Source organism: Xiphophorus couchianus, chromosome 22, assembly GCF_001444195.1.
Source record: "Xiphophorus couchianus chromosome 22, X_couchianus-1.0, whole genome shotgun sequence".
NCBI classification, from domain to species: domain Eukaryota; kingdom Metazoa; phylum Chordata; class Actinopteri; order Cyprinodontiformes; family Poeciliidae; genus Xiphophorus; species Xiphophorus couchianus.
This window is the reverse complement of record NC_040249.1, coordinates 19315293-19451786: the sequence shown is the minus strand read 5'-3', so window position 1 is coordinate 19451786 and position 136494 is coordinate 19315293. Positions and strand designations below refer to the sequence as shown.

Sequence of the window (136494 nt, the reverse complement as noted above, 5' to 3'; positions counted from 1 at the left end):
ATTATACAAATTCCTGGTTTACATTAACAATAAAAGGGCTAAATATATATAAAAAATAAAGGGTCAGTTTAATAATTATGAGAGGATAATAATATGTAAGTAAGCTTTTCAGATAAATCTGACCTTAGTGGCCTTTCAAAAATAAAATTAAAAATGTCTTTTTGTTTCATAAAGAAAACTGTCTTCATTCCTTAAGGGAGTGAGAGGTTTTAAAGGTATTATTGTTGTCAAAAAGTGCCTTTGAAATTATTTCCTGATAATAAAAAGGCCCACTATTACTTATCCTTGATTGACTCTTTAAACCTGAAACAAGTTTTATTGCTCTAAAATGTATTTGTCCTTTAAACACTGATTTTATTTTCTAACACAAAGTGGGTTTTTATTTGTTTTGTTTCATCAAACACTACTGATAAATAATAAGGTGTAAGCGATGAGTAGAGTTTTTTTTTTTCACTTGTGGCCTTTATGCAGATTTACCAGACAGGAAATGGGCAGTGAAATAAGTGGGGACAACATGCAGCAGAGGTCTTAAAGTTGGGAACTAAACGCACAACGGTCACATCGAGGACTACATTCTCATTGGTATCTCCTCCATCCTGCAGCATGCTCAAAAACGGAATTTCTAGAGCAGTGACAGCAGCATGACTGTTTACGAGAGTTAAGATGTAGTTTTTACACCGCTGCTGGTGTACTAGTACAAAAAGAGTGGCTCAATGTTGGATGCTTGCTGAAGATGAATACCATTGTGGACATTACTTTTATTTGTTGACTGTGGAGGAAATCCCAGAATGTCACAAGGCCTTTTTATGCACAGCTAAAGCTATGTGTAAGGGAAGAGATGCAAAAAAACAAAAAACAGACAGAGGTCAGGATGAGGCCCAACCTCCAACCACACACCTCGCCTGAGTTACGATGACAATACCACCTGTTCATTGCAACTTATTCCTTAGGCTTGTTTGAATTGGCATGCACAGAGGAATTTATCTCTGTGTCGAGCACAATGAGGAACATTGTGTCTGCGTGTGTGTCGGTAAGCAGAAGGTAGCGCTCCACACAATAGGAAAGGAGCCAGATTTAAGAGCACAGTCGCTTGGTGCGCGCCAAGCATCTCCATAAATCCTAATACACATTCCACATTCCCTGTGGGACACGCACAGGGAAAAAAACACAGCAAAAGCAAAGAAAGGGAGGGAATGAATGCATTTTCTTCTTATCTATCTGTCTTTCACTCTCTTTCCCCAGTGAGAGAGACAGAGGGGAATAAATGGCTCCCCTCTCCTCTCCTCTCTCCTCGGTGTGGGCTGACAGCGCAGCAGATGGCGGTTTAAGCAGTGAATTTATGAGCGCCACAATCTTAATGTTGCAGAAAGAAAAGAAAAGGACTCGCATCAAACGCCACTGACAAATGCACTTGCTAATATTAATGCACTCCTCATTCATCCAATATGCTGGCTAATTGCTTTTCTGTACACAGTAATATGGCACCTGCTGCTCAAGTCCGGTGCTCCCGTCAGGAGAGGGGAGATCCGGGAGGGAGGAGGTGGACGTGGAAGTGGAGAGAGATGAGAAAGAAAATATCTCTCCCTCTCCGTCTCCCCCCAGTCCCTTCTTTTTTTTTCTTCCTGTGATGGATGCAAGGCTCTGGATCATGCGCCAGACCTGTCAGTGTTCCTAATTAAAATTTTATACTTACAAGCTCAGAGAAACAAAAAAAAAACAAAAAACGTGGAAAGCACTCAGTAAACAATCACTTATGAGAGGAGAGCAGGAGAGAGGCCATCACAGAATAATTTGTGTGGTGCGGCACACAAAAATCCAATTTTAAATACGGCATCATACACTGAAAAAAAATCCTTGGACATTATTAGTGCTTAACAAGGCCGTGTTGCCCACAGATCAAACCAGACTCCAGAAGGGCCTGAAAAGCTCCAAGCCGCCCACCTTTCCAGCAAAAAAAAAAGAAAAAAGAAAAAAGAGAGGAAAGAAAAGCGACTCTTTTATGGGCTCTTGTTGAATTGCTGAATGTAATAAAGGTGCAGAGGCTGTTAGGTCGCATTTCTATGTCACCTTCAAAGTGTCACAGACTAAAACGGTTCCACAGAAATCTGCTGAGAAAGTTGAAATGGCTTAAATGTCTTTACGATTTATTATGGCCTCTGATGCTGATAGGACAGCTCTCGTAAAAATTAAGCTGATCATTAATAATTAAAACGAATATTTCCACCAAAACTCAGTTGAGACCAATCAATATGGTGCCGCTCATTTATCACAAGTTATTCAGGTTTTGAAAATACAATTAATTTGCATTAATAGAAGCTTCCTTATCCCCTGCATCAGCTTTCATTTTTTGCTTATTTTCCAAACTATTTGAGTTTTTAAAGTCAAACAGATGAACATCATTATTTTTGTGCTTTGCATCATGTTTGGGATGCCCATCTGGGGCCCCCTATAGCCTCACCATTATCTGCCCTCCAGCTGCTGTTAAATGCACTAAATTGTAAAATAATGAGTTTGTAAATTGCACGCAATTATGGATGCAAATTGAATAAATCCTCTGAACTATAGATTGTCCTTTCTCCTCACATCAGCACCTAATTGATGCATGGAGAGCAGCAGGTATTTCTCAGACGCTGGGGTAAGAAACTGAGTATTCTGTTTTTGTTGTTGTCTGACTGGCTGCAGAGAGATGAACTGTGATTTGATGGAACAGAGCGCTCTGTACCAGCTGAAGTGAGACGTGCTTCATGCAAAGCCGTTTGCTTGGTAAGTGATCAATCTTTGTGATGAGGGAGTGTAGCATCTAAAACAACAAAGGAGTTAGGGTCTGAAGTGAAAAGAAAAGAAAATCAGAAGCTGAGGTGTTGGGGTAAAAATCTGAACATCTGAAGCAGGCACAGGATGAGAGAGCAAGAGCTAAAACTAAAATGTAAAAATGTTACACAATCTAAAAACAAAAAAAAAACAACTAATGTTAAAATCCAATTACATGTTGTTGTTTGTATAACATATGTAATGGCATTTATTTAGTTGTTACTATTCTATTACACAGAAATAGTAGTAAGAAGAAGTTAGCTAATTAACTTCTAAGGTAGCTGGGCCACAGTAAGGTTTTACTAATAAAAAATTCAAAACAAAAGTGGACTGCATTAATTTAGAGTTCAACACACGACTACCGGAGATTTTTGCAACTGGAAATATTTCAAAACAGGCCCTGAAATCAAGACAAATAAAGAACACAGAAGCATCTGAGGATGAGGCGAGTTGCGCCCTTATACTATATACTTTACTAATCAAAAATACTTAATCTTCTGAATTATTTTTAACAAAAAACTGTAATAAAGAAATGTTTCTGATGAACAGTGTCCAGTAATAGGCAGGGGAGGGGAAAGACTAAAGATAAAATTGAAAACATCTTCCTAAATAATTTTAGTATTAAACAAAACTGGATCAATAATGCATTTTATAACAGGGTTTTGATAGCATATATATTAATATTTGAAAAATAATTATTTATTCTTACGTGAATATTTTTATGATGTACTTTCCTGTCGGTTCTTTTCAGTATTTAATACTGTCATTACATTTGTTGACCCATTTCAACCTAACAAGTCGAAAATTTCTAAAATAGCTAAAGCAATACTCATCGAGAATATTTCATATTCTCTAACATCCTCTATGATTCCAATCACCAACTTGCTATACAAGCTTCTGCAGAAACCTGCTATTAATCTTTCTTTCCTCACCTAATTATTCTGCTCAGAAACAACATATGTTTGTTGTAATAATGAGGCAGCAGACTGATGGACTGACCGTATCCCACTGAGCATCCGACACATACACACCTGCTTTTACCGGTTCTTCCTCCCGGAGTGTCTGCGTACGTGGGTGGATATTTCACATGCATTTACCACATCTCTACTCCCCTCGATGGGGTGCATATGTGTGTGTGTGCGTGCACGAGGGGGTGTGTGTATATGTGTGAGCAGCCTAAATCTTCTATGCATGAAATGGAGAACACTTTGCACCTGAAGGCACACGTCAACACGCAAAGAACAGACTTGAGTCATATTTGGCTATTCACACACCAAAAAACCCCAAAAAACATTCCACCCAATTCACCATGCACACATACAAACAAATTCAATTGTACTGAGTGAAATAAGAAAATACATTTGTGTGCTTTTCATTACAACTAATACTATCAACTAATCCCATCAAAACACAAATAATGCCCATTGGCTTAATTATTACTAAGTTCTAGCAGCATAATCTTAGAATTAAGTCTTGAAATTCAAGAATGAAAGAAATATGAACTTATAGTTAGTTAAATTTAGCTTTTGGCTCACAGGTACAGTTGATCTGATTCAAAGCTGATTTTCTTTTGTGGTGTGAAAAGTGATCCAAAGAAACTGAATTCATCACAGGCACAACCGCGAGTCATATGAAAACACACAGCGACATCACCATCGTCATCTTCTTGAGAGACATACTACCCACAATCCTTTTCCACGAGCCAACTAATTAGCCACTGAAAGGTCAAATAAAGTCAGTGTGATTAGGGAGGGGAGAGAAAAAAGGGAAGCGAGGGAGGGAGGAAACAATACAGACATGAAGAACAGTAAGAAAGCGGCTCACATACATTTAGTTTTGGAGTCATGCCAAGAAATCTGCAGCCCTTTTTTCTTTTTTTTTCTTTAACTCACACATCCAGTCTATCCTCGCTTTCTCCTTTTACTCGGAGCTTTAGTCCAAAATGTTGGCTTCAATTTTTAATGAAATGCTTATGTTGTAGCACCTGGACATGCTGGCTTGGAGCTGGCCCATCAGGTAAGGCATCCCAGGAGGGTCATTAAATACGGAGACTTGGTGAGCAGCAGGACCTGTCTGGGTGCAGGCCACGGTGATGCAGGGCCTCTTGAATTAAATGCACTGCAGACACACATGCATCTTTTTTATTTTTTTAATTAACTTACATATTTTTAATGCAACTAGATGCTTTGCATTGCAACTCCTTTGTTTAATGCCACGCTAACTTTGCATCTCAATTACTTTGAGTGTCACTGAAATTATTTTAGTAAAGCAAGTCAAAGAGCGAATAAGCTTATTCGACAAATTAGAATATATTTTCTGATGAGTTTCGTTTGTTAGATTAAAAGTACATTTGGAAATAACCTTAAAGCCCGCATTTAAATATTAAAAATAGTTTTTTGCTGATTTGATGCAATATTTTAATCCTAAATGTTATTTGGATTAAATGTAAGAGGAAAATCGTAATTAACAGAAATAAAGGCTTGAGAACATCAGTCTGCGTGTAATTAATCTACATAACATGTTCAGCTTAGTGAAATAAATTAACTTATATATATATATATATATTATATTTATTTATATTCTTATATTCTATATTCTTATTCCTTGTTTCTTGCATAATTTAAGGTTTTTCTTGCATAATTTAAGGTTTTGGTTACTCACATTTAGTGTGTACCTTAGTATTTAATTTGTATTTTTGTATTCTTTTGTACTTTTGCTTACTGTGTGTTATCTTTGTTTTTTGCCTGGGAGCTGCTGGTAACTTCAATTTCCTGAGGGAGTCTTCCCAAGGGATCAATAAAGTACAAGTCTAAGTTTAAGTCTAAGTCTATATATATATACTGTATATACAGTATATATATACACACCTTGGCGCAAATTCAAACTGGAAGACTCTCCAGCCCCACCTGCATCATCCCATTGGCACGTCTCGCTCGTCATCGTCGACCTATCAATGCTGGACCAAGTCACGTCACTGCCAATCACCGACCAAACCCCAGTTGATAAGGACCTCCATCTATGACATCTTCCGCTCTCCAGCTGAGTTCAACCCACCTCCACCCCTTCTCCACCTCCACTCTCCTGGCTCTTCGGGCATCCATCCTTCTCTGACCTCCACCACCAGTGTACAGGCCCCAGAGGATGACATTCCTAATCAGCATTGGGAATGCTCATCCGAGCTTATTGCAATTCGCAGCTCGATGTCCTCGGCCGGAGCCCGAACGCCAAAGAACTTTAATTCACGCTTGTCAATAAACCTTTTTAATCGCTGTCATTCTCCATCTGAGCCTCTCCAGATTGAAATATATATATATATCCCAATACCTTATTGGGATTAGGTATTCATCAACATCAACAAAAATTTATTTTATTTTTTTTCCTAATTATTGAGATGCACCTGTATGTCTTTCCAGATGCACGCATTGTGTGTGGGTGAGAACCAAGTGAAAACATGACATTAGAGAGGCAGGAACATTATTCCCAGAGAGTCTGGTAAGGTGGTCTTGCCGCAGGCTTCTCCCCTGGCTCAGTGTAGAGTCAAACATCTCCTATGGTATAAAAAAAAAACAACAACAACAACAGCGGCGGCAGCGCAGCGGAGCGCGCCTCCCTGTCAGCGGCAAAACACAGCGACGTGTCGGATGACAACAACACTGACACTGCACCTACTGTGCACTCCCAACCTTTGGGAATTCACCGGAGTGAGAAGCCCGTGTACACTTGGCGTCATGGATCCGAGTGATGTGGGGTATGTCACATTGCAGGTTTTTCCAAAAGCAGCATATGTTTTGCTGCACACCAGCGCAGAGTTCTCATTCACACACAGACAATGGCTGTGCACTTGCCCTTCTACCTCAACTAGCCTGATCCCTAAAGAGAGAGGTGTTTTAAGACATTCACACACACACGCCGACACCAACACACACACACCAACGTACGGTAAGTGGACCTGCAGTCTAATGGAGTTTAATTACTCCCAGCTCATCCATCAGAGGCTCCAGTAGGGGAGTGGAGTATTTTATCACCACTTTTAAGGGGTTATTAGTACAAATACACTGTCACCCTGCATTACCACTGCAGCGCTTTAGGGTGCCATGCCCTCACCACATTCATTACAATCTCTATCAATATCTATCAGAACTAAACGCTCCCTCTGTTTCCTCCACAGTCCTCCTTCAATGTTCTCTCCCTTCATTCTTCCCATTAATATGAAGCACTGACTCTTCCTAAACCAGTCTGTCCTCCACCCTCTCTGTACATCATTCTTCTTTCACCTCCTTTGACACACGGCTCTAAAAGTTTCACTCTGTTCATCGTTCAGCTCTCATTTCGGGCCATAGATGGACGGTGCTTCGGCTGACATTGCTTCGGATGACATTGCCTGATGGAGACTTAAGGAACAATGTGGTCACTCGGGGGCCAAAAAAAGGAGGTGTAAGAGTCAGGAACAAAATTTCCAAATACAATGCTTCCTTTTCAAAATGCTAGAACAGTCAAATTTTTTACTCCTTGTGCTGTTATGTGATGCATTTAGGGGGCGGTGGCATTTTTAAAGTTACTTGAGAAAGAATAAAACTGGTGAAGTGGGAGAAACTAATCACCACTAAATTGAAGTAATATTTTTTGTGCCTCAGTATGTAGAAGGTAAAATCTGACAGATTATGATAACAAGATTTGTCCACTACTCATTTAAAAACTGGTAGGTGCCTAAAAGTTGCTTTGATGTTTAATATCAGAAGCTAATTACTGTTTGTCCAAAAGAAATCTGAGAAAGATGTTACATTACCAACCTTCATTCGTGACCACTCTGCAGGACTTTTAACGTTTTATTCTTTAAGTCCCATTGGCTTTCTTACCTTTAATGTCAAATTTGGAAAGAATGAAGATTAAAGTGACATTGAAATCAGGAGGTTCGAGTATTAAAGAAACAGCCAATCTGCAGAGACCATCTCTAGGGTACAGAGTGGATTGTCAGAAAGAGAAAATATCCAGTGAGCAGCCATTGTGTAGACAAAAATATCTTGTTGAAGTTAGTGGAGAATGGATAAACTGGTCTGAATTGTTATAAACGCAAAAAGAAGGCAATGCAGAACTGACAATGTGTGAAACCTTGAAACAGATAGATTAGAGCAACAGAAGACTCCACAAGGTGCCACTTATTTCACCTAAAAACATATAACCGAGGCCTAAGTTTGCACTTGCTCACTGAAACTGTAAAATAATAGATGAGAAAATTATTACTTGTTTGAAAGAGTCTCAATTTCAGCTGTGAAGTTCAGATGTAGGGTCAGAATTTGGCCTAAGCAACATATAGGCATGAATTCATCCAGATTTACATCAATGTTTCATTGTGATGTCGTAATAGTGTGGGAGATGGTTTCCTGCCACAGTTTGGATCCTATAGTTACAATGGGTGTATCTGAAACTAAGGGGTGCTTCCTAACAATGCATAAAGCTGTAAAGTCATCACACATTATATGCTATATAATGAGAGGTCTTTTTTCAGAAAGCTTTGTAGGCAGCTGAGGCCTGGGAAGCCAAAACTGGATTCTAATCCATGGAGATTAGTTGCATAAATTTGTTGTTTAACCAGCTCCACAGTTCAAATACCAATCAATTCAGCTGTGTTTCTTTTTCAGCAGGTTTGGCTCTGGAGAATATAACATTATGTCTTCTTTTGTGTGTAAAAGCATTGTGAGAGTATATTAAACCTAGATTCCTGACAATGACTTCTGCTGGTCACAGAAGTTATTGAATGTTCACGGTATTTAATCCATGCCAAAAATCTAACATAACTGGCATTTAAATGTATAATCTCTTTAATGCTTTAATTCAGGTTTATGACCACAGCATTTTACTAAAACTTCACTAGAAAAGTTTTTGAATGATGTACGTCTTGACATCGATGCACCAAAAACTCCAGTTTCTCTCGATTTTTGTGCTGCGTTTGAACCAGTTGATAAAACCATTCACTTGGTAAAGAAGGTGGGATGACCTGGTTTCGTGCTGCACTGGTGGAGATCTTATTTGGTTCCCCAGAGCCCCATTTTCGAGTCCTGGAACATCTCCTACAAAACCTATGCTGATAACGTGCAACTCTATAATTATGTTTGACCACTGTCCTCTGTGCCCAAGTTATGAAGGAGTGGATCAATGAAAAAAAATTATATATATACATTAAATGCACATAAAATGTAGACTTACAGTAGAAGAACTGCCCAAGGAGAGAGCTTTTTAAGAAAATTACATTAACTCAAATGATCAACATATGTGCTCACCACTCCATGAACCCCACCTCCCTGTTGCTCAGGTTTCATTTTTACTTCGCCATTTGACCAGATGCCTCATTAATCTTCCTTAATTATTTTCTTCTTATCCATCTTTTTTCCTCCCAGGATGGTGAAACAAACAAACAAAAAAAACTGCACTTGTTTTCCCAAAGCTCTCGTTATCCAGTGGTGCATATTTTATCATGGAATAAAATGTTATTATAATGACTATTAGAATTTGACCCTTTGTTATCTTGGCCTTTCAGAGGTCCGAAAAATTAATTTTACACTCTGTTGCAGAGGAAAGACAAGAAAATGACACAAAAAGCAACTGAAAGCCATAACATAAAACTTTTAATTTGGAATAAACCGTTGATGTGTTAGTTCCAACTTTCAAACATTTATGTGTAACTTAATTATTGCTGTGCATACACAGGGAAATCTGAACTCGAAGCCCTGCAGATACGGACATATATCTTTTCAGTGCATTCACTAAATTTAATCTACCTCTGAAAGAGTTGCTAAGGATGTGTGTATGTGTGTTTGCGTGAAGCACCTCGAGCGCCTGTCATCCTTTGGAGAACAAAAGCACTCAGCATTACAAGTACGTCCAAGCCGAGTTTGGCCCTAGTATTTATGGAAAACGAGGATTGTATGGATTAAAAAGACGATGCCAAGACGAACAGCATTAAAAAAAGCCATGATTCATTTCCCAAACCATGGAAAAAAGCCAAAGGACAAACAAATCAATGGCAGTTTGGATGATATCTGGCCTCCGGCACTGACAGGCCCCCGAAGTGTTTGGCACAAATGTAAATGTGAAAAGTGCAGTTTTCTTCATAAGCAGCGAAGCAGGATAACCCTACAATATACACTATTTAGTCCTGATTAACATTATTTATTGCATGCATTTGAGACCATTGCAAAAGTACTAAAGCTAAACAGTGTGGGCTAAGGACAGTGGCTATAAAAAGCCTACTTTTAAATTTTGGGGGTTGTTTTGTAATTTATTATTATTTTTAAACAGAATCAAGATAAAGAAAAATAAAGAATTTTAGAACTTTCAAAACGAACCAGTCAGAAGAAGGATATACAAGAATTTCCAGGGCATTAGATAATTGAACAGACAATATGGTGCAGTTTTACTACAAAGAACTGAACCACCCTGCAAAATTGCTGAGAAAATTAGATCAGCAATAGGCTTACAGCAACATTTATAGAGCTACAGGAGTTTCTGGTAAGCACTGCCTATGTAGTATATATGAAATCAATATCCCAAATGTTCCAAGGAGTGGAAAAAATGCTATTTCTTATAATGAAAAACAGTCAAACAATGCAAAATATTTACAATAACATTAAAAGTCTCTATAATGTTGAGAATAAAATACAAAGTTTCATCAAATAACAGAATCTTATTTTTAGCATGGCAAGGACTCAAAGTACATCCAGATTGACAAAAGAAGAAGAAGATCCTACACAAGAGTCCAATTGAACAGTCTGTGGTGTGATCTAAGGACGACTGTGTGTGCACAGATCTGGTGCATATTTTTGTATAGTTTGCAAATATTGCTATTAAGATGTGCCATGACTAACCCAAAAAATGCTGTAATAAATTCCAGAGATGCTTACAAAGGTGGTTGCATAAAAGTGCACACCTATGCAACCACATGGTTTAAATTACATTTTACAGGCTACAGATCACATTAAAGGTGAAAAAAATTATATGATTATTTATCTTGGTGTTATTATTTTTACATCACACTGCTGCATTAACAGGGTTCAGTATATTTTCTTATCCTGTGATAGCTGAACAGATTAAACAAAAGAAGGGATGCTAATTACAATAAGAGAGTGGAATAAGATGCTTTCAATTAAAATCCAGTCAAAACAATCAAATAAAGAACTGGATAAATTGTGTCATCGTGTAAAAAAATCTATGGCTTATTGTCTGGGCAGAGGGCCAATTTACACAGCAACACTTGTGATGCGAGTCAATATTCAACCAAAATGGTCAGCTTCTGTTTTTCGATGGAAATGTTGTATCAATGTGCAGGCAGAAATTGTCTGAAGTTAAAATCTGTTGTTGCAGTGAGATAAAATGGCAGGAAAGAAATGAGAATGCTACATCTTTAATAAACTTTTCCTGAAAAATCTGATTTATCTAGTTTTTATACTTCTATTCTGCCCTCTGGAGGGGGAAGTTGTAATGGTACTTTTTTAATTAGCTAAGGAAACTGCAATATCTGGTGTAGCACACAGCTGTCCTGCTTCGCACATGAGAAACAGTCCATTTCCTCTTGATAAGAGAAAGGATGATATTACCTTTTTGATTAGGAAAATATAACTAATACATAACTAAAACAAACAATGTATGAATTATGAGGAAACAATGGTATTTCTTTTGTTCAGTTAATGCTCCAAAGAGATTTTATTTTTTAAATTTAATTTTCTGACTATTGTGTCTTGTTTCAATTGGTTATAGAAATACTTTGGACGCTGCTTTTTCTCAAAGGCTTGACCTTTATTAGGAATCATTCTTAGCTTACCTTCACTCTATTCAGACTGCATATACAGTCTTGCTATTACTATTGATCAGATGTTTTGATAAAATCTATTATTTGTTTGAATAAAAACTCAACTATGTCCAAAGTACTTTGAAAGAAATGGTAAAAGTCAAATTTCCTCTCTAGAGCCGGACTTTTGGAGCCTTTCATAAACCACAGATGTCAGAACTCAGATCTGGAAATGACATCACGCCTCACATATCCATGTTTCAGTTGCGAGTTGGAAAACCAGTGGCACTCATTTTAAGTGTTTCCAGACATTGTAGAAGCTGTTTCGCCAACAGAGGTTGGCCTTGTGAATTTCATAAGCGAATTTACTGATTGGCTCTTCAAAATGATTATTTATTTTCGTATTTTCTTGCAGATCTACACACAAGTGCTTCCTATGTTACTCAATTGAGCGAGACTGAGAACAAGCACAAGGGGAGAAGCGCAGCAGAATGCGTGTCGTTCTTGTTTGATATGCAAACAGCACATGGCCTCATACAAAGTAGTCGGAGGGAAAACATTTAATTTCAAATGAGTGGCTGGATGCTCAAAAAAATGTCTGAATGACACCCACCCCCGAATAAAAAACAAAACAAAAAAAATGCAGCTGCATCTGAATGCACATTTCTGATAACATAAATGGTCAAGTAAAATGTAATAGTTCCCAGAAAGATGTCTCATTGAAGTCTGGGTCTAGGAATAATTTGCATCATCACTTAAGAAACTAATTTTGATCCAAAACGTATCCTACCATTTCTGCCAATGGTTATTTCCTGGATCAACAAGATCCGGCCTTTTCTAAGAGGCATAAATCTTAATAAACAGTACCATGTGTTTAACAGATTAAACAACCAGAAGTCCAAAAAATATTTCTGAGTGTGGCAGCCATGTTGAGTTTTGAATAAAAGTGGCTGAGAAAAGTCTGGCCTCAGGGAGCATTCAGCTTCATGTATAAGGCAGAGGGAGGACAAACCGCCCCCACCAAGTCCTGAAGCAGCAACACTGGACACTGATTTGGTGACGTGGCTTCATCAAGGGAGAACATCAAATCAATGCAGATTTAGGGTAGCTCTTTGTGCATTGCCTTTGCTTGCCAAGTTGATGCCAACTGGGAGTAATTTTTGACTAATCTTCTGTTCTGACTGTTTTCCTATTGCTATTAATCAGATATTTTGACAAAAAGAGCTACTATCCCATGTTTTTCTATGTAAATCATGCATGTGGGGTTTAGACGACCTCTGCTAAAAGCCACATGTGGAAGACGGGAGAGCAAAGAAGAAACGAGTCCTGGCCGGCTGCCACTCATCTGGGCACCTTTTCTAAGCAGGGCAGAAAATCAAACACGCCAGAGAAGAATTAAAGGAGAAAGAGAGAGGGAGAGGAAAGAAGAAGAAAAATGATTTTTTCTTATAAATAGCAGGGCTTGCCAGAAGGCAGAGGAAATGAGAGCAAGTGAGCGCTGGAAAAGAAGGGCTTGAGCTTGACACGGGGCTTAAAATTGAGAGGGGGCGGAAAGAAGGGACCTACTGCGCGAAAATGTCTCCAACCAAAGCAAGGATTAGTGTTCCAACCTCCTCCACCGCCAAGATCTGCCAGTACAACTAATCACCTTCACAGCTTCTCTCTCTCTCTCGCTCCCCTTCTCTTCACTTTTTTACACCACCCTCCTTTTTTGCCTCCACTGTCCCTCTGCTCTTTAAAGTATCATTTTGCCCCCTCTCGTTGTCATTATGGTAAAATTAAAGCGGAGCATGTACTGCCAAGTGCGATTATCTGCTGCAGACTAACTGTGCACATTGAGGTGTTTTTCTTTTTCCTCTGAGTCACAGGTACACAGTGCATTACAAGCCGCGTGAACACATTGCAAACTTCACAAGGCATCTACATACATGAAGACCAGGATGTCGCAGATAAATCATCCCTCTCCCCATCCTCTGTCTGTCAACCCTCTTCTGTCTCTCCATTCCTCATCACTCCCCACCTGCTGGCCCATCTTCTTCTTTTCTCTCTTCCATCCCTTTCTCCTCCTGACAAGGTCTCCTCGCAAACATGGCGACGGTGCATAAATGTAAACAAGTCAAATTGATCACACAGAGGATGAGCCACCGGGCGGAGGATTTTAATTTTTTTTTTTGGAGGGAGGGGTGTATGCATGAGACGGGAACGATTAAAACTTTTCTCTCCTTTCTTATCGTTTTACATCCAGCTAGTTGGCTGTAGAATATGGAGGACCGAACCTGTCCTAATTGAGAATAAACACTGGAGTTAATAAATAGCTAAGTAATATACTGTATATATTTTTTAGCAACAAAATAAAACATACAGTAGATCATCACTTTAAATAATTTTAGATTGATAGAATGTGGCAAAAACTGATACCAATGTTTTAATCCCTAACTGTAACAAAATACTTTAATATTAAAGCATGAAATTTTATTTATTTTTTTTATTTTAAATTAGAGCTACAAGATTCTGGCATGCAAATTTTGCATGCCAATTAAATGTGTCATTCACTTATTGATCCTATTTTAAATGATAAAGAAGATTTGCACATAGTTTTTCTTATTTTAGTGATTATTTTTATTCTTGTCTTCATAGGCTTATTTAACTGCTGCTTTTATTTATTTTACCACTTCTCTTTTTCTTGTTTCTTTTCTCTTTATTTCCACATGTACCTTTGTTTCTATGTTTTCTTTTCCCATTCTTGTCTCCAGATTTTGCATTCCCACAAGTGGCGCGGGGAGGGGAGATGTGAGAGAGGCGGATCTTGATGCTTCTCACTGACTTATCTTTTTCTTCATTTGGTCATAAATGGACGTAATTATTTCTAGTTAGGTTTAAAATAAGAAAAATGAAGAGGGAGAATCTGTATTTCAAGAAACGAGACAAAATTGTACATAATTCAATAAAACAAATCAAAATGTTTCAAAAATAAAGGATTTTCAAACATTAATAATAATTTATGCTGCAATTCAATTTATGCAAAATTATGTAAACTCATCTTTTTAAATGATTTTTCCCAGAAATTACTGTATTGATAAATGTATTTGTTTCTGCATTTATTCTTGATTATGAGGATGTTGGCCTTCCATAGTAGAGGAGACAGGAGGAGAACAGAAACAGGACCACTTCACAGACAGATGCCTGGCAGGAGATCGCAGCCGGCGGAGAGTGTGTGAATTTATTCCTCCAATATGAATAAATACACGCTGCGTCTCTGTACTGTATAGGTGTGAGCACAAAAATGTAATTAGGCAGTCAGGCAGAAAAGTAATCCGCCTTGTTGTTCCCAGTGTTTGCACATTTTGTCCACAAATAACGCACTACAGAGGCAGACAGGGGAGGAATCGCTCCTGAATATTCATTTACAAAATAACAGTATGGTGATAAGGCCAATGCATGCGATAATCAATTAACAAAATGTTCTACAATAAAGGCATCAGCAATAAATATGCATACAGGCTCAATGTGTAGTGCCTGATGGGCAGACAAAATGAAGACTTCAGCACGTCTAAATGTCCGTATGACAAAACGTCAGAAATAACAGCAGGAGTCGATCTTTAACGAGTTTGTTTTGGGTCAAAACGCCCCTGGTTTATGTTTATATGGGAAAAATACAGAAGTGTTTCACGGACAGTGATGTAAAAATAAAAGTACTGCATTTTATTCCACCAAGTATTGAAGTGAAATTATCAGGGGGTTTTTTTGTTGTTGTTTTCTTTTTTTTTTATTGTGTAATACGCCTGCAGGGCTACAATTAATGACTAATTGTTGAATATTGATCAACCTAAGAGTGTGATATTTACAGAAACGTTCCAGGTGTTTTCTTACAGTTAACCTCTATTAAATATTTTTTTTTTACATTAATCCAACTGATCTAGTGTTTCATTTTTTTCTGTATTGAGCAGAAATGCATCAATCCAAAGTTAGTTGCAGAACCAGGGCCTCGTTCAATACAACATCCCATCTCAAAGAGAACCGCAATCTCAAAACTGTACAATTAGACCAAAGCAAAGTATCTGCATCACCCTGGAAACAGGTAGGAGAGCTAAAACATGTGATACATAAACAGCTAATGCCACAAAATTTAAGTCACCACAACTGATCAGTTTCTGTGTCCTCTGTCCTCTAAACAAGAACAGTGAATGATAGTCAGCACAAATATGAATGAATAGGAATGGGAGAGTGCAAAGAAGGATTTAGTTTTAGTTACTGTTGAAGTGAGTTATTGGACCTTCATTATTTACTAATGATTTACTAGTAAAAAAGTGTTGAAATGCTTCTGAACTTCTGCAATATCAGTGATATTCATCACTAGTTATTACAAGAACACTGAAAGTGTCACTCATGTAAGTTTACAAATATGAATTTCTTGCAGAACAAACTATGCGATCATTGCTTTTTAAATATTATATTAATTACAATACCTTTATATAAGTGGAATATATTGTTGCTAAAAAATACCTTTTATACCTTACTTTCCTACATCAGCAAACAAAAGGTTCAAACTATGTCAAGAATGGGAAGAAATATTAGTTTTTCCTAAAGTGATTTTGATCATTTATAAAATTTTTATAAAAATTTTTTATAACTTTTTTGATCAAATAAAAAAAAAAAGTTATAACAGAAAGACGCATTCTGTTCTGTTAGATCATTTCTATCCTATACCTAACAAATTTTAGCCTGGGGAGTGGAGGGTCATTTTAAAATAGAAGTCGTTCGTATGATGAGCTTAGCAGATGTGCTGTTCCACTAGCTGTTTGCTAATTGCTGCTGCCGCTAGTCTGAAGGAGCTGTAGGGGGAGGGGTGCTCTGTAAGGCGGAAGCTCGGCTTGGGCACAGCAGCTTTGAGGAGAAGCTTTGTGGAAATAGGCGGCGCATGGTGAGAGCAAGTGTTTAGGGACCCCTGAATGGTTGCCATGGAAGACTCAAGGATTCCTCAAACATGCACAAAAAGAACCAAAGCAACACGGTATATATGGTCTTCATGAGTGAATAACATCATAACATGATATAAAGATCAAAAGTCTGTTTTATATAATACCACTGCTTTAAGGGGTTTTTAATAAACCAGCTGGAGAACACAGAATCCACCCATGCACTGATAGAAGCAGACAAACTCCTGGATTCAAATTGAGGACTTTCTTGCTGTCAAGTAACTAACAACTTTTCCACAGTGCAGAAAGTAATAATATTGATGTGTGGACAAAGTCTATTTAACATTCTGCAGAAATCACAATCTACACCTTGATCATGATGTATGACTTGAAATTGGCCTCTGTCTATTTAAGAAGAGAAAGAATTCAATTATTTCTTTAGTAAGAACTGTCACTTCAAACTAAGATGACAGAGATGACACAGCGCTGGCAGAATATCTCCGAGGCAGACGTGAAACAAAATTTAATTTGGATTCATTACAAGAAAAGTCATTAACGTTTCAAAAACAAATTCAGTTCAATTCCTGCTTGTTTTACTTGTTTAAATGTTTGTCAGTAAATTTATAAGTTGAAAAACGCTTCCCTTTCATTTCAAATATATTCCAAGTTTAGATGTCAGTGAACTACTTATACACGTTTAGACATATTTTAAACTAACAAAATGATCCAAAGGGGATTAAACCAGCTTATTTTGCATTTCTGCTTCCTGCCATTTGTCAATAATCAACAGAATTTGTTTAAGGTTCTTTTGAAAACGTACTTGATCTTGTGAGATGGTTAAATCAGCTTAAAAGGGTAAAACTGTTTGGCCTAAACATTAATGAAATATTTGGGTTACATAAGAAGTTCACAACATATTTACATTAACTCATCACAAAATGAGAAATATCTGCAGCCTCAGAATAAAAATTTGGTTTATTGCTCAGTGGGATCATAGTAGTCTATGAACATGGATGATTGTTCTTAGTGGCGACTGACGGTAGTTGGAGGGGCCCCAAATCAAATTCTGTTTATGGCCCCCAACAGCCTGGAACCAGACTTTGAGTGCAGTCTGACCTGCTGGTCAGAACAGTAGCATTCCTACATTTAAACTGCACATTCCATATTTTTTTTAAAACATAAAGGTAATTTAACAGATTTTACATCCAAGTTTCTGCACCATGTCTGGTGTAGTTAAAGTCTACAGCCAGTATTAAAGTAATATGTACCAGAGTCATTGCCTCAACAGTGCAGCTGCATGTAAAGCCAATTATATTTTTAGTAATAAGACCTTGCTACTGTTAGTGAAGTAAAAGTCCTTGTGACCTCCCCCCATCCACCCCACACCGTGGTGTCTAGCAGAACTTGTAGACCTCTGCTGGATGGTGCTTATACTACAGCTGACCATGGCAACCTGGCAGGGAACAAAGAAGCAGCAGTGTGCCAAAGAGGCCTATAGCTCCTTCCTCCAGAGGGGAGGACAGGAGAAAAGGCTTCCAGGAAGGGAGGTGAGCGATGCAGCTGTGCTCTCTGTGCTCGACTCCCAAACTGTTTTGGTGTGGGAGGAAGGGGGACAGGGAAGAAGGTGAGGGGGAGTTTGGGTGTGAGCATGGTAACACATCTGTCATCCTACCATCAACGCTGTCACATCACAGAACAAATGGGCTGCACAGACCAAAAACAAGGGATGGCGAAAGGTGTCACAGAGAGAGATCTATTACTGCTCCTGATGATCTCAATAAACGTCTGCCATCGTGTTTATCACTGGACAGACAGAGAAAATAGTTACAGACTGAATGAAAAGATGGAGAAAACTAAAAATCGTAGCTCTGCGAGAGGTTTTCCGCCTGTCGGAAGGTCCAAAGCATCAAACATCAAACCATGTCTGCGGGACGGGATCGAACGGCGGGAAGTGACTAATTTAATTTCACCCCCATACTCCCAAACATTCTTTTTTTTAATTTTGCTCCTTTGAAGTTTGATGAAACTTTGAGTGTGAAGAACTTTGTCCACTGAGTGGCCTCTACCTGGTGGTCATCTTTGTTTAGTCTGGGGTTGGTGATTGACGGAGCCACGAGAGCCGTTTCCGGCATAACAGAAAATGTACAGTTACTTACACCAGATGCACACACACAGTCACACACACATCGAGCCCTGGACTAACAGAGGTAGGTAGCAGCAGTCGCTGTGAGGGTGGTATACTGTAAAGCGGGCGAGGGGATGGACAATTCTGACACCATGTTGCCCTCTTTTGGTGAGAACATGCCACTGCAGGCCACAGGCCTCTCACCTCACCACGATTCCTTACATGCAAAGCCAACAGCTCTGCATGTCTTTCAAAGTGCAATGAAGCAACAAACAGTTGATTAATGGTCGAAGCAATGCAAAGAGATACTGGGAGTTACATTTTTTAAAAGTCTAATAAGGTGGAAACTTGAAGGAAAGTTCACCTTGGTTTTAGACATAAAGCTGCACTGGGACAAGATCTGAAGCAAAAGTTCAAAACACCTAAAATAAACTTGACCTCTCTTTGAACTGGATTTATGATCTAAATCCCCGGTTTAAAGGATAATCTCTAAAATCTGAGTCACGCTTAGAGTTAAGATAGATATTTTTGCTATGAATAGGTTAATAGTGGATTTTTCTAAAAGCCTGGCTTTACAATGAAATTCAATAAGTACAAACAGTTCTGGGCACAGTTCCTTACTAAATCCTTTCTACTTTCTTTCCAGGTAGTCAGATTTTTTTAATAATCTGTTAACATGGAGTTTTACGAGTTTTGTTGCAACTATGCAAATTTGGTTTGGAAACATTACCGGGCCACAGAAGACATATCCTGAAGCATGTTCCCCGGTAAAATGGCCAACTATGTCTTGACTGTGCCTTAAAACAGAGTGTGTGCTTTTTTCTCCCATCTTCCTGTAAGAACAAATCAGGTTCTCATTGTATTCTTTGATGAGGGCTCAAATCATGTCTGGTTGTTTTACATTACTAATAAGGCTAGTCATGGCACTAAAAACACAAAGAAAAGAACTTTAGCTTTCCAGACTAACAAGAACAAGCAACAAAGAAAACCTAGAAGCATACCCACACAGGAAAGTAATGACAAAATGAAAAGAAAGTCACCCCATACGTTACAATGAGTACGTTCATGTACATGAAAGCATTACTCTTTTGTTTTTACTATATTTGAAGAGCACTGCAGTTAGTTTCTTTATAAATTTATTTTATTTAATTTCATTTATCGCTTAAGTTAGAAATGTGATCAAAATTTGAGAAAATGTAATGCCTAGCGTTAACTTTTGTAAAACAGCCAAAAACTGATGCGGATAGAATAAATCTATGCATTTTGATATACTTTCCACAAAAACCTGCTGTATTGAATCCTGTACTTGTTTTATGCCCTCACATGGGAGGTCTAAGTACTACAGGTGACACATGCTATTTAAAATAAAAAGTCCAAGATGGCAGCTTTAGAGAAGCGAGTTTTCATATGAAAAAAAGTTACAAAAATTTAAGTTTCAAACAATTGTTTTTTCTATTAAAATAGCATTAAATGAAGTAATGCAGCAAAAAATATATACAAGTACATTTTATGTGTCAGTAAAACATTAGTTTTAGTAAATTTCTTAATTTAATTTGGATTAAATAACAAATGCAAAGAATTCCTCATTGGGGTAAGCATTAGAATCTAACATTTGTGGCTCTTGACCACAATATAACATTGTATAAATGACCAATGCCATATAAATATTTAAATTGATATTTTGTTAAAGTAAATTTTTTAAAGTGTATAAGATTCTATTATTTCTCCTGACAGGTTACTTATCAAGTTTGTTGCAAAGAAATCAGCTTGTCATTGCCCTAGAGGCCTCATTTGCATAACTCTTTCATGTTCAAGGATGTGATCAGCTGACGCCATGCATGTGTTGTGCTTTTTGATAGAACCAGCAATAAAGTATGATATGGAAGTTTTATGAGTGTGTTTGATAAAAATAAATAAATAAATAAAACAGTGAAAGTTATAAAGTCTCCTCTGTCTTCTTCTGAGTCTGGATTTAGAGCCTGAAGTAACAATGCGTGTGCATCTCATGCTGCTGCAGATCTTTATTTTCCCGCTCCATGCTGGCAGCGCCTGTCGTCAGGCAAAGCTCCAAGCCATTTCCCCTCGATGCATCTCAACTGAATCAATAGGGCCCCTCGCAGCGTATCATTAGACATAAGTATTATAATTACTTGTATTATTAATTTTGCCTTAATACCAGGGATAATATGATATGTAATTCAATGCTGTTGAGGGAAGAGAAAATAAGATGATCACAAATGCATCTCTTATGAAAATCAATTCTGAAATGGATATTCCAATAATGCCAAACCACCGCTGCAGTTTTTCCCCCCTTTCTTTTACTTCATGCATATCAACCAATCATTTTCTGCTCTCATCTGGAAAAAAAAATATAAATACCTACAGCGTATTTCACATGGCCTCCTAGTCCGAGGCAAAACAATATGGATTTGTGTTGCCTCACAAACAATTTTAATAAAAAGCTATCGATTGGGGATCGAGCAGATAGCCTGTGGGCGCAGAGCACCAGACCCCAGTGGCTCCAGATCATTAATGTCCTCAACTACTGGCTTCACCGGCGCAAATTTCTTCAATAAGCGGCCGGCACACGGGCTTCAGGGTTTGATTTTTAAATCAAGGTGTGCGTGGCTCGTGCACGAGCCGCATAAATCAAGACACATTTAGCAGAAATGTGTTTGATTGTGTGTTGTTGTTGTTGTTGTTTTTTTTTCTTTTTGGCTTTATGAATACACACATTACTCCCATTTTGAGCATTCACGGCAAACATCACCTGCAGACCAAAGAGCTCAAGTCACAAACAAAGCAACGAATCAACGCGCAGTCTCATGATAAGGGTTAAAAAAAAAAAAAAAAACACTCTCATATGATCTGCTTCATGTCAAACAGCAGAAATTTGTGCAGCTTCAGGATCTACGTCCCTGGAAGAAACACTTGCATTCCCTTTTCCCGAGCAGGTATAAAAACCTTTCTTCTGCGAGACAGTTTTAATTACCAGCTACTTTCCATGTGCTTATGATTTCAATTTTTCCCTGCAAAGCCGCTAATGATATTCAAACCGCCTGCTGGCTACTCCGACTCCTTATTCTCCCCTTTTCTTTCCTTCCCACTGAAATGTGAATACTTAAGTTTATGGGCTTATTTGTCCTACAGTCACTTTGTAGAATCTTTTTTCTTTTTCTCTCTCTCTCTCTCTCTGCCCAACACGACTTTTTAAACACGAGCCTCCCTGGAAGGGATGGTAATAAAGGTTTTTGGGTAGAAGGTTTGGTGGGGATCAATGTGGAATATATTAGCCTGCGCTGCCGAGACCGACTTCAATAATACAAGAATTGATCCTCTGAAGTGAAGCTTTATTCCGAGCGCTGGCATGGTAAAGGCAAAAGGAGGATGGTCCATTCCAAAGCTGCGTAGACCAGATGGAGAATCACAGCAGGCTTTTTCACCCTCCCCCAAATTTTTCACATTGCATTTTCAATCCGGCGTTAGATGCAATCACGCAATTACTGAGGGATTTCTGTTGAAGCGAATGCAAGACAAAGAAGCATGTCCAATAATACAGCATATGGAAAAACATATTCAGCTGGCACTACTTTAACTGCCAAATGCAAGAATGTGGGAGAGGGTGAAGAAAAATAGATGAAAATAAATGAAACAGATTTTTTTAAAAATACATAAAGATTACTGGAAGGTATTAAGTGTGGTACAATACTGCTTGTGTGCTTAGTTAAATTTCAACTAATTTCCCTTTGAATATCATGTTTTCAAAACAGAAGCCACTAATATTTCCATTAGTCGCCGGACACATCTCATCCCAGCAGTGTCTCGGCACGCAGCCGTCGGTTTGTCAAGTGCGGGCGGTAATCAAGCGTGAGGGCTGGATATATAACGAGCACACTTCACAGTATGCCTAACAAGCACACTTCACACACTAATCAGCTCAAGTAGACTTGCGCTGCATCCGCATCTCTGCGTTTGTTTTCCTCCCGGCTTAGATCATGAAAACTGCCTGCATGGTATCAATAGATTTGGCCATCACTGATTTAACTAAGAGCACACTGAGGTGTTGCATGGACGGTTCCTGAGGTGATTAAAATAAAGTGCTGGATGTGAGGAGGAGGTTAGAAGAAACAGAAGAGATAAACATACACACACTCACTACATGTATTGATCTTCCTGCAGGAAGCTTGAGGCTCCGCTCCTCCTGACAAGGTAGCAAAGTCGAAATAATACACACAAATTATCCTGCGTCTCAAATTTGGGGCCATAAATGGTCTCTCCTGACGTACCATTGGAGTTATTATTCTGTAAAAAAAACATCAATCATCAGGAATCTGGTTATTTCATTTGGATTTAAGGGCTCTCAACTTATGAACAACCAACAGGCCAAAGTTCACACCCAACAAAGAAAACAAATCTAATATTAAATCACAGACAACATTCAAATCACAGAATAAAATTAAATGTAAGAATCAACTGTAAAGAACACATATAAATAAAATGTAATGTAAACATAAGTAATACATACATAAAAGAATTAAATATAACCTCAATTAAAAGCTACAAGTACAATATAAACAAATGCAACATTAAGGAAATATGACACAGAGCATTAATGTCAAATTAACCCAGAGGCATAAACATAAGTAGATTAAAAAAACATAAACAAATCAAATGTAAGATTAAGATAAGAAGAATAAAGCCCAACATGAGAAATCAAATGTTACGTAAACATAAAATACAAATAATACTATGCACAGTATAAAATAAATGATAAGAAAACATCAACAAATTACATGTAACCATAAATTCTGAACACATACTTTAGTGATTCAGGTATTTGAGGCGTACTGTCTGACCGAAGCTGGTATGAGCCCTAAAAGATTTCCTCAAATAAAAAATAAAGCTGTTTTTTTTTGCTCTATTTCAGAAAATAGCCAGAGTCACATAATATGTCATAGTGCAAATACAATTTTAAGGCAGCAGCCTTAAAATAAAGCTGTTTGTAAACTGAAGAATGAAGCTACCCTCACTAATATAGACAGACAGGACAGACACCACCCCATCCTGTAATCCCATCAACTCGTGTCATACAGCAGGGAGGCCAACCCTATATGTGAGGCCTGTAATCCTGTAGGGCCAAGACTTCATAAAGAGACCCACTAACACACGGAAACACACAATCTGTCCAAACAAGGACAAGATGGAAAGCTTCAGCCAGTTTGTGCCTAAATGGAGACTCCTCATAAATGCAGAAAAGCACTTATGTCCAACTATAGGACTATAATTGGCTTAATACGCAGGGAAAAAGTCACAAAAATGACAAACTGATAATAAAATAAAATTCTTCCAGGTAAAAGAATACATCTTTAAAGTAGCATGAGCATAAAAGCTCTAAGCCCTCATATATTTGCTTAGAAACTAAAATATGATTTTTAAATCAACAAAATAAAAGAACAAAACACAAGATGATGGACATGCCTAAATTCTTCTGCTGTCAGGGCAGTCAATCAACCGGCAGTGCAGGGGAACAATGTGTCCTATTATTATTCAGACACATGCTAAAAAAAAAAACCACACACACACACACAACAGTGTGAATAAAAGACATAAAGAACGAGATTTTTTTTAAAAACACGTCGGACAAGGCACCCTGGCTTGTGTCTTCCTTCATAGAGAGAGCGGGGGAGAGAGAGAGAATGAGAGAGAGAGGCAGAGACGACGGGAGCAGGACCCACACGGCGTGGTTCCAGCCAATTGCGTTCCAGAGAAGTGACCATGGCCAGTGATAAACAAAGCACCATAGATCACTCCTCCCGCAGACGGAGCCCGGCACCGGAGGCGGCGGAAGGCAGAGCGGCGGGTCAGACAAAGAGGCAGACAGCGAGGAGAGAGGACGGCAGAGAGCTCACCAACTGCACGCATCTGCCCCTCTGCTCGCCTCTCGCGCTTCAATTTGACGCCCTTTTTTTTTCTCCTCTAACAACCGGAATGCCATTAAAGCCGGCCGATCTGCACGGCTGCAGCTTTGCTCTCAGTAGCGAGAAAGAACAAGGCGAGCCACGGGGAGAGAAAAAAAAAAAGTGAGGGAGCCGCATTCCCCCTGCTGCCGCTGTGCCGATGCATCATAAAGAGATAAATCCTTAAAAAAAACAACAATAATCACAAAAAGACTTATTTTCTAAAAGAAAAGAGGGCATTCAGCACTTACCCACTCCCAGGCGAAAGACTCAGATTCACTGGGCTCATTCGAGCCCAGTGCGCGTCAGAAACATCAGATATTCCTCCAAAACAGATGTGCAAAGAAGGAGCAGTGAGGTTCTTCCTCTTTTGTTTGTGAGCCTGCCTTGCTAGGTTTTTTTTTCTCTGTTTGCATCAGCTGGCTCTTTACAGCTTTGAAGCAGGTGGATGACAAAAACATCAATCTCTCCAGGCACATTGTGTGGTATCATGCACGCCTTGACACACTCCCCTCACCAGCTCTATACAGTATAATCACACATTGTGTTCTCCCGCTCACTACTTCAGGAATGAACACAGGCTCAAACGGAAAGTGAAGGACAAGTGTGCAATACTGCAGTGTTTTTTGTTGTAATAAATTTCCATTGGATGAGAAGAGGCATTTTCTGCAGTTTAATTAGCCATATGTAAGGGAAAGTTGAGCAGGACATTTGCTTTGAACGTCAGCGTTCAGGTTATAAAATTACTCTCAGGAGGTACTTTAGATCGCTTGCTGAAAATCAGCCAATCACAGGGCAGTAGTTTCTAGCACATTTCAGTATCTGAATGTGGTGAGGGAAACCTTGTGAAGTTCAAAATACAGAAAAGGATCAAAGAGACTAAATGCATATTTGTTCAGGTGGACTGAGCATTTCAAAAACTATTAACCTGCTTAGATTTTCACTCAAAATCATTTCTAGATCGAATATTTTCTATCAGTGATGGACTATGATAGAGAGGCAACAGTAGCTCTATTTATGTACAATAAAATCTCTGAACTTAGTTGAACCCTGAGGCAGATGTGCTACAGCTGCAGAAGATCACAATTACAGCCACTTTTATCTGCTATAGAGGCCCTGGCTACACAACATTTCCAAAAATGTTTCCTGATGTGTAAATGAAAAAAAAGAAATTGCTCTTACTCAACAGAGGCATGGAAACGCTCACAAGAAGATAAATTGATGTAGTGTGCATTCCAGGCCTGCAGAAGGCGAGGAAGCTTTGAAAACTTTCTGATCAACAGGCGTGTTTTGGTAAACATTGCCATGTATAGAGATGAACGTATTATTTGGTGCATACAGTCTCTCGCTGAAAGCATAAATGTTCCACAAAGGCCAGGTTTTACTTTGACAAAGCAAATAATCTTAAGAGGTTACGCAGCGAAGACAGGACCTGGAGGTCCGCCATCGTTGATGTGCAGTGTGCAAGTGAAAATTGGGCCTTAATGCGCAAGATGACACAATTGATGTCATCGTCTCCAAACATTTCTGGGTTGCATTTATACGGACATGATTAGCGTTCTAAAAAGTTTCACTCTGAATCCTGTTGTCAAATCTTTGCCTTACGTCCACCCAAAACCGTTTCTGTGTAAATGAGAGGCCAAAACGCAACAAAACTTTTGCATTTTACAGTCCTGGTGTTGTCGTGTGAACCAGAGCCTGAGACTGCAATTCACACACATTATTCAAAAAAAGCATTGCCTGGTCCAATGAATCTCGATTTCATCTTTGGCATTCAGATTGTATAATCAGACTGATTCATTCAGCCTTGTATTCATACTAGTTCATACAAGGCTGATAGTACAAATTGTTTGAAAAGGTCTCTGAAGTTGTTTGTTTCTGTGAAATCAATATTGATAACAGATCACTTACTTGGATAGAAAGATATAAAATCACAATGAGTTTATTGAAAACTGGTGTGGTTTTAGCTGAAATTAGAAGCTTAACAGTCAACAATTTCAAACTTAATGCCGTTTTCTTCAGCTTAATGTACAATTTCTATGAGGAGTAACCTCTGAAAGGCCTATGTTGTTTGGGTTTTCTTTTGTTGGTTTTTTCTAAAGAAAATTAAAAAAAACATACAGTTATTTCTACTAAACATATCTGATGACATATAATTATATTTGATTATTAAATAAATGTTAATTATTAGAAATATAGACAAATTTTCTTATTTAAATGTGTGAAAAAGATTGCTCACTATGGAGGAAAGGGTTTGGGTTTTATCTATGATTTATGAAGCTGAATATTTTTGTAGATTAATATTGGTTAAGCTAGTTTATCAATGAGCTTTCTCACAAAATAGAATATGAATTTAGCAGGTGCAATGTCTATGATCCCAATGTCAGTGCATCAAACTTAAGCAGCACAGGCATTATAGCAAATTTAAAAGGATGTAAAACTAAAGAGTGTCCCTTTGACCCTTGTTAAAGTCATATTTAAATGTATTTTTAATAGCTGTGTTTCTTATGAAATTATTTATGATATTTAAATGTGCTGTGGGCACTAAGATATGAGCAAGACTTAAAAAGTTTAACAAAAGTTGTTGCCCATCTCTAGCACTCTGAGGGCAAGACGTGGGGTAAACCATAGACAGGTTGTCAGTCTATCATAGGACAAATAACCATGCACACACAGTCATATGATATAAGGACAATTTATAGCGGCCAATTAACTTAGCAGTCATGTTTTTATACTGTGGAAGAAAGCCAGAGTAAATGCAGAACCAAAGAATGCACATGTAAAACATGGAAGATTCCAGACTGGGATTCACACCCAAAACCCTTCTTGCTGCAAGTACTAAATGACACTGCCCCACTTCCAAACCCCTTGTTATGCTAGCGTTTTTGTAGTGATGCCCTCAAAAATGCCGACCGACTGTCTTCTAAGAAAAAAACTAGCATAACCAGGATGACATATCTAGGAACATTACAGAAGTAGCCTTCTGTAATTCAAAAATATTGCATGTTTTTGAATGTTTTAAAAATATATATGTTTAAATTGAATCCAAAATTAGGAATTTGCTATGCTTACCCGCCCGATTCTTCCAAATAGTAGTAGGCTACTCTAAAAACAAACTGACATGCTATTTTTAATACGGAAGTAAAGCACTAAAAAAGTGGTGAAACGAGGGCATGAACTGGACTATGAAAGGGACGATAAAACGTCTTCAACTCAAGTTCAGATATACGAGTTAACGCGAATGCAACAAAATATTCGGCAAGGACTATCATGAAATGGAAACATCACATTGCTTTCTCTAACATGATCAAGCTTTAGATATGAAAAAGTTGTATTAATATCAATATCCCTAATGTTAAAATGTAACACTGAAATACCGGAAGTGTAAATTCCGATATTTTTCGAAGGCCCCCGAAGGCAACTGGATGACGTATACTGTTTTGCTTTTGGTGGCGGGAAGCGATATCTTGCTATCGGTTTGACTTTTCTTGTGTTTTTAACTGCATTAGTTGAAGCATAGCAAACTAGCCTGTCGTAGTTCACCCAATTACTGAAAGTTCGTCTCATATCATGCGTGGGTGGGATTACTGACGTTTGCGTGGAAACACTCGACATTGATATTCTTCGACAGCTGAAAGTTGCATAAACTTCAATGGAGAGCTTATTAATACGCGATAACCCGCTGCTTTTACCTCTCAACAAGAAGAAAACAGTCTATGATGGGTTTATAACCGTACAGGTGGGTATTCTCGCGTAAAAATCTATTTTCTCGGTTAGAGCAAATGCCCAACCTGTTTTAAGCATCTGCGTCATTGAAGACACTTAAATAATGTAAACAGAATGCCAGGAAATTTTACAGCTTTTTCTGTGTTTACAGTTGTTTTATTGATTTCGTCAAATCACATGGAAGCAATAGAATATGATGGGGGGATGTCAGGTTCCCATAAAGTTGGCTTTACTCTTCTATTTGGTCATGTTGAAACAAACAGGTCATCTGTAACGGTTGCAGTCTATATGCAGCCTTTTACTCTGATTCCCCAAAATAAATTCGTTTTAAACTAATTGCAATTTCAGATTTTTGTTTTGTTCGTGAAAAAAGAAAATCATGAACCCTTTTCCTTCCACTCTACAGTTATGCTTAACTTTGTGTTGGTCTGTCATTACATTACATTTACAATGTATGTTTTCTCCAGGAAAGAGACTTCAGAATAAGAATACTCCTCCCTCCAGATCTCCAACTGAAGCGGGCCAGGTACTAATAGAGTCTCCCTGCTTTATTAATAATTGCATTAAAGCCCAGCTTGATTTCATAGGGAGTGTTTTTCTAACCAAAGAAGCTGCATTTGCTCCTAACTTTTGTCTCTGCAGGCTGCACTGCTGTTGGCAGCTGAAACACCTGTTGCGTGAATATGAGCACATAGTGAAGCAGGTAAATGTATAATCAGCTGCTTGTGGCATCAGGGTATCAAGTGAAACGTTGTGTCTGTCATCTCTGATTAATATCTTGTCGTTTCCTGTGTATTTATCGCCATGTCATGTTGCCTTCTTTGTGCCCTTCTATTTCTTCCCCCCACTGTTTAATTAACATTGCCTGGAAAATGTCCGCATTTGTTACGTGGGCCCCTCAGGGTTATTTGGATGAGATTGATATTTCACCCTGGGCTGCAAAGTTCATTATTTTCACAGCCTTTAAGCTATCATTAATTATTTAAACGGGTGGCAGCACACATTAATCACAAACACTGTGTTTGATTTGAACGGCTGGCTGAAGGAAAGCAAAAATAGACAGTGTCACTTCATTATACCTTCATTCAAGGATGTCTTTCTCACAGAGGCTGCAGCAGTCGGTGGATCTTGGCGGTTTCATTCTGGAGTTGAAAACCGTCTTGGTAAGGACAAGAACGACATGTGATATGTATAATTATAAGCAAAAGATGCACACGTAGACCTTAGATTGTTTCTTTATGTTATTAAACTATCCTATGAGAATTCAATTGATTAAAGTGGTTTAGAGGAAAGTGGCTCTAATACAGTTTGGCTTGTGGTGAAATGATTTTGGTCAATAAATTTGAAGCGCTATGATTTGCTCTTTTTGCGTGTTTATTGCAGGAAGTGGCTCTAAATCGATGTCCTGAGGGTCGCTCCGTCCCGCCTCCTCGATATTACTCCCAGCTCATATCTGAGATGGAGACTGTCGGATGGGATAAGTAAGTACAGAAAAATTATTAAAGGAGTGTTAACAAAACGCTCAAACGTATTTAGTTTTAACAGTCATTTAACAGACACACAAATGTTCCCACTGAACAGTTTCAGTGGAGGTTGTTCAGGCAACACAGTCAAAAAAGTTAAAATTACATAACAATCACATTTCTATTATTTGGGATATTTTTTACGAGACAAATGAGTGTCCACTCTTGTTGAATGGTAGATTTAAAACAAACAAAAAAGCAAAAGAAAAGCAACTTAGACAAATGTTGCAAACAGGAATATTGGGGCTAATTATGATACTCTGACATTTTATTTTCACCAGAAGCATTTGATAGCAATTTAGCGCAAACTTAATTTGAGATGAGAAGTATTTGTTAAAGTGCAAATTGCATTGAGTCACTGACTTGCACCATTCACTGCTCCTGAAGGAGCTTGTGGTGACAATAGATAATCGCTTACGATAATGCATGTAGCGACAGTAGAGAGTGAAACCTTCCCTTTAACAGGAAGAACCTCTAGAAGAACGTGGCTCAGTGTGAATAATGTACCGTAGTTATAGTTTATATGTAGAGAACAGCAACAACATGACTATACCCACTAACCCCTTACCCATGCAGATACCAATAATAGAAAAAATAATAATTTGAAAATTACTAAAGTGTAACCCAATTTACATTTGCATACCTTTGTAAAATAAAACAATTAAAATGTAATTCTCTAGTTTTCAGGAGCTTCAGAGAAATGTATTTCAGAGCAACCGTGTGAAATTCCACTGAATCAATTTATAGCTAATTTCTGCTTTAGATAACTGTTTTGGCTTACAAAGGAAATCAACTAATACCAAAACAATAATTTTTTTTCTTAATGAACAGCTTGTTAACATGGTTCCATTTCCCACTAACATGGTCCCAGGACACTGTGGAAGCAATTTGTCAGTGGAATTACTTGCTGATGGAGCATATTCTGTTAACTGATCCTCATATCAGCTAAGAATCTAAACCAACAGTGGATGTGAAAGTTCCAAACATTGTTTTTCAAGTTTCCTGTTTATTCCCCAGAGGTAGAATCAAGTTGGTGTGATGAAAACCTCCCTGCCTCATCTGGCTAAATGGAGCAGTCGTTCTTTTTTTTTCCTTCCCTCTCCTGTAGCTTTCAACAACACATGCCCACATTAACGAGGGGTTCTTAATGACTTCCTTATTTTTAGTTATTGAGTTACAGTTAAATCCAGGTCGCCTTTAATAAAGCTCAGCTCTCGTGCGCTGACGAGCCCGGCTAATACCGTCGTCAGGAGAAGGCAGTTAGCAGGAAGATATGTGTTCTCCCTCAGCTCGGATTAATCCTTGACTACCACACTCATTTTCCACTTTCCTATTAATGACCACGACTGCAATTATGATATTAGCAAAATGCAAATGGCTCTAATTGAAGACTCTCAGGTTTTAATAGGAGATGGGGGGTGAAGGTATGCTTAATGCTAGAAATGGTGTTACGGTTAGAAAGCATTATACACAGCGGGCCTCAATCTCTAAAGCACTCGAGATTTGCTTAGCGTCTTAATTGGTATGTGCCGTGCTAATAGCCACCGGGGGTTTCAGCTGTAATTCTGCCTGCTGATTGGACCAGGTAAAGCGAGTCTTCTCTTCCCCTCCACGTGCCTTTATTTGGCATTTCCTAGTTTGGTCATCTTGTTAGGCTGCGAATGGCAAACCTGTGATAAAAAATGTGCTAATTAATGGAAAATGGGGTCAAGTAGGTCAGCTGCTATCACTTGATTCCACCAGAAACATGACCCTGATGGCTCCTGAGCTCATTATGGGCACAGCTGGTGCTCCGTGTTCACAACCTGTTGGAGAACATGCAGGGCTTCATGTCTTCCGATTGCGGTGTTATCACTCCGTCACACTGTGTTGGTGTTTTTTGCTGGGCCTTCTAGGTCTACTAACACAAGCTTTTTTCCTCCATCTTTGTTTTTCTTACATTATTAGGCCAGCTAATAAATTACTCCCCTAATCCTGTAATACAAACATGATCTCTAATAGTTCTGGGAATTCCCGGGTTACAATTTCTAAGTAATGATGGTGTCCCGGTTACCACAATAACACCACAAGCCAGACTCGTGAATCTGCACATCGTGAATCTGCACGTCTTAATCCTGTATAAAATTTGTGCATATCTCTTCTTGTGCCCTCCATTTGTACATGCCACGGCCCTCTGTTTGCATTTTACATGTGTGTTTTGTGATACAACATACTGAAAGTGTTGATCGCACTATTCATGAATCACACTGTCGACATGCACAGAGTACAATAGAGAATCACACACAAATTTGCATGGTGTAGAAGTGGCTCACATTGCTGGGGAGTTGCAAATGGGAAGCTCTCATCAGTCTTCCCAGCAAGAGGTGGGACTATCATGCTGATTCCATCATCGGGGTGGCAGCTTGTCCCTGGTCTCTGGGGTGTGAAACCCTGTAGCAATGGAAATGAACATGTGGATGTTTTTGATGCAGTTGCAATCAGCCGCCTATTCATCCAGGGGGTTTAATACTGACATAATTATTTAAAACTTTTCTTCTCCAGTTTGCTCTGATTTTTAATTAGTTGGTTTGCTGGCAAAGGCCAGGTTTTTAAACTCTAGTTTCCAATTTTTAAGGAGGTTTTGGAAATGTCATTTCAGAATCTTAATGCTAGCCTAATTTACCTACTTATATCTGCTTTGTTCAATGCACTGGTCTTATTGACAGTGAAACAGGCCCACAGAATGATGCTACCACTGGACTAAGAAAAAAAAATAGATTATCATATTGTTTTCATTTTAAGTTTTATCTGTTAAGTTGTTCTGTTAAGTGATCTGGAAAGTAGCAGTGGGCTTTTATTGCATCATTTATCATGAACATTTTTTTATCATAAGAATTTTGATTTATTGTGGTCTGAACAACTTTGAATTAATGCTATTAAAACACAAAATAACAAAACTGACATTATACTTTTTTTTTTTTTTCTCCATTGTTGGAAAATATGATTAAAAGTTGTTGCTGTGTGCAGTTTAGTGATACAAATCAAACATTTTAAGTTAGGTCCTGAAGAAGCCAATTTAACATTTTTTGTTTGTGACGCTATGATTTCTGTGCCATGCAGTCACAGCCATACAGTTGCCTAAAAATGAAGTAATAAATAGATTTCCATCATTATTTTGATCATTATGATAGTACCACAAAATATCATAATAAAATTCTGAGTCCTTTTTGCTCACCTCTACTTGACTGGTATGTATTTGTGACCAGTTACATAGATTTATACTTTGTGGCTGTTTTGAGGACTTCCTGAAGATGTTACTGTGTTTGCCTTTGATATGTCAATGCTGTCGTGGGTTGTTGTCCTTCTCTGTGGCTTTCAGTGTGAGAGGCCTGATCATTTTTATGAGCACAACCCAAATGGACATTGTCTCCCGTCGTTCCATCATGTCCCTAAGTATGTGTCTGAACATCACTTATCTCTCACTCCCCTCTATAAATCTTGGCTAGATATACAACTCTGCCAGCCTCATCACAGAGCACCATTGTAATATACTGTAAATCTGGACAAGGGTTGTTTAGATGCTTTGTCTCAGATCAGTGTTTTGTCTTCAGACCTCAGTAGATCAGAGGTGGACTTCTGATTGGTTATCACTCGTTGAAACGGTCATGGTGTCGTAAATCTGACAGAGGTGTTGGTGAATGGTTGCGCCACATCAGCATTTTGTCCTGTTTATAGATTTAATTTAGGACATGAAGAAGAGTCTGATTTATAGGATGACTCCAAAATCTGAAGTCACCCAGAGACGCATTATTTTAAGTATGCGTCTCTGCAATACAGTGACAATTGCTTTCTAAGTAAAGTGCCTGTCCTAATGGCCTATTCATTTATTTCCTGCTCATGTATGAAATTTAAGTATTTTCTAGGTCTGTCTAAATTTCAAAAAAGAAAACAGAATGTGGAGAAACCATTCAAAATTCCCCTTTTCCCTCCAGATAAACATACTCTTAATAAATACAAAAAAAGCAACTTTGATTTCATGTATCAAGGTAAAAAAGCTATCCAAACCAGCTAAACTCTATGTGGAAGTATAATTGCCTTCCTTGTTAAACCAAAAACTAACTGCTATAACCACATTTCTAGACAGCTGATTTCAGTTTCATTAGCCGCACCCAGGCCTCATTGTTGCCTGACTTGCAGAATCAAAGAAGCTCTTAAATAGAAACTGTCCAACAACACTGAGTAGGCTAAACGATCTGCAAAAACACTTCCTGCCTGATCTTATCAAACTCAAGGAATTAGGAATCAAACTCACATTAGGAATCGATCTTGTCTGTAGCGTTCCGTCAAGGTGGCGTCATTGTACTTATAACATTTTGCTCTGCTTTCTGCTGTAGTAACAGAGTGTTCCACCTTAAACAGGTTTACAATGTTTGAGAACCCTCATTATTGTGGGTGAATTAAACCAGTTCTGCATACAATAGTAGGACAACATTCTTCCATAAGGATGCAAAAGACTGATGAACCAAGAAAAGCTGGATGTGAGTCATTGGAGTAGTGATTGCACATCTGGTTATTAGATTTAAGGGGGTATTACTTTTTCACAGTTGATTTGGGTAGCTTTTTTTGTTTTTAGTGAAATTGCGTTTTCTGTTATTAAATTACGTTTATGATTAAACCCACATTTCACAACTCTCTTTCTTCATCACAATTTCTCCATGTCTCCATGTGAGCCTCAGGACCTCTGCCTCTAAAAATGCACATCAAGAGTGGGCACTGAGAGCAGCGAAGGTCTAATTAGCTCTATCCTTCCTCAGGATGCTTTTCATAGACATGGACTTCCAAACACTGAAGCTGAGGGCAGAGGACTCCTCTGGAAGGCAGCACACTCTCACTGTTAAACTCAAGTCAAAGGTGAGCCACTCACAGCAACTTTACAGCAACTTGATCGCTGTCACTCCAAAAAAATTGCTCATCATCAGGCGACCTGCAGTGACTCCAAATCACAACAGGCCAACTTCTCCAAAACTGCATACTGGGAAACATTCATTTAGATGATAGCGAATCTGTGATTTACATCTGTGCCCCTAAATGTAGGTCAGACTGGAGAGGATGTGGAGAGACACGATAACCTGCTGTGACTGAGATGTAACTCTGATAATGCATCTCTTCACAGACCTCAGCAGGATGGAGAAACCTTCCTGTGTGCACAGAGAAAACCAATAAATTCACACTAATCTGCATAACTGCTGCTGTCAGTCAATGCTTTCATTTCATTTCTCATTTCAGTTTATTTTTGCACTTTAGTCTTTGGCCAAAAAAGACAGGGAGGCTTAGTTTTTTTCACCACATTTATAATTTTGAATGCTGATTTAAAAAAAAGGTCAGATTTTAGACTCTGACCAGATCACTATCTTCCACATGTTTGTTGTGTCTCCTACAAGCATATTACCAAAATACAGCAAGAATTTCTTTGGCTTTTGTTGTTGCGCAACACCCCCCCCCCCCTCCTTTCTGTCTCTACTCTCTCACTCTCGTACTTCCTCTTCTGAGAGGGGAGATGTGCTACCAGCTCTCCTTCTAACGGGTTAATTGAGTTTTCTAAATCTGCTGGGATTTACCCTGTCCAGAACTGAAGTAAACTCTGTTTAAGCTGGTTTCGAGAAACAATTCACCTGATTTTTAACGGCCTACATCCAGGTGTCCCACCCTTCTTCCCCCTGTGAATTAGCCAGACTGAGCAGCCTACAGCCAACTAGTTTCACAGAGCACACCTGTTAACGGTCGCTCGTTCTCTATTTTACAACTTGCATTTGTTATTGAACCAGGTAGGTTTTAGTGACTCGGGCGAGTCCCAAGGATGATGTTTTACATATGGGCTACCAGCAACCTAAAAACATTTTCCACCTCTTCCTCTCCAAAATCAAACATCACAGCTATTTTACAACCATCAAAGAACTTTAAGGTGACTCATTAACTGAATGTCCACAACATATTTTAGATTTTCTTTATGCTAAATATTTTATTAGTAAGGCATTTTTGCAAGGGTCAGTACAGCTTAATTCAGTAGCAGAAATAATCAAATAAGTAAAATCAATCATCTAGTCTATCTTTCCCTACTGCTGACACTGAGAACTAAAAAAGGGAACCTTTGAAAGAGACGGACGGAGTTTGACGTTTCGAACCCCAGACCTGGCCTGATGATGAAGAAGGTGTTGCAGCAGGAGGAAGATGTTGATCGGCGAAGGCAGGGATCTCTGTAGGTCTGATGAGCTTCTTCTCCGCATGGATGCTGAGGTCACACAGGACTTGGTGCTGGCAGGAAGGAAGGCACCAGTTCTTCTTCTTTGTCTTTGCCTTTGTCTTCATCTTTGTCTTTGGGGTCTGAACCCAGCCGATGAGAGAAGTGCGATTCGAAGCCACAGGTTGTGGGCCTGACGGGTTGGTCTCCATGAGCGGGACAGTCTTCGGCTCTGTGGCCCCGGCTCTTCTTCAGCTGCAGAGTTCTTTGTCCATCTCTTGGCTCGAAGCTGCCCGGAGGATCCAACGAACGGTTCCTCTTTTGCACCCACCTTTTATAGGGTTTATCCACCTTTTGGTGCGTTTTCATTGGCTGTCTGCTTAGACAGATGATCTCATATCCATCACTGTCTTACAGACATTATGTCCTGATGTCTGTGCTAATGTCTCAGGGTTGCTCAACCTCCTATGTCCCTTGCCTGCACAACCTTTCACCTACTCTCTACCTCCAACATATCAGTGATGTTTAATTGCAGTTACAACTTTTTACACCATTTCAAGTTTAATGTCAAAATCACATTTATATCACATTTATTTTCTTTAGCTTCTCTGATTTAGCATTCATTTATAATTTTATAACCATAACTTATATCACATTTATTTTCTTCAGCTTCTCTGATCTATCATTCATTTATGATTTTATAACCATAACTTATTAGTTACTCTTATTATGATCTTAATGTGAGTTATTACAGATGTTTTTCTGAAAAGAAACCAAGAATAATACATGATTCTAATTATTTACTACTAAAGTTACAGTTACTTGTTTTTCTTGTAAGTGTTCCCACAAATATAAGTGTAAGTATTATTACAAGTAAACCAATATTCATATAAGTATTTTACTTTGAATCTTATCCAATTACTAATAATGTTTAGATTTCATTCTTTAAAACTTTACCTTTAAACTAAGGAATAGTCTCAGCTATTTTTATAAATCTGCAGGCTGGAAACTTCCTCTTTTTCCAGGAAACCTGCTTTTCCTGTTTAATGACTCTCTCTGACTGACTATGATTTCTTATGATTAGATAGAAAAAAGTAGAATTAAAGCAAAGTTTGCATGAGACAAAAACAACACACACAACCAGATTTATTTTATTGACACCTAAGTCTACTGTTGGGCCTTGATGTCACTTGAGTGATTCATTTTAAAGATAACTTTATTTATTATTACTGTTAAACTAAAATCTCCAGCATGGGGAAGTGGGATGAGCTCGGATTTTCTTGACACTTTCCTTCAACAATTTAACCATTTGGCCACGCTTTCCAAAAAGGCTTGAGTTGTGGAATGAGTGACTGATGCTTGTTTAGTCAACAGTTTCTCCCCACAAAGCTGTGTATTTCTGTAGCTCCTCTACAGTTACATCTTGGTTGCTACTCCTGTGATCTCCTTGTCAAGTCTGTCAGCTTAAGTGGGCAGCCATTATATTTATGTTTAAGGTTATGTCATACGCTTTGCATTTTTGATATGCAAACCTGATTCAATAGTTTTCTAATATTTTTGATGCTGTTTGTTCACAGATTGTCCCCAAATAAGATTTAAAATTACACACAAGTAGACTTTATTTAGTAATATGTTGACTTCTGAAGGTAATTGGTTTGTATAATTTAGGGGTATCAGAAGAGAAATACAAGTGCAAACCACTGTAGGTAAATGTGAACACATGCAGACAGAATGGGAGAGGATCACAGCTCTACTCAGGAAACATGTGATTCCAATACTGTGAATATTCTGACTTATTTATCACCTTTTTTTTTTTTTAAACTTTAGCTTCTCAGCCACTAAGGGTGTAACAAGAGCTCGTCATACAAGATCTTGCAATATTGAAACATCCTAATATTTCTTGTTGAGGTGACCACTGTCTCGTGAGTTGTGGTCAACTTGGCTTCGCCTGATGAAGTTGTAAGAGAAGATTCTCCAACTACTCTTACATCATCTGCTTGACACCATTTTGGGTTGCCAGTAGGAACGATAAATGGCAACAGAGATAAAAACAAACAATATCTAGGCACTGCAAATTGCTCAGACACTGAAATTTATAGAAAGAATGACCATAACAACCAATATCTAGGGATACATGGAGCTATCGCAGCACATGCTGTACATTACCCTAAAACCAACTGGGTAATGTTAAATAATGTACTGCAGACTATTCATAGTTGAAGCACTGTATTTCATGACCTTAAGTCATGAAAAGACCTTAAGTCATGAAAAGACTTAGTCTTTTCAGTATTAAGTCATGAAAAGACCTTAAGTCATAAAAAGAAATCTGAAAAAAAAATAGACATAAGTTATTCAGTTTGTGGTAAAAATCAATGAAATGCAGAATAAGGCACTTTTTGCAGCATAAGTATGATCTATGAAGATTCCTAGAAAGTAATGTTATATATTGTGTTTTGTATCATTACCTGCCTGTCAGCCACTAAAGACCTGCATCTATTATCGGCCTCAGGTGCAGTGAAAGTCCATCCAACAGGCCAGATATATTATTGGCATGCAGGATCTGCATGGCACGGGAAACATAATTTACTACTAAATATTGCATCCAAGTAGTCCATTGCAACTAAAGTATTATATTTATACATTAGTGATGATAACTATAATTTAACTCTAAATACCATATTGGTTGAGTTTTATTTGCTGGCTGGTTGTAATTTAGAGTTGAAGAATTATCCACATTTAGCTCTTTTTTTTCATTAAGGTCTGTTTTGGTTTGATTTAATCAGTATTTAAAAATTTGAATCTAAAAGAATCCTTTGATTCTTTATTTTTTAAATGATAAAACACTATTGCTCCCTTTGAATTTTTCTATGACTTGTTTAGACACTTTAAAAGTCCTCCAAAACTTAAAAACTAGATTTCTTTTTGAGTTTCGATCTCCTCATATCATTCATTAGGCATCCTAATTTGAATTTCAGCTAAATTTAACTTGGATAACAATATACGTTAAAGCTTAAAGTACAATAGTTTTTAAAAAGTTTTCTTAGTGCACAAAGTCAATGGAGGCATCTGTTGGGCAGCAGGAGTGGAAGGAGCTCAGAGTTGCAAAGTATGGGCACGGTGTCATGGTGAGGTGGTGCTTACCTAAGCTGGGATGACGTCCACCGGGGATAAGGGAGGACTGTGAGACCCCACACTGTGCCCACCTGCCCACCTGGCCCTCCTCAGCCCTCTGGCACCTCCCGGCCTCCAGCTGCCTCCCCCAGATCCAGCGCCAGGTCATTCCTCACCAGACACAGCTCTGGAAGAGGCGGCACTGGCATGGACGCATGGAGGCTTGGATGACTGGGGAGTGAGGGAGGACTGGGGAAGGACAAAGAGTTTCGTAATGTTGAAGGTGAACCGAGACAGTTTACCAAAGCTTCTTAGTGAGATTCTACTTTGGTTTTACCAGCTTGTTAAATCTGGGCTACCTCTGCTTAGTTCTTTAAAATGAATAAAGGCTGCTAGAAAGATGTATTCCTCTAAATTAATAAAGAAAAGGTGAAATAGCATTTATTTTAATGGATCATTTGAAAACGGTAACATATCAACGTGTTTCCATATCTACCACCTGGAAAGTATGTTGAACTTTAGAGCTGATTAAGCAAATAGAATAACTAGCAGGATTTGTCAAAGTTTTCCAATGCCTTATTAGAATTTTATGCATCAGATCAGATCTGAGCTTTGACTGGGCCATTCTAATTCCCAAACATGTTTTAACCTAAACTCTTCCCTTGTATCTCTCTCTGATGCCTCCATCTGCTGCGTCCACAGCATCCAGCAGAGGCTCCTGACTGTTCAGCTGACCTGCCAGTCCCTTTGACCATCACCTGGACACCACAGGTATGGATTGCTGCCAAAAGGTGGACCACCATATTCAGATATTTTTCTGAATATACATTCTCACCTTTTAGTATCCCATCACGTTAACCAGGCCATAGTTAGTTCTACTGAATCCACTCCATTATGAAATAAAGGGTGATGAGAATCTGTGCAGGTAAATACATTTCTAATTAATGAAATACTATGACTTTGTTTCTAATATGTCTTGAATTTAAATGGGAGAAGTATTACTAGTGTGTACATTAAGACTAAGATCAGTTATGACTTTGTGTGATTACGTCACCAAAACCATTTTGTTCGAAACTTGCATTTAGGTTTTTTTTTCTATTAGGAATTGACAATCTAAGAAATTTTAGATTTAGAAATGTAGATTTTTTCTTTAGACTTGTACTGAACAGATGCATCTTCCTCTGCAGGAACGAGTTTAATTAGTCTCATTGTTTGCTTCAGGTGGGGGCAGAGATAGGAAGTATAGACCTGACCATAACTTTAAATCTCAGAACCAGAAATTTTTTCACAGTTTAATAGGCTTTATAAAGTCTGGAAAGGTGTGGAATGTGATCAAAATCTGTTTTTCAGCCTGGAAGAATGAAACAGGCCATATAAATGAAAATAGAGTATGGAAAAATATTTCTTGTCTTCTCTAAGCGTAGCAACCGTCCATCTATAAAAGCGTCATCATTCTTTTATTCAACCATCCATCCAGTGTTTGTTCATCCACTCTTCAGTTTTGACAGGTTTTGTATTTAAAGACTGACTTTGAATAAAATCCGTGGACTAAATTCCTCCTTAACCTTATTAACACTCTAAAACTGGGTCAAAATGGACTGAGAACTGTGCCAATCTGAGAATGTCGCAGTGTTTTGGTAAAGGGGAACATGAACTCGTAGCACAAGTTCCCACTGATGGGACTGGAAACCAGCCTGGAAACAACATTTTCAAAGTCTTGGTTTTGTCTGGTTTCAGGTCAAACAGTCCTGACTACAACCCTAATTAAAACCTCAAATTCAAATGTTTCTCATCCGGAGTAGAGGAGGTCTATCTCGTTTCAACTGTGAGGGGCAAAACAAGAAAATTTGTCTGTAAAAACGTTGTTGTACATCAAGCTGGCTTAGAGACTGAAGCAGAGTGTCTGGTTTGAAGGTTTCCATTTTTTATTCAAAATTTGTAATATGTATAATAAAACTGGTATTGGCTGATTTTATAGGGTTGTTATATTTGATAATTTGTTAAACCTGTAACATATTCATGTATGAAAAAGATTTCTGGTAAATATTTTCAGTCTACATTAAGCAGCTGTTTGAACCTGAACTGATATTAGGTCAAATCTAGTTCACAGTTTATAATACTTAGGTTGGTTAAAACTGAACAAATGTGTGTTTTTTAGTTTGTGATCCATGAAACCTTTTAAATGATTTTACTGTGTTGGTCTTAATTATAAACATAGCAGTGAAATTGTCCTTTTTTACTGAAACATTGAATGTGATGTCTTGTTTTGTAAGCTGTATTGCTACAGAAATGCTTGAATTATTCTGAGTCATAAAACACAAATACTTTGGTCTCCTAGGCAGCAGCACAGCTGAGTGTGGGTGCAATCTGGAGGTGTGTGCTTTCTGAACAGCCCAATTTTAAGAGAAACACAACTTACACCAATTTCTACGTGGTTTGGTCTTTGCAACTGAATGGTGAAAGCAAATTAACCACCATAAATGTTCAACAGTTCAGTTATGGATATCTCACATTCTCACATCAGAGTGGAAATCTCAAGCCCCATGTTTGATTTTTAATCTTGAAATTTAGGTGTGAAACGGACCTAAATGTTTTCAGATTTATTTGTGGAAACAACAAATGTTCTTTTTTTGTTCTTATCCAAAAATGTGTCATTTTTAATCTGATGAGGTGAACGCATCGTCACTCTCTCATAGTTTTATATGCATTGAGGCCTTTAGGAGGAGAAGAAAATGAAGAGCTCCACAGAAATCCTTGAATCATTGTGAGTCATAATGTAACGAAGCGGGTTTCCACCTGCTCGATTAACACTTTTCCTTTTAGCCCCTCAAATTTAGTCCGCTATAATTGCCGTAAAGGTGCTTTGATGTAGAACCAGCTGTGGGCTCTTTGTGTCCCTGTGCTTCCCTCGTTATTGTTGTTTGTCGTCCTTTTTCTTTCATCTCTGTCACTGCCTCCGAGTCTGTGTGTCGCTTACACACGCACACGCCAATGGAGCACTGAACTGGACTGTTCTTCCTGGCGTGTAATAAAGTCAAGAACCTGATTGCAGAGTGAGGAGTGCAGAGCTGAGCTGAGATATGTCAGTAAGAGCTGTTAAAAGAAGTCAGAGAGGCAGAGAGTTGGTGGGTTAGAGGAAAGAGAAGCTAAATGCGTGTGTGTGTGTGTGTATCTGCGTGTGTGTGTGAGAGAGCTGATACATGGCAGGCGTACAGTGAGGAGCAGCTTAGAACAGCGCTACCGTATGGAGTCTGTCTGCCTGCTGGGCCGTTGATGGATCTCTCCCACTCTGCGACATGAAGCGTGTGTGCGTGTGCTGGGGTGTGCACACATATATGCGTGTGTGCACGGTCTTAACTTTGCCAAGTGTGTGTTTTCTGTGTGTTATGTGTGTGCATGCAGGGGGAAGGGCCTGTCTGTCGGCAGCCCTGACATGTTCATTTGAATGAGTAATTATTGCCTGCTCTGTTACAGGGCCAAGATGTGCCACTCAGTGCATTTGTAAGGAACAAGATGTGGAAGAGAAATAAACCCGCGTGTGTGCACGCGTGTGTGTGTTTGTTGTTCATGTCCTTTGTGCTTGCAGGTTCTACCATATGTCAACCACCAAAAACTGCATATTTGAAGATAGAGTTGGTGTATAAACATGTGATAACAAAGACTCCTCAGTCTGACTCTAGAAAATCTGGAAGTGTCGAGTTTAAATATTTAATTATGTCTGGATGAGTTCAGAGCGAATATGGAAAAGAATTTGTTATTCTATATTTTATTCCATGTCCAGTTGTCTACTTACCGACTTTACAGTAGTTTAGATACTGTCTTCTCTTAGCTTCTCTTAGAACCACCAAATTATCTAAACCACCAATTTGCATTTAACTAAACGTTCAGGTGTGATGAAATTTCTCAAGTTGTCTTAATTTAAATTTTGAGCGAGTTTTCTTGTCTCTGGCGAAAGATTTAAGACATAAACAGAGTTTTAGACTCAAAAGAGTAAATTCAGACAAATACTATGAACACACTGTTGTACGTTAGTTTTTTTTGTGAAAATAATTAAATGCAATAACTGACAGTTATTGTTTCCTTTTTAGTTTCTGCGTACATTAGATAAGTTTCTGTAAAAAAAAAAAACTGTGCTTCTGAGGTCATCAGCGAGGAGATGAATAGTTGAATCAGGTTAAAAGCAGAGCGATGTAACCGCATCTTCAGTATTTCTGCTCTCAAAGCTGAATGGAGGTCAGGGAGAGACATCATACATAGATAAAGAGAACTGATTGAGACAGCCAAGGAGCAACGCTCGGCTCCGACTCAACTCCTTTTATCCTCTGCAGCCTTCAGCTCTCACTCAGGTTCTTCTCTGATCGAGCAGGAATTTAAGTAACAGCTGAACCGGGCCTCGAGTAGTTATCCTGAGCTCTAACTGTAATCATAGCGCTGGCATTAATTGGGCTGTAATTGCTGAGGCTCTCAGCACCTGGACGAAGCTTAATTGTGTGCACTGTGCTGGCACAATGACCCATAATTTTTGGTTCATTTTTTCCCCTAATTTTTTTTCCCTCTCCTTCCATCTGCATTGCTCTCCCGCACCTCTATCAGCGTCTCTTTCTTTGCTTTCAGAGCTCGTGTTTATGTGAGCGTGTTTATTGCAGCTTGAGTTGCTGCAGTTTTTAACCGATTGGTTTTAAATGCTCTCATTCCTCTCAATCTGAAAATGTCACGGCAGAAGCTTTTTGCACCAACCTACACCTCTGTGTTTAACTCTGACTAAATCTTTACTTGTACATATTTAGTCCCGTTTTTCTTGTTTACTTTGATCGGTTTGGCTGTGGATAATGTTTCAGTTGATGGCATATCTCTCAGTAATGTCCATTTAAAAGCAGAATGTAGCATTTTGTCGCTGACCCCTGTGCTGTTTCGCAGAGTACTCTAGAGCAGCTCCACAGCCAGTTCCTGCTGGTTCTGGAGTCCCTGACGGACTTCTGGGACGTCCTGGATGAGATCGACAGGAAGACCTGGGTTCTAGAGCCGGAGAAACCCAGCCGTTCCGACACGATGAGGCGGATCGCCATAGGTAAAGTTTGCGTCGTCGCAGCTGATATTTCGTTGATGGAAAAAGCAAAAGCAATGAACTGTTTTTGTTGCAAATATGAATAGATTAAAGGGAGTTAGGATCTTATTTCTCTGACTTCATTAGAAAGATTTTGATTTGGTTGTGACGTCATAAGAAGCGACTTCTTCTTTGCTCCATACTTTTCACAGTCAGTGGACAGGATGCTGACTCTTTAAACCCACGTTAAGTGGGATCATGCGGCTGAATTACACACCCGTCCCTATCAGCCCCACATCAATTTATTATTTAATTTCCCTTTGGGATCAATAAAGCATTTTTGAATGTGAATGTGTGCAGGAAACAACGTCTCCATCAAGGTAGAGGTGGATCCGCGACACCCGAAGATGCTGCCAGAGTGCTGCCTGCTGGGAGCCGATCATGGTGGGTAGGAGCCCACAGACACAGTTTCACTTCTAAGTCAGGAATTCACAGCATGCACACAAGTTTATCTACTGCATTACACCCCAACAACTGACACAATGTATTAAAGCATGAAGCATCCTCTCATTATGATTCAGTTTGCAGGAAACTATAAATAGGTGACTGCTGCTGCCTGGAGGTCATGCAGCATACCGAATGTTACAGCTTCCTTCAGAGGGATCTGTGCCTTATAAGCAAAACTCAGGGAGAAAAGAGTCTAGTTACACCTGCCATGTTTAATAACACTCCTGTCTTCAGAAGTGTTTTTTTTTTTCTGGTTCTGCAGCAATTATATTTTAAAAACAAAAAAAAAATGTCTAGATGTATATAGAAAATATTTATGAAAATTCTGAATATATAAATTTTAACCTGTAGCATCAAAATAATTGACTTATATTTTTGATTTAGGAAAGAGGCAGCCCATATAAATCAGCAAAAGCAAAATCGGTAATAAAAATGAGCAGCAGTAAGTTATTAACTGCTGCACAAAAAATAACTTTTGGTGTCATGTCAATCTGCTCTAGTTATTGTTTGTGAGTTTTTTTTTTTTTTGTACCTTTTTCTTGATTATAAATATTTAAAAAGCTCAATCACTAAAATCGGGTGGCATGTTTTTGCTTCCTGTGTGAGACGAGGTGCTAAAATGATTAGTCAAGTTTATTTGTGTAGCACTTATCAACCACAAAGCAGTTCAAAATTCTTTACATGATGAAAACATGACGCAATTAACATGCAAAAAAAGAAACATTATATCGCAGTGGGAGAATAAAGAGAAGTAATGAAAAGTTGCAATCCAGACTAGAATTTATGATGTTCCAGTTATTATTAATCATCTAAACAAATTGGTTTTAAGCCTTGAATTAAAGAAACTCAGTGTTTTCTGGAAGTTTGTTCCAGATTTGTGGTGCATAGAATCTGAATGATGCTTCTCCATGTTTGACCTGAGTGGTCTGGAGGGTTGATACAACAGCAGCAGATCTTTAATATGGTGCTAAACCATTCAGCAATTTAACTAACAGAAATATTTAAAATCTAACTGGGATGACGTTTTTATTTTCCTAGCTTTAATGAGATTGCGAGCTGCAGCGTTCTGGATCAGCTGCAGCTGTTGCAGTAATCAATGCGATTGAAGATAAACGCAGGGATGAGTTTCTCTAGATCTAGTTAGAACTTTAGTTCTTTAATCTTGGAAATGCTTTTCAGGTGATAGAGGTTTGAATTTGTAATCGTCCTTGTGTTCAATGTTATTAATTCACTGTCTAAAATAAAATTATGATTCTAATGAAACTATATTTCTTTCATAAGTAATGAATGTCATCACGTTAATGTCACTTAAACTGCATTTTAGAAAGTCATTTCGTAAAATGACAGATCTTACAAAAGAACGCTACCTTTAACCCTTATGATTTTAATCAGTGTCTTTTTATGGCTGTAATTACCCATTAAGGATGACTTCAGAGAGACCACTGTTTTTTTTTGCTGCTTAAAAGAAGAAAAAAAAAACTACTTCTTCTTCTGATCTCCACCTGTCTTCAGCCAAATTGCTGGTGTTGGTCGTTGTGTGCCGCCTTATCAAACGACACGCTTCCTGGACGTTGCGCTCTCACTCACCACTGCCGGCCGGGCCGAGCTTTGAGCCTCTGCTTTCTATTCAAGCCTACGTCAATTGTCGACCATTGTTTCTGTCAGCCCAAGGTCGTGCAACTCCTCGCCTGTTGCCTAGCAATGCAACTCTAAAGATATTAAACACACGCACACTTCAGCCGCCGAGACGAGAGGCGGGCGGCGACCCTCAAATACGGAAGGTCGCCCAGAAATATTGCTTTTTGCATGTAGGAAAAACAAATATGAAAGTGATGAGCGGTGCACGGAGACGGCGCTCCCCGTGGAGCTGGAAGCAGCGAGGGCTCGCATGCGACAGTAGAGGCGCCGTCAGACGGGGGGGCAAAGGGCTGCTCTTTTGAGACAGACTAACTTTGTTTTTTTCTCAGGGGGCTCCCAGACAATCCTGGAGGATCTGCAGGTGCTTTGAATCTGTGATGACAAACTTCAGTTTAAATTTAAAGCTGTTATCAGAATTCACATCCAAAACCAAGACCGACCTTTTGTTCTGTTGTTGCAGTGGTGACTCCGCTGAGGAATAAACTGAACGCCAACATGCACATGTGGTGAGTTTGACGACACAATCATTTGTTCTCCAGGTCGTTGTGTGCTGTCTATATTAATATATATATATATTACTTAGGGCTTGGTACACTTATACTACAAGCGTTTAATATTAGTCGATTAATTATTGATCAGCTTTTTGTTTTAAATACCTGAAATACTGCAAAACGTTCCTGACATTTCCTGTTTTATCCACAGTTTTCACTCCATGCAGTTATTTATTTTTAAGCAGTTATGAGGCATGGTGGTAAAACCTTCAAATGCTGCTGTAAGTTATTCAACAGGTTGTTGCTAGGTAACCAAAAAGGGAGTGAGTCAGTTGATGCCACCAATCTTCCTTACCTGGCTGTGAGATGGCTAAAGCCTTTCCTCTGCCTACATCTCCCAGAATGCTGTGGGGTTCTGACTCAGAGGAATTCTATCTGACATATTACCTATTGATATTGATCACATGTCCATTGCAGTATTATTATTGATTTATTGCTCAGTCCTATATTATGCAGATTTCTAAGGCGGTCTTGAAAATTATGTAGTTTGATTTTATTGTTTTCCAGGTCTGATAAATCAATGGAAAAAACTCGCAGAAGAACATCTAAGCTTGAGTTTTTGTACAACTCATCAATCATTTTGATAAACCCACATTCAATTGAAAATCCAAACAGCACCTTGCTATCTTTTTTATATGTGGGTCTCAAACAGGACCCCAGGTTGTTTGGGTGTTCTGGGTTCAGTTTAGCTGCCAAACAAAGCACTGAAATAACTATTTTAATTAAACTTAAACAAATTTTAGGCTAATCCAGCTTTTTTTTAAAAATATTGATTTAAGTTTATCTAAATTTGCCCAGGAATTTCATGATTTGCAGGAATAAAAAAAAAAAGATAAATGTTGACTTGATCAACCAATGTTCTCAGGATTTTTCGAGCTTTATTTTTGCTTATTTTGCTGGGATTGAAATAAATTAGAGATTTTCATTTGAGATGCCCCTGTGAGATGGGGCCAATTCTGTGTTTTACGGGATGCGTGGCGCTCCAGAAGCCATGTCGTTGCTGACGTGGGAACCAGTTCAGCTGCTTGGAGATAATCTGATCATCCCTTAGGGTTTTAGGCAAAGAAAAGATGATTACTCCTCATTTCGATTCTAATTTCACCACAGGTTGCAGCATTTGCTCCAGAGCTCAGGAAGTTCTCCCTCCTTCTGTGTGAACAAACCAATGCTCTGCAGCCTTTCCATTTTTTCTCCCCCTTGTTGTGTAGCAGTGGTGAAAGTGTCCTAATCATCCCTCAGTGTCTTTGCAGGCTCATTTGCATGTGGTTAATTAGTGTGTGAAGGAGCTGTCTGTGGTTTGCTGGCAGGAACCCGGACTCCAGCGTCTTGAACAACCTCCGGGATGTTTTGGAGATCGAATTCCCGTCACCGGCCACCCACGAAAAATCTGTATGTCACACAGATGCACCCTTTTCCATTTCAAACATGTCCGTTCTCATCAGGATTAGCTCCGGGAGCTGTGCATGTTCAACTTTTAAGCGGGCAGATGTACACAACTGCTTTTTTCTTTCCATCATTTCCATATTTTTCTCTCCATGTTTTTTGTTTATTTATTTATTTCCTTTTAGAGGTGGGCACAACTGCTCCTTTAATTGGGTTGTTTACAGATAAGATCATTAGAATAACAAAGATGGCAGAATTCTGTTCACTATCAAACCGCTTTAATCACGCAAAACCATTTATCTCTCCTTTTTTTTTTAAAGAAAAAAAATCATTCCTTCCCCTCCCTTCTCTGCGAATGGGTTGAAAGGGCGTTGTGTTTATCTACTGTCGCCACGGTGATTAATGCCTCAGCTTCATTAACATTCAGAGGAGTGCAAAAAAGTTGGGTTGACCAGATGTTGATTTTTTTTTTCTTTTTTTTTTTAAACCTGCCATCCTCTCTCTTAATGGATGGCTCCAGGGGAAGAGGGGAAAAAAACAAAAACAGAAGCTTCTCATTACGCAGAAATGCAAAGAGAGAGTGCCCTGAAGGTGTGATAGTGGAGCTGCAACAGAGTGCAGAGTGGGTGTTGCAGGTGATGCTTGGAGGTTGATTTAGTATGTTTGTGCTCAGAGACTCCATGAGTGACCAGAACATTTTAGAAAGTGTCACTGGATGTTTCCGGGTTTGTGTGTGTGTGTTTTCAGAGTTTCAATGTGGAGTGTGGCATCTGTTACTCCTATCGGCTTGAAGACGCCATCCCAGATCAAGTGTGTAATGACCCCCGCTGTGGCCAGCCGTTCCATCAGGCCTGTCTCTATGAGGTATGGAAACAGATCGACTCCATCACCAAGACTCCTGAATTTAGAACACCTTTGAAAAGATCTTCATACTCAAACCTTTCCGCATTTTGTCCCATTACGGCCACAAACTTAAATGCATTTTACTGGGATGAAATGGCTCAAAACATTTGGTTGCACAAATTTATTATGTATTTAAACAAAAATAGAGATACGTTCACCTGGATTTTTCAATAAGTTTTGCTAAAATACTCAGAATATCAAGGCTTATGGCTGGTTTCATATTTTACTAATCAAAACATTGACTATTTTCTCAGCTATAATTTAAGTCATTTTGTAGAAATTGGATAATAAACGAGGATGCTACAACCATTTGTGTGACAGATTTATGCTTATAGTGGAACAGTATGGTTGTGTGGACATGACTCAGTCCACAGTAGTGGCATCACCGATCAGGTTTTTTGCTGCCGATTCCGATCACCTATGAGGGCCGATCACCAATCGCTGCCGATCATCTGGATTGGCCTCTTAGGTATAAATGCTACTATGTGATCTGGCAAAATAAAAAAATGATCTGATAATACATTCACCTAATTTTGACATAAACATGCAAAATACTTGCAGGAAAAACCTGCAATCAGTAAAATAATATTTAACAGTAAAGCTGTACCCTAAATTATCGCTATTAGTCAAATAAATGTCACAACTCTGGAGCTCGATTATAATTTTTTCTTTCAGAGATGATTTGTCTAATGTTAGGACATAGCGAAAGTTTTAATACATATGTAAAATCTCTTTTTGTTTGTCTAAGCTACATGCTGCAGCGTTAAGCAGACGTTTGGTGCGAGAGTTCACTGCTGGTGGAAGTTGAATGACGCTACGTATAAGAAATATTACTACCACTAGCGCGGCGCGGTTGACTTAAACTTTTTTCTGGTCATTTGTTTAACTTTCTGACCATCATGCTCTTCCGGGTGAGTGTTGGTAGTTGTGTGCTGCTTTTTTAGGCAGTGAGCCTAGATATAGCCAAACTCCGTCAAGTGTCTTAAATGTCATATTAGATTTGTTGTGTTGATGCATTTTGACGTGCTTCACCCTCAAGGTAATTTTCCGTTGCAACACGCAAACGTCCCCCTTCACTCTGAGCGCTGAAGTTCCACGTGACATTGCTTAGGATTTGATGCTGCGCGCTCTCGCAGTGTGAAGGAAAGAGGAGATCAGCTGCACACGCAGGCTGCGAACTGAGATACAGGCAATCAGTTTGTGTGATCGGTGGCCGATCGATCGGCACACCTCTAATAACAGCTAATTGTTCATTGTTCAACCCAGTAATATATACCAATGATTTCAGTGTTCTAAATATAACCAGGAGTTGTAGGCAGAGGTCAGTGTAACAAATCCAGAGGAGATCAAATAAACTGCTGAGGACCACAGCAATTGTTTTTTTTTAGCAGCTTCTGGTCAGTTTGGCACCTAATGCCGAAGTTCAGTCTTCAGAAGTGAAGAGGCATCACTCGGGTAGAGTGGTGCGATTTCAAAGCATAGAAGAATAAACTCTCAATTGTATTTCTTCTGCATTTACTCAAATTCTGCTTCTCTGATCTGAGGATCTGGTGAAAGGTGGCAGGAGGAGCCCTTGTTCTCTGAAAAGCCCTCTAAACCATATTATATTCTATATGAATATAAAATGATATTCATATAAAGGAGTAGTGCACGTAGAAACATGTTAATGTCACCATGTCCAAGGTGACGAGATCAACGAGTCTTTTCTTTCCTCCAGTGGCTGAGAGCGCTCCCCTCCAGCAGGCAGAGCTTCAACCTTGTTTTTGGAGAGTGTCCTTACTGCAGTAAGGTATGTGGACGCAGGCAGCCGACACAAAGGCCTGGCCTCAGCGCCGCATACATATTCAGTAGCTACTCATATGGATCCATTCATCATCTGGCCTTGTCTTCTCAAAGTGCCTTCACACGCAGTTTAGTAGCTAGAACTGAGTCAGAGTTCTAGTAATTTGTGCATGAGATTTTTTCTTCCACATCTTTCAACTTTACAGATAATTCATTAATTACAACAACGTGATGCTTATCTTTGTATTTCAGCCTATTACAGTGAAAATGGCCGCCCAGAAGACCTGAGGAGCAGCATGAAAAGAAAATGACCTTCTACCTGCTAAATAAGTCACTTATGCTATTGAATTGAACTTCAGCGAAGAAAAAAGCAGCTCCCACCAGCAGGATAAATCCCACACAGACAAACCTGGACTTCCAGGAGTTTCTCTGTACGGTGGCAGGTTTGCACTCTGACATGATCTGGCTGTACTTTGAATGGATGTGGCAGTACCGCCCTCCATTCTGACGCGGCCTTTCATCCCAGCATTCTCTGTAATCCCCATCATGCATCTGTCTCTCCCTGTCACACCGTTCCCCGCTATGGAGGCTGCGTTGATGTTCTCGTCTCGCCATGGTCCTGGTCTGCTCGTCTGTTTTGTTGTCAGGTCTTTTGGATTTAGTACTCTGTTAAAAAAATTTATGAATATGTATATGTATTTTGTACAGCTAACAAAAATAAAAATAGATTTTGGGATCAATTTGTATCTCTGAGTTCAAGAGCCACTTAAAGATGTAGCGTGGAACAGTCGTCTAAAAAATGATTCAGGAAAGTCTCAAAATGCCGTTTGGCGGTGAGCCTTCAGGCCTCACACCTGTTTGGGCTGATCTGCAGGGCCAATGGGAGGACCTCTCAGGTAGCATGCAGAAATACGTTTGGGTCTGACATCCTTCTCCTCCTCCTCTTCCTCCTCATCCTCCTCCTCACTGTCTTCGTTTTCTTCATACATACATGGGAGCCTCGGCCTCAGTAAATACTTTCTAGAAGGAGAAACCTCTTTGTTCTTGGAGGAAAGGAGAGAAACAGCAGGTTTTTAGTGTTTTACATGTAAAATCCGACTCCAGATTCATTTCACTTGACTCATTCTCTGTTAAAGCAGCCGGCAAACGGTTTGATGAATAGGTTCAGTTTACCGGTTTCAGGTACTGCAGATACAATTGAAGAGAACAAAAAGAACATTGAAATATTGTTTGTTAAAATAACTAATTTAATCTTGAGGAGGCCTTATTCTTGCTGTTGTTCCCCAGTCACCCTGCAGGTTGAAGTGTAAAACATGCTGCTGGTGAAGTGATCACTGGTTTTTGGTGTAAATAAACATGTAGAGTTCGGTTGTGTCTATGGCTTTCGTTCAGTTTCCCTTTAAAAAGCCAAAACGCTGAAGTACAATCGCTGAGAAATTATTATTTGTGCAACTGTAGAAAAGATTTGTAGTTGAGCTCTATGCTGTTTATGAACATCTGAGCTGTACTTGTGCCTCTGGTGAAATGGACAATGACCATTAAGACTGGCCAGTCAAATTCGCCACATGCAGACACTACTGTCCTCAATGCAGTTGTCCCCATTTTGATTTGGTTTCATTTACTGCATAACTTCACCTTCTTTCTTACTTTAAAAAATCCTTTCATTTTTCAAAATTAAACAACTTTCCTACATAATAAAATTTTGGAGATGCAAAATACATAGTTGCCACTTTAGTTAAGAAACGGTTGAACTTTTAAGGGTACAAAAAACACTGTATTGTGTAGGGCTGGGTGTTGTTAAGAACCTAACAATTAAATTGAATTGTTATGTTGAATTGTGGCACAATGTAATCAATGATTACAAAAAAGTGAGGTGTCTGTTTCTAGCTTACCTCACTGGATTTAGTGGGGGGTATGTGGCGCGCTGACACCGGTTTGGACTTTGGGCGTTCCAGTTCTTCATCATCCAGCTTGGCTCTGCAAGACCCTCTAGCTGTTCCTCCTTTCTGATGCTTCAAGAAGAGTTAAAATATTAATACAAATGGAGTTTGCAACTTTCTTCAACTTGGCTTTCAATAACACTTCTTCACTTTCAAACTGTGATCGCCCATAAAAGAATCATATTTATCCAACAGTAATGGCAGACGATTCTGTGGCCTTTATCGCCACTGACATTTCCTCTCCTCACTAAAGCGTCAGTAAATGGCCACTTGTGTTTAACAAGGGATCAAACTGGCCAGCACTTTAGCATGGAAATGAAATGACACAAGGAGAGGAGAGGAAATTAGGAGCATAATTGGAGATACCCTCTGCCGGGTAAAGTGTGTGTCATCAGCTCCTCCTCACTGGGCTGTTGAGAGGGCGGTCACTGGGCCACGCAGGGTCAAGAAGTGATTCTGGGGAATGCAGAGGAGGGGGCTGTAGTCTTCTTTCACTGTCAGGTCTGACCATCTTTCACTGACGTGCTCCTCTTAGAGGTGGAGAGGGGAATGTCACCAGAAGGTTAAACCTGTCTTTCATTGCCATCACGTTTCTGCACTCTGAGGTCAAGAGACTCGGCAAAGAAAACCCTCAACGGCCAGCGGTGAGGTTGTTAAATGAATACAAAAATTTAATTATGGCGAAACATTAAGCGCATCCTTCTTTATGTGTATGGTTTGTGTATAAGGGTGCACTAAACAGAAGGCAGGTGACTTCACCAGGTCTCCAAACCTTAACCTCTACTCAACAGCAACACATGTCACATAGCAGCAAGTAATTATTTAATACAAACTGAAATAAAGACTAATGACTGAAAAACTATGGCTGAATTAAGATTAAAATTCAGCCAGAACATAAAAGTTCTTTAGAGGGTCATGTTCAGGTCTTCAAGGATGCAGTGGGACCCTGTTCCACTTTAGGGAGTGTCTAGAACAAAACTGTTGTCTTGTTGGTGTGTTATTGTAATGATTGTATTTTGGAGTCCTAGACTGGGATATAGAGGATGTAAGGTTGTAGCAATGGCAGCCCAATTATTTGGTGGGGTTACGTTCACCTGCTTGACTCTGCTAGTCGCTTGATGTCTAAAGGAAATACTGAGTTTGAACCTTTCAGGCTGTTGGAGAAAAGCCCTGCCCCAGAGATCAGATTTACAGCTCTGTGAAGGGAGATAGTTGAGCTGTAAATTCAAATTTTAAATGCAACCCAGAGTTACTCATTTTAAATTGGAAAAACAGTCTTAGACCCAGGGTGGCAAAATTCTTTCCTCAAGAGCAGACATCTTGTATGTTTTAGAAGTGCAGCTTCTCCAACAATAGTAATAGTCTATTAAATATGAAAAAGAAAACCCTGCCCTAGAAAAAAAATGACCACTTGATTCTGACATATTGATCAAAATTTCCAACATGTGTGGAAAAACATTTAAAGTCAGACTAGTCATTTTGTTATTCACTTCAAATAAAGTGTCTTATTCGGCAACTGTGAAGCCTTTTGGAAACTTAAATATTTGCATATGAAATAAGTAATGCACATGTAGTCTGCTGCTCCTCTCCTCTTCTGCCTGTTCTCCGTCTCACAAAGGAAGAGATTGTGAAACAGAAAAAATAAAAGGCTTGCAGCTCTATATTGGTCCCTAATGTTCTTTTAAAAGCCAGTCAATATATTTGGTTAGTTTGTAAGTGTCACAACTCTTTAATTTAGAATTGAGAAGGATGGAGCCTGTTGCAGACAAACTAGCACAGAACCGCATCCTGATATGTTCAAAGACAGTCGTGAAAGGCCTGGGCTGGGATGTGGTGGTGGGATCATAATGAGAATTTTATCAGTAAGCTCTTGGTGAATTTTTGTATCCTCTAAAAGTGGGAAAAAAACATTACTGAAAACTCTGACAATTTGAGTTTAGAGATATGTATGATTCCTGCAGTATTGATCCTGATATGTATCAAAATGCTGCAATGACTACTTAGGAGACACTTCACATAATGATAATCATCTCATTTTGTTCTCACCTTCTCTCTTTTAGAAGACTCCTTGGCAGCTGACCTTTGGTGACCTTCAGGCACAGACAGGTCAAGTCCTCCTTTGACACGACAGTGCAACAGCTCTTTAAGAAGCTCGTAGTCAGGCTTATCGTCGTAGTCCAGAGTTCTCACATAAATCAGAAACTCAGCTAGCTCATCTGATGATGGCAGAAAACATCAAAAACAAGCTTAATGGAAAAATAATATAAACAACTCTGGATCAAGTCAGAGCAAAGCAATGAGGTCATTTAACAGAATTGCACTGCAGTCAGGATGTTGATTCTCTGATGTTTCTTCCTATGTATGAAATCATTTTCAGAGGTGAGGCGAGAGCAACAAACACAGGATAAACCTGAAGGTCTCTCGCTGCAGATAAAACACAGGCGGGCCATGTATCTCCTCACACACAGCAGATCTGGCAAGCGTACAGCTATGGAGGTGCATTGTGTCATACACTGTCAGCCTCGATGGATCGCACACTGGCCAGGCAGTGTGTATGACACACACTGCAGTAGAACCTGTATCTCTTCCCCCACACACACTCAGGTGGTTGATGCATTCTTTGGTTCTTATCTGCAGCGGGCAGCCTGGCTTTGTCAGTAGATGAGCGTGCCGCTCTGACCATACATCACATGCCGAGCCATCACTAAGGTGTGACCTCTCCGTATAAAGAGGAGATAAAATACAACTAACTTTGAAAGGCATGTCAATGAGACAGCCGTCCATTTAATTGGTACAAAGGGAAAATGGATTCCCAGGTAACCGAGGGGGGTCCTGGGTTCAGGGGAGAATTTAAAAATCAGGTTTAAGGAAATCAAACCATTAATATGTAAAAATGAGTTCTAATACTAAACTCTTCAGGATCAAGATTTTCTGTTAGAAAATTCAGCACATTCTCCAGTGCTTTTGTTTCCATACATAAGTCCAGTCCAGTGTGAAGAATGTCTTATCAAAGGGGAAAAAACTGCTGCCTACTCTAGCCAACATATTTAATTTATTCTTTCTTGTTTCTATCAATTGAATGACCAGCAGTGATTGGTGTGAAACCGGATGTACTATAAATACACCTGGTTACTTTCTCCAGCCCGACAAGTTTTGAGAGGAGCGTTAAGTGAGGCTGCTGTGCAGGTGAAGCCAGTGTTAAAAATTACTTCAAGAAATGTTTGCCAATAACTTGTTATGAAGATAGTGAATGGAGTAGTAAATGCTTCATGGTTGACTCTAAAAGACTGTAGTTCATCTGGAAAGTATCCACAAAGCTCCACTTCTTCCACATATTATGTTGCACCCTTATTCCAAAGTGAGTTACTACCCCAACGAAAAAACAAATTCAACATCCAGAATAGGTTCTGTTTTGTTCTTTTCGGAGATTTTTTTTTTTTTCATGTTTTTGGTTGAGGCATTGCGTATCTGGGCAGTTTCTCCCTCTGGTTTTGGTTGCTGTGCAGCTTGAAGGATGTTTGCTCTTAAGTTTTTACTTTCTGATAGCCGTGAGGCATAACTGTGGAAACAAGGTCTAGTTTTTTGCAACTGGAAGCAGCTGATGAACACCTCAAATAATACCTGAACCACGACTCCAAATCCCAATTAAAAGGAGACTTCATGGACGTAGACCAGAGAGAAGGAGAAGGAGAACGATCAAACTTTCTCCTCAACTGATCATAATGGACAAGGTTCATATCCCCAACTCCAACATCTCTCTGCCTGACTTTCTATCCACACAGCCAGACAGAGATCTAACGAGGAGCAGAAAAAGCCAATGAGGTGGATTAGCAGGGTTCTGTATGTAAAATATTGTCTCTGCTGCCCAGAAATTGAGCTATTAGCATGTCATAACTGTTATGAAACTGTGATAGTAATCAGTCAGACACATCAGTACTGGAGATCCTTCATGCCCACAGCATCACCATCCACAACTCTTTGAAGATACGAGTTACAACAGCATTACTTTTTTTTTCTGGAATAAGTATCTTTGAATTTGAATGGAATTAAAAAATTACATCTATAAAACCATAGTTACTCTTTGCCAAACTCAAAATTGAGCCTATTTTCACTGATCATGATTCAGATGTTTCTATAACCTGATTGGTAAATGCAGTTGATTGAACATGATTTCACAGCGCAGTATGTGTCCTCTCGATGCCTGCCCCCTACCTGAAGTGTCCTCAACCGTGACTTTTTCTTTAGATCCCATAAGATCAGCTCCAGATTAGACAGAGACGAATTTCCTCCTTTCCTTTGGCTTCATGTCTTACTTCCAAATTCTCAGTTTAAGCAGAGAAGTCTAAATGATGTCCTGTAACCTGAAGCAGCCCTGCAGCCTTGGCTTACCTGTGCTGGCTCCACTCACTGACAGCTGCTGAACCGAGCCTGGAAGATTATCCATCAGTCTAAGAGAGGAAATAAAACGAGGAGGAGATGAGGACACAAAGACGCGAGAGACAGAGTTCAGGGGCAAAAAGCAGGATGAGAATAAGGCAGCAGGAAAGGGGAGCTAAATCCCAGCTAAAGCAAGCTGTCACACAGAGTGTTAACACTTATCTGGGGTCAACTACACTTCCTGGATTATTAGTGACCATGAATATTTACACAGCTCTGCTGCAGAGCACAAGATATTAGCCTGCAATCATTGTAATACAGCAGTATTACAAACCACAGCACCAGAAGCTGAGTTAATTTAAAGAGATGGTAAGATGTAACACTTTCATACATATTTAGTTTGACAAATGTCTACCATAAGAAGGAGTCATGAGCTACTTTAAATCAAAATACCTCTGATAGCCACTAGGATTTGATCCAGTAAAGATGTGCAAAAAGAATTCCAAGTTAATCAATCTTTTTTATCATCATCTCACAGAGACAATTTAGAAAATCCAACCTTCATTTTGAACACATTCATTCAGTAGGGAAACAAAACAGTGTAAATGATCTTTAACAGAAAAATACTAGAGGAACAGCAGTTTGTATCTTGAACAATTCCTTGAAAAGAATTGGAAGTGAGGCATTTTTGTAATTTAGATATTTTTTATTTTATTCTACAATCTTCTAAATAGTTATCCAAAGATTTTTGTTTCCCACGGATAGAAATACGATGTGACACAGAGGCACTTTTTTTTTTTAGCCCTGAACACATCATCCCCACCCTGAAACATAGTGGGGACAGAATCATCCTGGGGGAATGCCTTCTTACAACAAAAACATAGTTCTTATTACCATTTTCCTGTTCAGCTTTTACTTAAGAAACTTAAAATTAACACAAATAAAGCTGCTGCGCCCTGAAAACAACACAAATCTACCCAAATACCAAAATAAGCACTTGTGACAACTTACATGGTTTTGGCCTCTTGCACCTGAATGGGGTTTTTGAGGACGTTGTCCCAGGGTAGTGACCCACATAACCAGTGAAGAAGACAAAACCCTAAGATCTGGAGGTCACCACGTCTTGAAGGCGCTATAAAACCGAAAAGAAAAGGTCTTTAACCTAAAGGTTGCTAACTAATAGAGCTGCAACGATTAATCCAGCTGGCAAGATGAGATTTTAGCAACTTTGAGGGTAGAAATAGAGTAGCCATTTTTTAAATATTGGCTACTTGTATATTATATTTTTTTATTTTTATCTGTCTTTACAGATTAACTTTACAAACTGTGTTTAAAAAACACGTACTCCATTAATTTACTGTATATTTAATGCTTGTCTAATTCTAATGTCTAAGACCAACTCATTTCAAAATTCTACACTTTAAGACTCAGATGTCAAAGATTTTACAGAAAATATTAGAAGTAAAATGTCACAGTTCTGTTCATTTCTTTTATTTGGATTGCTTTTTGCAGGGGTCATGTTAAATCAGTTTCATTTAAACATCTATGACAAAACTGGACTTAATGATCTCACACTAAATACAAACAGAAATGGTATTTTTTTTTCTTATTCTGTTTGTAAAGTCAACTGGGGAAAACACCTCTTAAAACAGAGAAAAACTTTCACGTTGCCCTGTAAAACTATACAAGTCGATATTTTCTCAAAAAGTGAGTCTGAGAAGTGGCAATTTAAAGATGACTGATCTAATACCGATGGAATACTTATTTATTCAAGTTTTCTTTTAGAAAATAAAAAAACAAATAGTCTGTAAATTTATATGCTCATAATTTTCCAGACATGGAAAATGATAAAGATAATTTCATGCATTTGTAGTAGGAACCCTTGTAGCAAGGTTGAAAAGCCAAAAACCATTGAAAATGCTCTTTTTCCCTTTCCATAATGAGAATAAAGGTTTCTTAGACCTCAAACTGCATGTTAAATCTAGAGAATCCTGTGGTGAAAAGAGATTCTGTAGAATATTCAGTCCAGACTTCAACAGTTCAATTATTGATGGATTGACTGATGATCAAATGCAGATGATACTTATTAAAAAGTGTAGTTTCACACCAACAGGAAGATCCTGAGCATATGGCAACTCTGAAGATAATGTGCCTTTTTGTCTTAACTTAAATATCTTTGTGTCTGCATTTTAAATGCATGGTGATATTGAGACTGGCAACAGTTCCTAACCAAACAGGTGAGTACAACAAAGATTTAAACAATTAAACATAATGTCAGGATAAATTGTTGACATCAGGCCAGGGTAAGTTCCTATGCACTAAGAGGTCTTACAACTAATCATAAGTGTGTTTTTTCCATCTTGTGGTGAGCATATGAATGACTGCATGGATCTACATTTATGTGTGAGGTCTGTCAATACTTGGTGACCATGTCCAGTAAGGTTGAGCCTGGGGAGTTTTAGTAGCTCAATACAGTAAAGGCTGCCACATGTCTAGGGAGAAATTACCTATTGACTGACTCCAGCAGAAGGGAGAAATCTGCTGCCAGCATTGATCCTTCCCCGGTCAGCCAGCAGGCTGGTCCAAAGAGGAAGTGTGGCCACTCGCACAGAGGATCAGATTATGAAGGCGGTAAACTGATTTTAAGTTGACTTATTTGTGAAATTAAAGTACTGTGATTTGGCATAATCAAGTTGTTGTCCTCAACATGAATAATGACTGTCAACTCCAAGTGAGATAGTGTGTTTCAGGCACATGTTCAGGACAAACATGTGCCTGAATCACAAACATGTATGTTAGCTCCAAACCATGAATTCAATAAAACAAGCTGAAAGTTTTAAAAAATGCTGGTTAAATTTGGTTGTTGACAGAATGTATGTTTATATCTATTATTGCAACTAGTTGTCTCTAAGACTCAGTCATTGGAGCGACAGTTTAAGATGACCTCTCTCACTCCAGCTACATCCTCTAGTTTGGTTGAAAGATCCCTAGAATGAAATCTAAAAACACAATATCTCAAGCAAGTCCTGGTCTACCCTACAACCTCTTCACAATGGGGCATGTCAGACACACCTCCCTAGAAAGGCATCCTTTCAAGATCCTCAAACCACCGTAACTGGCTCCTTTCATGCAGAAAAAAACTGACCTCTTCTTTTCACAGTCCAGCAAGACTAAGAAGGAAGGTCACTTCAGCAGCTTAGGTGTTGTAGGTTTAATTGTGACCTCCAGGATGAGTCAACAATCTTGGTAAACCACTGAAGGTTCCGTGTTTTCTTCATTGTAGGTAACAGCTCGCGTTGTGGTACACTGGACTGCCAGCATCTTCAAAATGACTTTGTATTCATAAATGCTCATGATGTTGTTGCTCATCTGCTGTTGAATTTCTCTACATTGGGGCATGATACGTTTGCTTTTTAGAAACTTTTAGCCTGGTTCAAGCTGTCAGCTTCTATATAACTGGTTCCTTCATTCTTCAGGTGTGGAAGTAATCAAGCTTCAAGTGGGCAGTGAAATAAACTCAGCTTTTAAAAGAATGGTAGATCACAGTAAATTAATAATTAAACAGGGGAGTGGGTGGAGATTACTTTTTCACTTAGGACCAGGGTGCGTTAGATAGCTTCCTCCCGTCTGTTTTCTTTTAAAAAAGCGTAATTTCTAAACTACTTTTTGTTATGACTTTGTAATACAATTTCTTAAATTATCTGAAACTTTTAAGTATGACAAAAGAGCAAAAACAAAAGAAATCTGTAAGGTAGGAATTTTTTTTACAGCACTGTGAAAACCTGCTCTGAAAGAAAAACAAAGAGTCAACATGTATTTGCTCCAAACGTGATACTGTCATCATCTCTTCTACTTGATCTTAATAATACTGATAATAAGGGTCAGGTCTGTTTGTCCTTGTGAATTTAAAGTATGTATTATGTCCGCATTACAGTGAGGCTCTCTATAGTTGTAAATGATTACAGAGCGACTTAATGCTTCCAAGAGCCTGTTGGAGGAGAATAAAGATGAAAAATACACGCGATACTGACACTGGAAAACAGAGTCCAATTCCCAGAGCAACATAATGGATTAACAATTAAAAAGATCAACAGCTACATTAAACGTTGCTGCCCTCTGCGTTCGCTCTGGGCGCGATAACGCTCCTCATTATGCCACTTTATGTGTCTGCTATTCTATATTTATGTACATACTTTGCCCTCGTATGAAGAATGGCAAAGGACAACAAAAAGAAGCATGCCTGCGTATATGCATGTACAGCTTTCATATGAAACCTGGACACAAACAATCCATAAATACATCCAACGCACCGGCTGTGTTCCCATCCAGCTTTAGACAGCGAGCTGAGAAAACGTTGGCCGTGCTGCTAATTATCTCCTATTGTTATTCAGATTCCCTTAAGCACAATGCTGTGTCGCGCTCTTAACCCCTCTGCCTTGCAGACTTGTTGTTTGGAGACGGTCATCAGTCCGCTGTCCGCCCACCAAATGGCACTAATTACACCGTTTAGCTCCGGGTACATAGGTCTGCCACTAGCAGGATGTGTTCGCCAAGGCTCATCATCAGCAACCTGACAACATCTTTGTGGGAATGAATGCCACCGGGTCGGTGAGGGGCAGATATGAGTCTGGTTCTTGAGCATGTTCTGTCTATGTCTTAGCAGATTTTTAAAGAGGAAAATATCAAAGCACATTATAAAGCTTTCATTAGCTAGAATCTGACACTGTACATTGAAAGTCTCAATTTGTAACTGTTCTTAGAGCTCCAATACGAGCACACACTGAACCAGATGGAACATTGGTTTATTTTCTTATAAGGATCAAAAGAAGGAATTTAAAGACCAAATATAATTTTACAGCCAGATAACTTAAACACTGAATGATTTAAGGACAAAACAGGCTTTTTGATTGTGTTTCAAAACAGTCAAGAGGTGACCAGTTGAAAAGGTATGAATGTGGTGAAGACATATTTCTCCTCTGCTACTGAAATCCATCTCTCCATTAAAAACATCTATTACCTTAAAAATAACTGGAAAACTAAATGCATACAGACTCCAGTGTTCATGAAGAATGACAGGTAGTGTCATTGAGAAATGCCTCGATACCTATGTAAGTGTCACTCTGTTACATCATCGTGAGTAAAACACAGACTGATTGTGTGTAGAAAAGTGAGACTTGCAAAACATCAACATCGCTCCCTAGTAAAAAGTATTCTGGTGTTGCAGTTTCTGAGAGAAACGGATTCACTGTGTGCATCAGAGTAACAATGCTGGTCAGAATTGGTGCAGGCATCATCACATCTAACTGAAAGCTTTAACAATATTTGTGTAGCAAATTACAGTTTTCAATTACGAGCCATCATTCCCCACTGTTGTGAATTACAAGTCGGCTGCACTCAATAAAGATCGCTTCTAAATCCGAGATTACACTCTAAACTCCTGTTCTTACAGAAGGGTTTCCTGATGTTTCATTAATCATGACTTCGGGTCTAATCACCTGTAGTAAGTTACAAGCAGGAACATTTGAGAAGGAAAGATTGTAAAACTGATGATAAGCGCCATTTGAAGAAGAGTCTTTTTTTCCCTTCCCAGTGCAGTATTACACCTGATGTATCTTCCTTACTAGAGTTTTTGCAGAGCTGAATGACTAATAGAAACCTTAAAATGGTAATTACTCGGTCAGAGTTGTTACAAACCCACAGTATCGAACTGCTGAGCGGTGGAGCTGGTCGACGTAGAGAGCACAGAGGTTATCGGTAGCTCAGGTCTCACGCTAACCAAACATCAAAGCCCTTAATTAATGGGAGGATGAATACAAGATGCAGGTTATGACTTCAGCTAATTAGGGAATTGTTGAACAGAGACAGAGCTGGGGAATTCAGTGGGGGGCATGGATGGGAAAATCAATGGTCAATGAGAAAAGGGAGCATGTAGGCAATTTGCCAGTTAATGTGTTCCCTATATCAGCTTGTGGAGGCAGAGGGCAAAAAGAGCATTTTATTTGGCGCGATGAAGTAAAGAGTGTAAATAAACCAGGTTACAGTAAAGATACCATGAAATAACAAGTCAGTTATTGTCCCTTAAAATAATCAGCTGGATGCTAACTTTGATATATGACCTCACACTGACAAACATCTGGGTAGGCAAGTGTAAAAAGACAGAAACTAAATGGATAATTTATTGCAATAGCATTATTAATGAAAATTGTAACTTTTAACTTGAATATTATTAAACTCTTCCTATAAAATAAACAAGATTTTACTTTATTTTTTGTTTAAAATTATATCTGTGTCTACAAATTTTAATTTTAATCCATGGCTCCTCTTTCAACAGGGTAAAATAATGATGTAGAACAGAGGTCTATCACTCAACTCCTGTCTTCATCCCACCTCACACTAAAAGACAGGGACAAACTTTTCACAACTGGAAATGAGGATACAACTGGCCAAAATAAATTGTGCAGTGTGTACCCAGCTTAAGATTGAGCTTTGTGTCTGCAAACAGTCCAAAGGGTATGTGTCTATTTTTTCCCAAATACTCTGAGAATACTATAAGAATACATAGCATCATAACGTCATCAAATCTTTGAAATATCAAAACGTCTACCAGCTTCTTATAACCTATTGGGTTCCTCAAGGGAACATTCTTGATCCACTTCTGTTTTCTCTATGCATGCTCTCAATAAAATAGAAATCAAACCACTAACTGTAGATGTGTGGCTGTCTGTGGAAAACTTGAAGGTGTGTTGCTGCAAACGTTTTGAAATCTATTTAGAAACTTTTTCTTTATGTTTTATTAAAAACTTTAATATATTAAATTGTCTTTACACAAGGTGAGCTTTGTGTAAAGACAATGATTTACACAAGGATTTGTGTAAATTCTTGTGTAGTCATTGGCCAAAGATTTAAACCAGATATTTTGTGTTGTGTAAAGTGGTCCAACTAAACATTATCATCCGGATGTTTCACACTGTTACCCTTTGTCACTCCAATCTTTATGTATCTTCTTCACTGCATGTAAAATTTGATTTTACATTTCATGTGGGCCTCCAATTATTTCTACAAGAGTTTGCAGTTCTGGTCAAGAAAGAGATCAGTAATTTAGCGATAATCTCCATGGGAATTAATTGGATGGCTTACCAACTCCATTGTGGGCATCAAGGCTGGTGTACTCAATTGTTCCGTTATGGCCCTTCTTTGGGTTTTCCTTGTATTCTTTGTGGACTCCATCAGGGGCATATCTATAGGAGAGTCCATAGTCTGCAAGGTAAACCTGGAGCAGTCAACAAGAAACAGGCCTGAATGTTACAAATGTCACTTCCAGCTTGGTAAGTTTAAACAGAGCCCCGAAGAAAAACAGCAGAGGTTAAAGGATAAATTAACCCTAGAATTTATTCAACAAACACCAATCAGCTATGTGACTGACCTGGTCCAGGTCTCTGTAACCCAACATGATGTTGGCAGCTTTGATGTCAGCATGGACATACTCGTTTTCATGAATATACTCCAGAACATCCACCTGATACGGACACCAAAACACAACCAGCAGCATTAAATTGAGATCAATTTAATGCACTGCTCCTAGGAAACAGTGCAAGATCTTGGCACTTAAGACCCATGCTTAATTACTGCAACAACAAAGAAAAGAGGAGCATCCAGTCTTTCATGATATCATGATAAGTCCCTCACCAGTCTTTTACCAATCTGGAGTACGGTGCTCTTCTTCAGTCGACCTCCGTTGCGCTCACAGACTTGCTGAAGGTCACAACCCAGGCGGTCCATGGCCATGAAACGGTACCTAAGTGGGAAGGGAACCAGACTGACCATTAATACCAACTATATGTTCTGCTTGAACCCAATAAAAACAAACGCAGGCTTTTGACAATCTTTCAACCTCCAAAAATGCTGCTGGTATTGTGTTCCTCGTTGAAAAGCTTCATCTTGATTAACATTGCACAACGATAATGTAATAAAAATGGAACAGCATCGAATTATTCAACTTATTTCAAATAAAGCTAATTGCTTGAAATGTTTCAAATAAATCATTACATTTTAAAATTAAATTACATTCGAGCTCATGAGGAGTGGATGTAAACATTTAACCAAAACTCAAGCTGCTCTAGCCGTGTTTCTGATCTATTTATGCCCTTTATGTAATAATTTTACATACAAAATAGGTTTTTTTTTAGCATATCTTGTTTTGTTATTTATACCCACATATATAAATAAAATGAATATATCTTTGTTTTATTCCACACAGTACTAAAATCTTTTTCCAAATTCCAAAACCATTATTGTTTCCAAAACCATATTCGTTTTTTTAAAAAAGCAACAGAAAAGTAATCAAATTCAGAAATCCGTTTTGGAATAATCCTGATTTTCAGTTTTCATAACTCTTGGGGCTGTTTTCCATTAGTCACCATATTACTGTTGGGTTCAGGTGATCCCCCCCTAATTAGTACCTCATTAAGTAGAATGATGTATGCTTGTGTTGGATCTCAACAGACACTGTCATGGAAGAGCTGCCAAACATCTAGAGTTGCTAATTTCATAGTAAAAGGAAAAGTAGTATGGCTTAGATTTAGAAAGTTTCCTCTGAATGAACTATGCAACATATTTGTTCTTTTGACAGACATTTTGCAGAAGGTTTATTCTTTTATTTTTGAATGCCTCTTTAAAAATCATCTTTTTATTGCACTGTAAAAAAAAAACAAAAAACTATTTCGTTGTTTAATTTAGTGGATGTTGTTTGGCTTTCAAAAGGACTCATTTATCTACCGAAGATTCTTGTATTCGGCCAGTCCTGATCCCCAGTATGTCGGGATACCCAAAAAGCTCAGCTTCTTTCCTTTCTTCCATTTGTGCACTGAAAGAATAACAAAAGAGGAGTAATTATGAGTTTGTATAACTGAACGCTTCTGTTAAAACACTCTCAAAGTTTGCCATTAGAAAATCTGAAATCATAGCAGGAGGCTCTGCGACCTGCTTCAATTACCTGGAGTTAGTCTAAAGGAAATAGCTGCCAAATAGAACTTTTTATTCACTTATTTCTCCTATTTCTACAAGTCATGACTCATGCAGTCTTTTACAGTGTTTGACAGAAACTTTGAACTCTATAAAAAGTACAATATTTTTCTCAAACAACAGACTTGACCCTGCATGTCTAAGGAAATGAACACACAAGCAGCAGGCTGAAGGCTGTTAACACACAAAGAGGCCACAGACAAAGTGGTGGGCCCGGCTCAGAAGCTTGATGGCGGCTGGCCTGACTGGCTCTCAACCAGGCTGGCAGGTGGTCAGGGGCTCTGTGGAGGCCCAGGCATCATTACAAGTGAGTGGCTTTCTCTCCTTTGCTCCTCTCCAAACGAAGGCGTTGGAGAACTCAGACAAGCGTAGAGAGGAGGCCCCAACTGCCACTGGGGTGCGTGTTTGCTTTGGTTTGTTATTAATTACTGCGTGCCAGGCAGAGAAACCTCTGCGTCTGCAGCCACTTCATCAGTCAAACACACTCACGCCCCGGCGGGCTGCTGGGACGCGGGACAGGTTGTGCTACTCACCGCTCTCTGGTTTGGCTGCTCTCTGGTAGAACTTGAGCTCAGAGAACAAGGGGCCATTCTCATGATACTCCTGCAAGCACAAACACAGTGTTGGCTCTTTTTTTCATTAAAAGTTAAAACACTACATTATTCAAATAGGTCAATTCAAGTGACTGATTTTATCTTAAATAAGAAACATTCCTGTAAGAGGAGTACAAATTAAATATTCGTTTCTGATTTTTCTTTGTTGTTTTTTTTCTTTGGTTGCAGTGCCTTGCGGAAGTATTCATAACCCCTGACTGTTTTCAATTTTGTCGAACAAAAACCTGAATGTATTTCACTGAGATTTCATGTGATAAACATAGAAGTTATAGAAAAACAGCAAAGTGGAAAGAAAAGGACACATGGCTTTAAAAATGTGTTTCAAATAAGGTCTGGTGAGTGGGATGATTAACTGGACAACCAATTGCATCCAGAAGTCGTGTTGACATTGTTTGGTTATTGAAATAAAAGTCTATAGCTGCAACAATAACTTTCATTTGCAAAAATTAATAAAAGATGGAATGACATTTTGACCTGAAAAATACATCCTCGACAATTACAAAGCAGAACTAAATAAATAAATTAGCTTTTGCTTGATTCGGATGCCTGTCGTTTTACCTCTTTGTCATTTTGTACCTTGGGTCTTTTCATCACAGCTTTGATATATGTAAGACAATTACAATAACACCAACATTTCTACTTTTTAAGGTTTTTCTTCACATCTTCAAGTAAAAAAAAGAAGAAATGATAAAATCAGGCACAGTTGTTTTTAAGATTTCATTTTTGTATACGTGAGTTCTGAAAGTGACCAAGTCAAGCTGTGCACTAATTTGCTGCAGTTTATCTGTGCTATGTTGCATAAAACCTCATTTCTTGTTCCAGTCACAGAGAGCTATAGTTCAACAAAGAATCATACTGATTTTCTGTGTACTCACCACTTTTATGACAAAGTCTGTGTCTGATGCAACAGGCCTGCTTATATCCTGGGAGGCTAATCGATATTGCAAAAAATGGTTGCAAACAATTAAAAAATATATGCAAACTGAAGAAAGAAGTTGTGTGTGCATATACAAAGTGTTTTCAAATCAACAGTTTAATTATTACCCAGATAAATCAGTCCAAAGCCTCCTTGACCGATGATCTTCCCCAGCCTCCATTTCTTTTTCTCAGTGTCTGTCAGTATGAAGTCATCTGGGAGGGGTCTGGGCAAGGCACGCTTCCTTGGGGGTGCCATTACAGCTGAAAAAGTTTCAAACAACATTTCTCAATGTTAAGACAAGCTTAATGCATCCTAGTCATAACAAAAAGTAAGTTTGCAGGGTTTTATTTACCAAGAAAGAATAAAAAAAACTACTGGTCCTAATAAAGTTTTAAAATTAGATGAGTCGCATACAGTTTTGAAAAACACATTATCTATTTATAAAAACTAGATCAAAATGCAGAACTACTGCCTAAAAAATGAAACCACAGATCAGCGTTGAAGTAGGCAAAAGACATCATCAACGACCTGAGAAAAATAAGCAACATCCCTGCAAATTCACCCCAAATTCAGATTGAGAGTCTGGAGGCTTCAAAAAGTCAGTTATTACCCAGAAGGCAACCAGTTAAAAATATTATTAATAATACATTTAACTTAGAAGCACCTTTCAGATCACTCAAGGACACTTCACAGTAAAAGACAAAAAACATCAGTAAAATGTAATAAAATCTCATAAAGTATAACAGGTAACTTTTGTGTCTTGGTTTAAACAGAGTGTCAATATTCTTGATGCCTGGCAGGGTTGGGGCCATCCAGATTTGGGGTGCAGGGTGGTTAAATACTCAACCCCTTGCCCAATTGGTACTGACAAAAATAAATAAGTAAATAAATAAATACATAAGTATTACAATCTTCATCACTGTCAGAAATCTAAAACAATTAAACAGCTTATTAATAATCTACAATACTCTTAACATTTTAAATAGATTTTAATGAACACCTGTAACTTTAATTTTTCAACAGAAAAGAGATGTCAGTGAGCTGTCATATGATTTTACTATGGTAAAGCTGTTATTGGTCAAAATGCTCATGTCTCTCACATTATTTATTTCTTATTCCCTATCTGACATCACATCTATTAACTACACAGTTAGGCTTAGAAAGAGTTTGTAGTCAAAATAACTCCACAACAATGTGACTCGGGTAACTCTCAAGCATGTTGATCTCTAAATAATAATGCAGTGCAAGTGATTGAGTCAGCATGTGATGCTTCAGAACAACAGTAGAACAGTTGAGCTTGTTTTTGTTGTTCAGCTGAGAATTTGCTTGTAAAACGGGTAAGTAACTGATCTAATGACTGAGGACAGATTTTAAAGCGAGATAGCGAATGGTGGCTATTAGGCCTATCTGACTTCACCTGAACACATCAGGAGAGGTGCAGGTGTAAAAAAGGCTGACAAGTTTGAAATGGTTGGAGAAGAGAGCCTCTTCTCTCTGAACAAACAACATGGTAGCATTGAAGCAGACAACTTCTGGAAACAATAACAGCTGATACAAAAGTTGAGATTTTTGGCTATAATGGTTCCTATAAAGTCACACAGATAGAATTAGTTTCTGAGAAATTCTATCCTAAATATATCAATCATGCTACAATCATTGGTTATAATTGGTAATAAGTTATTAAAAGAAGCCTGGCTGACTTTTCTGACAGCAAATCAGAACAAACTCCTAAGCCCAGATGTCAAGCATGGAGTTGTAGAGGTGATCGCTTGGACTTATTTTGCAGTGACTTGAGTTAAATATGAACTCCAGTGTATTAGAGTCGAATGTAAGGCCTTCTGTCCGATAACTGGAGTCTAAACTGTGTCATGAACAGGACAATGATTCAGAAAACTGCAGATCTACAACATGATTGGTAAATCAATGGTCTACTTAAAGACCAGACCTAAACGTGATTGAAATGCAATACTGTCATGAGGAGGTGGGTGGCTAACATTTGTTTGATGTTAGACACTGAATTTATTTAGAAAATGACTAGTGAGAGTTAATGCTCCTATAGTTGTTTGTACCAGCTGTTTAATGATAGGAGTGAACAAAATCGAAACTTCTGTCCATCATATGATTTCCCCACAATGACGCAAATTACAAGAAAAAAAAGCCCATTTCGTTTATTTTTAGTGTCCATGTCAGTGTTTAGGTCAGAGACCGTTAATAGCAACATGACACAACCTCATTAGATCAGTTTAAAGTGTGGTCATATCGACTACTATTCACCATCAGCTCAGATGTCAGATGATGGTTCAGGCAAATAAAAGCTCGAGATACATATTAAAATCAAAACTACGTCGATTAGAAAACAGACAGCTCTGGAAAATTGTTTACCTGTTGAAGTTTGCACCTCCGAAGCTTATAGAACCCAACCAGCGTCAGTTTTCCGTATCGCTTAGCAATCCCAACGACAATTCGGTGAAACAAAACGTTTTGAAATCTTATTTGTGAGGCATAAACTAAGGCCACTGCGTTTAGAGATTGTGAAAATGAAAACAATTCCCTTCCCGGAAGTTGCTCCTCCCACGGCATCCCTCACCAAATCACGTATAACTAGACGTTTCTCAATAACCAATAGCTTTAGTAGAGGTCTAGGAGGCGGGAGTTATGCAAGTAAAGTTTCTTTTTTTAAAAATCTACTATGAGCCCGGCAGTTTTCTGTAAAATCAAACTAACTCTCTTCGCTGTGCATATATTGGGAGATTTTTTTCAGTTATTGTATTTGCTATTTTATTGCTAATTGCTATTTAAATCATCCTAAAAACTACATTTGAATTCTGATATATCAGAATCAGCTTCATTTGCCAAGCTTGCACATTTAAAGAACTTGACTGCAATTGTGCTTTGCTCTCAATTAAGACATTTAAAATATAAATATATATTTAAAAAAGTAAAACAAATAAAAATAAACGTGCTTTTCTTTCTGTACATACAAAAATGAATGGTATCAAACCGGGGACTGCGACAGTGTCCATCGCAGAAGAAACTCTGAGGTGGCTGAATTTTACAAATAGTACTCTGAAGATACAAGTTTAGAAAGTCTGTGTTACTTTTCTAGGCTACTCAGTGGTGTGTGTTTTCTCTGAAATCCTTCTTTTATTAAACTATTTTCTGTACTTACAAAATTGCTGATGTGTATATTTGGATTAGAAGCATAAGCATGACAAAAAAGGAAACATCCATATGCAAGTACTTTTTCACAGCACTGTATAAGTTTAAGTTTACAGAAGTTAATATATTCTTTTGTACACAGAAAGTGGAATTCCCTTTCACAGAAATTCTCCTACTAGTCAATAACAGGCAGCTTGTGTTTGTGGAAACAGGCAGGAGTGCAGGATTGTGACATTGGATTGGACCTTCAACACAGCCTCTTGTATACTGCTTATTCAAGCTGCTCACACAGATCAATACCAGTTTGTTTTCAGGAACTCAGGTGTCCCTGTTGTAACTCGGTTTGATCTCCGTTTTGCTGAACAACATGGTCAATACCTCGACTGGATAATAGACACAGGTGGGGAGAGCAGAACGTAACGCTGGAACCAGCTAGCGATGGACACAAACTCATTCATCTTTCTCTTTACTCTGAGCTCTCAGAAATTTTTTATTCTGATGAAAGGAGACAGAAAAATGCCCATCAGGATGCACCTGCTTTGAGGTTGTCGATCTGCCGATACTCTCAGGGCCTAATTTAAGTCTCACGGATTCAGTTATGAAAGGAAGAAAATAAAGCATAACTGGATGAACATCAGAAAGGTACGGGGAAAACTAAGTGGAACTGGAACTGCTTTTCAGTGAAGATCAGCCCTGAGTCATGTGCACTGTTTGTCTGAAGATCAATGGGCAACACTTACAATGAATGTGTCTTAATTACTCCACTAAAGAGCCAATATCTTACCTTAATACCTGCTGTTAGCGGAGCCAGCATAAAGTGACTACAGAATGCTTTAATTATGTTGCTATTTTCAAATAGTTCAGTTAAATTCATTTCTACTGAGGTTTCATTTGTGCCTTAGCTCAGTTTGCTTTTCATTTAAACATGAGCACAAGAGGAATGGGTAACTTTTGATAACAAATTTTCTAACTTGTGGTTGAAAACTAAGCCTCGTTCCTTGACCATGATGGAGTTTTCAGTTTGGGCTTTTAAACGATATTTGCTCCACTATAAACTGGATTGATGGAAGATTTACATTTAGATAGAAATAATGTTATTCAGCAACAGGCAAATCAGCATGTTTAGAGATTTCTTCCCTCTGTTGTGTTTTTTTAGTCACACTTTAGTGTTTTACATCTTGGACAATTGGTGATATAATATCAAGGCAACCCAAGTAAATAGAAAATAAAATTTTTAAATGATTGAAAATACCCTCATCTTATTGGAAGATATTGGGAGATATGACTCATGTGAGCTGTATTATATGTGACAAAAATAAAAAACAACAGAAAAAAACCTTCAATTGGGTAAACATTTGCATGACACTGTACTGGTTTTAGCTTGACCATCTAGTGATTTGTTTGGTCTTTGAACACTTCAGTACAACTTGTGCAACTTTGTTAAAAAAAAACTTTTAAAACTCAACTTCTTCCTGTTGGCCCATTTAAGCTGATGTCAGCTATATCCAAGGAACCAAAACAGTATATTTACAACAAAACTGCTGCATCTCAGGGTCTCAATCATTGGGTCTAAGTCTAAAAACATCTACATATTCCAAGTGCATATAGACATAAACCATTTCTGCCATCTTAAAGCAACGTTTAACAATATCCCTTCGAAAAGAGGTCCATATTTTCTACTCAGCTGTAAAATACGATTTACACCATCTGTCTTTGAGTAACTAAGCATAGCTTGATGTAAACTATGTGCCCAATTGGACACAAAAAGAGTAAAGGCTGTTGACTTTATTGGGAGCAGCAGGTGTTAAATGGCTGAATAAACTCTTTGCTCTTCTGTAGGACACTACTGTACACCAAACAGATCCAGAAGTCAACCGTGTTAACTTCATTGACTCCTTGATGTCACTTTGATCCAGGTTTTGACCCTCACCGCCTTCCATTTTTCACCTTCCCCTCATCCAGTTTCTCTTTTAAGATCTCTCTTTTGTTGCTTTGATTCTGCCACCTCTTACACAGGGTAATTGTTCAGCGGGTTCGGCGGTTCTTGCAGAATGACACTGCAGCATGTCCTTCCGCCACCTCTCATAGACTGGGATCTCTGACACCAATCTTAGCGAGGGCGCGACACCATTTGGTGTAACTGGCCCTTGTGAAGGAGATGGCATAATTGTCCTAATTAGGACGGGGGGAGACGATCCGGGCGGTCGCAACTCTGACCCAACCCGGTCTGAGTCCATATGGTGGGAGGCTGATAATGAGCTGGTTAATGTGGTGTGTCCATCAGGAGGAAATGCTCAGTATGAATGACATACTAGAGAGATTGACAAGTTTTAACACTTTTTACCATTTCTTTCTGTCTCAAACTGTCACACAGACTCTAAAATTGTACATTTTCTCCCCAATAAAAACAGAATCAATTTATTCTGTATATGTTTTTAATTACACTCAACAGCCATACCTGTTAGCACACTAGTGGGTGTTACATTTTAGCAGTAATTATGGACATTTTGCACCCTTATCAAAAACGACATTTTCAAACTATTTCATTTTATGAATCATTTGTTTTTCTCGCCTTGACTCTCTTAGCTCCTATCAGCAGCTGTGTCACTATTTCATGCTGTGACTTTGTTCCCTTTATGAATATGAGATGTAGTGCCAGTTCAAATGAAAGTATTACAAATCTAATGGCCAATAATGAGATGCTGTTTCACTGTTATTGGGCGTGGGTTGTGTCTATTCCGGTGTGTGTGTGTGGGGTGTGTGTGTGTGTTTTGTGTACAATTTGATGCTAATAAAACCATACTTTCTGCTCCAGGGAGCAAGCACTGACCAGGATTCAGATTAGGCTTTAATGGCTCCCAGGCCTGAGGCTAAATTGAAATGTAAAACCCCAAACCAAACATCATTTGGTTTTTGCGTTTCTTGATGTGGCCCAGCAAAGTGAAAATTGGAGACATGTTGCTGTTTAACTGTGATTTGCTTTCTTTTATGCAAATATTGACGCGCTCCAAAGGGGCTCCATGCATGTCTGGATTTATGACGGTTCGTTTCGGTTAATCTGCATCCACTTAGCAGCTTCTTCCCTGTGAATTCAAATGTTTAAGCACATACTGGCAGCATTTATTCACTTTTTTTTTTTTTGCATCGTGGCCACTAACTTTGAGAAATTTCACTGGGATTTGTTGTGATACAAATAGTGGTCTATTACTATGCTACGGAAAGACAAGAATGCATGGTTTTCAGAAGTGAATTGTGGATATGCATTCAGCATTTGCACTGACAACCGTAATTAAAATTCTGTGAACAAATTGCTTAATAGGGTGCACTGCAATCACTTGAACTGAATTCACGCCTTAAAAATGTAAGGCAGTTCTGAAGGCAAATGGAACCCAATCCAGTAATAGAAAAGTGTACCTAATAATTTGGCCATTTTATGTGCCCTGGCTGTCCTGGAGCACTATTGATTTGATATGATATAAAACATTGGTTTCATTGACTTTACATAAGACTTCATTAATTATTTTCTATATAGATCTGTCTTACAACCCATATAGCGTGCTTACTGTAGCATTCCACTCAATAAAGCACCCACACATGACAACAGTAACCTCCAAGAGCATTAGTTTGATGCATATACTCTCTGTTGGTTTCTTTCAAGCAAAACAGGAGCTTCATATGTTAAAAGTCAGAACTACTGATGGAGTATAGTAGGCATTAAACAGGATGTAATTCTGTAGTGCCAGAGTTTCTCATGCAACTTCACATTTTCCTTTATTGGTCCATAGGGACCTTAGCAGTCATAAATCAACTAAAACACCCAGCAACACTAATTTTGTCTTTAATTGTAACAATGTGTCGTGATTCATGTTCTAATTGCTCCTGAGGGGGGTTTTAGCCGATGATTCAGAAATTATTCAGCACAACACGAGGTAGAAAATGTAAATAGATTTTAATTCTTGACCCAGTAATAAAATACATCCAGTTAACCTGAGATAAAAAAAAACATATTTGTGTAAATTTGTCAGATATTCAAACTATATTCTTAAACCTGAAATGTCAGGAGGAACATAGACTTCACTATTGAAAATGAACTTCCAATAAAGTGAGTTCAAGACCGGTTCTCATTTTTAGGTGGGGGGAGACAGCATGGGGGAGATTACTGATAAAATAACTTGTAATCTAACTTAGTTACTTCTGAAATCAAGTAACCAGTAAAGTAACCAAATTACTTTTTAAGGAACTAATCAGTAATCAGTAGTTGGATTACTTTTTACAGGTAACTGTGGCAACACAGGCATCGGCCATTCTTTTTTGCACATATCAAATCGATGTTGCTGCAGGTTAGCTAGTGCACTCAGAGTCTGCACTTTCAATTACAAACCTGAAGAGTGTAGAAAAAAGATACATTTTCTAGATGTAAAAGTTTCATGATTTACTTGATTTTGTGTGTTTGGGACTGAATATCAGCATGAAGTTGTAATAAAAAGGGTATCAGAGTGGGATTGCACTATGTTTTAAGTTTTGGAAAACAGAAAACATTTCAGAAAAATAAAAGGAAGTTTTGAAACCTGTTCACATATTTTGCTTCACCTGAACCAGCTTCACAAACGCCTCACTCAGGAGATGAGCTGCTGGCCTGCAAGCCATTCGCACTAACGAGACTCACCTACTTTACCTCCGCTAAGCGTCCAACATGCACCACCTTTTCTGAGGAGAAAAACAACAACAAAGAAGCACTTCTGGCAGAGAAGAGGGTATTGATCTGTTCTATATGCAAACTAGAGCTTCACAAACAAATAACACTTTGCTTTTCTTTTGTTTCGTCCCAAGTTCCACCTACCCTCCATCCCCAAATCGCTCAGACCTCGATAAACAATAAACTTCTGATACAAAAGAATCCCTGATGTTGATCTCAAAGTTTCTCCCTAATTTAAGCATGCATGTGAATGTGTATGTGTGTTGCGCTTGTGTGTGCATACAGACTACAGGGGATGGAGAGATCCGGCCCCACTGTTCCCCCACCTGGGGATCTTAACTAGCTCCGAGAGTGCGGTCATACGGTTTGCAGGTAGTGCAGGCCAATTACACAGCTATCATTTGCCGGAGACTACCTTTTGTCTTTGATGTTGTTCCTCAAACAACAATGCCTCCCTTCTCTTCATCCCCCACTGGTACTCGCAAAGTGTTAATTACCAAGGCAATTATCATCTGCATCCAAACCACTGCTTCCCAAACGCTGGATTGGATGCTGATTTGGGTCACACACAGTTCTACCAAAGACTTGTCTTCGGATAGAAAGTGTGGAGCAATATCAAGTGATAAATAAGAATACCTTTCTCTTCTGCTGGTAATGTGAAAAGGTTAACAGTTTGGGTAAGAATGGACTCTATAAATGGTGTGATTAGGGTTATCTGGCACGGTTAGTGGCTCACAGAAAAGCTCTTATTCCATTAAATTTGCATGCTTTAACTTTATTATTGGTCTAAAGTTGGTTAATTTTAAGATTGCTTTATGGGACACTCCTTTAGGTGAGTTTTCACTTTTCATAAGACATACAGTATTTGAACTCAATTTTTTTTTAAATGTACTTGTCAAAGAGTTTATTACAAGTCTATTCAGATGGTTCATGGCACTAAACAACAAGGTTAATATGAAAGTCATTAAACTCAACTAATTACAGCAACCTGGCATTAAGTAACACAAAAATCTGAAACTGCTTGTTTTTAGTTTCTTTAGATAGCAAACAAAAGAGGGGAATTCAACTCCTCACAGGCAGGTTTTCTGTTCTAATACTGCACCAACTCTCGTGGCATCCAATGTGATCCAACAGGAAAAATAAAAAAGCGACTGCAAAAAACTTGAAATCTTGACTTCAGTCAAAGTCCAGAACCATTTCTAATATTGTGTGCAAAAATAGCAGCCAGCACCCAAGTGCTCCACTCATCAGGAGACACAAGGTGAAAATTTAATCCTTATGGCAAAACCTAAAGGAAAGAGGAACGTTGGGTCAGCAAAACTTTATCTTTTCATAAAGTAAACAATGATGATGACTCATATAAAAACCCAAGCTTTTGATAATCACTATTAAGACAAAAGACCTTCCACAATAAAACAAAGCAATCAATATTGTTCAAAGGAGTATTTTACAGAAAAGACTAATCCTCTCTAATAAATAGCTGGTTAAACTGAGTTATGCTTGGCTTGGCTCCATTACAAAACACACAATCGCACACACTCACTTTGTCTTATTGATGCCAAAAACAGATACACCTATTTTTTTCCTTCTTCCATTCTGTCTTTCTTTTCTTGTTTTTTAGGCTGTGCACAGTGGGAATCCATTATTCAAATAGATCTTTGTTACTCCTCCAAGATGATTGTGGCACAATCAGCCATGAAATAAGTTTGCTGTTTTAAAAGTGTTATTCTCTCTCAGGTGTAGCTTTGTATTCAGGTCGGCTTGCCTGCACCAAAAATCAATCTCAATCAAAGGTGGCGAGGAGTTTATCATAAATTATCATGAAAAGGGTTCCCACTCAGTAGATGCTTAATTACAATCTCATTTGAATAAGTTTGCATATTAATGAGTTTAGGATGAAAATGGTTTGTGGGGTTTGTGATGGGGGGCTGTGGGGTAACCCACAGCGATAATGACGGTCCTTTAAAATGTATGCGATATTATTGCTGGTGGAGAGCGGTGTGCTTCATGGTTACGTGTCTCATCCACACACACACACACGCCCACACGCCCTCACACCCACACACACTGACATATGTGTACGAATGTGCACGACCCCTTGCACACAGGCATATGCTCAAGCACAGACACATATAGCACACAAGCAGGGTATGAAAGCATTATTGCAAGCACACGCACACTCGGGGCGTTATAATATGATTAATGGCGGAGTGTCTGTGACATTAATAAACTATAACCAAATTAAAGACTTCATTAGGCCCAACTTGGGCTCAGCGTTTGGTCACATGGTGAATCAGAGCAATGTGATATTTGCCTTGCACGACTTCTTCTTTTTCCTTATTCTCATTCCAAAAGCCAATGAAAGTTAACTTTTAAAATAAACTTCCCTGGTCAGATTTCTGTATGTCAGGTCAGACTCATATCTTTAAATAAGATGCTTTTGTGTTTTGCTCGAGATATGACTGTGGATGTGTGAAAAGGATGTTTGCGGGTACTGATTATCTTCTCACAGTTTGGTCTTTTCTTTCAAGCTCATGGCAGATGGAAAATCCAAAGAGCATCAAGTTGTGCAAACCCATTCTTTAAAAACTAACTTGTAAGATGCAACGCTGAATTATTCAAATTTTTTTCCCCCAAAATGTGTTACATGAAATCATTATGAAAGTTACTGCCCCTATTCTTGCTAAAAATGAAAAAAAATCTTTAAAAAAAAACATTCTTCTTTTTTTAGACTGTAATTAGAGTTCTGGCAACATCATAAGTAAATAGCGACAAAGGTTTTCTGCATCAGATTTCTTTTCAGTGATGCTTAAGACATGGATTGTTGTTTAATGTTCCATCAACTAAAATTGAGAGAGCAATTAGTCAGCCTATGCCTCGTCCAAGAGCACCTTGACATGTGGTAAGAGGAGTGGCTGTAGCAAAACCACTGCAATAGTTCAAAGGAGATACATGTGCAGGGAGAACATACATTTTCCATAAAGGACAAAGATTTGACTGCAAGAACTTCAGTGCGTTGTTCTGTTATTTGGGTTCATGATCATTTTTATGCTCTTTGTATAAGTGTTTCATCAATGTAATGTGCCTCTTTGATTTAAGCAACTCTGACCAAGGCCTGTGGTAGCCTTGGTCAGAGGCTACCACAGGCCTTGGTCAGGCCACACTAGCCTTGGAGTGTGGGTCTGAACCCACACTCCACCCCACACTCTTAGATATTTTTTGCAGGATTTTAAGATGATAGACAAAACTTTGTAGAAGCAACGATAGCATATGCTACCCATCAAAACTGCAATGTCTGATCTAGAGGTACTCGAAAACATAAATTAACAGACTATTATATGTGCAAAATCCCAAAGAAGATTAAGCATTTTTTTCAGATTTACATTTCAAAGGACTGCCATAGAAACCTATTAAATAATTTTCAAATTGTGTCATATGTTGATGGCGTTCACTAAGCATGCTAAGCTCTGTGAAGAGTTAATTTAAAAACTCTGAATTGACTGAATTGGATTTCTGACCAACCCAGACTTCAGAATCTAAAATGGCAATGAGTGTTTATTGCTAATGCTAATCTGAAATGCTAATTTGATAATAAATTTTCAAATTAGCGTTTGGGATGTTCTTTAGTTAAGACTGTCTGCACAGTGTAATGATATTATGCAATACATTGTGCATTTCAGAGTTGAGATACCTATATACTGTTTTTTTAAAGTCAAAATGTATTTTGTCTTCCTAAGTTAGATGGTGATCAAACTATCTTTGATACATTGTCAGATCTGTTGGAAAAATATAATGGGGCTTTGTTTTTTTATTTTTTAAGTTTTTGTTTTTTTATTTTCATACCAGAGATTTTCATAAGTCCTGCCAAGTCTGAGTCACATCTCTATTCTTTCAGAGAAGAGTCTAAGTCAAGCGACTATACACAAAGTCCTAAAAATAGACACGTTTGCATCAAATACATGACACTTGGTCTGTTCATAGCATTGCATAACTGTAGATTAAGATTTCAAATCCTGTATGTCCTGTCTCCGTCTTTACCACATGAACATTAAACAATTATCAGTTAATCCTGGATACATTTTAATTTGTAATATAAAAAGTAGTTTTGAGCTGTTTGGAAGGATTTTGAAATACAAAAATTTAATATTTACCTTATTAGAAATATAAATGCACATTTATGTGCAAAGACAAACTTTAGAAAGCGATTGAAACGTATTAATCATGAATTTCTTAATGAACCTAGTAGGTTTGCATTTTGTATCAATCTGAGTGTATTTCAGAGACTTTTAGAAAACCATATTTAAATATAACTTTTAAACCATTATTGTCAATTATATTCAGTAAACATGTTCCAAGGTATACTGTAAATTACAAAATCGCAAGTGAAGAGCAATGTAGTAAGTAAACAAGCGAGAGTCTCACAGGAAATGTCTGTAGCGACACAGCTAGCTCAACAGCAAAAGAATGAGATGTCAGAGCTCATAAGCTTATTTTGTTCTGAAATGACCCAGTCATTGAATCCAGAGTGCAGCTGGAAAACATTCATTTGGTCATAATTATGAAGCTGCTGCTAACAAGAACAGATTGTTACGAACAGTTAACACCCTGCAAGCCTCAAACGTCTCTGGTGAATAAATCAAGCACATCCTTTCACAGTAAAATGTGCATGGAGCTCTTCACCTGTCAAAGCTGTGGTGTGGAGCTTACATGCAGGCTCAAGTCTTTGTTTGTATGACTTAAGTGCTACTTGAGTCCACCTCTGAAAATTGAGTCACAATTTGTGTGATGGGAGCAATACTCTAAGGTGAGCTGAACTTTTAGTTTCTTCCTCTGATCAAACTTCCAAATATTAATATGTGAAATTTGTCAAAAATCTTTTGAATTCTCCCAGTTTAACACGGGAAACACAGTCCATTTGAGAGGGAGGCTTCACAAGACGAAGGACAGTTAAGAACCCCCGAGCTGAAGACAACTGTGTTATTTAAATCTTATTTTTGCATTTTCACTCTCGCTGTTACCACATCCAGCGTCTGTCCCCGCTGCTAATCTGCTGTGACCCATTTATCCGCTGCCTTTTAGATAATATAAGACGACAGACTCTTAGAGCAATCACAGTATGTGTCTAAGATAAGAAAAATGTGATTTAAAGAAAAAAGTTAACATTTAAATACTGATGCAAGGCAAAATCTTCCAACCTTTATTTGAAAAGAATTTCGATTTATGACAAGAAATGCATGCAGACAAGGAGATAATGAATTTCCTGTGCACAAATACAGCTGTCAGTGAAGACGGTGGATGGCTTGTTAGAAAGGAACCAAACAACACCTGCGAGACCTTGGGCTTTGGAGGTACAAGCCAAGAGAAGGGGCGTCCAAAGCCAAAGACATGCAGGCCTTCATTCCTGATGCAACAGCAGAGACTAGTGGCCAAAGGCTGCAACGAACAATGAGTTCTCTGTCTGCAGTTTCCAACTCTCATCAAGCTGCTCATGTTCTGAATCAATCTCCTTTTGTTTCTTCAGCCCCACTAATTTTTCCACCACTGCTGGTCTCTTGTGTGTGACCTTTTCTTTTGTTTGCAATATTATACTTAACCACACATTTGTATAAAGCGGCTTTTATTAGATCTCTGCAAAGGGGCTTATTGACTTCTCACATCACCTAAAGGGCAACACGTGAAATAATAATGGAATCATATTCCAGCTTTTCCTTTTATTACATGTGCATGTTGGAATTGCTTTACGTTTTTATTTAGCTTGTGTTGCAATGGTGGTACACACTTTTAATACACTGCTAGGTAAATTAAATGGAGCGTATCACCACTTTCTTTTCCAAGTAAATCTTCAAGGAATAAGTGAAGTTTTAGGAATAAGTTAGAAATTCGGATGCGCACTAGCACGCCTCCTGTCATTGTTGTCTTTGTCAGCGCTTGTAAATTCTGCCTTGCAGAAACATAAATCATCAGATTTGACTGTGTGTACTCCACAGCAGGTTGATGAGCGCAAGCCAGGAGGATGAGAGGTTGGAGAGTGTTCAGCTGTGTGGAAGAATCTGAGCCTAATCAGAGCTGAGGGCCAGCAGATTAATTACACCATGACTTCCACGCACGCCACCTAAAGGACACTTACACACAAGCTTGGAAACAAGAATACAGCAGGGATGGCCCTGGCTAATAAAGATGGCATGCTAATGAGCAAGCATACTCCCCAACCAGCACCCAAAAAAAAACAGCAACCACGAAGCAAATAATTCATCCAGTCATATTGATCTGTGAGTAGAGACGTTAAGCCTCCATTAAGGGCAACAAAAGGAAAGCATCATGCTTCATCAAGAGGAGAAGTTGAGCGGAGAAATGTGAGATCAGAGACGGATTGCCATTAAGAATGTCATGTGACGCACTAACTTGTCATGTTTGCACCCCACACAGTGCAGCAACAATGACACACACGCACACACACTTGCTGGAAAGTGAATGCGTCCTTGCACTGTAACACACAAGGAGAGAAGGGGAGCGGAAGAGGGAACGGGGAGGGAGGGGGCAATAATGAAAGATTAAGAGGAGGAGAAGGAGAACAAGAAGGCAGGGCTCGTCTAATAAATCAGAAAAACACGCAGCTCCCGTTTGTTTGGTGATGGACTCTGGCTGAGCTTTTATGAGAGCGCTGCGATCCCGACGCACACCGCCTGAATACTAAATCTTTATGGTTAAATAGCCAGACTCCACATGGTCAACCTGATGAGATGAGACTAAAACAATGAGGCGTACCACAGGAGATCAGAATGAAAGCAATAAAGGCATGTTAGAGAAGTCTTAATGCAGGAAGCTAGAAGTCAAACATTCATTTCTCAAACAATATTCATGGATGTTCCATCAACAGAACGCTATGACACCATTTTCAGAAAATGAAATGCTGTATGATGTTGAATGGAACTATGCATATACAGTATCAACCATATATATTGCCACCCATGGTAAAGAGGAAGTAAAAAGCCTTAAAAATGTATTTTTTATTGGATTCAAATAATTTCATACTGGAGAATTTAGAAAACTCAGACACATATATGAGTACAACTATTCAGTGAGGAAAGCATCTTTGTTAAGAAACAAATAAAGCAGTCCCTATAAAATAAATGTCAGTGAAGTTAATTTAATTTATACTTCACATTTAAAGTTTCTAGCAACTTTTACCATGACATAACATGAAATGACATAAACTCCTATTTCTTTCAGACATAGACCTTTTTGCTGGAGTCTATTAGTCCAATCTTGACCAAATCAACACAAAAAAGGTTTGCCAGCTTTCATGTCCCCACACCAAATTCAGATGAAAAACCTTTGGGAAGGGAGCTGAATATAAAAATGCATACAAAAGAACCAAGGACTGTTGAAATAGAGATTTTCCAAAAACAAATGGTCAAGATCCCCTGGTCTGGAAGCTTCAGTCTTGTGAACTCTTCAGTTATTTTGTTAATATGTTTTTCCAAAATAAAAGGCAAATGTTTCAAAATTGTTCAGAGCTAGAATTTGGTGCTGCAGTAAAAGATCCATTAATTTTTAAGCATTGAGCATCGAGCAATCATCAGAACATGTGGCCAGCACTGTATGCATATGTATTTAATTCAAATGCTGAATAGAGGAGGAATTGTGGCCGTTCCACTAATTTAAAAACTGACTATGACAAGGCCATTTTAGCACATTAATATACTTTGAACCAAACCATTCCATCAAAAGAAGAAGAATTGCTTTATTCATCCCAGCAGGGAAATTATTTCGCAGTTACAGCAAGAATTTTTTATACACAGATTAACACACACATGACAGGAGCTGCGTCTGCAGGCAGCCAGCTGAGCCGGCGCCATTTTTGAATGAGGACATGCGGCAAAGGTCGTCGGGACCGGGAGTCAAACCCGTGACATCCGCAGGTCTAGGGCCTCCAAATGTGGGGCGTGCTAACCCCCCGCGCCACCACAGCACGCCCCAAAAGTAGAATTAGATACCAGACTGTCTACAGTCTGGACAAGGAGCCAGAAAAAGTCACATTGAGTATTAAAGAAACTCCAGTCTGGATACGTTTAACTTTCAGTGTCAGAATTTTGACTTGATTTGGGCTTAGGAATGGGAAATTTTCTGTGTGGTATTTTACATGCAGGTCAGAAACTTAAATTTGGATCTTTCCTGATCAGAGCACTTTTTTGATGGTTGCTGTTCTGCTTATGTTTTTCTTTAAACTACAGCTTTCTTCTTGTCACTCTTCCACTATGGCTAGGTTCATATGGAGAGTGATGAGAATGGATTGAATGTGAGATGTTCAAAGCTTAGGATACTTCTCGTGTCATTTCCTCCTCTCCACAATTTTTGCTACTTTGTGGTGGTCTACCACATTAGGATTCAATAAAACATGTTTTATTTTTATTGAATCCTGAAAGTATTGTAATGTCTGAATGTAGATGATTCTGTGCCAACAGTATTTAGTGTTTAGTTGAACAGCTGATCTAAAAAATTCTGGTACTGCTGTGTTACAATTTCTTCTCCTATGTTTTTTTGTTTGTTTTGCATTGTTTTTTATTTTCTTGTTTGTTTGTTTTTTGCTAAAAATGAAATATTGTCAACATTGAAAAAAAAACAAAAAAAAAACAACAACAACCTGTTCTTGAGTAATTCTTAGAAATAAATTAAACCTAAGATAAACATACCAAACATGGCAGATACAGAAAGGTTGTAGTTACCCTGGTATTCTGTGTTTAAGCTGTTTCTCAACATTTCTAAGAGTTCTTTTCTTTTGGACCACCAAAGCTGGAATGAAGTGGAAAAATTATTACTGCGTCAAAGATCTCTAATATATTTATAATATCCATAGAGGTAAACTGATCTTCAGAGAGCTCAAAGCAAATTTCCATGGGATGTGAAGAATTTAAAGAACATTTTTTCATCATTTTTACTCATGTGTACAACACACACAAACACAGTTCTCTCTGGTGCATGTGAATGACTGAGATTGCCTTGGCAGATGCCCAAACCTTGTTTTGGGTTTAAAGCATGCTGAGAGAGAATAGAAGAAGCAGAGGGTGATATACTTCATCCGTACTCTCATTAGACAACTCGGGGAACACGTCAAACTGCAATTTGTTTCCCTTGCATCCAATAAACAGCTCATTCACTGGTCAATCAGTCACCACAGCGGCTGGTGAGATTAAAGCCAGCGGAGAGTAACAAAGAGAAAAGAGAACCGGAGGAGAAAACAGCTGAAGCGTGGAACCAATGGCAAAATATCGCCTGTGTGAAACGTTTCCCTCACTTTTTTTAAACACAAATAAATATCATCTGCTCAGTGATGTCTTCGGTGGTGGCAGGAGCATTTGGAGACTGGTCTGGTTTGTTTGATGAGAGATGAGAACGCCACCTGATGGGTTTTAACCTGCAGAGTTTCACGTTAACACCGCAAAACACATTAGGTCAGAGACAGTGATAAAATGGGAAAATTTCCAGCAACCGTAAGTCAGAAATCATCTAAAAGCATGATGAGAGTTAACATGTCACATTGGACAATAGTTTATTATGTGCAGCTGGAAGTAATTTGTCTTCAAAATTAAAACAGTGGGTGATTCTGGGATGAAATATAACCAATTCACAGCAGGTTGTAAAAGGTCTAAAGAGATAAAGGGCTGCTAGCTCCAATAGGAAATATCAAGTCTGTTGGACAAGATTCAGCTAATCTTAGCACCTTTAAAAAGTATGCATGATGACTTGAAACTTTTCATATTTTGTCCAGTTACAACCTCAAACATTTTGTGATTTATTGGCATTTTATAAAATAGTCAGACTGGTGCTAAATTGTGAAGCTTTTAAATATTTCACAAATTAAAATGTATAAAAAGTGGGATGCATTTGGATTTCTAGGTATGTTCATCTTCTTGGAAGAATCAGTTTTGTCATGTGATTGATAGTCAACTAGCTCCATAAAAAGTCATTGCAGAGTATATGGAACCCCTAATACAAATCCAATGCTGAATACAAAATGGATGAAATTACTCACCTGAACTTCTCTCCTTCTCAGGGTAGGCTATATATTCTTTTCTTTACTTCTGTCCTCCATTGTCACGAGCCTCTCCGCCAGGAGATCGTCTCACAAAAGCAACAGTTCAGTTGGTCTTGGCAGAAGATATCATTGACACTTTAAAATATTTGTTTTTATAACAACTTACCTTGGACTGATTAATGCAAATCAATCAATCAATAAATAAATAAATAAAATATGCTCTAAAGTGAATTTCATTGTCTTTTCCATAAGACGCACCTTGAAAGACCTGTGAAGTTCAGCTGTTATAGGCTAACACAGCTAGATTTAGAGAGGTATCCTAAATATGGCTGACAGCTCACTTTGTTTTTTTAAAATTATTATTATATGAGTTTTGACAGAATGCGTCAGCTGGGTTTTCATCCTGGTGTTCAACTGTTTGGATTGGTGTGCCCCTGCAGCTTTTAGATATACATTTGTTTGTGCATCGTAATGCATAACTTCCTGTTACGTATATTATGTTGTGTATTTGCGGACAAGATGCAAACACCTACAATCTCCAACTTTCTTTTATCCTCCTGTTTATCACTTTCAGCATTAAACACACACAAGCAGGCCCACTGTAAGAAATCTTACATACATAAGGGATAATAATTACTCTTTCTCACACACACATAAAGTTCTTATCTTCCGCTGTACACGGATTCAGTATTTGTATACATTAGTAAAAACAGACACCCTCCCATTGTCACAAAGTCTTTCATCCCCATTTTCCTGTTTCTTCCACCATCCACTCTGCTCCCACTCCCCCTTCATTTCTCTCCTTTGCTCCTCTCCTTCACTCCTTCGTTCATCCTTCCATCTCGCCCTCCCTCTCTCATTACCTTAATTAGATCCAGCAGATGAACATCGTCTCGTCTGTTGGGGAGGAAGCTCGGCCTCGGTGATGCAATAAGGCTCATTTGCATCGGCAAAGTTAATTGCGGGAGCGGAGCAGGTGTATGGCAATAATGATCATCACACATGACACTCACCTGTGACCGTCTGCGTACGTGACGCGCACACACCCCGACACTGTCTCCTGATGCAGTGTGTGCAGGAATGTGTGTGTTTGTGTCCCTCCAAACTTGATCTGCACTCACAGTCAACTCCTGTTACTAAGTTGCTCTTCATAACCGATCCCTAAAGTTCTGCTGATGAAAGATTTAGTGTGGTAGCCACAGACATTGATGGGTGGAAGAGGTGAAAAGAGACAAAATTAAAACATTTAACTTCTCATTCCCGAAGAAGAGGTCAGTAACGAGCCAACATCATGTTTTGTGTTCATGAAAACAGCTTGAGATGATCTAGGCTTGTTGATGCTTTCAATTTAATCCAATACACTTTATTTACAAGTTCACAATAAATCATCGTAAGGCAATTTATAAGACATAAGTTCTGTTAATGTGTAGAACTATAAGTTCAAGTCCAATTTTACATAGACTGTTTCAAACCGACTTGAATACATTCCAGTTTGACCATCAGTATATCAATATAATAAATAAAGTAAGACTTTATTTCAATGATAAAAGCTTAGTCTAACTTATAGCATTTTCAACAAATTCTCAATGTGTACTCTGAAAGGAAGGCTATCATTCAGACAAATACACAGGCTTAGTTTGTTTTACAACTGATACTGTGCTGTAAGATTTGTAGTGCTTGGGGCATTTTCTGTTATGTCTCAGATTTCTTCATTTTATGAACCAAAGAAAAACTTCTGCACTAAAATAGAATTGATTTTTTTCAGTGTGAGATTTAGCTGTTGGAAACATGGTGCTAAGCAAGTACAAGTAAAAGTTTACTGCAAGAAACATGCATGTCAACTTGAGAATAAACATTTGCCTTACTTCTAAAACTCTTATCTGACTGATTGACCTTGCAGGTTAACATCCTGCGAAAGAAACTGGATGGTGTCACCATCACCCTTTGTCCTGAATGGATAACAGACCTCAAAGTGAAGATCACACCTCAGTGTTTCTAGGTTAGGAGGGCTAGATGATGTGACTCACACTTGAATCTGGCAAGTTGGGTGGACAGGATGGTGTTAGTGGAGGTTGCACTTCTGTTAACAGTATAAGATGGCATTCACTGTGCATATTTAACACCATTTGATTCAACACCATTCCAAGCCATATTTAGATGCACTTAGGTGCGGCATTGCAGACCCTTAAGAAGCTGCATTTAAGCTTTAACATAAACTGGAAGTGGAGGGTTTTTTTGTACTGTTGTAACCATTAAACCTCCCCTTCAGTTCAACCTTATAAGTGGAGATACGTCGTTGATGTTACCATCATAAAATAACTTACAATTAAGAACTAACAAAGCTCATTGTGAGTTTCACAGATGGTGGAGAGTTCTTGTCAATAGCTGCTGAAAGTAACTAAAAAAGTTACTTTTAATGTAACTTAGTTACTTTCCGAATCAAGCAATCAGTAATCTAAGTTACTTTTTCAAGGAGTAATCAGTAATCCGATTAAAGTTACTTTTCCAAAGTAACTATGCCATCACTGCATATATGTTATAAAGTTGAGTTATTTCAGTGGCACCCAGTACAAAACAACACTTTAGATAAAAATAATTCACAGGACTGCAAATTGCTGCTACTGTCTAAGTTTTTTTTTCTCCCCATTCTAATGTGATGTGTAACTTGATTCATACCGGCTGTAATTATAGTGACATCAATAATCTGTGCAAAGACACACTAATTTCAGTATAGGATGTTGTAGCAAAAACCTTAGTTAACTGTGCAGCCGATGCCTGTGCTGTGTTGCGGGCAAAGGATGCCAAAGGATTCAGAGAGAAGCCCCTGCACACATTTGGTTGCAATGTAAAAAATTCAAGGATTGTCAAAGTGAAAATGTGATGATCATGCCAGATGGCGAGTTTTCAGCCACTTCAAAGAGGCTGGGATGGAGCTTTGTAGGCATTCTAAGCGACTGTGCTTTCTTTCATGTGAGGGTCAGAGAGGTTCAGCGATGCTCCGTCTGAGCATCTTCATTAGACCGTTCCCTTCGTTACAGATTGTGATTTTAATTGTCTCAGTACTGTACACATATTGCATTTCTGGCAATGTTGTCTTTTTCCTTCGTGTCAACACTTTGCATGTGAAATAAAATGGTGCAATTTATTTTAGAAAGTCTTTCTAGAGCCCAGTAACATTTTAGGCTGGCCTACGGACTGCCACCCTGTGGTATTTGCAGTGATATCTCAGTCATCCAACATGAAGTGTGATATTACCTGCTTATTTGATATTTTTAGACGCAGTCATGCCACCCAATATTGCAACACAGTATAGATATATAGAGTGCTATACTGTGTTGCAATATTGGGTATCTGATTGTCATTTAGGTTCATTTATTTATATTTGTTACGTACAGACAAGTGTGAAAATGGAGAAAAAGTGAATGTAAAGTCTACGTCTCAACTTACGCAAGTGTAACACTGAGATGCTTTCTGAGAATTACACAGAACACACATAAACAAGCTTTTCCTTCCCCTTTAATGTTTTATTCATGGGGAAAATAGGAAAAGGCGAGTCTAGGTGAGTATTTGAAGAGTAGTTAATAGAATTTTTCCAACAAAGCAGTTCAAGAAGCGCAGGGGCTGGTGTGAGAGTTGTTTCCATAACAAAATTCTTAAGAGCTGGTTTGGTTTTCCACAGTCAGACAAATAGATCTCTTCCAGTGTCTCATTATCCCTGAAAACAGATTTTCTAACATATTGCGTCTGGGTTCACCAAAATGTTTCAAACAGTCAGTGTTTTTGAACAGTCTTTACAACACTGATTGACATGTTCCACTCATGAAGCATTGTCCACATTAACAAAAATCTTTGTTAAACTAACTTCTACGGCCACTGAATTTCTGGTTCACATGTAACTGAAGATTTTGTGGTAAAACTGAGATTTCTAATTATGCTTTCTAATGTGGAGAGTTTTACATACTACATATGACCAATATATTAATAAAACCTCAGACAATTTTAAATGTTCGAAGTTTTTTGCAATTTCTTGGACATAGATGCATTCTTAAAGCAGCTTTATCAGTGTGATAGTGCTCTCTACAGTGTTTTATGTTTTCTCCATTTTTGTTTTGTCCCAAAGATTTTCCTAGTGCACTAACACACTCTTAGTCTTTATAGTTTATAGAACTTTATAGTCTGAACTGTGAAGTTCAAACTATGGTAGTCAGATATGTAATTGTTTGCAAATAACACCGCAGTAGTGCCCTGCCCAGAGTGTGGTATTTCCTTGAACAACAGAAATAAAATTACTTACCGCCAACTTTTGGTTCAGTCTGGCTCTTAGTTATCATGTGACATAGTCAGTCCGGGAGCATTGAGACGAGCAGTGTAAATATGAATGGGGGAAGGGTTGGCTTGGTTGTGCTAATGCAAATTTTCCTCCCCGTTGACAGGAGGATAAACAAGAAGCGTTTTGACAAATTCCGCCTGAAGACTGTGATTGCTGTCAGCCTTGACCCCTGTGCCTTTGCCGTGTTTCCCCATAACTCACAATTAACAAAGACATTAGAGCATCCCGAGAGGACCGCCCGGCTTTATTTCCCTCCCCTACAGAAACTGGGCAGCAGCAGCACAAGCGAGGCCCCTGGACTCGAGCCCAATTCAGTAATTTAGCTGGAAAGAGTGATATCAAGACGAGAGGATGGAGGGAGGGAGGAAGTAGTACCCTGAGCACACTTTGGGGTTTTAGGGCTGATATGGATATGGCTGTGGTAATTACTTATTGCTTGTTATTGCTCGTGCTGTCACACCTGTGTCCGGGTAAAATGCCGGTGCAGCGCCGGAAGGCATCCCACAACATCTGAAGAATGTCAGAGATAACATCAAGCTGAATTAAGCAGGCTAGCGGCTGGGATATATACCTGAAACAATGCAAAAAAAAAACAAAAAACACCAAAACCCCTCATTTGGCTGCTTTAGAATAATTCCTCATCCTCCGAAGGTTTTACTTGTTATGTGTTGTTTTGGACAGGTGAGTTTTGGCTCAGTCCTTTTATTTGGGAAATAAATGAGCACCTGTTTTTCGACGTGTCAAACTCAATCTCACGGCTCGTTAGCGGGGACGCTGCCCAATAACCCAGCTTTAGCGCCGCTTTGGCTCCTAATTCCCATCTCTAAGCTGTCACACAGAGTCATCGCCACAGTCATTCATGTTTTTATTCATTTCATATTTCATCATTTATTTATGGCCAAGCCAGCTTGGCACAGTACCACAAGATCCTATGACAGAAGGTATTGGGAGTCTGACCACAGACAACAGTTTTTCACTTAAGAACCCCTCACCAGTCAGAGTTAAGCCTGCTGCTATCGAGAAAAGACACAGACATATTTTCTTTCCATTTTAACTTCTCTAAGACTGCTACAATCTTACGGGAGTGTTAGAAACTAAAAAGTAAAGTTTAAAGTTGTTTGTAGGTAAGCATAACTAATGCTGATAATAAAAGTATGTGTGTGTGTGGTTGATAGTTTGAAAGTTATGCATGAAACTACTTTGCAGTACTTTGTTTCTACATAACTTCCACAAAAAAACCTACAAAGTTTACAACTACAAAAATCAAACTATGCAGAGAACCTTCTCAGTTGTTCCATCCCCTCCCATAGTCCTTCATTTGTCTCTTACGTTACAAATCTACATTGCCTCAGCAGCAAAATCCTCATTAAGAATCTGCCTGGTTTGTCTCATAAAGTTGAAAAAGATGTATTTGTTTTGGGAATGGACTCATATAAATAAAGTGAACTAACACTCCACATATACTCCTACTACTACTCAAAACCTTTTCACAGACCCCTGCTACTGAAAGAAAAGTTATTTACCCCAATTAATAGTCCATTACAAAATAAATAAAACATTTCATGAAACTTACAAGTTCATTTTGACTTTTAATGTCAAGTTGCCTTTGACATAAGCAGCTTGTACTATCATTATATCAAAGAGTGAGACTTCACAGAGGTGTTATTTCTAAAGTAAGAACTGTTTGCAGTGTTAAAACATGTAAAATAGACCTCTGGTTTAATTTCTCTGCAATCCAGTGTCTTTTGTGGTTTCTTCATCAATTTATGAAATCTTTTAGTGTTTGATAGGAGAAAAGGAGGTGCCCTTTACCCTCCTCTGCACGTCATCCGCCCCCTCACAGGTAACAGAGCTGTCACCCAGCCTTTAACTAGATCTGAAAGCATTAACACCCTCACCCTGCGTGCTCTCTCCCATGGGACCTGAGCCATGGGCGACAGCAGCTTTGCCCTCCAACCACCATCACCTGCCAGCACTTCCACATGAGGATGTGTGCCGCAGAGCTCCGTACACATTGGCAGCAGTGCCCCAAAGTCTCTCAGCAGGCTCTGGCATGGAGCCAGTCATTTAAGCCGAGGCCAACAATAAAAAGGCAGCCAGAAAGAAGACAAGTGAGCAACGTATGGATAAAGAAAGACAACATTTTATTCCTTTTTTATTCAGTCTTTAAACTACTGTATGTGCTTTCTTTTTTTATTCATGGAGTATACCAGAATGAGTTTGTGAAGCCTGCACAAATAACAGAGGAGAAACATTGGCTACAGGATCACAAACTAAGGATCATCTGGTCCGTTGCCTTCCATTTTTATTTCTCATTAACCTAGCTCACCAACTACAAAGACATTTTTTACTCAACAGAGAGAATAACAATGAGGTTAATAATGGCGATGGTATTCCTGATGAAATTTTGAAAGCATCACTGGTGACCTTCTAAGGGTTTTTAGTCCATTTCTTTAAAGGGAAAATGCAGCACATGCTACAAAACATGGTCTTGCGACTGAAGAACAATAGTTTTACTAAGGTCATAAAAAGTTTGAATATTATTTCTATTATAGTGGATCAATTGGAAATATACTGGCATTTTGCTTAGTGTTCTCAGATCAATCAGCTCATCCGTCCATCTGGTCAGTTTGCTGTTCAATCAATCACACTGACACAATGATCATTAACCAGATACTTGTACTTTAGGCAAAGTAAGGAAGTAACAACTAATGCTCGTAAAGGACAGCATGAAATGCTCCATCATTTCCTGCTGGAGTGACCTTGGACTAAATAAAACACAGTGGAGGAACACAGTATATTAGAGGTGTGTTGGAACAGGGATGCATCCGAAAGTTTCAGGACAGTGACACTCTGGAGTTTAATCTAAAAGATAATCTGATGCTTGATAGTGAAGGGTATTTGAGTAACTTAGGAAGCTTGAGAGGATAGAAATACTCCAATCTAATGTCCTTGTCACACCATTCAATTTCTCAACTTTCATTTAAATGCCTTAACTAGATGATACACTGTTCAGACGCTCTGTGTGCACTGATGATGATTTCACACCCAGATCGTGTGTACAGCATGAAACTTTAATCTATAGATCATTAAAGCAAATCACCCCATGCTGATGCAGTGAATCCATGTAAGACACGTTTTTCAATAGGTCAACATGCATGACGTGAATAAAACAGCTAACAACTTTAATAAAGTTCACTTTAATGCAATAAATGCAACAATTTGTCTACATTTTAAAAACAAATTTATTTGTGAATAGCACATTAAGTCACCACCGGAAAGCTAAAGGACTGTCTGGGCTTTGTGCAGGGCTTTACTATAAGCCATTACAGTCTTTCAAAACAGTGTTGCACCATCTCCTGTTTCCCCTTGATAAGATAGTTGTGACTTTGGGATAAAATAAATCACTGTTATGCCTGTGCGAAAAGGAAGGAGGTAAAAAAGAAAAACGTTTCAGTATTTTTGCTTGCATATATGTAGCTGCTTGCCTTACCCCATGCTGTTTTATATTAAAGTGTCTGTTTGGGGACTGAGGAGGGGGAGGAAAACTGGACAGATTCCGACGCATAATTTAAATTTAATTGGACTGGGCCTGACTGGCTAGGGTCAAAATGAAGAGAAAATCAGTCACATTAATCAAGATAAAATTATCAGCTGATTAATCAGTGTTCTAATTATGGTGCCAGTGCTTCTCTTCTTTGTTCTGTTTTAATTACTCTGCTTCATTGTCTTTTCCATATGGCCAGCATGTCCTCCTCAAAATGCCCAGTGAGCACAGACATGCAGACTTTGACACACATCAGCACTAACAGCAAAAATAATTAGTGCATGCTCAAATATGAAAATTGCCCTTTACAGAACCATCTTAAATTGGGAGTATTCTGTCTTTTGTCCTTGTCCTACCCTCTTCTGTTTCTTAAAATACGGTCCTTGGTTATAAATGATGAAGTGATGTTTTACCTGACTCCACAAATTCATTTCAAAACTAAACTATATTCTTTTCAATTTTGGATTATAGACAGAACCAAACACAGCAAATAGTTAAAACAATTATTTACTTTTTAAAGGGGAAAAGCTACCCATGTCAAAGTAGAAAATTAATTAATTACACCCCAAATCCCTGACAAACCATCAAGTTACTGTGATCAACCACATTCTTTGAGAAAATTGTCTCAATATGGCTGATTACATATAAGAAACAGTTATTGGCATCTATGAGTCTTAAAAAGTTTTCAAAGAAATTTCTAGGGCTTTTGGACTAACGTGAACCACTGTGAGAGACATTATCCACAACTGAAGAAAATAAGAAACAGGGATGAACCTTCTCAGGAGCGGACCTTCCATTCATGGGAGAAATTACTCCAATAAATTACTTTCAACTTTTTCAGGAGGTCAGAGAAGCACTGAATATCTAAAGAACTGTAGACCTTCAAAAACAACAAGGCCCTCTTATGCTTACCAATTATGTCCTGATGATCCTCAAGGCTTTTGAGAAAATATTCTGTAGACTCAAGAGATAAAGTTTGACTTTTTTGTGATGCCACATGATTTGTTTTGTTTATGGAAAACTATTCTGTCTATCAAACAAGAAAAACAAGGTGTCACCTTAAGCTCAATGTACTTGGTTTGTACAACAACACAATGATCCAAAGTGTACAATAAAGTGAACCTCTGGATGGGTTAAAATGAAGGTTTTGGAGTGGCATAGTTAAAGTTACACTGAGATGGTGTGGCGTGATTTTAAAAGGCCATCTATGCTCAAAAACCCAGAATGTGTATGAATTAAAACCATTGTGTGTGATCAACAACTCTTCACCACTGCCCTTTGCACTTTGCACAAACAATTTTTTCAAGAATACAGTTTTGTATTTACATTGCTCTTCAGTTAATTAATCAAATAATATATTTTAGGTAGCTAAATTTTGAAACTGGTAAATGAAATATTAGTATTTCAATCAACCAACATATTGATTCCCACAGGAGCCTACATTTATATCCCATTATCTGATATTAGTTTATACCTAGGTGTTTTGAATATGTTTCCATCATACTCAGATCATGCACTAACAGCCAGTTATCAGCGTATGTGGACTGCGATGTAATAAGTTTGTGAATAAAACATGTTCAGTTGCCACAGGGGCTCCACATTAGGGAGGGCAAAGTGGTGATTAGCCAACCCATCAGACTCTGCACTGTAATTCCCAACACTGCTCTTTCCATCTTTCTTGTTTTTTTCCTCCCCCCATTATTTTCCACTTCCTGTCTTAATTTTTCTAAACTTACTACTTATTACATTCCCCTTGGTTTTAATGTGCTACATATTTTGAAATAAAAGGAGGCTTGTCCAGTAATATTTGAAAATCAAAAGAATGTGTATCCATTACTGACATTCCTTTATTTAATCAGGTAAACCCCATTGAGATCTAGATCTCATTTTCAAGAGGGACCTGAAACAAACTTCACTCCCCGTCAGGGAATCGAACCCCAGTCTCCCACGTGATAGGTGGGGATACTCACCACTATACTAACAAGGAGTATAGTGATGACTGATTAATGGATAAAGTGTCACTTTCAAGTACAATACAAAACGTAGTTTTTAAATGTGTATCAATCTGAGCAAGCAAAGATGATGTGTGGGATTCCTCAAGGTTCAATTTTCAGCCCAATATTTACATGCCAAGAAAAGGTTTAGGTGATCTTGCCTGGCACAAACTAGACAGACAACCGTTGTGCTTTTGTTTTAAATAAAAAAACAAACAATTGGGTCATGTTTTTCTATATATATATGTGTAATTTTGGGAAATACCCAGAAGCTGTGGTATTTTTACTCAATGTTGTCATACTGTGAGAATTTTATACCAGGTCATGGTTATTGGTGAATAAACTGAGATCCGTTTTAATAGTCATAAAAAAAAAAGGTTGACAAAGCATTGGAGTAAAACAAAGATTCAGGCAAAAAAAATAAAATAATATATATATTATTTCACTGTGTTTTCTATTCATTTATGGATACATGAATGTAGATGTGGAGTCAGCAGGTTTCCCTTGTGTCCACATGCCAATGACATGTGCACAAGCGAAACGTTTTTGCTCTGGTTTTATTGAGTTGTCAGTGTGCCTGAGTTGAATCAGGCTACTCACACCATCTCCGGCGACCGCCCGAGCCTCTCTGAATATGTAATTAGCTGCAGCAGTACAAGTGTCTCATGAATATTCATGGTCTTTTTAATTAGGCAGCTCTCTTCACAGCTAGAAACCTCAAAAAGTTTCCTCCTCATCTGGCTCTATGTGTGGCGTGTGTGTGTGATGGTGTCTCGTTGTGTGTGTCTTCCCACCAGTGCTCAGGTGAGGAACTGGGCTGCTGAGGGGGGAAAAGAAGAGGAAATTCAACACTAAGAGGAAGAAACAAACAGGGAAGGTGTCAGAATAGTAAATGTTTTATTGTGTTTTTAGAATAACTATCTGCCAAACATTTTAACTGCCTAGCTAAAATGCTCACACATAAAGTCTACAATACTGACCAGTTTCAGGCCATCTTTTCTCAATAAGCAGTTGCCTTAAATATTACTTAAAAGATATTGTCCACTTTACCTATGGGCTACATCTCTTCTATTTAATGTCTTCCTTTTGCTGCTTCCCCATTTGCTTCAGGAATTAGAACTTGGAGCTGGGAAAACACTTTCAACTGGGAATGTCATCACTTCTAAATTAATCATCTTCCTGTTGGAGGAACAGTAACCAATGACATTTGTTAGTTGCTCTGCTTCAGAGACAACCTTACCACACATAGCAATACATAGCAACAATGTATTTTTTTAACACTCCTTGCATTCAAACTCTGCAGCAACAACTCCTACTTTCACTAAATTTACACACATTATTAAGATTTTGCTTTTCATTCATTGGATTTCTGCTTCCTGTTTGAGTTAGTTGACTGTCTACATAAAGAGATTATGACCCCCAATCAGAATGAAATAACTATGAGCAAGTTCTGCCAGATTGAGTCACATAAACATCCTACCAGTGGTTGATGGTAACTACTTAGATTTACCTGAGTAACTTTTAAAAACCAAACAAATGAAAAAAATCTTCCAGAAGAATTCTTGTAGTAGAATTATCCCATATCTTCATGTTATTTTAAATACATAAGGAAAAAGTAAGAGGAAAACGGAATTTTATCCTCATTAATTGAGAAAAGATAAGATAGCTTTAAAATCCATTGGCTTACTATTGTTGTCATGGTATTGCACAGATACAGGATCTTCTCAACAAATTAAAATACAATCAAAAAGTTATTTAATTTCACTAATTCAATTAAAAAGTGTAATAAATAGTAGTTATAATTTAACATACAATGTGATGTATATTAAATGTTCATTTCAGTTAATGTTAATAGTTATTGCGTCTTATAATTAATGAAGACTGAAAATTCAGTTCCTCTGATATTGTATAATTTCAGTTTGTACTGAATTATTGACATTGAAATATTAGAAGTGAGCCCAATCTCCTACAACCGATAGGCCTAGATAAATCATGGAAAGTTGAACGGATGAAAAAAGAAGAGTAGAAAAACGTGCACACTCTGCATGATAACTGCAGCCCTAGTAAAGCAGAGGTCTATAAAGCAAAGTCCATCAAAGAGTTTGTGGGAGATTCATAAGGTATGAACTGTGACTGGAGTCAGTGCATCAAGAGTCAGAAGGATTATTGCAGATTATTTCAGGACGTGAGCTACAACTGCTGCACTCCACATATGTAGGCACTACAGAACCGGACAACTTTCAGAAGCGTCTTATGAATAAAAGAAAAACATTCTTGCTAGACTGTTCCTCATCTTTTCAAATAAAAATAACATTTCGATTTTATTTGGAAATCACATTTCCACACCCTGGAATGCACATAAAATTTCAACAATCTATGATGATTTGGGGAATCATGTTTTCTGTTGGTCCATTCTGTTTTGTCAAGTCAAAACTCAGTGCTATCATCTATTAGAAAGTTTTAAATCTTCTCTCTACTTACAAGCCTGATGAAGATGATGCTTTCATTCATTTTCCAGTAGGACTTGGCACCTTCCCTCACTACATACCAAAACCTGGAAAAATGACCATGGTCTTGCTATGCTTGATAAGTCAGTAAACTGGCCTGAGCAGAATCTCATAGATAATCTCTGAAGCATTGTTGAGATGAAAATGAGCGATACCAGAGACACGCTGGAGGGAGCTATTAAAGCAATAACTTGAGCTTCTATTGCATCTCAGAAAAGCCACAGGCATCTTACCTTCTTATCATGCTGCACTTATGCAGTCATTCATGCAAATCTAGCCTTGACAAAGTATTGAGTGAATACTATACCTGGTATGGACATCCATTTTAAGTAGGCCGACGTTTCTTAAAATGTTTTAATTGGTTTTATTTAATATCTTAATTTTCTGAAGAACTTCATAATGATTTAAGACACAAAGTTAAAGGAAGACAAGAACACCAAAAACAACTAGCCTAACTGCTATTTCAGTTGTTTTTAGGTTTTTTAGTTTTTTATCAGTTTTAAACAGAACCAAATAAGCAAAACAAAACAAAAAGCTAAATTGAACTGTACTGAAATAAATAAAAAAGTTAGAGTTTTGTTTATGAGTCTTTATATGAACACTTAGTAAGCATGATGATTAAAATTCCTCTGCATCATCAGTAGGGTACTGGTTTGGCTTTGGCTCCAGTGTGAATTCATTATGATGCTGTGCTTAAAGAGGTTCATCTGGTGAACAAAGAAGGTCACAAACAGTAAACTGCATTCTAGTTAAATTCTGCTTATTTACTAAAGTGGGCAGCTGAGAGCCTGGAAGCCAACTGTAGGAGACTGATAGTAGTTTACCTGTTATAGCAGCCAAGCAGTTGTCACTATTAAACGTCGGCTGACTGACGTGTTTATGATCGTCACATGTAAGCAGAGCTATTAGGTATTACAAACATTCAATCTCATAAGTGGCAGGAATGATATCAGAATGGTGTTTGGAAAAGTGTCTTTTTATAGGCGGAACTGGCAAGGGTGGATGACAGTTGGAGTGACACATTTCACACAAGCGTATTTTAGTTTTATTAAGAAGTACCCCTCCCCACATCATATGTAAAAGCTCTGAGTGCTAAAATATCCTGATGTGTCCATGAGAATGACTTTTATATGAAAATCAGTTTCAACTTTTCACTGGCTTAAAACAGCTCTAAGGAGCTGCTCATTTGCAACGATGCTCAGCTGGGCTCACTTCTAAATCTTTATTGATTATGATAATAACCAAATTATAATTTGATTGCCCCATTGAATAGATAAGTGATTATTTTCATTATTAGTGGTACAATGTGTGATTAGAAACAGAGCGGGTCCAATTTTGAAGGATTCTTTTCTGCTTGTCTCTGGATTAGGCAATTACAACTGTTTTGAGGTTCATGTTGCTCATTTTAATATTGATATTTTTGTCATTGCACCTGCAGAAGATCTGCTTTTCTCTGTTGCACTGGTCTCAGCTCTCCAATTAAAATTCACAAACACTCACACTCGCTCCTCAGTCAAAGCCGTGTGGAAGTGGCAGCGTCACAACCTAAACATGGAACAACAGCAGTCTCTTCTGGAGAATAAGTGGAAGTGCAAACAAACAAATTCAGATGGTTTGATGGTGAAATCAGGGATTTATACACACCATAGAGACATAGACATGACTGATTTCTTCCAAATTATTTATATTTCATAGAAAACAGATTTCTTTTCCAGATTCAGAAGTCTACATACATTTCCTCAGTATATGGCATATTTACTTTTGAAACAACATGATTTTTAAGTCAAACATTTTGGGTATCCTTAAGTAGTCTATTTCATTAAATTTTCTTTGTGAGCTTTCTGTGCAAAAACAGCAACAATCGATATAGTTGAGTTGTCAGTTTAATAAATCAAACCTGCCTGGCTTTATTTAGGGCATCTGTAACCTATGTGTATCCATGGTGTTTTGAGGTTATGAAGTTATTAGGAAGAAAGTCCAGTGATCAGCACACTTCACCATTATGGTCTTCATGCTATCTACTATGAGCCAATGGTGAAAGGCGAACTGGCATTTTAACTGTAAAACCAACAGCAAGGGCAAGATCTGATCAAACCTTTAATCATTTTGTACATATTTTCACATCTCCTCACATATTATAGGTACTTATAAGTAATGCAATGGAAGAACTGAAAAGTACTCTTATTAAAAACTGAATCTATTGTTTTTGGACAGCCTACATACTTGGATGGCATCAACAGAGTTATTGGCTCTTTACCTTCCTTCTGCCAGCCATCAATCAGCAACCTCAGTTTTTTCTGATAAAGATTTTAAATTTGAGTCTCACTTGAACTTTGCCAAGAAAGATTTCTTCAGGCTTCAATCCACATCAGGATTTTAAGAAGGTGATTGATGCCTTTCTGTCCTCATGCTTAAATTATTGTAACTTGTATAAATTGGGCTGGATAGGAATTAACTTTGTTGTTTGTCGATTTATTGTCAAACCCATATTACCTACCTTTCAGTGGTTTCTAGTTTATTTTAGAACATATTTCATGACTTTATTATTACATTTATTAGGGGGTCTTAAAGATGTTAATTATTTGAAACAAACATACGTCCACCAGAACTGTGAGATCGTCAAATCAGCAATTCATTGGTCTCTTATTAAAAACAAAAGGCCTTTTCAGTTGCTGTACTAAGCTGCGCAATAGCTTCAAGCCATATCACTACAGAAGCAGAAGTTTATATATAAATATACTGTATATATAAACTTCTGAAAACATATCTCTCTAAACAAGCCACTCTGTCCTGTAATTGCAAGGAGCTACAACCTCATTCAGCTGAAGTTCGTTTTTAGATGTGGCTTATAAATGAATTAAAGTGAAACACTGGGCTGCACCTTTTGATGACTGGAGACACACATATTGTACTTGTACCAACCTCTATATGTTTCCTTTTTTTGTAAATGATTTTGGTCACTTACTGATTGATTGATTGATTGATTGATTGATTGATTGATTGATTGATTGATTGATTGATTTAGTGTTTGCAAATTGGGCCAACGACCAAAGATACTCTATAGTTTTACCTCATGCAGAGGGGCCCACAAATTTAAGCAAATCCAATTTGCAAGTCCATCACTTGACAGCACGGATACACACGAGACAAATAGCACTTCACCCACACACTTACTCTAAGGGGGAATTTAAAATCTCCAATTACCCTAACATGCAAGCTTTCGGACTGTAGAAAGATACTAGAGTACCTGGAGAAATCCTACACCCACATAGGGAGAACATGCAAACAACAACAAAAATGGCCAAGCACTGTCTGGATTTTGAGAGAGGAGTTTTTAATATGAACCAACAGCCATAACCACTGCTTTCCTGTGCAACCCTTATTCCACAACTACAGTAAAGTCACACTCTTCCTGTTCGAGTTAAGTTACTGGCCCCACATCTGTCACTCCCCCGTCCTTCTGCTGTCTAATCACATGGCCTCATTAGACCCTAGCTCCTCCATTGGGGGCCCATGGCTTGGCACAAAATGGCTGGCCTCAGGCCCTTCCGCTGCCTGTTGGAGAGCTGTGAAACAGCGAAAGTGCTTTTGTGATGTCTCCACTGCCCCAGCAGATCTATCCATCACCTCACCATTTATCACACTTGTCCGCTGGCAGGCCTATCCATCAGAGCCTAAAGTGTTGGGGTGCTCTGGAAAACTCTGCAGTTTCTGCAGTAAATAAAGAAGGAACGCAGCAGGACTGCAGAGGAGGAGATGGTGGGAGGGAGAGAACAGTAGGAAAAGGAAAAGCAGGGGAAATAATGCAGAGAGAAATGAGAGATGGAACGAGTGACGTAAGGGAAACAAGAAAGGTGGATGAGTGGGATTGAAGGTTGCACTGAAAGAAGAGGAGGGAATGAGACGGCACTGAAAGATAATAATAATAAAAAAAACCCAAACGACAAATCCAAGTTCTGGTCCGAGTTATGCGAACCAGACACTAAGGCATTTTAGGTTCAGCCAAGAAACATCTTTTCTAAGCATCCCTATCCACCTCAATATTTCTTAACGTTGAGTAATATCCTTAGACAGTAGACGTCCTCATTTGTAGTTACAAAACAATTTCAGAGGTGTTTCTCAAGGTCACTCTAGGGTCCAATTGTTTGTTTTTTTAAGGTCAAGATCCATCTTTTGTTCACTTTCAGGCATATAATACAATTATTTATTTAGTAGTATTGTCTTTACAAGTAGCAGTGTACTCTCTTCAATCTGCATTTAACTTTTTTTTGTTTTGACCAATCTAAAATTGGAGCCTGCTGCTAAAATGACTAATGTGTGGTTCTCATACACTATGAGCTCATGAACTCCTAAGTGTTAGCAGTTTATAAACTGCTTAATAAGTTATTTTCCTGGCTGAAAAACATTGTGTCTGTGTAGTTTGTTAATTTCCTAACCTCAAAAGATAAATTTGCATTTCTTGTTTCTTCTTGCCTGTCTGCATTTCGGTTCTTCACCACTATGACACCTTGTCCATAAAATAAATAAGCTAAATATAGGAAAATGTTTGAAAGCACTCTGGAAGTTTTTTCATTGTTTGTTTGTAAGCTGTCACACTGAAGTGAACAAAGCCTAATCCTCTTCATAGCTGCTTTTTATTCTTTCCTAACATCAAATTAGTCTCTTTCCCATGGTACTTTTTGCAGGATCTTTTTCCACACTGGTACAGATGGGAGGAAACTTAGAAACTCTAAATCTAACATTCCTCAAGTCACCTGTCTCACTGACTAATATTGTTTGGATGCCAGAATTATTGGGACTGTGTGGAAAAATTATTTCTTACATTAATAAATTAGTTGCCATTAAAATGTATCAGAAGCCATGCTGATTTTCATTACTTCCTCTGGCCTCTGTCTTCAGGGTCAGAGTTTGTGGCATCTTGATGACAGAATAACAGAACTGACCTTTAGCAGTCGTGGAAACGGATGTCCTCCTAAAATGTCATGTTGAATGTCGGGTTGTGATGAGGGCAGAAGTTGGCGCATCAACCCCAAATCACTGGACTGTTGCTAAAATAAGCTTCATTTGACATTCATCGGCCAGGGACACATAGTTCACCTTTCTTCAGTCAGCATGGTCTTTATCTGTGTCCATTTAAAGGCTTCTACTTGACTAGGAACGACAAAGTCACACCTGCATCTCCAAGAAAAAAAAATTACATCTTTGAATCATTCTTCAATATTTAACATATGTAATGCAAATTTGATTAAACTAGCTGGTATAGGTTTTAACTAGCAATTTAAAGACACATAGAGCTCAAAAAGCAAGAAATGCATGATAAAAATAGAGAATTCTTTTTCCTTAATTTTGAAAAATCCCAAATATTTTTAAATCAGTCAATCAATCAATCAATCAATCAATCAATCAATCAATCAATCAATCAATCAATCAATCAACCAATCAATCAATCAATCAATCAATCAATCAGTTAATTCGCTTGATTTAACAAATGTCATAATTAATTTACTAATACATTTTCTTACAACAATTACTATACACGAGTCAAAAGGGAGCAAGAAGAAGAAACATGGTAAAGTAATGATTAGCCCATATTTTGAAGCTTTTATGTAGTTGTCAGTCAGAATTGACTCCCAAAAGCATAGAAAATGTTCATTTTATAATAATTATTTCCAAAATCTCAAATTGCATTTACAAATCTTTGCTCAATCATTTAGTTTAAGGTAGGAAAGCAAACTGAGGTATCGGTGAGCTAGACAGTGAACCAAAGCGAGGAAGTGATCTGAAATGATCGTAAGGTCAGGAACTCATTTCCCTCCAGGATTCTTTAGTTTAAGGTTTTAAAACAGCAAAATCTGATGTATTTTCTGACATTCTGTGATAGTTATACACCAGATGTAACAGGACACATACATTCTCAAATGTTTGCCTTTTGTCTAGTCAGTCCAAAGAACATTTTTCCAAAAGTCTTTGAGGTGGTTTTGGGTATTTTAACTTTGGAGTTAATTGGAGGAATTTTTACCCAACTTCTTCATTTATTGTTGATTCACAAACACAGACCTTAACTGAGTTAACTGAGCCCTACATGTGTTCCCATGTTGTCCTGGGTACCTTTGTAACCCCCCAAAAGGGTCACCAGCGTTTGGTCTAATTTTATCTTGAATTTCTTTACGATGGCACATTATGTGTTGGTTGTTTGGGTCTTTCGGCCTTCATGTTGCCAGATACTGTATGTCCTATGTGTATAATTTTTTTTATGTGTATAGATTTGGCAGTAGTTAGGCCTAGCTGGTGCTAATAAAAGCATTTGTCAGTTTTCCCATCAGAGTAGCATCACATAGGTGAAGAATGGTTTATTATAGATGAATGAAATCCTTTGAAAATTTGCTTTGGATTTACTTAGGGAATGTTTGTTTGATTTAAATTCTAGGTAATGAGGAAAAACTTTTTGTGGCACTACATATTGAATAATTTATATGAAGTCTGGTGTATCATTTCTATCATCTTCTAGAAACTGTTTCTCCAGCTACCTCCATCCCTCTGAAACAGAGAAGGCTTAGAGAGGCAAATAGAGAGCAAAGGGAGTGAAAGTCCTGAGTAAGTGTTGCCTGCTGGGAGAAGTTTTTCCTACCATCAATTCTCTCTGAGCTAACATTTATTCAATTGTTAGCTAATTGAATAAATGACAGATTTTCCTTAGCTTCCTGTGAGACCCTTTAATTTAAACTTCCAAATGTTCTTTTTATTCCTGTTTGTCCTCACACCTATTTTTATGTTGTGATTGTGTAAAAAAATAAAAATTCAAAAAAAAAATTATATATATATATATATATGGGTTGATATCAATGTACACTGATTAGGCATTATGTTATAACCCCAGCAAGTGAAATGAATGAAGCAGATTGTCTCTACATCATGGTGCAACTCAGTTGGGGAAAGGTATTAAACAGCATTTTTCCACTCTTGCCACAGTCACTCATAACTTTCAAAAGTTACCAAAAAAAGGAATGGTCACATACAAAGTTGGCCAATTTTTTTTTTCTTTCAGAAAAAAATATAAATTTGACCTGTTTGAATTATTTCTGTGATGATGGACTCAGACCTATCTTCAGCAGTTTCTTATTGTAATAACTGAAGCTGTGTGCTGACTCTTGATTGTTCCTCCTTAGGTCTAAAGATAATAACTTCAGTTTTGTTTCTATTCAACTGGAGAAAGTTATTCACAATGGGTGCATTTATTTGTTCAATGCATCAAATCAGCGCTTGAATGGGTTGATAGTCACCTGGTGATATTGCAATGCAGAGCTGTGTATCATCTGCATAATTATGGCTGCTAATCTTAGCATCTAGAAATTAAATATGCAGATATTCAAATACTGTACATAAAGTTGCACCTTTTGGTTTTCAGTAGATATTAGTTTTATGTTGCAGTGCTGTGGAGTCTTCATGGAAGCAACATTCCCTCCTCTCTTCCTCTCTCTGCTGCCTATAGGTGACGTCTGTGTGTCGGGGGAATGCTGTAGCATATGTGTGTGTGTGACTATGCTCTGATGGCATGTCAGCCTGAATTAGCCTCCGTGTGACATCGGCCTGGCACACAGTGCTGCCTGCCCACTGCCCACCACTGTGCATATTTGCCATAGATTAAAATTAATAACCAGTGTGCCAATCATGCTTTAATCACAATATCTCTGCATTTAGAGGGCGCAAAAGGGTCATGTGCATCTGGGCTGCAGGATGGCCAATCTGGAGCAGCTAATAAGATGTGTTTGTGTTGGAGCCTCCCTGATGGACTCAGTTGAGTGTTGGCGATTGCAGCTGCTCAGTGAAACTCCAGAGACTGCCTATGTCAATACAAGAGTTATTTTAATTTATTTATTTTCTTTTATGAGAGGGAAAAACTCTAGTAGCTGGAAATAGTAAAAACATTGTTAGTTTTACTGGCTTTTTTGCATGTGAAGTATTTTTTATGAGCATTTTTATTTGAAAATAAACAAAATTTTTTTTCAAACAATTACTACTTTGTCAGTAAAGTAACTTATTATCCATTTACACAGTTGATAAATTACAGATTTTATTCCAGATCCAAATCTTCAAAGTCTGGAAACATTAAGTAGGGTGAAAGATCTCAGAAAGTAACACATCATGCTCTGATATAAAGAATGTCAAGACAAAGTGAAACACAGTGAGACCAACTATTCACAAATGGAGATGACAAACAGTGCTGAACCATTCCAGGAGTGGTCAGTCTGCCAAAGTTAACCAAGAGCACATTAACAACAAAAGAACAGAAAACAAAATCTAAAGATCTTGGTAGCCTCGAGTCAAGATTCAATGATAAGACTGGAAAAAAAATGGACAACCATGGAGAGAGTGTTGGTCGATTCCACTATTGACACAAAATAATACTTAAACATTTATCTGTCACTTACCTAAAAAAACAAAGACCAAAAACATACTGATGATCACCCAGACCTTTGAAAAAATAATCTGTGAAAAAAGTGTACATTTTTGGAAACTGTCCAGTTACACTTGGTACCAAAAATGTCTATTCTTGCATTTATGTGATGAAAGCCGTATACATAATTCTCATTCTATACCTAGTTTCATATGTTTGTTGTTTGCAATGACAGAGAGAACACATTATTTTGCATTGTTAGTCAATTAACTTGTAACATTTTCCTTCAAGAAAAATGTCTCAAAAAATGTTCTGCACAATATAGCTGGTTATCAGTTCCCAGGTACTATTCAATTGTGGATAAAATGGTTTGTTTGTTGAAATAGTTTAGAAAAAGTATCAGTCCAAAGTAGATGCCGTGTTTCCTTTGAAAAACTGAGATAAATTAGTTTTATATCAGTTTTAATTATTTTGTGACGTTTCAAAACGTCTTCTGCGGAACCCTACTGCGGTGGAATTTGTTGCTGCACGGTTGTGTTTATGGAATTCCTATTCACTTCCTTGTAGTATTCAGACCATAGCCGAACATCCAGAAGCGAAGTACTTTTCGCAGCTTGTAGTTAATAAATGTTAATGTAGCATCAAAATTTATAGCCGACAATGATTCCTTACACTGTCAACATCAAACTCGCTGCTCGGACGCTGACTGGCACGCTTAATTTGCAGAATAAAACAGCCGTAGACTGGTGAGTGCTGCACTTCCGCCGTTAGCATAATTGCTGTGTTGCTATTTAATTCACTCGCTAATGACATTGCGGCTGTCAGATAAAATCGTTATTTTTATTGAAACTATTTGACTAAATTTGTGGTTTTACTGTTGGAAAAACTCCCAGTGTCGTCGCGTGTCGGCAATGCGGAATTATGTCAACAAGCAGTCTTGCAGGACATTTTTGTATCATGTGATGTTAGGTTTGCTTGGACCGAATCCTACCTTATGGGATTTTCCTTCGTTGTTGTCAAACCTGACATCGTTGTGTTAATTTATTCAGGGTATGTTGTTTACAACAAATGTACCGCTTTATATTTTGGAAATGAAATGGTAAAGTATTTTGGACACCGATTTTACCATTATTTCATAGAACCTAAACAAATTCAATTAAATACATTCCTTTAATTCTCACTATAAGCATTTCCCCACCATTCCAGTCCAGTTCATATCCATATGTAGAATTCAATTTGACACAATCTCAGTTCATGTCAGTGCAATGAATTGCAGTTCGATCCAATGATATATCCAGATTTGCATTTTTGTATGAAGTCCAATTAAACCCTTATTAAATACAACACACTGAAAGTCACTTGTCATGCTAGCTGGAAAAAGTGCTATCAAAGAGAGCACAGCTGATTCCATTGAGTTGACGATTTTTACAGCAATCTTTTTGACCAAGTATGTGGCAACAGAGAAACCAGGTTTAGTACGACATGTCATCTACCCCGACTCTCTGGGAGTTGTGACAACAGAGAACAAAATCAAACACACTGAACCAGAATAACTTTGCATAAGACAGAAAAATAAAAAGAAAGAGACAAAATTTAATATTGACTAACATAGTTATTTGCATGATTGTACTTTAAACAACCTTTATTAATATGATATGGACCTTGACTTTCAAAATATATTGAAGTCAATTAAAATAAAAATAAAAACTAATGTTTTTATTAACATAGTCTTGAAAGTAGTTAACCATAATGCAGACATGGCTAAAATAAAACGATAGAACATATTCAAACATTTTCAAGCCAGCTGTGAACATACTCTGTAAGTTAGGTCTTTTATAGTCATTTCTTGTATATATGTGATCTTCTTCATCAAATAACCATAAAGTCACATATGGTTTAGCTGTCTTTGTGCACCTAAACTTTGCTGTTTTTATTTATTTTTACATCCATCCTGTTTATTTTCCATGTCTTACAGGGGATGGCAGGGGCTAATAGCACAGGGATGTCACTCAAGTATTCTTATAATCGATCCAAAGACTGCTCAGACCATCCAGGTTCTGGAGAGGCACAAAGCAAATGTTGTCAAGGTGAGTTTTCCTAAGTTAAATGAATTAAGTTGTTGATTGTAAAACATTTAGATATCATGTTAAGTCACAATGAAATACAAATGGATAAGTTATAATTTAAACAGGAACTTGAGTGATTTGCGATTCTCCTTTTTCAGGGATAGATTGCAGCATTGTGTGTGTTATTATTATTATTATTATTATTTTTTACCAAGCATGAACTTATTTCCTCAACATGTTACAATTATTTGAGTCAGTGTTGTGCTTATAGGTGAAATGGTCAAGAGAAAATTACTACCACAACTTGAGCTCTCCCTACTGCCTGCGGCTCGCCTCAGGAGACGCATCTGGGAAGATCATAGTGTGGGACGTGGTCAGTGGGACAGCTCACTGTGAAATCCAGGAGCATTCCAAACCTATACAGGGTGAGGATCTTGAAGTAACTGATCATGAAGCTCTGACTCAGTCATTTACCATACACCACAAGAGAGAGCCCTCAAACTTTTGTTGTATTGTTTGTACTCTCCGAAGCACTGTTTATTTTCCTGCTGCCCTTAATTTCTTTGTCCTCCCTGTTTTTCTGTGTCAGATTTGGAGTGGCTGTGGAATCAGGATGCGTCCCGTGACCTGCTATTAGCCATTCATCCTCCTAACTACATCGTTCTGTGGAATGGAGACACAGGAACCAAGCTATGGAAGAAGAGCTATGCTGAGAATATCCTCTCCTTTTCCTTCGACCCCTTTGATCCGTCCAACATGGCATGTAGGTCAAATAATGGCATTGTTTTTAGTTGTTCACTTCTGGACTGGAGTTGCAGTAGTAATGCCATCTACAATAAAAGACAGAACAGACTGTACTTGTTGAGGAAGCGTGGGTTATTCCATGTTGTAGCAAGATGGTGCATATTTCTGTAAGTTTGTTGCAGAGAGGATGGTGGCAGAAGATGGTGGTCTTCTGCCACCATCTGTTGGGGTAGCAGCATCAGAAAGGGACATACAAGGTTCAACAACTTGATAAAGAAGCCTGACTCTGTTTTGGGAATGACTGTGGAACCTCTGGAGATTATGGTACAGAGAAGGATTCTTCGTGAAATCCCAAAAATTACAGACAACCCTGAGCATCTTCTTCATGACACTGTTGTACAACAACAGTGTCTTCAGTCATATTTTTAACTATGAAACTGTTGGTAAAATTTCAGTTTTTGTGCCATGTTTTTATGGAAAAAGTATGACTGATAAATATTTGACATTTCAAAAAGTGTCAAATGCAAACTTACAGGAAGATTTAATTACAACAGATTTGGATTAGTAGGAACATCATGTATTTTAAATCATTTATGTTTTGTTTCTTTCTTGGCAGTGCTGACCAGTGAAGGAATCGTTTTCATCACAGATTTTTCCCATTCCAAACCACCAAGCAGTGCTGGGAAAAAGGTGTACATTGCCAGTCCTCATGCAAGCCCAGCACACACCAAGCCTGCGCCCGCTGCTGCTCCTGCACCCACTGGTGCCAAGAAAGCCCTTAATAAAGTGAAAGTGCTCATCACCAATGAAAAACCCACGTAAGTTTCTCCCCTGGTCTTCAGTTAACCTGGTTTTTCCCAGTGAGACTACTTGTCAGCACTGCTCAAGGGCACGCGTCCATGGTAACACTCCAACTGGTGACTTTAAAAGAGAATTAGTGATAAGAAAAACATTGTAAAGTTAATTTAGTAAACTGATCAACCAGGTTTAAATCATTTCCTAAGTAGAGGAATGTGCATTAATACAACACCTGGACATAAAATCTCCGAAAATACAATAAAGTTTGAGATTTTAGTGTGATAAAATGTAAAAAAAAAAGTTCAAAGGTTATGCAATACCTTTTTAGTAATTAAAATTTTTCACTGTCAAGTCTTCCAGTGCATGGATGGAAAAGTTAGGGTAATAACTGGCCTTGTTTCCTACCTGCATCTCGGTTCGATGTTGCAGTGCAGAGGCCGTGACGCTGAACGACTGTCTGCAGCTGTCTTACCTGCCTTCCAAAAGGAACCACATGCTGCTGCTTTATCCCAGAGAGATTTTAATCCTGGACCTGGAGCTCAGCCAGACTGTGGGCGTGGTGGCTATTGAGCGCTCAGGGGTCCCCTTTACCCAGGTGAGGAACTGCATACGCTATCGCTGAAAAGTTTGACAAAATTATCTCTGTTGGTCAACATGAGACTTCACAGGAATGCTGCGCTTTCTCAAGTTTCCTTCATTGCTACATGTTCTTTGTGGTAGTTTTATTATGTTCTAGTTTTGGCATTACAGTCATTTTTTTATGTTTGATTTGCCACATTACTACTTGAGCTCATTGCTCATTTCAGTTTTTTATTTAATGACAAAACCCATAGGCAAAAACACATAAAATATTTGTCTTTGCTCAACTTTAAACCTTACATGCTTAATTTGGGATTTTAAATTGGATCTGTGGTTCTTTATCTACGATCTGGTGGGCAAGTAAATAATTATTATTTCACAAAGAAAGTAAGGGCATCACAGATTACAAGTGATACTTGAAATAAGCTACAATTATAGGGATAGGATGTTTTATTATTATTGCAGACATTGAGTTGATTTAAGTTGACCCAGATTCAAAAGAATGGTATAATAATTATTTACAACATTTACCAAATTGGACGTTGACTTCAGTGTTATGTTGTTATGATTTGTGGAACATTCAAATAATAAAAGCCAACAAGTTAAATGTGTAATACTCAAATATTTAGAATGTGTTAAAGACCTTTGGAAAATTCTTGAAATGTATTCTAAAATGATATAAAATCCATAGGAAGGCTTATGAATTTTCAAGTTTCATGTATTGTTTAAATGTTTTGCAGTTTAGTTTGTTTGTGTTTGAATGAACAAATTGCACATTATTATACTATTTTATTAAACTTGATCAAAGAACCATTTTCTTCTTTCTCAGGTAATTCCATGTGCTCAGCGCGACGCCCTCTACTGCCTGCATGAGAATGGTTGCATCACTCTGCGGGTGTGCCGCTCAACATCTGCACAAGAGGAAGCAGCAGGTCTGGAAACAGGAACTTCAACACCTAATTTCTCACACAGTGTTTGCATTACTCATTTTCCACTCAGAGAATACTCAGATATCGCCCATGTATTGTTGCTCCAGCTAATACTGCATTGAAATTAACCTTTGTCTGTGCTTCTTGTGTGTCTTTGATCCATTGTTTCTGGATGCTAAGCCTTTTGTGAAATGTTATCTTCTCTTGACTTACTCTCCATCATGGATATCTTTCTGCTTTAATCTCCTTCTCATAATTTCTTTTAAAATTTTCATTTTCCTCCTATAACAGACCCAGAACAGAGTATCCAGGAGCTTGTTTATGACTTGCGCTCCCAGTGTGATGCCATAAGAGTCACTAAGACGGTCCGGCCGTACAGGATGGTTATTTGCCCTGTAAACGAGAACAAAGCTGCCCTCATGGTCAGCGATGGAAGAGTCATGCTCTGGGAGCTGAAAGCACACACTGGGCGGTCAGTTTCCAATCCAAGGTAGGCGAAAGCTGGAACTATTTTTACAGAATAGTTTATGTGTGATTGGTATGTTAAAAGGTCATTCTATTTTAACATAAATAATCAAAAATGTTGTTGTCAAGTCTTTGCAATAGGGAATTACAGAGTCTTGCTATGGTTAATGAACCCTTCTTTCCACTGTGGGAACCTAGTGTATTATTTTCTTTCTCTTTCAGTGTTGGGCTGGGGTTGTATTAACCAAATATTTTTTGTCTTTGACCTTTTGTTCTTGCTCAGTGGATCAGCAGTCTAATAAGAAAATATTGTTCATTTGGCAGAAAAACAAACAAAATCATTTTTGATTGATGTTCTTCCTCCTCAGTTCTGGTTTGTCGCCTCTCTACTCCCCCGTGTCGTTTTGTGGAGCTCCTTTGGGTCCAAACCAGAAAAGAATCCAGGATCTTTCTCTCAACAGCATGATCAGTAAGAGCATACACAACACCACCATCACCATCTAATATGTCAAAACAGAGGCAGTTTGATGTTTAAAGCAGACAAGTCACTCTGTTCACACTGTTGAAGAATGGTTTTAATAATTTGAAGTACATTTATTTAAAACTAGTGGAAATTTTGAAAATGTACTGTTATTTTTCATTGTATACTAGCTCTGCTGCTATTTTTTTATTTACATTGCATGCAGTATTTTATGTGATGTTGACAATGGTCATTAAAGCTTCATTGTCTGATTCGCCTGATTTATTTTAATTTTGTTGATAGAGGCAAATTAGATGGTATTTAAATTTAAACGAAAAAGTGGTCAACAAACACTTAATTAAATTTAAACACTTAAACACTTTAGATTGGGAGAAACCCATCTAAAACATGAAGTACAGTGGATTTAACCAGAATAAAAAACCACTTGTGTAATGAATAAACTTTATTTGTTCTTGACTTAAAAGAAAAACAAAAAACAATAAAACCTAAGAAATTACAGTTTTTCTTCTAAATTTCCTCTGTATATAGCCTGTGGCTTTCACTTTTTGTCGTTTGTGGTTTTAAAAAAAGAGAATACAAAGGCAAAAAATTCTGCTTTAAAAAAAAAAAAAAAGACTTCTGTGTAATTTATCCAGGTCAGACACTGATTGCTGGTGAGGCTCTTCCTCCATCTTCTAACCAGCAGGAGGTCCAGCTGAAGTTCCTGCTCACCGGCCTCCTGTCTGGTCTGCCACTTCCTCCGTTTGCCATCCGCATGTGTCCACCTCTCACCACCAAGAACATCAACCACTATCAGCCTCTTCTGGCAGCAGGTGGGTAGGAAAGCATCAAGACAAGGCCTGTTGTGAACAATTATTTCAGTAATTTATAATTCTCATGATTAATTGAGTCATAAAATAAAAATGTGTCCTGTTCTGTAGTAGCTTCTTAAGCTAGAAAAATATGAAAGAGAAAATTAATAGTAGGAAGCCATTTTGTTCCTTTTTTTTAAATAAGGAAACACTTCATTGCTTAAAATGCAGATCTAATCGAAACTTTTTTGATTTAAACTTCTTGTCTCCTCCTTGGCGGTGCTTCTTTCTTTCTGTTCATCAACAGCTCATTAGCGGAAGTGAGATTATTGTGCAAATCAAGTAAGCATCTGAGCGGAACACAACACGCTAAATAGCAAAACATAATTTAACGAAGACTCGAGGCAGATAATTTGCCTCGAGGAATTTTACAAATCAAGGTCCTCAAATTTGATGAATCGTTAGAACACTATATCAGACACACATCCACACACACATCTGTATCTTTTAGATGAAGTACAGCCAGAGACAAGAAAAAAGACTATTAAACCTCCCGTGAGTTTCTCATTGTATCAGATGTCACATGGGAGTTTAAGCAGGTTGGGTTTGTTGAGCGGTGAAGTTGATGTGTTATTTCCTGCAACAGATCACTCTGCACCATTCTCAGGGAGCCTAAACAGTTGGATTGTGTAACTTTTTCTCTGATCAAACATACATCTAGATGCCGTGACGATAAGAAACTCTGTGTCATGTTTCTTATGTGCTGCTCTGTTTCTGTTTTCTGATCACAGGCACCAGCAATGGGTCTGTACTGGTGTACAACCTGACCAGTGGTCTTCTGCACAAAGACCTCAGTGTACACTCTTGTGAAGTCAGGTAACATCTTTGCTATTTGTCCAGAGTCCCACCACCGCAAGCCAGTGGTGAAAAAGCATATGGAGTTAATTTACATTTTCAATTTTTCTCAATTTGGTTTATTAGTATCGCACCATTTCACAATGCAGGTTATCTCAAAAGACTTTATAAGACAAATGAATTCAGAACCGATAACTTATCATTAAATTCTAAAACTTAACTTTTTGCTGATCTTTTAGTTAAGTTGGTAAAAATAAGCTAGTTATTTACATGCAGTAAATTGCATTGAGTCATTGACTTTGCAGCAATTACTCATCCTCAGTATGGAGGTGTTGTCAGGGCAACGCAACACCTCTGTTTTATCAGGGAGAAACTTGAAGTGGAACCAGGTTCACCATGAGGCTAACTGAACAGAAATGAATCCCTGAGAAAATACAGAAGAATTGATTCAGATGCACTTCTTGTTAGAAAGGAAAGCAGATTATGCTAAGCTAATATCAGCTAATATCAGCTAGCACTACCTGCTCGAAGAAGCACCGAAGAAGCAAACTGTCTTTACATGGTGGCTTTTCCTCCATAGGGGGCTCGAATGGGTGAGTCTGACCAGCTTCCTGTCTTTTGCCACTTCTTCCCCCAACAACATGGGCCTGGTGCGAAACGAGCTGCAGCATGTTGACCTTCCTACTGGTAAGCAACACACAGTGTGTAGCTAAGCCTTGAATTTCCACCTTTGATTTTTTTTATTCTAAACTTAAAATAAAATTAATAATAGCTCAAAGCTTTGTCTCCTTATTTCTATTTGTGGTGTGTAATAAAGCTGCATGAGTAGATATTGAAGTGGATTCTTCAAATCTCACCTGTTCAGTGTTTGGCTTAATAATAAGAGTTTACAATGGAGTTGCTATGGCAATGTTTTTTTTCATGTGCACATCATAACTTTACAAGCTTAAACTGTCAAGCTTCTGTCTCTCTTTCTGTCCGTGTGTTATGAGGCCTATCGAGCAACGTCCCTCTATACTATACAGGAGATGGGCATACCTTTTAGCAAAATCGAATTTCTATATTCTATGTTAATCTCTGGGTTGTAAAAAGATGTATGTAATAATCATTACTCAAAATTAAAACAAATACATGAATAGTATCACTATGTAGTGAATTTACTTTTTTTTTTTTTTACTTGAAATTATTATTTTTTAAATTTATTAAGTAACTACTATAGATCTAGCAAATCTTTCAGTTTTTGTGCACTTATTATAGTCCTCAGGGAATCAGGTAATACACCCCAGGAAAATCTTCAACTTTAACATTTAAACAAGCTGCTTTCTAAATTGTCTTTTGCAGAATCAAATCAGGAAATGTAGTAGCACCCCCTTAAGTGACGTTCTTGTTTTGTTGAAAAGGCCATCTTGATGCTTTCAATAATTCTGACTTTTGTGGATGAAAAGCTGCCTAAGCGGATAAAGAATCACAGCAAGTTGCAGATTAAATTGCACTCGTTTCCATTGCAGCTTCAGCAAGAGAAAAATAGCAGAAAAAGCTGTTTCATAAGGAAGATTAGATGAATCAATTGTTTTAGATATATGAGGAAACATTGTTTGTTATTCCCTCAGTAGCTTCTCTTTAACACACACTCTTAATCTCATTATCTGTCTTTCTTCTCTCTTTCTGTCTGTGTGTTTTAGGTCGATGCTTTGCGTTCAGAGGTGAGCGAGGGAACGATGAGCCGCCCATCGAAATGATTAAAGTGTCTCATCTCAAGTAAGTGTTAACCTCCTCCCAATTGAAACTAAACAAATTACTAGCTAATACACATACATTAGAATTTCATAATATAAAGAAGAAAGTTTGGCTGACTAAGAGGTTTCCGTTCAAAAGCAACAAATAATTAGTGCATCTTAAACTTCAGGTTTAATAAAGTCTTATAGAGAAAAGTATGGAGTTGCCTGTTAAATGGTCAAAACTCTGCTAAAGTCCGGTTGTGTAAGAGGATTGTAATCTAAAGCACAACCATTAATCTGCGAGAAAAGGATTTAAAGAAAATAATTTAAAGTATTCTGAGCATTGAAGTGTAAACATGTGATTGGACCGCTTTGGTGGAGCATAAAAGAGCTACAAGACTTCAGCCCTTAGTGAGATGAAGCAACATCATGAAGCATAATTCATTTTCAGAAAAGGGAAAAACTATTAAGGTCAATCACCTGGAGTTCTTGCAACAGAAGGTGTTTCTATATGTTGTAAATAAAGACAAGTTCCAGCAACTTGTCTTATTACATTGTTAATGCATCACAAGTAAGGAAATTGTGGAGTACAAGGATTCACTTCTTTCCATCTAAGCATTAAATAGAAAACGTATTTTTTAAGACATTTAGTTTTTGTTTTTAAATATCTGTGATTTAAGGTTAGAGATGTATATGTGTGTTTGTCCTCCTCAGGCAGTACCTGGTGGTGGTGTTCAGAGACAAACCCTTGGAGCTGTGGGACATCAGGACAGGGACACTTCTTCGAGAAATGGCCAAGAACTTTCCCACTGTCACTGCGCTGGTACCACAGTTTTGGATATTAGTGAAATCTGGATCCTTTTCTTATTCTGACAGTTTTATGTTAAAGTAACAGAAAAAATAACTGAAATGATTTCTTAGTTTTAAGTATTGTAGATGCTTCTGTGGGAAGAAAAAGTGTAAACTATCACCCTTTCTTTATTTTTTTTCATGTTTAATAATTAAAATCTGACTTCATCATTCCATCAATCCATATCTTCCTCTTATTAATAAAAATATTTAATCTCATTATTATTAATATTGCCAAGACATAATTTACAGCAATTCAGTTGTGAAAACTGTCACTGCTAGTTTGAAGAGATGTTATGAAAAAGAAAATGATTAAAAATTCAAGATAAGTACGAAAAACAACTGGATATGAATTTAAAGCTTGAAGCAGCACAGCGTTAGGCATACAAGATGGCCTACATCTGATAGTGTTATTAGAGACTTGAGACCTGATGGTGTGTATTTTAACAGGAATGGTCTCCCTCCCACAACCTGAAGAGTCTGAAGAAAAAGCAGATGGCAGCAAGGGAGGCCATGGCCAGGCAGACCGTGTCAGATGCAGAACAGAGCAGTGTTGAGTCCTCCGTCATCAGGTAAGAGTTGAAGGTTTATCAGTTTGTTCCTGATTTCTATTTGGTTAATACACTTTGCAGACTAAATCAATGAAGTTAACTTGAAACTACAGCCAGGCTGCTAGCGTAATAACAAGCGCTAATTGATTTTGTTTAAACATATTTACATTCGTATTCAATAAATTAGAATATAAATCCCGATGAGTCTTGTTTGTCAGATTAAAAGTACCTTTTGAAAATAACATTTAAGCAGGTATTAAACATACTTTTTATTAAGGATGCATTTTTGTTTTTAAAAGTATTTTTTTCCATTGGTCTGATGTGTAATGTTTAATTTTAAATAGTATGTTTTCATTACCTGTAAGTGGAAAATCATTATATTTAACAGAAATACAAACTTTCAGGCATTGCAGTTAGTATCATAGTTACTTAGAAAGACCACAAGTCATAAATCACAAGTCAGATATTGAGTGCAGGCAAAGAGGGAAGTGCAAAAATAGATATGTAGTGTGTTTATGCTTAGCAGATATGATAATAAATTATTACTCTTGATTTCTGGACTGCAGTACCAAAAAGCTTTTTCTTTTTTAACTACAAAATCACAGCTTTATTTCATCCTTACTCCCCTACAGTCTCCTGCAAGATGCTGAGAGCAAATCAGAGACCAGCCAGGCCATCTCTGCCAGGGAGCACTTTGTGTTCACAGACACCGATGGCCAGGTCTATCACATCACCGTGGAGGGCAACACGGTGAAAGACGGAGCACGGATCCCTCCTGACGTGAGTTGTAAAAATTTTTATTTATCATTCCAGGTCTTTTCCTAGCTTTATATCTGATTGTTACTACAAGTTTTTCCAGCCGCTATCAATACGTTTTCTGCTTCTGTCATTGCTTGTGTTGTGTACTCTCTTGCTATATCTTTTAATAGTTACTTTGTCTTTCTGATGTGACACACACTTCACTGTGCACTGGAAATTTAAAAGCTAGTTTTTCTTAATGCTTTGTTTATGAAAATAAAAAAGAATCCTGAAAAAGTAGCAGAAAGGATTCTAAAACTAAATTCTGGTCTAACATCTTTCATGTGTTTTGTTAAGTTTGCCTAGTAAAATGTTTGGATATACATCTTGAAGCTCTGGGTAAATTTTTGCGCTTCCTTTGTTGCAGGGTAGCATGGGCAGCATCGCCTGCATTGCCTGGAAAGGTGACACCCTGGTGCTTGGAGATGTGGATGGCAACCTTAACTTCTGGGACCTAAAAGCTCGTTTGTCAAGGTAAAACAAAGAAAAAAGTCCCATATATTTGGAAGTAAATGACAGTTTTACTCTCCATCTCATGTTTTCCATTGTGAGGAATAAATCCTTTCTGGCACTCTGGCTGTCCAAGCATGTTACCAGTGCAGATAACTCTGCTTGTAAATCCTCTATTATCATCTTTCAAATGAAACACTTTTGCCGACTTTTAAGAAATTTTTTGAATAGGACAGACTTTTTGTGCAATACATATTTTACAAAAAGTGGCATACAATCTCTTTCTCCTTGTTGATTTCTTTCATTTTTTTTTTAGTCATTTGTGTTTAAAGAGGTAGCAGGACCAATTCAATAAGTGAAACTGATTTTTCTCAGGGGGATACCGACACATCGGGGCTGGGTGAAGAAGATCCGCTTCGCTCCTGGGAAGGGGAACCAAAAGCTGCTGGTCATGTACACAGATGGAGCAGAAGTCTGGGACACCAAAGATGTAAGACCCTGTTTACACTTATCACAGTACAACTGAAACAACATTATGATTAACTGCTTTGAACCATATAAAGTCAGTTTCCGTGCTGCTGAACTGAACCCAAATAGTGAAAAAGTATTTGCCCTCTTTACTGGTGTCAAAAATAAATTTTCAAATGATGATTTCTTTTATTAAGCAAAAAAAAAGCTACAATGGTGAAAGCGGTTAAATAAATAACATTTTAATGTATTCTTAATTAATTAAAAATATATTTAATATTTGTGTTTCTAATTCTTTTAAGGTCCAAATGGTCAGTAGTATGAGGTTTGGACGCAATGTGAACTACCGCATCCTAGACATCGACTGGTGCACATCAGATAAAGTTGTGTTGGCTTCGGACGATGGCTGCATCCGAGTGTTGGAGATGGCCATGAAGTCAGCCAGTTACCGCATGGATGAGCAGGACCTGACTGGTGAGCAAGCAAATGCTAGGGGAAGAAATGAAGTTGAAATGTTTTAAAGGAGGATTTGGTCATTCAGGACCCAGCTGCACTTCACATTATGACACATTCTGGTATGTTAGTGGATTAGCATCTCCTTCCTTTTTCTCACAGACCCGGTGTGGTGTCCTTACCTGCTGCTACCCCGGGCTGCCCTCACTCTTAAGGCTTTCCTTCTCCTGCAACCCTGGTCAGGGACCTTCACTATGGACATCACTCAGGTGTAAGTCTCTGTGGCTGAATACACCATCATCATATAAATCAGGAATGTCATTTACAGCCCTTTAAGTGATTTTGTGCAACTCATGATTCTACAATAAAGCAATTTTCACTGCCCTCAGTATGCAAATAGACACTACTTTTATATTTTAGGAAGACATTTTCACTGAGAAATTAAATCTTCAAACAAAGTATTTCTTAGGTTTCCACAGCACAAACATCCACTCTTACACAAAAACAAACATGGGTGGAAGACATAAAAAAAAAATGTCCGACAACAGTTGTGCAAGACTGTATAATGACATGTAGCTATTTAATGTAGCCGTTTAGTTTTTTATTGAGTAGATATTAGCAGAACAAGCACAAGAAGTTAAGTTTTAAATATTTATGTAGAAAAATAGCATTTTTGTGGCTCCACCAACAGCTTTCAAGTAAAAGGTTTTAGGCCCTCTTGGTAAAAAGTTTGGAAACCACTGATGAAACTCAGAAAAGAAAATTCTTTCTAGGTGACTTGTTTTGGTTCAACTTTGTTTTAAATTGGTATTGTCATCCATTTTAATGCTGCACACTTGACACTGTTTTGAGCTGTAATGGTGGCATTTTCATCAAAATAAAAAGGGAAAATTTAAATCCGATAAAGACGAAATTTCCTTAGAATTTAATCTGATCATTAAAAAAGCTTACATGTCAGCATAAAGTCCAACTGAATTTATTTATTTCTTTTTTCCCCTTTGGCAGCTACCTAAGTGCTGAGTGCATCATTATGTTTCAGTTTTATTATTCACAGATGATCAGGAAACTACTTGACTTCAGCATATCTATTAGTCTTTGATTGTAATCGACTCCACTGTCAGGTTTCCGTTCATTATGATTATGCAACATTTAACCTCAGAAAGGCACCAAGATAACCATTTTACTTTCTTTGATCTCCCCACTTTAGAGATTACAGTGAAAAAGTGGAGATTAAAGGACTAATCCAGGAGCAGCTCAACTCACTGTCAAAGTAAGTTTTATGTGTCCTTTTTGTGGATTTTAAACGCTCTTACAATTGCTAACATACTAGACTATTTAACTTTTGGCTCAAAGTTATAAACACTAAATGTTCATAATTTTGTGCTTTTATTGGTTTGTTTTTTTGGGTCAAATGGTTATACAAAAAGTGACATACACCCCCCTAACATTTGGATGGACATGCTTTATCAAGGTCCACAAGGTTCTTTACCAATTCTGACTGAACTGGACTTTAAAGCCAAGTCTATTATTTAGCGGTCAGTCCTGCCAAGCTAACTATTCAGATATCCAGACAGAATCTGGCCAGAAACTTATTTTTGGCAACAAAACAGTTTGTGTTTCCTCTATAAATTGCTAGGAGACAGTTATGTAATCATTCGTGTGTGTGTGTACATTTAGGTATGTATGATTATAGAAAAGCCATAAATAAGTTTAACATCAGCCACCAAAACCAATAGGGTTGGGTCATTACCTCACCCTGGAAGGAAGAGGCTCCAATGCATAGAGAAAGGACAAACATTGACCAAACACTAATGCCAATGAGTGTTTTAACACTTGGAACTGCAGCCTGAAAGTCATAATTCAAATACTCAGATTCACATGTTTGTATCTTTCTGCCAATATGTCTGCTGGAAGTTTTGCCTTTCAGGATAAAATAGTTTTAAACTGTAGCCACAAAAGCAGCATGTGCTCTGTGGTCTTGATGATAAAAACAGCCTCTGGTTCTGCTGGTCTGCTGAATGTGTGCTTCTGGTTTTTCAGTGATATGAAGAGCGTGCTTCAGGACTCAGAGCTGAGTCTTCTGCAGCGCTGCCTCCTGGTGTCACGGTGGGTATGCCCTCTTTGTAAAGTCTTTGTTAATGTTCAGAATGTACTATGTTAAATGATGCTAAGGAATTAATAAGATAAAGGAAGTTCAAAGTTGTAGGAGCTCAAATCATTAGTGATTTGTAAAGTTCCTTGTAAAACAGAAGAATCCTTCAGAGAGAGTTTTTCTTCTCCTGAACGTGTCTGACATGTTGTGGTTGACTCTAGGTTGTTCGGGGATGAGTCCGACCTTAACTTCTGGACAGTGACGTCCCACTACCTGCAGCTGTTTGCCCAGGCTCGTCAGCTAAGCGTGACCTCTGAAGGGGGGAGCGACGAAACCCAGCCGCCGTCTCAGAACCACCTGGACATTTGCCACGACATTTTGTGTGAGAGTTCTTACTTCCAGGTCAGTAAAAGGAGAGGCACTTTAGGTAGTTTTATTTGTTTTTTCGTCTTCCATTAAGAAAAGATCCCAAATCCCACTGAAAGACATTGAAGTTTGTGATAATGAAGTAACAAAATGTTGAAATGTTAGATATATACAGTATGTTTTTCTGCAAAGTGCTGTAGTTTCCTCTGTTGTCTCACTGAGTTCATGACTCATTTCTTCACATTTCTTCGACTCATAAACATTTTAAAATTGATATTTGGAAGTCATCTTCTCCACCTGATTCACTCAACAGAAGTTCCAGCTGGATCGAGTTCACTTGCAGGAGGTGAAGAGGTCCAGTTATGAACACACCAAGAAATGTGCTGACCAACTCCTCCTGCTGGGTCAGGTAGGTACAACAGGATCCCATCACCTAAACCAGCGGTTCTCAGACTTCATGGTTACCGGGCTGGGTCTGAATCTAAACTAAGGGTAAAAACTTTTTAATGAATTTACTTATAGCTAACCGGCAAAAAACGACACTAAGTTTACAGTTTGTTATTGAACCTAAGCTGCTCTGAACATTACGGGATACTTCAACTCCAACTTGAGTAGCTCAGTTACTTTTATTGCTTCATCAAATATATAGCTTTTGACCAGAATAAATAAACTGAACTGAAATACTGTGACATTACCCAGATTTGCATACAAGAGTGTGTCAGATTGCATACTTAAGTTTTAAATCATAGCTCCCTAAAATGAGATATGAGGTCCAGATTGTTCTGCCTTTTGGTCAGGATGGATCAGGACTTTGAAAATTTCTAATCTACACAGTTTCGTAATTTCTACAGCAAGGCTACAGTTGCTTCTCAAGCTAACTTTTTTGTGAGAGCCATTAAGCATACCTATTGCTAAGTTTTTGAATCTAGATATTAACTTCTCACATAGTTAGCAACATGAGGCCTCATCTGTTTTGTTTTAATCTAGCTTTAAAGAACAGTGTTCCACTTCTCAACCATGCATACACTCAGATTAATTGTAAATGGATCATAATCTGGCACATAAAGGCCTGTCCACAATCCAGCATGACCTTCCTGAGTGTGTACACCAGATTAAAATCACGATGAAAACATAATTACCACTCATAGTTCCCAGTGCTGGCCTGCCTCAGGTGTTGTGCTCGCTCCATCTTGTTATGTCTCTCAGACCGACCGGGCAGTGCAGTTACTGCTGGAGACGAGTGCAGATAACCCCAGCTACTACTGCGATTCACTCAAAGCCTGCCTAGTGACCACCATCACCTCCTCGGGCCCTTCACAGTCTACAATCAAGCTAGTGGCCACCAATATGATTGCTAATGGCAAACTGGCAGGTAATTATCACCTGTTACAACCTGTTGTCTGTTTTCAGTTTAAATGAGCCAAATGCAGAAAGTATGAGCCTCAGTAGTTTGTCGTCTCTTAACACATATCTGTGGATTATTTTGACTTTGTTGCAGAGGGAGTCCAGTTGTTGTGTTTGATTGACAAGGCAGCGGACGCCTGCCGCTACCTGCAGACCTACGGGGAGTGGAACCGAGCGGCGTGGCTCGCTAAGGTAACTCAGCATTATGGGATCAGATGCTGATGTAGTGGGTCGACGGATGAAGAAAGTGGGTTTATTGTGTTGGAGGCGATAAGTAAGATGAAGCTCTTTTTAATTTGTTTCTCTATCGTTGCTCATAGTTTTAAAGGTGGGAATTTGATTTTAGTCATTTTCAGGTCTGAATAAGTATGAGCAAAGAAAATGAAAAGATGTTTATATTTCCAAACTAACTATTTTAACCATCCATCCTTTTTCCATCTTTTTTCTCTTTCTCTCCATTTCTTTCTGTCTGTTGCTTCCTCTCTACATCTCTCTCCTTGTTTTTTCTTTTTTTGTCCTTTTATCTCAATTTCTCTGTCTTAAATTTAGCAAATTTGGGACAGAATCTATCCATCCTTACTTCCTTCTCATCCTCTTCCTTTATCTCCTTCTGTCTTTCATTATCTTTCTTTATCTATCTATCTTAAAATTTGTAAATTTGGAGAATAAAAACCATTGGATAAAAAACTCAGTTCTGTGTCCTTACCCACATTACACTCTAAACCATGTTTGTATGTGGTATGTATAGCTTTGCCTGTTGTCTGATGGTGTGAATCTCTGGGTTTCCAGGTGCGCCTGAACCCAGCAGAAGGCTCCGACGTGCTGAAGCGCTGGGCAGAACACCTGTGCTCCCCTCAGGTCAACCAGAAATCCAAAGCCATCCTGGTGCTGCTGTCCCTGGGCTGCTTTTACAAAGTGGGAGAGATGCTGCACAGGTAAGAGCTTTTGACTAAATAGAATTGATTTAAATAACTATAAATAAATAATCAGTTAAATGTCTATTTATAGTTATTAAATAAATTATATGTAATAGGAATATTATTGAAAACTTTTTTTTATAAAATATTTGATAAATAAGCTTGATTCAGTTTTTATAAATAGGTTTTCAGGCTTTTTATAATTGGATTTATTTTCATCTTGTTATTTTAAAATCAAAATCTCTAAATTTGTGTATTGAGGGTCACTGCATATTATGCAGGATGCAACTTTCCCGGTACCTTTGACCAATCTGATGTTGGTACCACTCTGCCTTCCCCACAGCTCTTGCTCAGGTTTGCTTCCTGGCAAAAAGAAGCTCTCTGGGAATCATGCAGCCATCAGGGCCACAGAGTTGATGAATGCTTCATAATCACATATGAAGGCAGAGATGAGATTGGTTTATGGCTAATGTTCTAACCTCCTTCTGTGTCTTTCGTTTCTTTTCCACCTGCTGGGGCAGTATGAGGTACTTTGATCGCGCCGCCCTCTTCATTGAGGCTTGTTTGAAATCTGGGGTAATGGAGGCCAACGACTCTTCCAATATCCTTTTTTGAAATCTCACTACAGCACTCATTGGGTCTCAGTGATGCTTAGGTTGCTCTCTGTTTTGCACAGGCATATTTTAGGCCAATATATACATATTGAAACACCACTCTGATGAGTGCCTTAGAATTGTGAATTTTCTCGAGTGTTTACACGTAGTGTTGTGTCCTCCTTGACCCGTCGCTGTACATAAACTCATCGAGGCTGCGTTTCTGGACTATGCACGGCTGCTGCGTTCGCTGGGCCTGCGGGAGGGCGCCGCTCTGTGGGCGTCCCGGGCCGGCAGCGCTGGAGAGCAGCTGATGGAGGAGCTCTTCCAGGGGGAAGGAGGCGTTCCCGAAGCTGTACTTGGCGAAGACGAGGTGGAAGTGGGACTGGAGAGCACAGAGTGAGCGGGTCTCTGTCAGAACTCTATCATTATGAATGAACTCTGGATCGGCATCCGGGAGATTCATGTGCATCATCTCTGCATTGCTGAAGAGAAAAGATGCGAGGTGTTTATTCCTTGTGAGGTTTTTACTGGAAACTACCTGCGTCTGTGGCTGTGATGAGGTTGAGGTGATGTAAATGGTCTGTGTGTGTGCGCGTCTGTGTTCATGTGTAAATGCATGTAACGGCCCAAGAAGAAACACACTTTGTATCCCCATCACCTCTTTGTCACTCCATGTTGCTTCCATTTAAATCCCTGAATGTTTGTTTTACAAATACCGTGCTGGTATTGGTGATTTCAGAGTATTACTGTAGCTCTATGGTGTCACTGGAAAAAAAATTATCTCTGTCCTTTTGAAAATGTGTTGTAGTGGTGCTCCATGGGTGACTTTCTTGATTTATGGATTGCACTTTTAATTTTACACCTAAGACTTTATAATTTGATTGGAGAACTTGCTTTAACTGGCCATGTGATTATGCACAAATACACAAAAGCAACTTGTTTTTTGAGTCACTCAATAAAACCTCCTAGCATTTCCTGATTTATCAGTTTGATATGAGAACTGTCACCATAGTGATGACGTGAATTAGACACATGCTCTATCTTAATCCATTCCAGTTATCTTTTAGGATCCTTTTGGCTGTTTCTATGGAGACTTGTAACAGTTTGCCGTCTGTGTTTTTAATGTTACGGTAATGAAGTTTGCTACAAACAGAGCTATCAAGCTGTTAATCTGACCTCTGAAACATATAACCTGTCTGTGCTGCTCCCACAATCAAAAAACCTGGCTTTCTGAAATAATCCCTTGCATCCATTCATTCCCCTTAGACCGTTTAGATTTTTGTCATCTTACAACCACAAAATTAATTGCAGTTTATTGGGATTATACATCACAGAGTAACACAAAGTAGCACATGATTGTGAAAGGGAACATTAAGCTCAGAGTCTCTCCACCCGCTATGCATATCCTGAGTGAAGATATCCTGAACAGTTTTGTTATCTAAAATGCTCAAACTCAATTAGAAGAGAATATCTGTAGACATCTGTTTTCAAGTCTTTCATATAGGTTTACCTCTGGACTTTGACAGGACCATTTTGACACATGACTTGTTAGTGATCACCAGCTAGAAGAGGGCACTCTTGTCTCTTAAAATCAGTCAAACACCTCCAGCACTTTGTGATAATACCAGAAAGGTCTTTTCAATACTATTGCTGATACTCTGTGAATTCCAAGCTGAACTTCCACCCCAGTCCAAAACTTCGTGAAGTTTCTAATAGGTTTTCTCCTTATTTATTCGACTCAAATCATCTGTGATCAGCTTCCCACAGCATGATGCTGCCACCACCAGATTTCACTGTGGGGTAGGTGTGTTCAGGGTGAAATGCAGTATGAGTTTTCTGCCTCACAAGTGACGTCTGAAGTCGACTGGTTCTGATCTGTGCAAATATTTTTGCCCTCCACACAATTATGCACTATTTACATGCTAATCTGTCATATAAAATTCCAACCAAATTTGTGGTTATAATACAACAACAAAAATAGTATAAGGGGTGGGAATACTTATGTATTGCCACCCGTTCTTCGCTCTCCTGCCTGGTTCTTTACATGCTAAACATATCCTGAAGATCCAAACCATCAGCGTAATGTTGCAAAGATTATAGTGTTAGTGATTTAAACAAACAAACAAACAAAAAACCAGATCCTTACTTTTAGTATTGATGTGTTTCATAAACACACCAGTGGTGTTTTATGTAATCTGTGCTATTGTAAAAAACTGAAACACTGATGCTATGGTAACCACGTCTACTGACAGCTCCGCTAACATACATGGAGGACTCGCGATTAGCTGTAGTGTATCTTCCTCTGTGTGAAGGCATCGTGGAGACGTGTACTGGTCTTCTTATCCATTTGACAACATATTTAACAATATTTTGCTGCTTTTCTTTATATGTACAATGAAATTATACTGTTGAAAATCCTGGCATGTAGACATGCCTTTAACTGTATATTTTCTAAGAAGAAAAATCCTTAATGTTTATCTTTGTTTTCTTTGTCTATTGTTAAAACCGTGATTCTGAAACTTTATGGCAAGATAAAGAATATATGTGCATATGAATGGTAATAAAACATGTGTTCAAGGTTGTTTTTTTCTCTCTCTTGCTTATATGAATGTTAACACAAGAGGGCACTCTTGTCTCTTAAAATCAGTTAAACACCTCCAGCATTTTATGATAATACCAGAAAGGTTTCTTTTCAATATTATTGCTGATACCCTGTGAATTCCAACCCAGGTAGGCTGAATTTTAATGTTTGCTCATTTATCAACCTGTCCTTGAAGTGAATTAGTCCCAGCATGAGCCACTTCCGCAGTTAATTAACTTCTTTTCTGCTCAGGAGGCAGACCAACAGCTGGCCTCAGCTCGCTGCCCAGGTTTAACCGTTTTCTTCCTTTTCATCGCCTCGGATTTATTCTTCGATCTGTATTCTCCTTCTCTTCCTTGCCCCTCCAGAAAAGAAAAAAAAAAAAAAACTCGACACAAAGAGAAGAAAAACTGTCTGGAACACACAAGGCTCCCAAATGACTTGTTTGTGCTCCTTTTAATGGCTTGATGAATAACTGCCGTTACAGCCAGATCATCTGTATGCATGCAGGGCCTCGCCGCAGGTTTTCTCCTACAACCACCCTGCTACCTAAAACAGCAACTCCGATCCAGCTGACCTGACTTTATAGCTCCCGCTTCCAACTTGCTTCTTTTCTACTTTTTTTGCAAATGCAACCTGGCAGACTTATACCTTCACCGCACCTCCTCCATTGATTTCCTTGAAGGCTTGTTTCCATCCGCTGCTTGGCCCCTTCTGAAACTGGAATAAAAGCAGGCAGGTCCTGAGACCCAAAGCTGTGAGAAGCACTCAAAGGGCTCTGGTCTGTTTCATGCACAGGTTGAAAATCAGCAGCAGACACCAGTAAATATTATTGGGCTTTTTATGTTGTAGACCACTGGTACAACAGTAAATACTACATTTTTCAAGTACTTCTATTATTTTTTTGAACAGTAGTGCAAGATATCTTGAACATTTTCAGAAAAAAAATATTTTATGTAATTAGCAGCTGGGTTGATTGAAAGATTGTGACCTTTATTCATTTTTTCTCATGCTTTCATGAAAAATAAACTTGGAAGTTTGAAAATTAACTGAAATGTTCCTAGAAGAGGAAAATCCTGAGATTTCTCCCCAACCTGACATCAATATCCTTCATGGCCCCCTTACACGTACATGCAATTAAAACTATGTGTAAGTGGATTCAACTTGATCTCAGTTTAAATCAGCTGATCTGTGAGGACATCAGTGAAGAAACAGGATTGTGGAAACCAATGAACTGGAGTTTGACGTCAGCCAAGACGTGGGCAAAGATGGTATTAATCGGAGAAGATTAGCTTCTAAATGAGTTGCAGAAAGCCACAGCTCAGGTGAGAGGATTAGGACATGACATGTTCATAGTGTGATATAGAAGTTATTTCTTATAGAAGTGTCAACAAGAAAGCCAACAGAATTCCCATTTGCCGGTTTTCACAAACCATAAATGTGGGACTTTTTAGCCTACACCTAAAAACGTTTAAATGTTTTTAAAAGATACTGTGTAAGATAATCTTTGTGATGAAGCAAACACCGCAGTGTGTGTAGAGCATGCTGGTAGCAGGTCATCATGTTCCCATGTGCGTCTTTCCCTCCTCGCTGAATCCAGGCTGGGCAGGTCCAAACATGCTCACACAACTTACAGAAAACCCAGCTGTTTATCTTCATTTTATGGGTTGTTCAGCAGTTTGTTTCCTAATCCTCACTGAGGGTTTCCACTCAGATCTCTACTTTGTTGCTATGCAATCATTTTGTTCCCCTAAGATCTCTCTAGAGGGGGTTTGAGTAGTTCTTGGCAGCCCTGCCCCAGGTAGTGTTTTTTTTTTTTTTTACTCATAGCTTTTTAAATTGTCTTAAAAGTGGTGGAAATTAATTCATTTTTTGCTGATCTGATGCTGAAATTATCTGTCATTTTTCTTAATTCCAGTCTGCCAAACAGAAAGCGGAACTGGTGAAGGTCATATGAGTTCCTTACCGCTGTAAAATGTCTCCTCACCCACATCTTGGGCTATCGCTTTGCATCACAGGGGCCCAGAGGTCCCTGTTTCATCTGAAATTCACAGCCAGCCACTCCTTTCTGCTAGTTTCCCTTTCTGCTATTGGTTCAAGCTTCCTGTTTACCCAAAAGCCTTGAGGCTCCGGTTGGCTGTTGAAGTGGTGCTGGGGCCCACGCTGGGGGCTCCAGGTGATGTTTATGTTGGAAGCGTTTAGGCCCCCAGCTTTATGTGAACTCATTTAGATGAATGTCACAGTGTTCAGCAGACCATGCTCTTACTTAACCACAATGCCACAATGCTCCCATTTTAAAACAGCATTAAGTGTGGATACGGGCCTACATGTGAGCTGCTAAACAACAGGATCTACGGTACATTAACGAATGATAAACGACTGGTAATAGCTGCCAGACAGGATCATTATTTTAGAAACTCCTACCTTTTTGTGTCTTGACCGTGTGTGTGTGTTGAGATAATCTTTTATCTGCAGTGCAAGAAGTAAAGGGAGCATTGTGTCAGGAGCATAGGGGCACCTATTATGGCTCCACTCTCACTTTCCAAGAAATAATCACTTCACATGATTTCATGAAATAAGAAAAATATATCTCTATATCAGGATTATAGCAGTTCATTTATTCCAGGCTATTATGAGATAAAAATAAGCTCAGAAAACTACAATGTTATTCTTCTTTCGTAAAATCGAGTACTTTTCCTGCTATAATACTTCTCAGAATTGATATTTTTGTTCTTTAAATTACAAAAAGTAATGAACTAAATGAAAGAAATGAAACTAAATTAATACAACAGTTATGTATTTAAACTGTTGTGCCAAAAGGTATGACTCTGATGCAAAAATGTCACTCGTTTCCTGTGCAACAAAAACCACATAATGTTCTTTTACACGAGATAAGATGAGGATGTGATGAGAAAAGAAACAAAAAACAGTCCCTATCCCTTCTTAATAAAAATATGTTTTTATTAAGAAGGGATAGGAGAGCTAAACTGTTTATGAATAACTGTAAAAAAGTTAAAGTCAGAATACCCATTTTCACCATAAATGTTACACCTCCAACAGAACTTACTGTGGCTACATGGGTGACTGATAGCCATTCATCTTAACTTGCTAGTAAGTAAACCAAAATTAATATTGAAGAACACACTTAAATACTCTAAAATCAATCATCACAGTCTCACAGAACCTGAAAACTCAAAACATACAAAGACAAGATCAAGAGGGATTTGGAGACGTTTGTAAGACGTCATGTGTTGGCTAGAGCAGGAGGGGTTTTTGTAGTGCAAGGCTTTTGCAGCTCCTGCAGAAACTGAAGCTCATCAGCAAATGATCCTCAGAGAACAATCGGGGTGTGCACCACAGTAAGATGACAGATGACTCTGATTCACACTGCATTGTGAAAGAGACATTCAGGTTTCTTTAGACTGACATGCATCACATCAGTGGAAATCTCCAAACTACCTTGGAACAGGAGGCTTACCTGACACAGTGAACGCCTCATATAGCAGGAAATCCACACTGCTGAGTCCACAGACCAAAACCGACGCAGCTGAAAGATTAGATGTTGACAAAGCTTAAACTACATTCAGCCTCACTATAGATGTATATGTTTTAATGTTTAATGACAAATGGCTTCTGCTTAAAGATTCTCTTGAGGATTTAGCATCTAAATAATGAGGCGATGAGAGGCAAGCTCAAGCAGGAGACAACATTAAGCCCATCAGTCACAAAGGAGCCAGGGGGAGACAAAAACCCAAACTTGGGATTTCATGGCTCCAAAATATGTTTTTCTGTTTTTATTGTATTTAAATGGTGAGCCATGAGGTAATAGAGATGCCATTGATGCCCCAATAAGGCCCTCTGCAGTCTAATGGCCACTGTTCTTTGAGAGATTAGAGGAAGGCTGCTGTGATTATGAAGGAAATGGCCTTTTATGAGCTGCTGCTCACAAGGCCAGCTGGGCTGGGGTCTGCACAGATCAGGGTATTCCCTTTCATCAGCAGACAGTGGGAGCCAGGAGAGGAAGTAAAGGATACCTGCACTGTAGCTGACCTATTTCCTGCATCGCTGTGCATACATGTGTGTTTGTGTGAGGCAGCGCTACGCGTCCTCAGCGCGGGAATGTACAGAGCGATCCCAGTTTAACTGCTCCGGCCTCTTTCCTGTGAGCGCAGAGGGACCAGCCTGCTGTGTGTGGCTCTTTCTCACCGAGCTGCCTGTTTTGGTTTCAGGTCAAGCAGACTACGCGTTTCCTCCTCGTCGCAGTCTGAGCAGACACACGGAAGACATATGTGTGTTAGAGAGCGGTGGGCTGATTGGCTGTGGTCCCGGCAGACCTTCTCTCCTGGGGATAAGCACGTGCTACGCTGCCATAGGAGAACCAGGCTCAGGCTCGGGCCTGCTCCAGTGGATCCAAAGAGGAAACATCCACATTGCTGTTCAGTTCAGAATGTAATCCATAACAGATTTACAGCATGCAGAAACTATTAGCTCTGATTTATTACTGCAACTTCTGACTGGATTCACTTATAGTACTTCACTTGGCAAAGTGTATATTTCTGGATTGGGTGCCTCAAAGACCAAAAATGCTATTGTTGATATTAATGTGTACTGTGTACTGAATACTTTGCAGAAACCAACCTTTGCAAACAAAGTATGTGTTTGGGAGTATATATAGATGGTGAATGGAGAGTATCTTGGCACAGGATACTTACTGGATTTATATTATGTCTGAACTTTGGGTCATTCTAACACGATTATGCTCTGATCTTTCTCGTTCCACTGCATCTCTTTCTGCGTGTTTGTCCTACTGAAAGATCAACCTCTTTTGCTGCCTCTAACAGATTTAGCTATTTCTTTGAACAATGGTTTTCTTGCCACTCTTCCATAAAAGCCAGGTTTTTGGAGTGCACAAATAATAGTTGTTCTGTCAACAGATTCTTCCATCTGAGCATCCAGTTCCTCCAGAGTTACAATCGACCTCTTGGCTGCTTCTCTGAATAATAATCTCCAGTGTATCACTTTAGCTGGACCACCATCTTTAAGTTTGTATTCAGTAGTGAAACACTCTTTAATTTCTGTGTGATAAATTGAAAATTCGGGATATTCAAAATGTGGAATATCATTTTATAGCCTTACTCTACTTAAACTTCTCAATAAATATTTTCTAACAAACCTCTGAGGCCTTCACTGAACAGATGGATTTATACTGTAATTTAGTTGGAGTTTTCTGCCAATCGGGTGACTTCTGAAGGTGATTGTTTGCGCTGGATTTTATCTAGTATCATTGGAGTAATCAGAAGTCTGACTATACGTACACCCTCCATCATTTTACATATTTCTTAGAAAAATAATTAGAAATCATTTACTAATTGGGTGATTAGATGATTTCTCTTTTTTTTCCCCAAGTCACAATTATACACTACTTTGTTGGTCGTTCACATAAAATCCCAATAAAATATATTAAAGTTTGTTGCTAAAGGAATAGGAATCCTTGAGCAAGGCACTGTCTGCTTTAGTTTATAAAAAAGGACAGAACTAATTTTTGTCATTCCACTAGGGGGCAGCAGAGGCATTGGAAATGTTTGAAAATTTTGGGATGCCACACTCTTCCCACCAGTTTCCAGATACACCTTACAGACTTTATAATATATATTTATTTTTTGTGGTGTAGATTTAGTTTTTTATACATTACGATCAAAAAGTATTCTGCCAAGTCTTTATTAATAAAATGCTTCATTCAGTCAGTTGAGTCATTTCCATATGTTTTTTTTCTCTATTTTTTTTACCCTCTCTGTCCATTGTAGCTGTAGTTTACCTGTGGGACATGTATTACTTTGACAGAACATCAAACAAAAGGTGCAGGTCCATTTTTGTTTGTGAGTAACGGCGCCAAGTCCCCCTTATATCTCTGGGACAATCTGCCTAATCTGGGAATCAGTGTGGCTGGTGATTCCATGCAGTACATAAAACTGCCTGCGCAAGAAAAACTCTTGTCAGACACCATCCACTGAAGCCGCAGCTTGATTCGTTTGAGTAAACTTTGAGTGATATTTGATGCAGCACAGCTGGAAGAAATGCTGGCATCCTGGAAATGTATGACATCAGACTAGACAAAAGCCTAAGATACAGGGAAAAGAAAGAGAGGTGGGGTAGGGGGGACGGAAAGATTAGTGATCAGGAGATGGAGTGGGGATTTGCTGGATGACAGAAGAAGTAAAAGGAAGCCTGTGTGAGGGAGGGACAGGCTGCTGACCGTGTTTTGAGAGTGTTTTGATGTAATCTCTTCTGATGTGCAGGTAAAGCTAACTTCTGCATGCTGCTGCACCAGGTATTCACATGCAGGCACAAATACGTGCAAATAACATCCTGTGCACTGATTTGCTGCTCTGTATGCGTGTGTGCTCTGAACGCCTTGTTGCAACTCAGTCTGGCTTATGAAAGAGGGAAATAAGGCGTAGATATTCCTTTTATTTAAGCTGTAAGGTCTCACCTTCAGTTGGGTCATCTCCAAATGCCACCGTGAGATCACTAATACCAGCTTTGTTCAGCAAGATTATACTATTATGGTATTATGGTAATATAGGTTAAATCTCACATTTTTCTTCTTTCTTGGGTCAGCCTCACCTGTCTTTCCACTTCCATACAGAGGTTCAGGACCACACACGACTGTAAATCTATTTTTCTTTATGTTTTAAGAAGACTCAGGTTATTATTTGTGGTGTCATGTGTCATACATTACATAAATGCAGTGATCTTTTATTTTTTTTTACCTAGATATTGTAATAGACCAACACTAAAAACTGCTTTGCACATTTTTCTCTACAAAATACAAATGCACTCTTCATCGGGTTGAACGGAGAGGGGATGATTTGTTCTGGAAGATGTGTATTATTATTATTATTATTTTTGCCACACATAGTTCTTTTCATGTTGACCAGAAAGTTCAGTTTTGTTTTCAGTGGACCAGAGCAGGAATGTGATTGTATGTCAATATGGAATTAAATCACAATATTTTGTAGCATTACTTGGGGTAAAGTTAAAAGTTATGAACATAATATTTAAAATTGTATTAGTCACTTTTTTGTGAGGCAACATAAGAATATTTAAATAGCTAATTAGGTTCCCTGGAAATCAACTTCCATACTTTTATCCCTGACCTATCGGCTGTGTCCCTGTGTTCATGATCCTCTAGCAAACCTCTGAGACGTTCACAGAACAGCTGGAATTATGCTGAGATCACATATCACACAGGGAGTCCATTTACTAATTAAATGATATCTCAAGGTGCTTGGTTTCACTGGATTTTATTTAAAAGTATCTGATTATAATTGAGCTAAACAGATGTGCAAACCAGACGTTTCTGATTTCTATGTGAAAAAAATATGACAGTCCTGAGACATTTACCTTGTAAATTCGAATACTTTTGAAAGGCATGAAGTTTGTGACATGTTGAAAACCTAGTATTTGTCTAAACTCAGTTGGTCATGCAGAATAAATTTTATAGTGGCCAGTGCATCAGCTTGTGGGTAGATGCAAAGACTAACATTTGGAGAAAAATGATGAAGAAGCAGAAAATATATATGATCGTTTTTCAAGTCTGTGAAGCAAATATACAAATTAATTCAAAGGAAAGCATTTTCAGCTCTTTGCAATGCTATTTTTAAACAATTTGCAAAACCATAAACTTGATTAATTCAGCTCCATCCTTAGATGCGGTACCTAATGTTCGTGTGTAATCCCTTTTCCTGATTCCTGCAATTTAGAGGAGCAGGAAAAGGCAGACCAAGAGGCTGTGTAAAATTAGATAAAGATGCCACGATGTTCTGCCTGACTAGGATAAATTTCAGTGGGGAAAATAGCATCAGAGATTTGGAAAGATTTGGAAATCATCCGTGGCACTTCTTTAGTCACTGGAATGCCCTCTGGGAAAAGGTTTACTGTGCAGTCCCATGCTGAGAAGAAGGAGGTGATGGCTGCCAGAGCGGGCCTTTGGGCCATGCAATGACTTGGAGCATATCCAGTAGTGTTCTCTCCACTGAGATTTTTCTGTCTCCCCTTTGGGCACCACATCAGTTTTACCCAGCGGCCCCATCAGAGCCCCTAATCCCTGCGGCCTGGGAACAGCTCCAACTTGCAGTTTCTTAAAATGCCTCAGTTTGTTCATTATTAGATGCTATGAAATACACTTAGGAACATATGGTTGGGGAACTGAATGGCAACTGGCAAATAGGGCAGTGATAAATCTGAAATAATGAAACAGGGCTCTAAGTGGAACCAGGAGGGCTCTGCTGACCCATAATCAGGGAAACTTGATAGGCCTGGGTCTACCAGGAAAATCCGATTCACCACAATGTGGAGCGCCCTGGTGCTCTACCACGATCCCAGCTTTATACTGGGACAATAAGCTGGTTGAGCATGAGAGAAATTCATCATTTGTCCTTCATGAAGAGCTGCAATGAAGATCTAAAGTCCACATTGACTGGGACTCTTGGTAAAGCTGTGTGATTAAAAAAAAATCTTTGTTTCTGATAGTAGCATAAAATCAAACTGAAATATTTTAGAAACTTTCCAACTTTAATTTGAGTACATAAATGCAGATAGGGAAAATACCATAATCAGAAACAATTGTTTTAACAAAATGAACTGTGCTACAGTTGTTGGTAAGGCAAGGCAACTTTATTTGTATAGCATCATTCATACATGAAAGAGATTTGCAAGAATAAAGGTAACATAGATCAAGAAAATTAAATTTAAGACACAAAATATAAGAATTACACAAAAAGACAGAAATAAATAGCACTACAGATTCAGTTTTTATTTTCAGGATGCTGCTGGAGAAGTACAACAAACGCCAGAGGTAGCTGGATTTAGTCTTTTGTAGATATAGAATGTATGGTAACTTTTCACATGCTTCGTTAATATCCTTTCTGAGTTAATTTGGAGTTAATTCTGACCTACGTACTCATTTTTATTATGAACGTACTGTGTAGCTGGGTGTCATCAACAGACGGATATTAAGAAATCTTTTAATA

General features: G+C 38.3%; 3 protein-coding genes and 1 non-coding gene across 8 annotated transcripts; 2 read left to right on the top strand and 2 right to left on the bottom strand.

Annotated features, from left to right (window-relative positions):
* Positions 1-28011: 28011 nt before the first annotated feature.
* On the top strand, positions 28012-51339 carry fancl (FA complementation group L). 2 transcript variants are annotated; one of them, XM_028007417.1, is made up of 14 exons: positions 28012-28330; positions 28785-28843; positions 28960-29020; positions 29424-29480; positions 29701-29798; positions 34634-34730; positions 39871-39939; positions 44086-44236; positions 44573-44656; positions 46818-46863; positions 48216-48297; positions 49039-49155; positions 50912-50983; positions 51229-51279. In XM_028007417.1, the coding sequence occupies exons 1-14, from the start codon at positions 28244-28246 to the stop codon at positions 51262-51264; spliced, it is 1116 nt and encodes a 371-aa protein (XP_027863218.1). In that variant the 5' UTR covers positions 28012-28243; the 3' UTR covers positions 51265-51279. The 2 variants fall into 2 exon arrangements, with proteins under 2 accessions (XP_027863218.1, XP_027863217.1); XM_028007416.1 differs by having other exon boundaries at positions 50912-51339.
* On the bottom strand, positions 49301-70420 carry LOC114138260 (serine/threonine-protein kinase VRK1-like). Of its 3 annotated transcripts, none has more exons than XM_028007415.1 (14): positions 67973-68102; positions 67804-67859; positions 66848-66917; positions 66069-66156; positions 64980-65088; positions 64717-64809; positions 64431-64563; positions 58305-58425; positions 57306-57364; positions 54963-55132; positions 52869-52988; positions 51831-52019; positions 51386-51642; positions 49301-49684 (listed from the first exon to the last, which is right to left on the bottom strand). In XM_028007415.1, exons 1-14 carry the CDS (start codon positions 68100-68102, stop codon positions 49660-49662), a joined length of 1620 nt encoding a protein of 539 aa, XP_027863216.1. In that variant the 3' UTR covers positions 49301-49659. The 3 variants fall into 3 exon arrangements, with proteins under 3 accessions (XP_027863216.1, XP_027863214.1, XP_027863215.1); XM_028007413.1 differs by lacking the exon at positions 49301-49684 and adding an exon at positions 70230-70420 and having other exon boundaries at positions 51206-51642; positions 67973-68107; XM_028007414.1 differs by lacking the exon at positions 49301-49684 and adding an exon at positions 69548-69569 and having other exon boundaries at positions 51206-51642; positions 67973-68107.
* Positions 70421-95530: 25110 nt separating this feature from the next.
* On the bottom strand, positions 95531-95602 carry trnad-auc (transfer RNA aspartic acid (anticodon AUC)). Its single transcript has one exon. It is a non-coding gene; the product is annotated as a tRNA-Asp (tRNA).
* An 11446-nt stretch (positions 95603-107048) lies between these two features.
* wdr11 (WD repeat domain 11) lies at positions 107049-127462 on the top strand. 2 transcript variants are annotated; one of them, XM_028007270.1, is made up of 29 exons: positions 107049-107257; positions 108487-108598; positions 108849-109002; positions 109167-109340; positions 109938-110139; positions 110549-110714; positions 111528-111630; positions 111919-112117; positions 112461-112561; positions 113209-113385; positions 114156-114240; positions 114800-114906; positions 115902-115977; positions 116652-116760; positions 117237-117358; positions 117970-118117; positions 118503-118609; positions 118961-119075; positions 119356-119527; positions 119669-119777; positions 120714-120776; positions 121547-121612; positions 121820-122000; positions 122278-122373; positions 123171-123336; positions 123463-123560; positions 124158-124303; positions 124807-124886; positions 125079-127462. In XM_028007270.1, the coding sequence occupies exons 1-29, from the start codon at positions 107172-107174 to the stop codon at positions 125279-125281; spliced, it is 3723 nt and encodes a 1240-aa protein (XP_027863071.1). In that variant the 5' UTR covers positions 107049-107171; the 3' UTR covers positions 125282-127462. The 2 variants fall into 2 exon arrangements, with proteins under 2 accessions (XP_027863071.1, XP_027863070.1); XM_028007269.1 differs by having other exon boundaries at positions 113188-113385.
* Positions 127463-136494: the final 9032 nt, after the last annotated feature.

What these genes read in the sequence shown, in the direction of transcription:
- fancl (XM_028007416.1), top strand. Translation starts at nt 28,244, where the DNA reads ATGGAGAGCTTATTAATACGCGATAACCCGCTGCTTTTACCTCTCAAC. An exon ending in CCTGCTGGGAGCCGATCATG is followed by an intron (nt 44,657 to 46,817) that starts GTGGGTAGGAGC and finishes CTGTTGTTGCAG; the next exon opens with TGGTGACTCCGCTGAGGAAT. An exon ending in AACGCCAACATGCACATGTG is followed by an intron (nt 46,864 to 48,215) that starts GTGAGTTTGACG and finishes GTTTGCTGGCAG; the next exon opens with GAACCCGGACTCCAGCGTCT.
- wdr11 (XM_028007269.1), top strand. Translation starts at nt 107,172, where the DNA reads ATGATTCCTTACACTGTCAACATCAAACTCGCTGCTCGGACGCTGACT. An exon ending in CGGTCAGTTTCCAATCCAAG is followed by an intron (nt 112,118 to 112,460) that starts GTAGGCGAAAGC and finishes CTTCCTCCTCAG; the next exon opens with TTCTGGTTTGTCGCCTCTCT. An exon ending in CTAAAAGCTCGTTTGTCAAG is followed by an intron (nt 118,610 to 118,960) that starts GTAAAACAAAGA and finishes GATTTTTCTCAG; the next exon opens with GGGGATACCGACACATCGGG.
- LOC114138260 (XM_028007413.1), bottom strand. Translation starts at nt 68,102, where the DNA reads ATGGCACCCCCAAGGAAGCGTGCCTTGCCCAGACCCCTCCCAGATGAC. An exon ending in GTGCAAGAGGCCAAAACCAT is followed by an intron (nt 57,365 to 58,304) that starts GTAAGTTGTCAC and finishes TTCCTCTCTTAG; the next exon opens with ACTGATGGATAATCTTCCAG. An exon ending in AGTCTTCTAAAAGAGAGAAG is followed by an intron (nt 52,989 to 54,962) that starts GTGAGAACAAAA and finishes CTCTTCTTGAAG; the next exon opens with CATCAGAAAGGAGGAACAGC.